Here is a 144,179-nt window from a genome sequence, read left to right on the forward strand (position 1 = left end):
GCCCAACTTTTCTCGGTAAGATCATAACATCAACGTTGATTTAAATTGAAAAATAAAATTTGTTTTCAATGTGGAAGACTTTGGGTGATATTGAGATAAAGACTTAGCTACTTTTAAAAAAAGTGATACTGCACTTACTGTTGCCGTAGCTGGTGAGTAGCCGGAACAAACTTTCTGTCTTCATCTAAAAATCTGTCCGGATTAAATACGTCCGGATTATCCCACTGCTGTTCATCTTTAGCCATGTACCATAGGTTGGTGATGATCTTTAAGAGAAAAGTAAAAATTTAAATAAAATTCCTCGACGAACTTTAACTTCTGAATAATATAAACATAGCGTTGTCCGACAATAAATATAAACTCACATGTCTTCAATAACATTGATGGCTCATCATGAATCCTCTTTATAACTAACCAAACAATCCTGAAAAGTTTGAAACCTAATCATCTAAGCTTTGTCCCATAAATCGCATTTACGTCATCGGTATCCGTAGCAAGTGGAAGGGCGAGTCTGAATTTCGCCCTTGTGATTAGCAGAACAAAATAAGCGAGTTCGAAAAAAAAAAACCGATCAAACACTCTGACTTGCACAGCATTTACAAAATTTTGGCACAGGGGCAATAAATCTTGGGAAATCGTTTAAATCAGCAAGTTTAAAACCAAATCTTAAAATAATGGGCAGCTGCTCTAGATAAGGTTTGTGATCGTTAGTCTCTTGTTCAGCTAATAAAGTACCGAGGAGAGATTTTCCATTTTGTCTCCATTTCTGAATAAAAAGAACATTCTGAAAATGAGAGAATACTCTTCGAAACTTCGCCTAAATAAATCAGTAATTCTTCTTCCATAAGTATGTGTTATAGCTTATTGCTCTATCCAGTTACAAATGCCTCTAAAACTCTAAAAAGACATACTCCTCGTAGTGTTTCGTTTGATTATACGTAATCCCACTATACACTGCTTTAACGGAGGTAAATTTCTGTTCCAAAGTATGACTGGTCAACCAATAGCTAACTGCCGTTACAAAAACAGTACGCTTAAAACAGAGCTCCAAATTGAACCAAATATGTTTACATAACGTTACGCCATGACTCACGAATTTATTACATTTACCTTTCTTTTTGATGGGTTTAGCAAAAAGTCAAACAACTTATTCTGGTATTTCTGTAATTCCTGAACCAGTTCACCATATGACCCCGGTAAATGACGCAGCCATGGAATCAAAGTTAATGCCATATTGGTGTCAACTCTGGCTATATTAGTGAAACCTTTATCGTAATTTTCTACAATAGAACAGAATTCGGCTTGGACATCTTCTTTTAAAGTTTCGTTTGTTAACTGAAATATTGAAGGTACATTCGTGACTATTCCTATTAATATTTTCATTTTGTTACATAAGCCAAATGCCATGAGAAGGGGCAAATGTAACAATGGCACAATGCATGCTAAATTAAGTCTCATCTGGTACCGCTCAAGTTCTTCATTTCTTCATTAGAGGCGTTCGCTAATGATTTATGGTGTAGGAAATGGACAATCATCTTCAATAGACGACTTGATCTCGCTGTAACCCGTGCATCATATCAAGGCCTTCACGTAATATATTTCAGCACTAATTTCGATTGTGTGCTCACCCATCAGATTCCGCAATCATCGCGAATACCAAGTCTCGAGATTTCCAACTAAAATGTCCACCTGTGATAATCGAGTTGCAAAGTTCAAGACTAGTTCAATGTCAAGGTTTCCGTATAGGTCGCTATATTTGATTTGAGTGTGTTAGTGTCACAACTTCTAGACTGTTCACGTTCCTGCAGTAAACGAAGAAAATGTAGCAAAGTAATCTAGCAAAGTTCAGTTGTTGTAAAACTTGCATTCGTTGCTTCAGGACCACGATGGACAATAAAACCAAGAGTCCTCTAAAATTTAAACAGTCGGTGTTATATCTTCATTGAATTAAAAGAAGCAAACAAAAAATAAAATAGACAAGCGGTTGCCATGCAAGATATGCACACATTTTGCAAGAGATGGACAGAAAACAAGCTAGAAAAAGGAGATTTTTCGTACAATCAAGGGACATAATCCAGGAAGTTATGGTCCTATATGCGCGAATATCAAAAAGAATCGGAATCTTTGGGATATAGACATACATTTAAGTGTCTTCAAAATCAGATAAAGAGTCTGACCTCTAGAGAGTCCACAACCTTGGTATTACATACTTTTACACTATTTGCGTACAAGCAGCGGTCATTTTGTCGGGCAGTTTATATGTCTGTTTTCACGAAATTCGAACTCAACCGTCACAAGGGTGTAATGATGATAATATTTAAACAATTTGTAAAATCGGATAAACATTGTTACCTATAGAGGGTCCACAAGCTAAAATCGTGATTTTTTCGTACAATCAGGGCCATAATCCGTGACCTTACAGTCCGATATGCACGAATATTGAAAGGAGAGAGAGAGAGAGAAATGGGGTTTAACGTCCACTCGACACAAAGTAGGTCATTTCGGGACTAACATATGGTTTAATTTTATTTACATAATTCGCTTGCGCGTAGGGGTCTTTAGCAGTGGGAGGAAACCGGAGGCCCCGGAGAAAACCCACGATGTTGGACAGGCGACCCTACTCCTTGCCACGTACTACCGGGGATTCGAAACCACGCCAGTCGACTCAATGACAGACTTTATGATACAGCGCGCGCACGCTAACCATTCAGCCATCCAACCCCCCATATTGAAAGGAACCGAGATCTGTGGAACATACACACATGTTATAAGTTTCGTCAGACCTCTAGAGGGTCCAAAACCTTTATATTACATACTTTAACACTATTTGCGTAGATAGAGCGTCCATTTTGTCCGGCAGTTTCGGTCCTATTTATGGTGTAACGGTGATACATTTGAGTGGATTTTTTTAAATCAGATAAATTTTTTGACCTCCAGGGGTCCATGATCAAGGAAGTTGAGGTCCGATATGTGCGAATATCGAAAGGAACCGGTATCTTTCGGTGGCATCTAGAGTGTCCACACGCTAAAAACGTGATGTTTCGTAAAATCAGGGGCCATAATCCATAAAGTTTCGATACGATACATGCCAATATCGAAAGGAATCGCGACCATCAGGAGATAAACCTATATATTTTAGGTTTCGTCAAAATCGGATAAGAATTGTGACCTGTAGCGTCTCCACAAATTGTGGATGGGCGGATGGACAGGGGCGACGACAACGTCCATATGAAAATGTTGGCAAATAAAACACAAAATAATACTGCCCTCTCTCTCTCTCTCTCGCGCGCGCTCTCTCTCTCTCTCTCTCTCTCTCTCTCCCATTGATATTTTAAAAAAAAACAATCTACTTTTAAAAACAAAGATCAGGACTTACAAATAGATGAAGTGTTCTTATAACTGATATTTTCAGAGCATCATCCATGTCAAATGATTGACCAGTTTTAACCACCATCAGTTTCTTTTGTAGATTTTCAATTTCGGTATTGACCATATTCTCAAAATCTTGAACACCTTCACCATATAGCTGTACGACTCCGTGTAATAGTTTTCTTAAATTTGTTTGATATTCATTATAGTCACTAAAAATTATATCCTTCCCCCCATACACGACATGATCTCTTAAAAAGGAAGGTGGTCGATCATTTGTTATGTCCCGGTACTTGGCGTTTGTCAACAATTTTCGTAAAAGTCGAGCACTGTTGACAAACACGATATTCAATCCCCAAAAACGTATGATCAGTATCTCCCCAAAACGTAAAGCCAATTTCTCTCCAACAATATGTATGTCGTTCCTGGTAATTATCCCCCAGATGATCTTGAAAGACTCTAACAAAGATGGCCCGGGAGGTAAAGGGCCCTTATGGTTGTTTTTTCTCCATGTGAAAATATACAGTGCAATCGAAACTACGAATATAATAAGTAACCAACTCATGTTTATTGTCACTCGGCTCACCACTAGCTGGAAATAAAAAATAAAATGGTTATATTTATATTTTTATGTAAAAGCAGCCATTCAGCAAAACAACTGGTAGTTTAACGACACGTCAGCATAATGTTTTGGTTAATTATCATTAACCAAGGTCAGTGCCCAATGATAAGGCCAGTTTAATTTTTCGTCATGGGTCACGAGATGTAAACAGGGCTAGCGCAAATCCCAATCCTAACCCTAACCCTGGACCTAGCCCCAATGCTTACCCTAGCCCTAACCTACAATCTCGCCAACAATCACGTGCCCTAACCTTATTTACATCTCAGCGACCTTGACAAAAATTGAGCTAGCCTTAACAAATAGATTTAGCCGTCTTCATACGCCCACATTTCAGTGTTGACGTTTTACCTTGATGGAAACACTGGGTCAATATAAAGGACTTTGCAGTGGTTGAATTGTTGTCAAAAAATGATGTATCACTAAGCCGTAATGTAATCAGGTTCAGTAAAAGTGAAATCTATTGCATGTAAGAAAGGATTGGGTGATAAATAAAATCTCCTACTCGTCTTTTTTGATATCAAAAAATATCAAAACACGTCGATAAAGTAAAAAAGAAACTTCGGCAGAGCCTCATTTTTTTAATTTATCGACTTTTGTTGATATTTATTTATATCAAAAAAGACTCCTTAGCGATTCTCTATATATTACAAGTTTCGTCAAAATCGGATAAAAATTGTTACCTGTAGAGTGTCCACAAAAAAATTGTGAACGGACGTCCGGAGGGACATGGCCAACGATAGTTATAATACGTCAACATGATAATGTGGGCTATAAAAAAATGGATGGAAATCCATAATAATGACTTTGAAAAAAAATATTTACCAAATAATGAAGCAAATTCCTAAGTCAGACTAACAATTGCTCAGCTAATCAAACTCCAACCACCAAGACTTGAAATCTGAAAAAAAATTATCAAAACTTTGTTATAGGACCTCAAAGTTTTCAAATATTTTGTAAACTAAAGGTCATATTGTTTCATGGACTACTTTCGCCGCAGATGTATGGTGTACCATGCAGTGACACAGTGAACAGAGATATTGCGCCTATACATAAGATAAGATAACATGTTTATTGCATAATCATCTATCAAGGACAGCATGCATACGTATACACTTAGACATATATATATATGCATTTAATAATGCATACTACATATAGATAACGCACAAGTAATACATTCATACAAACATCTTTATTATCTTAGCGCACGCACAGTGGTCTTTCCTGTGAGAGGAAACGGGAGTGAACGGAGTAAACCCACGAGGTTGAGAAGGCGCCCCTGTCTCCAAACCACATACGCTCACACAAGGGATCGAAACCACAACCGCAAGCCAGAGGTGACCGGCCAGCTAGAGGTCGAAGCGTGACACTCTACACCACTAGGCCATCCCAACGTACATCTGCTATTTCCACTCCTCAAACCTTTTGTACTTAAGATGTTAATTGCACCTTTGCTAGCTCCTGGCACTCAGCCATAAACTTGCATGTTGTAGAGCATTTCAGACAGTCTATTTTTCAAAATTTTCTTGGCGAGGTCTCCAATGGACTCGCTACTTTGGCGCTCACAAGGGGAATTCGTTGAGGTTCGCAAGTCCGTTCGTTTGACATTTTGTTCTCTAGTCGGATAAACTAGTGATCAGGCGACGGACGGTATCTGGTCAGATCTATTTATCTCGACCATCGGTGCCTGACAGAATATTTAAGACAGCATTTTCAGCAGTCTATTTTTCAAAATTTTCTAGGGGAGGACTCCCTACTTTGACGCTCGTGAGTGGGCTTCGTCGTGATTCGCAAGTCCGTTCGTTTGACACTTTACCTCATCGATCAGTGCCTGAAATACTGCCAGGCTGCATTTCCGGCAACCTGTTTTTCAAAATTTTCTGGGGGAGGCCCTCTACCCCTAGTTGAAGCTCGTGCCTTTGCCCCCTTAACCTTGGACTTTGCCCCAGCTTTGCCCCCCCCCCCCAGCAATCACCGACGGCTGGCGCCGCTACTGGCTCCTGGGTTTGGGTGTTAAGTAGGCCATTGCCTTGACGGAGTTCCATGACGAGCACATTCCGGCTTAGGCTAACTGGAAAACAGTTACACCCCCTCCAATTGAGGTAGAATTTCAAAGTCGGCGTAGGTGTTGATTAGATAAATGTTTTGACTGGGTTCGATGATGAACATTTCCTACTAAGGATAAGCAAAGATAAACAATTTGATTTATTGAGGCTTTGTAGTCATTTGACTAAAAAAACGTGCGCAAAGGAACTCCGTAGGACGAGCCACTACTGTGGCTGGAGTAAGGCGGAAGACATGAGTAGTGGAACCATTTCTAGGTTCGATGATGAACATTTCCCACTTAGGATACACAAAGATAAACAATTTGATTTATTGAGGCTTTGGTAAACGATAACCGTGTTTTTAAATGCGAATATAGTTTCAGTAGGCCACGTCAATACCTCGACTATAAGTTCCTTAATAGAATTTTCAGCTTAGGCCCGTTTTCCACCGGTGAAAAACTCGGCCTAATCCAAAAGTAATGGGAACGTTTCAGTGTAAGTGTTTCATTGGAGTAGAATGTCCATACTTGGTGTAAATGTCTATTATGTGAACATTTGGACGGAGTTCGATGATTAACATTTTCCACTATAGCTAAGCAGAAATAAACAATTTGATTGTTCATGGTTTGGGGCAGGATATGTTTGATTCTATGATTAGAGACTTTTGGCAATTGGAATTTTTCCCACCCGTATCACGTCTCTACGTAAGTGTAGTTTTAGAGTTTGGGCAGATTTTCGCGTCGCGTACGTATGCATCGAGGAGCTGAGCTTAGTTCTATTACAGCATGGTTGCAGATATCTACCAAGATCACCATCAGTACTAGTCAAGTACATGCACCTCGCCCACAATTTCCCAGGTCCTCCAGTTTCCTCCCACTGTGAATGACCCCTACGTACAAGCGAATTATTGAAATAAAATTCAACCATGTGTTAGTACCGAAATAACCTGGTTTGTGTCGAGTGGACGTTAAACCCCATTTCTTTCTCTCTCTCCATGTCGTTCTTTTGGCTTCCAATGTTATATAATTCACTAATTAGACATTTATTAACATAATTAACTCCCTACACAATCGGATGCTCGATCTTGGTTTGAAACCAGATCGACAGTTAATAATTTAATTTACAAATGGATAATCTAGGCTTTATCGTTACAACGGTAGCAATGACAATCGAGACTTCGCTATATTCTCCAAACAGCTAGAACTTCGTTCAGAACGAAGGAATTTGACTGAAACTTTCAAGATATTCCCTTTCCACCATCTAGTTCTTGACTATTATAGCGAGACCTGTCAACTCTTTATCTGAATCTTACATAATGCATCTTTAATTTCTAATAGGAAGATCAGTCCAAAAATAGTTCTTAATTTCTACTGTTCTGCTCCAACTGGGATATTGAAGACGGACATACGCCATGTAGCGTGCTATGCGAGAACTTTTGCCCTACAGAGGCGCTATGGCCTACTTCTATATCGAATTCCAACTGCCAAGGGATATTTTACATGCACGCTAATGTGTAGGCCTACAACAGGCCTCCTGTTTTTACCCACCCGGCCATCTCTCCTTCACAACTGACAAGGAATCTCTACGATATTTTTATTTGACCGTTAGCGAACATCGGGAGTTCTGCGCTAGTGTCTTACTCACTGAGTCCCCGTGGCTTCCTGGTCCATTATGATTGCATATCTTTTAAAATATGCCTCGTATGTGTCATTGCTTCTTTCACCAGAACAACAGAAGAACATATGACTTTTCTTTGTGACAGATTAGCTGATTTAGAAGCTGTAGGTTTATAGGGTTTTTTTTATACCCCCCCCCCACCCCTTAAATAAAATAGCCTATGCATATCAACGGCAAATTATAGACTCTTTATTTAAAAAAATATAAATTTATTACATGACAGATTCGATTACAATTAGTTATTGAAGGGATTAAAAGGGATTAAAATAAAAGCCAAGCAATAGTAAGAAGGGCTTCTGTACAATCATTATGTTATTTGCGTTGCAATCTGATGCAAATTTTAAAAGCGTGCAAATTATAGACTCTTTTAAAAAAAAATTATTAAATGACAATTGATTCGATTACAATAAGACATGCCCTTGAAGGGATTAAAATAAAAGCCAGACACTAGTAAGAAGGGCCTGTGTACAATATATTTCGTTTAGGATTTGTGTTTTTTAATCAGATAATTAGCGTTGTTCAATGATGCATTTCAGAAATGGGGGATGCATGGCAGTATTTAATGTCCATAGTTTGGAGTCTTCTGGTGCCAGTGGGTTGCCATCTGGTCGGAAGTTAAACTTCTGAAGCAATGAGGTCACATATAGAAATATACGTGATTTAGCAAACGATTCACCGACACAAAATCTTCTTCCAACTCCAAATGGCATTAGTCTGTAAACAAAGGGAACAAACATCAGTGAATATATTCATTAAATGGCATTTTTCCGTTCAATGTGGTTAATGTGGTTTATTTTTCTTCCATTAATACTTTCTTACAGGATATGACCAATCTATTTCTATATACTAAACAATAGAATCTAGTTATTCGAATCATATTTCCAGGCGCAACAATTCAAACGTTATACTAAATTAAAGATTGGTAGGCGGTAGCACCGCTGTCTGGGCAAAATACACATTATAGTACACTGTATGGCGTATGCTCGACTTCATTAGCCCAGTCGGAGCAGAACAGTAAATTGTGCTTGTAAATGGTAAAATGGTAAGAACAGAAGCACGACTGTTACTTTCGACAAATTTTATCGATATCTTTCAGCCATACTGAAAGGTTTGGTAGCATTTGAACAGTGTCATCTGTATTGTTTCTAAACGTTGTTTCAAGAAGCTATAGCGTCATTATGTATCTTCTGTTCACCCAGAGAAAAAATGGACACTGACTTTAAAGGAGCTAAATCGGGAGCTAATATTTGGGACATAGAAATTGTCACAAATGGGTAGCAACGCATATAATAATGTAATATGAATGCATGTAAACTGATTTACATTTAATCCTTTCCGTTTTTACGCCCACTTGACACAAACTAGGTCATTTCGGGACTACCATATGGTTCAATTTAATTTCCATTATTCGCTTGCACGTAGGGCTCTTTAGCAGTGGGAGGAAACCGGAGGGCCCGGAGAAAATCCACGAGGTTGGACAGGCCACCCTTCTCCTTGTCACGTACAACCGGGGAATCGAAACCACGCCAGTTGACTCAATGACAGACTTTATGATACAGCGCGCACAAGCTAACCATTCAGCCACCCACCCACCCCCCCCTCAATATCGAAGACTTTTGGGTTATATTGGGTTAAAGACTTAGCTACCTAAAACAAAATCAAACTGCACTTACTGTTGCCGTAGCTGGTGATTAGCCGGAACCAACTTTCTGTCGTCATCTAAAAATCTGTCCGGATTAAATACGTCCGGATTATCCCACTGCTGTTCATCCTTAGCCATGTACCATAGGTTGGTGATGATCTTTAAGAGAAAAGTAAAATTAAAATAAATAGTCCGATTGGGTTTGTTACATAATTACCATCCGTCGGCTTTTCGGGTAGAAATCGTGGAATAAGCTTTATTTCGAAGGTTTTGATAATTAATGATAAAAAAACCAATGTTGACATTTTTTCTGAGAGGGTCTTCATAGTATAGGAGGCCGTTATTTGAGGGTAGCCATTTTGCGATAATATTCAACTTATTTTTTTTTTATTTTTACCTTATTTATAATGTTATCGACATATCAACTGTGATTTGGCAAAGTATTAATATTGGCAGGGGTCGTGAAAATATTTCAGATTTTTTTCGATCACTTATTTCCAAGATGGCGGCCAATTTTGGCGGGAAAATCGGACGAAGTGCTTATTTCGATTAAGTAGTAGTGTTTGGTGTCAAAAATATGTTTTCAGGGGCACAGATTCGGTTTCTGCCAGTTACAAATGTGTAAAATAATCACATGTAGACCTATTTTGCATATTTCCAAGATGGTGGCCATTTTTGGGCTGGAAAATGAGACGATTGCTGATATTGATTAAGTGGTCCTCTTTGGTGTCAATAAATATCTTTTCAGGGGCACAGATTCCATTTCTCTCAGTAACAACCGTGTAAAATGATCCCATGTACATCTATTTTGCATATTTTCAATATGGTCGACATTTTTGGCAGGAAAATGGGACGATGTGCTGATATTGATTAAGTATTCGTCTTTGGTGTAAATATATCTGTCTTCGGGGCGCAGATTCCATTTCTGTCGTTTACAACTGAGTAATATGATAACATGTTCACATACTCGAGTATTTAGCATATTTCTAATATGGCTGCCATTTGTGGTGAGAAAATGGGACTATGTGCCGATTTTGATTAAATAGTAGTGTTTTCTGTCAATATGTTTTCTGGACGCAGCCGATTTCTGTCATTAACAGCTACGTGAAATGATGATATGTTCACTCATTCCGCATATTTCCAAGATGACTGCCGTTTGTGGCAGGGTGTTTTCTAAACATTTTACTGAAACGGTTTCTAAATCTAATTCTGCTATGTATAAGCTTGTAGCATATTCCTGGAAGCCATTGCCGTGTTTTACCCATTAGGTATATTATCTAATGATGAAAATTCCTCATCCGAGTTGACCACTGAGCTAATATCGATTTTCCAGGAAAAAAGTGCATTTACTTGGTCGATCTGTCTAATTTTAAGACTTGGTCGCGCCATCGAGACTGTCAGTTTATGTTGTCTGTTCAGTTATAGATACAAAATTAACGATGGTTAAAAATGTGAGACTTACAACTTTTGAAACGATAAATTAAAAAGTAGAACAGAAATATATGATATTAAATATAAAGTGGTATACAAAGAAATAAAAACAAGGACTACAAATTAAATAGTAACACTTGTTATAAAAAAAACTTCGTCGCATAGATTATATTATCAACTGACATAAAGCTACGTGTGGAAGGAGTCGCCCAAAGGAAAGCTGTTGCAAACAACCTATATCACAAATTAAACGACGACGTCGCACCCCGACCACTTTCATTCAACTACGTTGCCGCCATGCTAGAACGAAGCTCCTAGCCACATGCTTGCTACACTGTTACGACATTTTTGTATATATAGGTAAGGTACTGAGCCTCGTCCATCAGTTCCAATCTAGCACCCTAAGAGGAAACATCAAGAAACTAAAAAATGTTCTTGATTGCTTGACGTTTTGTTGTTCTCTGCTTTGAAAGTGAATGAGGACGGAGTGAGCATGGCGCAGTCACTATAGGCGCGGCGAAAAGGCGGCTTACGCCTGGTAGGCACGTCACGGAAGTGTGGTGAGAACTATCCCAGTCTGACTGCTAACCGCGAGAGCATGGTGCGAACACGGTGCGCGTAGCCAGAGCTTGGTCATGAACGTATTAAGATCTTGAGCGCGCTGGGCGAAGAAAGCGCTTGGTGTGGTCGTGGCAGGAAGGAGCATGCTGGGCGCGTGTCAATGTGGCGCAAACCCCTCGCTGTCTTTACGCTCTCTTCATGCCAGGAGACCAAGTGAATGGCCTTTTCTGTCCCCAAAAAATCGATATCAGCTCAGTGGTCATCTCGGATAAGTTAGTAATTTCTATCGTTGGATAATATACCAAATGGGTCCGACACGGTACCGACACACTACTACTTAATCAAAATCTTCACATCGTCCCATTTTCCCGCCAAAAATGGCAGCCATCTTGGAAATATGGTAATTATATGAATATGTGATCATTTTACAAGTTTGTAAATGTCAGAAATGGAGTCTGCAACCCCGAAAATATAAATATTGACACCAAACACTACTCTTAAATAAAATCTTCACATCGTCCCATTTTCCCACTAAGAATAGCCGCCATCTTGGAAATATCTTCATGACCACTGTGAATACTAATACAGTGCCAAATCACAGTTGGTATGTCGACAACTTTATAAATAGGGTAAAAATAAAAAAAATTAGTTGGAATATTATCGAAAAAGGCTACCCTCAGATAATGGCCTCCCATACCATGAGAAAATGTCAACATTGGTTTTTTTGTCATTAAACATCGAAACATTCAAAATAAAGCTTATTCCACGATTTCTACTCGAAAAGCCGACGGATTTACATTAAGGATCGGATTAAAAATTCCTCGACGAACTTTAACTTCTGAATAATATATATAAGCATAGCGTTGTCCGACAATGAATATACACTCACATATCTACAATAACATTGATGGCTGATCGTGTCCCATAAATCGCGTCTACGTCATCGGTATCCGTAGCAAGTTGAAGGGCGAGTCTGAATTTCGCCCTTGAGATTAGCAGAACAAAACAAACGAGTTCGAAAAAAAAATAACCTATCAAATACTCTGACTTGCACAGCATTTACAAATTTTTTGGCACAAGGGCAATGAATCTTGGGAAATCGTTTAAATCAGCAAGTTTAAAACCAAATCTCAAAATAATTGACGCTTAAAGCACTAACAAGAATTGTGGATGAGCAGATAATGTTTGTGATAATATACTAATTATATCAGAAGGTCCCGCTTGCTCTTTCTGGAATAAATCACACCAATGGACTCAACGACAGTCATCGTGTGATGGACAAACAGTTTGGGTTTTGTGTCTAATTTGCTATATTTGTATAGAATCACAAACCCCAAGGTTACCACCATACACAAACCCCAAGGTTGCCACCATACACAAAACCCAAGGTTACCACCATACACAAAACCCAAGGTTACAACCATACACAAAACCCAAGGTTACCATCATACACAAAACCCAAGGTTACCACCACACTTAGGCCTACCGTTGATTTGGCAGGGATCCTATATCCTTCAATTTCAATTTCTTCTCTGTTCATGTGTGGGAGAGCATAAGGAAGATGGCGGATGTATCTGAGACATTCCAGAATTGCCGCATTGGTGTAATGTAAACTTGATCTATCACCAAGGCTTGGTTGTCTTCCTGCAAGAACCTCATCCAATTCTTCCTGTATTCGCCGCTGTATGTCTGGGTGGTGAAGCATAAGCAGGAGAAATCCACCAAGGAAACTACTAGTTGTTATCAAGCCAGCCACAACCGTATCAATGATAACTCCTTTAACAGACTCCTCTGTAATCTGATCGTTAGTCTCTTGTTGAGATAATAAAATAGCGAGGAGAGATTTTCCATTTTGTCTCCATTTCTGAATAAAAAGAAAATTCTGAAAATGAGAGAATACTCTTCGAAACTTCGCCTAAATAAATCAGTAATTCTTCTTCCATAAGTATGTGTTATAGTTTATTGCTCTATCCAGTTACTAAATGCCTCTAAAAAGATTTTTCTGAGCTTCCATAAGATAATATATATTCAAAATAATAATTAATATGTGTGTTATTGGTCATCTTCGCTAGCCAAGATCGTAACCCTAGCGAAGGCGGTTATTGGTGTGCATTCTTTGTCTTGTGTGCAGCCTGACAGAGTGTGCAAATATGTGTGTTCCTGGTGTTCTTTGTTCCTCCTGTTATGTGTGTGGATGAAAATGTTTTCAAAGTTGTTTTTTTGTGTGTTTGCCTTATTTTGGTATGGTTTATGTGTTTTAACACTCTACATATGGACAAATTTCCTGTCCTGTATTGTATAAAATTATTACATTTACCTTTGTTTTTGATGGGTTTAGCAAAAAATCAATCAACTTATTCTGGTATTTCTGTAATTCCTGAACCAGTTCACCATATGACCCCGGTAAATGACGCAGCCATGGAATCAAAGTTAATGCCATATTGGTGTCAACTCTGGCTATACTATTGAAACGTTTACCGTAATTTTCTACAATAGAACAGAATTCGGCTTGGACATCTTCTTTTAATGTTTCGTTTGTCAACTGAAATATTGAAGGTACATTCGTGACTAATCCTATTAATATTGTCATTTTGTTACATAAGCCAGATACCATGAGAAGGGACAAATGTTACAATGGCACAACGTCCACATGAAAATATTGGGTATAAAAAACAAAATACCGCCTCTCTCTCTCTCTCTCTCTCTCTCTCCCTCTCCCCCGCTCTCTCTCGATATACCCCACTGATATTTAAAGGAAATCTACTTTTAATAATAAAGATCAGGACTTACAAATAGATGAATTATTCTTATAATTGAAATTTTCAGAGCATCATCCATGTCAAATGATTGACCAGTTTTAACCACCATCAGTTTCTTTTGTAGATTTTCAATTTCGGTATTGACCATATTCTCAAAATCTTGAACACCTTCACCATATAGCTGTACGACTCCGAGGAATAGTTTTCTCAGATTTGTTTGACATTCATTATAGTCACTAAAAGCTATATCCTTCCCCCCATACATGACATGATCTCTTAAAAAGGAAGGCGGTCGATCATTTGTTATGTCCCGGTACTTGGCGTTTGTCAACAATTTTCGTAAAAGTCGAGCACTGTTGACAAACACGATATTCAATCCGCAAAAACGTATGATCAGTATCTCCCCAAAACGTAGAGCCAATTTCTCTCCAACAATATGTATGTCGTTCCTGGTAATTATCCCCCAGATGATCTTGAAAGACTCTAACAAAGATGGGCCTGGAGGTAAAGGAGCCTTATGGTTGTTTTTTCTCCATGTTGTGAAAATATACAGTGCAATCGAAACTACGAATATAATAAGTAACCAACTCATTTTTATTGTCACACAGCTCACCACTAGCTGGAAATAAAAAAAAGAATGGTTATATTTATATTTTTATGTAAAAGCAGCCATTCAGCAAAACAACTGGTAGTTTAACGACTCGTCAGCATAATGTTTTGGTTAATTATCATTAACCAAGGTTAGTGCCTAATGATAAGGTCAGTTCAATTTTTCGTCATAGGTCACGAGATGTAAACAGGGCTAGCGCTAATCCTAATCCTAACACTAACCCTGGATCTAGCCCCAATGCTTACCCTAGCCTTAACCTACAATCTCGCCAATAATCACGTGTCTTAACGACCTTGACAAAAATCGAGTTGGCTTTAACAAATAGATTTAGCCGTCGTCATACGCCCACACATTTCAGTGTGGACGTATTATGTCATTAACAATGTTCGTCCACCCGTCAACAATTGGCTTGCTTACGCGATAGATACTACGGTTCCAGTGTCCACAGACCCCTCTCTGATAACGACATAGACGCTGCAGACAAAAGAACATCAAGCTCAACAAAGCAAAGATGAAACTGAAGCTCCTAGTAGTACCCTATCTAGGACATGTACTGACTGCAGATGGTTTAAAAATTGACCCATCCACGGTTGAAGCCATCAAGGATATGCCTGCTCCAGTTGGCTTCATGGGAAAATAAACCCTATCGATTTTCATCGCAAAAAAAAATCTTTGATTAGCTTCAAACTTTCATCAATATTGATACTTAGAAATATAAATAAGGTCTGTTAAAATATCTTTCAACTTTGACCTTTTCTCCCTTAAGAAATTGCTTTTATATCTCACCAAAATAATAGTACTGAATCCGTTTGAAACTGCAGAATTCTAAATCCCAGTCAATCATGTTTAATACCACTCTCTTTCTATTTGACATTCCAGAACCCCATTAACCTCACTGCATTACTTAAATCGAATTAAACCCACTACGGACGTTATTTATTCATCCACCGCAGGGGTCGAACACGGGACCTCCAGGTTATCGAGACAACGTCTTACTCACTGAACCGCCGTAGCTCCTTGAATGTTTGGGAGCCACGGTGGCTAAGTGGGTAAAGCACTGGCTCGCTAGCCTGGCGGTCACGTGTTCGTTCCTTGCATTGGCCGAGAAAGTTCCCGCCGTGGTTTTTTTTCCTTGTTAGTGGTGCAGGACGCAGGGCCTGAAAAGGACAGCTGTCGAGTCGTTCGGATACTGTGTCTCTATATAGTTACAAAAAAAACATGCCATTATTTCAACAGAATTTTAAACCTATAAACCAGCGGTTGCCAGGCAAGATACGTCCACATTTTGCAAGAGATGAATAGAGAACAAGCTAAAGAAAACGCGATATCAGGGGCCATAATCCAAGAAGTTATGGTCTGAAATCTTTGGGATATAAATGTAACCGGGGGGTGTAAATTCTCAATAAAAACTAAGGTGGTTAGTTTTTAAACCTTTATTAAAAACCCTGAAATATATATACGTTAAAATTAATATACATATCACAGTAACAGTTGAGTACAATAAAATAATAGTAAGGCATGCATATTGGTACTCAATGAAATATATCAATAATTTATACACTAAAATACATCACTAATTAAATTAAACATATTAAACAGGCCTTAAGTTTATACTAAATATAATATAAGTAATTGATAACATACCCAAAGAAGGGGTTTTTAAATAAGACTATCAAGATGGTGAACAAAATCTTCAGATAACTATATTCTGGAAAATAACATTATTCTGATTATACATACAATATACTTTCAAAACGGCACCTTATAATCTACTTATATATGTATATATGAAAAACTAATGATCTTTACATGTTATTTTCTATCTATTTAAATAAAATGGCTGCTTAATATTACAATTTCTATCATTCCTACATCCGCTCCATCTAAACCCCAATTACCCAAAATAAGAGAATTAGCACACATACCTGTAATACTGAAGTAGTATAACTGGAAAAATTCTCTGAAAATAACCTAACTAGATTTGGAAAATAAAGTTTAACAATTTGATTGAAGATATCAAATTGTCCTTACACTTCGAAATCTATCTAATGTCTGATGTCTAAAGTGAGGTTCAGATAAAAAGAAAACTTGCTTGTAACCAAGGGAGTAGAATTGTACTCACCCCAAGATTTGGGCTCTAAGAAAACAGTACAGGTTAACAAGCCAAGTTAAAGGAGAGATGTTATTATAGACCAGTTGCAAGTAAAATTAGTGTCAGTTTGTTAGTTTAAAGCTGCACTCACTCAATACACAATATTACTTGACATAATAAAACCTATAAACATATTAAAATTCTGCTTTGCTACATACTCCCTCCCAATAAAAAAATGTCGTCCCGACATCCTATTAAAACACTAAAAACCAAAAGTCAACTTTAAAACACTACTTAGACTTTTACGTTGTTCAAACGGTAAACCTATAAAATCATCCGACAGCAGCAACGCCAAGACTGTAGCTGGACACTGAACAACAGAAGAAGATGAAGTCTGGGCTAATACATAGTCTTGATAACGGGCTGGTGGCTGTCGATTCCTTGAGGATCTCCTTGGTACAGGCTCATCTACATCTGGTTCCTCAGATGAAGGGTTGGATAGAGATTCCAGTTCTTCTTCAACACGGAGAGGTACTGTGGGGCTAGCTGGGGAATCGATTACATCATTCCCTTCCACAATAACAATCTCCAGATCATCATCACTTGAGGTACCTGGTTCCTCTGGAATTATTTCAGGAATAGATGTTACTTTCCTTCTAGGTTTCGGTACTGGTGGCGGCTGGGATAATTCCATAGGTACAGTTCCTATGGGAAGAAGATGGTTCCTGTGTAATGTACGTGTTGTACCAGTTCCATTTTCCCGCTGCAGCACATACACCGGTACATCTTGATTGGGCTGTTCCTTTATAATATAGACGCAATCTTCCCATTTGTCAGATATCTTGTGTCTACCTTCTTTGAAAAACAGTCTTTTCACAAGCACGCGATCTCCCTTTTCCAAGATGGAATTCCTTGCCTTCCGGTCATAAACTTTCTTTTGATGTGACTGGGCCTTACTAATCTCAGAAGAAGCCTTGAGATAAGCCATCTCCAAACTATCTTTGAGATCAGCGACATACTTGCTGTAGTTGTTTGCAGACTCTTGATTAACTAAACCAAGCAAAACATCCACAGCAAGATGAGGCTTCCTCCCAAACATCAGAAAGAAAGGTGAATAACCGGTAGTTTCATGTATGGTACAATTATAGGCGTGCACTAAAGATGGTAAATGCGTCTTCCAATCTGTTTTTTCGATGTTCTCAAGAGCTCCTGTAGTAACCTACAAAACCTAAAAATGACCTTACCTCATCTGGAGTTGTTGGTGTTTTCCAGTCCCTGACCTTTTCAATCTTTGCTGGATCAGTCTTTATGCCTTCTGCGGAAACTATGTGGCCCAAATATTTAACTTCCTGTTGGTAAAAATGGCATTTCTTCGGCGCAAGCTTCAATCCACATTCTTCAAGTCTTTTAAATACCAGTTGCAGTCGCTCCAGATGTTCTTCGTACGTCGATGAAAAAATAATCAGGTCGTCAAGGTAAATCATGCAGATCTTATAGTTTAGCTCTCCTAAACACTCCTCCATCAGTCTTTGGTAGGTGGCTGGTGAGTTGGTCAATCCGAAGGCCATGCGTGTATACTCATAAAACCTAAGAGGACCTACTGTAAATGCTGTCTTTACCTTGTCCGACTCTTTCATCGCCATCTGATGGTATCCACTTTTCATATCCAGGACTGAAAAATATTTAGCTCCAACCATATTATCTAGCATTTCTTCAATTCTGGGAAGTGCGTAAGCATCTTTGATGGTACGTTGATTCAGCTGTCGATAATCAACACATAGTCGAATGGAGTTGTCTTTTTTCCGCACTATAACAATATTTGATGCCCAAGGACTCTGCGATTTCTGAATAATTCCTCCAGTCAACAATTCATTAAGGTGCTCTCTTATTTCATTGTACATAGATGGTGGTATTCTTCTGTTCTTTTGCTTGAATGGTACTTCATCTGTAAGGTTAATAGCATGTTCAACCATATGAGTGCAGCCTATATCAGTATCACTGTGAGAAAAAATGTGTGACCATTCACTGATAAAATCCTTAACACCTTCTAACTGACTAACGGTAAGTGCTGATCCAAGATGAATTTCATCCAAAATACTGCAGTCACTTCCAACTTGAACAGAAGAACATGTACTACTCTTGTTGATACTGTTTACGATGGTTACTGGTTGTAGTTCGCATATAATGGACTGTGGTTGAATTGAAACTGGATGAGTAGATAGATTTGAAATTCTGATGTAGACAAGATCGTTATTGTCTGGATGAAAATCGACAAGAACAGGTGAAATTTCAACAGTGTCTGGTATCGTGGACTGTGTAGAACGTTGACACATCGCTTTACAGTGAACACTTGATTTAGCAGTAACCACCCCTGCTATAACTGTAGATCTATTGCTGTGTAACAATATAGAATTTCGTTCAGCACACTTCACAATACCCACGCACTTATCTTGTTTGTACACATTTCGCTGAACTTTAAGACATTTAAATGTTAGCAACCAGGGAGTTTCCACTTGAAGTTGTCGATGAAAGTTAAGTCCATGTTTCTTGATAACTGTATCCAAAAGATGTTGTAAAATGTTAGTACCAAGCAGTATTGGTGTGATCTGATGGTATGATGTATCCGGTACTACTAAAAATATACATGTTATTGCAGCTGATGTCATCCTAGGAACTTCAATGTCGATTTCGATCATACCTAAGTATGGAAGTTTATTTCCTCCAGCATCTTCTAAATTCACCAAAGTATCTAATCCTTGCAGCTCACAAACATCTTCAAGGTTATCTCTAAAAAAACGATTCACAAATCGTTGATACTTGCGAACCACTGTCCAACAATGCTTGACAGTCCAAATTACAATTAATACTGGAGCTACATTACTCTTCCCTAATAAACTAACAGGGCTCTTAGTTCCCAAGCCTATTGTCTGCCCTTCGACAAAGACTTCTTGCAGTTTAAATCCTTGTTAAGTCTAACACGACAACCTGTACGGATGTGTCCCTTTTGACCGCACCTAAAACATGTAGGTTCCTCGTGTTCCTGTCTACTGTTACTCTGATCCGGTCTATTATTCTTCAGATCTTTTACATCTTTCTGAAGTGCCTGTACAGTCTGTGTTAAAGATGCTATTAAGTTCTTCATTTCATTGTCTTCTGTTACAGCTTTAATATGATGAGATGCAGATGGTCTTTTTTTCTCCGATGATGACAAATAAACTTCAGATTCAATCTTTCTCACTTCCACCATCAATTCCTCATAATCTTTAATACGATCGTATTTATGCGCAGTTTGCTGTTTAATACTGGCTGTAAGTCCACTCCAAAATCTTGTACGTAACATGTCGTTGGTAGCATCCTGTGAAACATCACCACGATTAACAGCTTTCTGGAGAATATCTTCAAGTCTGCAACCCCATTCCGCAACTGATTCCTTCGGAGTCTGCACCGTAGAGTAAAACTCGGCTAACAGATCTTGTGTCTCCTCAACACGTCCAAAAACACTGTTCAGCTTCTTTAACAGACGATCTAACTCCACCCTGTGTCCTAACCTCATTACTATCTTACCTGCTTCACCACGTAATGATTTAAAGATGGCTTGTCGAATCTGTTCCTTGTTGTAACTTGACTGAACCAACTCCTCAACTTCAAACTTCCAAACGTCAAAAGAAACTTCAGACTTGGATGCTGGATCCCAAGAGAAAAATGACACCTTGGGTAAAGCTGGCAGCATCTTAATGTCTTCGCGTGGTTTATCTCGACTTAACGCTGGTAGATGTTCTTGTGAGGTATGAAATTCTTCCTTTGTTGTAAAATAATCTTTCATCCATTTCTCAAGGTCTTCTTTACTGGAAGCTTTAGGTTTAACACCCATGGCTAGAAAAGTTTTTAACAAGTTATCAGCTTCTTCAGGGGGGAATGATTCTGCCATTGCACAGCTGAAATAAAAACAACACTTTTGACCAAAATAATCAAACACCAAATCACAACAAATCCTGAATCCAAAACTCGTAAAATGAAAATAATCAAATTCACAATTCAGTACAAGTGTCAAACAATAAAACATCAACCCAAGAAAAAGGCTAAAATCACAACAAAAATTAAATAAGCCCAAGTAAACAGTTGAATTCAAGTCACAAGTCAGAGTCACGTCTAATGTAATGTCAAGTCTAATGTAAAGTCAATGTCTAAGTCAAAATCCCAACAAGCGACAAACTTAAACTCAAAACCAAAACTCAATACAAAAACAAGAGCGCAAACAAAATCAAACTCAATATAAAATCAAATAGAAGTAAAAAAAAATGTACACAAAACCAAATCAGATATCAACCCAAAACACAATTTCAAAATCAAAACCTGAAAAATAAATAATCTACACCAGGGGTATCACTGAAGACGAATTAAACAAAGTTCCAATCAGTGACAATCATAAAACAATTTATAAATATATACAAATATTTATACCATATACAAGGGTTGTGAATGCAAAATATGTTAGTGCTGAATATGTGTGTGTTACAATAATGGACAATGTTATTTATTTGAGAGGGAAACTGAAAATAAAATGGAATGAAAGACTGAAAGAAAAGTGAAGTAAGTCTGTCCTGAAAAAAAACTAAATAAACAAATCCTATATAAAACCCTAAGTTCAGGTATGTGTGCTCGCGATCCCACCTAATATAACCAACCCAAATACACAAGTACACACCCTTTCACTCTTTGATAATTAAGTTAAAAAGTAAAAGTGGAAAATGTATGCAATATTTCATAAGTAGGATAATAAACAAGTATTTAATAAATTAAAGGAAAAAAATAATTTCACAAATATAATTGTGAAGAAGTTAACTATATAAAATAAAAGAATTAATTAATCAATGAAAACCCTAATACTGAAAATGAAGTTCTAATATATGTATTTGCTATAAAGAATAGTTACAATCAAACTTTGCCCAAATACCAACTTGTTGACTTTGACCTACTGGTCACAGTGACCTGACCTATATACTAAACAGGAAGTCAACAAAAATGTCAGTGGGTCAAATCCGATTTTAACCAGAAATAATCTATGTAAATAATGAATATATAATCTTTTAGATTATGAAAATAGAAAAACAAAAATTGCAGTATTTTAAATAATATAGTAAATTAAAGTAAAGGCCTACCGAACAAATCCAAAAGAATTTCACAAACACAAGTATGAGATTAACACTGATAATGTCTCTAAAGATCCACCGATGAAACAGCAGCTGTATCCCGCGAACGCGAATCTTTAGGCCTCTGGAACTCTGTAGGTACCTTGTCTTCAGAACGTTGGGCGCCAACGTACCTGTAATACTGAAGTAGTATAACTGGAACAATTCTCTGAAAATAACCTAACTAGATTTGGAAAATAAAGTTTAACAATTTGATTGAAGATATCAAATTGTCCTTACACTTCGAAATCTATCTAATGTCTGATGTCTAAAGTGAGGTTCAGATAAAAAGAAAACTTGCTTGTAACCAAGGGAGTAGAATTGTACTCACCCCAAGATTTGGGCTCTAAGTAAACAGTACAGGTTAACAAGCCAAGTTAAAGGAGAGATGTTATTATAGACCAGTTGCAAGTAAAATTAGTGTCATTTTGTTAGTTTAAAGGTGCACTCACTCAATACACTATATTACTTGACATAATAAAACCTATAAACATATTAAAATTCTGCTTTGCTACATAAAGACATACTTTAAGTTTAATCTATATCGGACAAAAATTGTGACCTCTAGAGGGTCTACAACCTTCGTATTACAAATTTGCGTACAAGGAGCGGCAGTTTCGTTGAGATTCGTGTCCTCTAGAGGGTCAACAAGCTCAAATCGCGATTTTCTCGTCAATAAGGGATCATATTCCAGTAAGTTGGTCCGTTATGCGCGAAAGGAACAGAGATCTTTGCTATATAAACAATTGTTTATTCATCAAAATTGGATAACAATTCTGACTTCTAGAGGGTCAACAACCTTTGTATTACATACTTTTACACTATTTGCGTACAAGGTCCGGTCATTTTGTCAGGCAGCACGAATTTCGAACCCATCCGTCATTAGGGTGTAACGGTGATACATTTAAACGTTTTTTTTTTTTTTTAATCTGATAATAATTGTAACCTCTAGAGGGAACACAAGCTAAAAACGCGATTTTTCGTACCATCAGGGGCCATAACTCAGGAAGTTACGATCCGATATATGCGAATATCGAAAAGAACCAAGATCTTTGAGTCATAAACATGCATTTCAAAATTTAAACGTTTTTTTAAATCTGATAATAATTGTGACCTCTAGAGTGAACATAAGCTAAAAACGCGATTTTTCGTACCATCAGGGGTCATAATTCAGGAAGTTACGATCCGATATACGCGAATATCGAAAAGAACCAAGATCTTTGAGTCATAAACATGCATTTCAAATTTCATCTTCTAGAGTGTTCACAAGCTAAAAAAAAGTGATTTTTCGTACAATCAAGGGCCATAAGTTACGATCCGATATATGCGAATATCGAAAAGAACCAAGATCTTTGAGTCATAAACATGCATTTCAAAATGTAAACGTTTTTTTTTAAATCTGATAATAATTGTGACCTCTAGAGTGAACATAAGCTAAAAACGCGATTTTTCGTACCATCAGGGGTCATAATTCAGGAAGTTACGATCCGATATACGCGAATATCGAAAAGAACCAAGATCTTTGAGTCATAAACATGCATTTCAAATTTCATCTTCTAGAGTGTCCACAAGCTAAAAAAAAAAGTGATTTTTCGTACAATCAAGGGTCATAATTCATGAAGTTATTGTCCGATACATTCCAATATCGAAATAGTCCAATCAATCTAGCTTAAAAAAGGGCCCAACCCCAAAATATTGCCTATAATTTCAGGGTCAATGGTACCGAAAATCGCTAGGAGAACAGCACAGTTATATTGCATAATTAAACGCCTCGGAAATGACTGAAAACACACACTTTTAGTTCAATCTCAAAAAACATTTGCAATAATTATGACTTGATGTATAATTATATAGGTTCAGTTTACTTCACATGTTGTCTATAATAACACTCAGTGACTGACCTAGTTCCTTTAGGAACTGTCTTTGAGCGGACGATGTCCACTGACAGTTCCTATCCGGCCTTCTATAGCTGCAATATGAAAATACTGCTCTTCCCCACCTCTGTTCTAAGGCTATTTTGGAATTCTTAACTACTAGTTTTCACCTTGATTGTACTTTATTCGCCAAAGGAATCATTTCTTGCCACAGCTGACACAAATTTTTAATGATTCAACACTATTTTCAAGTAGAATTCTGCGATTAAAAACATACACAAAATACGTTTGAACTGAGCAGCCGTTGCGAGACTCGAACATGCGCAAGTCGCATGTTTATTTCATCGCTAAATTCTACTTGAAAATGGTGTTGAATTATTATAACTTTGTGTCAGATATAGCGAGAAATGATTCCTTTTGGCGGGAAATAAATGAATGTTCAGTACACGCTCTGTTCAGTATCTTTACTTCGTATGTTGAACAGGTTTTTCTCTGACTATTTATTATATGTTCCAAAGTTACTTCTTGTAGAGCTTGGTGTTTCTTCAGGACTTCTGAAATATTTTTATTTAATTGACCTTGATGGAAACACTGAGTCAACATAAAGGACTTTGCAATGGATGAATTGCTGTCAAAGAATGATGTATCACTACGCCGTAATGTAATCGGGTTCAGTAAAAGTGAAATCTATAGCACAGAATTATATTTATTTATTTTTGCATGTAAGAAAGGATTGGGTGATAAATAAAATCTCCTACTCGTCTTTTTTGATATCAAAAAATATCAAAACACTTCGATAAAGTAAAAAAAAAAACTCGGCAGAGCCTCATTTTTTTTTTACTTTATCGACTTGTGTTGATATTTTTTATATCAAAAAGGACTCCTTAGAGATTCTCTATATATTACAAGTTTCGTCAAAATCGGATAAAAATTGTGACCTGTAGAGTGTCCACGAAAAACTTGTGACCTGTAGAGTGTCCACAGAAAAATTGTGAACGGACGTCCGGAGGGACAGGGCCAACAGCAATTATAATACGTCCACATGATAATGTGGGCTATAACAAAAATGGATGGAAATCCATAATAATGACTTTGAAATAAAATATTTACCAAATAATGAAGCAAATTCCTAGGTCAGGCTAACAGTTGCTCAGATAATCAAACTCCAACCGTCAAGACTTGAAATCTGAAAAAAATTTATCAAAACTTTGTTATAGGACCTAAAAGTTTTCAAATATTTTGTAAACCACAGGCCATTTTGTTTCCTGGACTACTTTCGCTGCAGATGTATGGTGTATCCCGGTTGCATCATGCAGTGACGTGGTATTATTACCCCTTATAGATAAGAAGACGTGTTTATTGCATAATCGTCTATCAAGGACGGTGTGCATGTCATATTCTCAAAAAAAAAGTAGGGGATATTGAAATGAAAATACCTATGCAGGTTGTGATATGATAAATAGTCATGGACACTTGATAAAGAACTTAAAGCCCCAACAGGACCACTGAGCTGCATGTGCGACACGCAATAGCGCAATACACGTGGAAGGGCTTCGTTGTCAAATTTGACACTTCGGGGAAGGGTTGATGAAAACTGCGGTTTGCTGGTTTATCCTATCCATGTTTGCTTTCCTATCGGTTCTTGCATAAGATTTATTGTTTAGCGTATCTTTGCTTTAGTGTGTTACGTTTAATTTGATCGGGAGACGTATTCGTCGACGTCAACGTCAACCGACAACGCTGCAAGAATTGGCCCTGGCACTGCAAGAGGAGTGGGTCAGATTGCCCCAAATCGTGATTGGACGGTTGGTTAGGAACATACCACGACGAATTGCTGAATGTCTGGGGATTGGTGGAGCAATTACTCATTAATAAGACAAAAATATCCAAAACGTCCCATTTTCACTTTTGACAGTGCATCTCTTTGCGTGTGAAATGGGGCCGCCAGATAAGCCGCCCATATGAACTGTTCATGTGTAGGCAATTGGCCTGTTAACATACACTGGTTACCTCTAATATTATAAAAAAAAAATGCAGTGCATTTCCGCAGTTTTGTATTGTTTCTGAATATCCCCTACCTTTTTTAAGAGTATATATGCATTTAATAATACATACTACATAGACAACATATACATGAACACACAAGTAATACATCCATACAAACAGTATAGTACATGTATATCTACTTGCATACAAATAGGGTTTCAGTTACATGTAGTTGCCACCAAATTTGATTTAGATCTCTTATCAAAGGCCAAAACACATATAAAGTCTCTGCCTTGGCAATCGATTTTGGTGGGTTAAAGAGATAAATTTTATAGAAAATCTCAGGATTTATTGTGAAGGGTGTGTATAAATGGGCTTTACGTATTTATTCATACTTGCTGCTGTTTATCAGTTACACGTTTATTTATTATTGAGAGAAAACATTGATTAGGCAACTCGAAAGGGCAATACCCCAGTAGTTGTGTGTCAAGTTTGTCTCCTTTTTTATAAGTTGGTTTTATAAAAGATTCATGATTGAGGGAATGTACCTGACTTAAGTATTACATTAAAGAGTTTAAGAAACTGGTCAATCATATATTCATTGGATGTAATTAGCATTTCTTTAAAAATTAGGTCAGGGCCATTGGTTTTTTTTCTTTTAATTTATTTTATATTCATATCGTTGCTACTGCTAGTTTTCTCAAACGTCTTTTGTTGGAATAATTTTGAAAACTGATTTTCCCATGTTTTCAGTGGAATATCATTAGTTTCTTTATTTTTACTGTCATCTTCAAGAAGTGAATACTGATTTCCAATACTCACGTGAGTAGATCATTTGTAGATCATTTAGTTTATCTTATGATATTGCTGTTTTGGCTTGTTTACTTTTTAATTTTATAGTCTTTTGATATAGTTTTCTAAGTTCCGAATATATTTTTGGTAGAAATTTATTTGAGGGGTCTTAGAATGTCATGCTTTAATCTAATCTAGTGCAATCCTTGTCAAACCAATGATTTTTCTTTTTGAATTGCGCACTGTAGGCAACCCACAGACACACACACACACGCACACTGATGGCGGCGACGACAATACACGTTCACGTTATAAATGTGGACGTATAAAAAGAATTGACCGTGGAAGTGGACCTTAAATAAAGCTATTTCACACACACTCTATATTTCTATGGTCAGATCTTCATGTAGTGTAGGCCATCAAAAGTATAAAAAAACGAAACGAAATATAGATCTGTATTGTAATCAAATTGAATACAACCTTTTGCATTCCCCGTGCATTCCCCCGTTTTTATTCATTCTGTTCTTAATAAAAACACGGTAATGCACGGACTTTTTCTAATTTGTTCGTTATCTTTTATCTACTAACAGCCAATTCTTTTTTTGAATTGTCAGATATCCTCTCGTCGTCTCATATAACAACTTTTTATCTTCAACTGAATTATCAGTGAAATGAAATTCGATCGTTTGTAGGTTATCGCTCGTTACTTCAGTCAGTTACATAGAAGGACAACTCGTGTTCGTCATGTTTGAGGTCACTTCCCGTTTCTTCACGTGCTTGTTACACATCTCCCGTAGCAATGTTCTCTGTGTTAAAATTATATTTGTGATCTATTAAACGAGCTCTATCACATATTTTATAATGACTTACACCAATATTGTCATATAAGTACAGTATACATATAAATTATACGGAAAACTATAGAAGGCTCATGCATTATCTTTTTCTCCACAAAATCTATCGAAGGGTTTTTTTTCCCATAGTTTTCTACAGAATGTCATAGAAAACTATAGGAATATACAACTGACTTGAGACAATAAGTTAGTTCTATAGAAAACTACAGTTTTTACCACCAAATCTAGGCCTATGGGAATCACAGCTGACATGAGAATACAAGTGAGTTGACAGTTCTATAGAAAACTTAAACTATAGTTTTTAGCACAAAGGCTATAGAAAACTGAAGGATTACACAACTGACTCGAGGATACAAGTTAGTTCTATAGAAAACTATAGCAGCACCAATGAATCTGTAGGTTTATTTTTTTCCAATAATTTCTTACAGTATTCTATAGAATTCTATAGGGAATTACACTTGGAAAATATTCATCTACCAATCCTACACAAAACTATAGTACATGATTTTGAATCTATAGTCATGTGAAAAAAAATACAGAATGAATTCGTTTTCCTGCAGCATTCTATAGCATTCTATAGAATCCCACAAACTTCTATAGAAACCTGTACTTTTTCTATAGGACTTTTTCATAAGGGACACTTCTTCGGAGGCCCCAGCACGCCTCTGCACCGTGCTAATATTCGGGCAATGGGAATATGATGAGTATTTGAGGTAACCCTTTCGAAATTCGGGGGCTTTTTTTCAGAAATGACGGCACTTCTTCAGAAGAGAAAGCACATTTCGGAAAACAGGAGCCTTCGAAGTATTTGATGATATGCCATGTAATTAATTTATTATCCTTTGACTAGTCTAAGAGAGACAAATCCATTTAACAGAGTTATCTTCCCAAATAGCACCTGTTACCGGCAGATGGCGGGATAGAAAAATAATAGTCTTCATTGGCAAGTCGATTATTGCCTATGACCCCTCTGCAGGAGGACTTGTTCTCAAGTCTACATTTAACGGGAATCGAGAAAAATGGCGACGCGGCGTGTTATGGAAGATGATCTCAAAAATGTTGAGTTTGAAACAAGCGAAGAAGTCGACGTCACCCCCACGTTTGACAACATGGGACTACGCGAAGAGTTGCTACGAGGGATATATGGTTATGGTGAGTGGCCAGTTCCTTTCGATCTCGGTGATGTGTGATGTTTGCTGAGGAGAGAATCGGAGAAAAGAAAAACGGCATGTCCGATTACCGATAAAGAGAAACGTTATTCAAACGTTTACGTTTTGAGTTGACACCTCAAGTCCTCCAAAATGCGCGGATGCGATTCTGAAATTTTGGCATGATGTATTTGGTGCACTGGCGAACCTATAATTATATTATAATAAAACACTACAACGAGCTAAACCCTATTTTTTATTTACTGTAGCGTTGCCAAAGGGTTTTTAAATACACAAAATGTCTCTAATGTGATTATTGCACTGCAAGCGTCAACTATTTAGATTCAATAATCTGAAAGAATCTTGAAAATTAAAAAAGTTATGGCATTTTGAAGACCGCGAATTGGAGGCACCAAAATACGGCTTTTTTTTAAAAACGTAAAAAACCTGACCGAAGCTAATATCTCAGACACTATAATAGGTAGATCCACGAAACTTGCAGAATTTGAAGTTCAAGATGTACTGGATTGAATCAAATTATCGGGAGACTCTTCGGTTATATAGTGTGTGTGCTACAGACTCTCAAACTTACGACCGAGACAATTTTCGTTCAAGGTCACAGCAAAAAAATGACGTGATAGTTAATAACAAACCATGTAGAAGTCCCAGGGCTTTGAAATATTTACCCAACCCGTTTTTTGATGTGATAGATACACAAATAATGTTTTCACATTGTTATCGTGTTTTTTTATTAGGCAACAGCTACTCGAATTGCATTTTTTGACTATACCATGTCAAGGTCATACAGAAAGTGTAAGGTCACGGGTCAACTGTAGGTCTAGAGAGAGAGAGAGAGAGAAATGGGGTTTAACGTCCACTCAACACAAAATAGGTCATTTCGGGACTAACATATGGTTTAATTTTATTTCAATAATTCGCTTGCGCGTAGGGGTCTTTAGCAGTGGGAGGAAACCGGAGGACCCGGAGAAAACCCACGAGGTTGGACAGGCGACCCTACTCCTTGTCACATACAACTGGGGATTCGAAACCACGCCAGTCGACTCAATGACAGACTTTATGATACAGCACGCGCACGCTAACCATTCAGCCATCCAACCCCCCTGTAGGTCTAGAGGCTATTCAAATATTCACAGTCTTTTCCTGGATACATACACATGCAAAACACACAGACAAAAATAGTTGTTTCAGGAATGGAAAATCACAAGTATTATGATCAATAAAAATATCTTTATTTCAATTAACAAAATCAATAAAACTTAAAATCAACAAAAATAAATAAATAACAGAATTTTTCTGGGTGAAAACTTATGACCTAAATCTAAAAATAACAGAAAACAAAACTGTGTATCATGATCAACATCAATCATATGAAAACTACCAACTACAAAACCAAAAATATAAAACTTAAAAAAATTAACAATATATGATATAATCACAGGGATTACACATGACAAAATAATTTCTTTTTTGGCATGACTGGACGTCATCAAAGTCATATGCAAATACAAAAAGTTACATGTATAAGTAATCGAATGTTATGACATTATTAAAGAAAGAATCACCCCTTCTCTATAAATAACAAATATCTCTGGTTATAAAATTTTAAAAAAAAAGATGTACAACAATGAGTAAAAAATTGCATACAGTGATAAAAAATATCAATGCTGTATTCTCAGAACTAAAGCGTGGAGTGAAAAGTGGCATGAATCTTGGAGCTTGCGTCTGTGCCTGGAAAATAAAATTGATTTGGTACAGAGCAATATAATCCCTGGCCTCTTCCGATTATGTTTTTTAAAGTTATAATAAAAGAGTGCTGCATCAAATAAACATAGTATAATAATTGTCCTAAAGTACAGATTGAAATGCCTTACTTGAGATTCACTTTCTCCAATTTCTTTTTCACTCTCCTCAGAATCTGTTATGAATAATGGTTGTGAATACTCTTCTTCCATAGTAAATATAAGCTTTAAAATAAATGAGATACACATTTTCATTTTGCCTATGCCAAGTCAGTCTTATTTCAATATTTGGGGATATATTTTTCTCAAAAGTCCATTTTTTTTTACAAGTAATGTTATTAAATTTGCAAAAACATCTAAATAGTTCACACTTAAGTTTGCAAAAGTTAGGTTAAAAAAAAATAAATCATTCATTGTGGTCTGATCCCATACACGCACCTACCAAGAGTTGTCTTTCCCTGATTCTTCCCCGGTTCTACTTTCCGTCTTATTGCCAATTCCTACGGGGGATTTTGGCAAAACAAAAGCTCAAACTATACAAAATATATACCAGGCTATCCAAAAATGTCGATATCTCGAGCGGAATGCTCTTTTTTTCAAAGTTTCTATTACATTTAAAAATTAAAAACAAGAAAAATAAGCGAAAATTCGATCAAAATCTTACCTGCTATGGCAGTCCGCTAACTTCAGCTCACCAGGTTCCGGAAAAGTGCCATGTGACCACGTTTTGACTTCCTGAATATTCATGAGACCCCGTAGTAGAACCGGTACATTTTTCGGTCAGGTTTTTTAGCACACCAATAATAGGACAGCCAGCGCCTCTAGCGGCGTTTGGCATCGCTATTTACTGTGTGAACCATCGTAAATTTTAAACGGATTTCTTCGATTATGAACAAACTACTTAACTTTGGTTATTATAAACTTACCTGTGTGTTTGTAATCAACTCCCGTTCGATAAAATCCATTGCACAACTAATTATCACAACGATGAAAACAAGTTCTCTCTTGAAAAATTTGAAAATTTACTTGTAATTTCGACAGAGTCGATGTCAACAATGTCTTCGTGACGTATTGGTCGAATCCAATATACCTGTTGCAGGGGTTGGTTAACATTGAAAGATAGTTTGACAGCGCGATCCTTTTGATCGTATATGGGTTTGGGCGACGAAAAATATCAATTGAAGGCAATTACAAAGGAGATTTATATGGAAACCATTGATCGCCAGTCTATCAAATTTTCTTCACAATTAAAATATCACTGATTGCACGGATACTCGTAAAAATAAAGTCATATATAAACTATAAATATCCTATCTTCTTTATGTTATAAATAATTTAACAAGGATTAGGATCACGAAGCTTACCTCCGAATTCTCTGAGTGTATTTTTAATTTTATACGCATTCTTTCGATCGAATAATAACCACTTCAGTAACATCTTTAAGCGTGTTGCGGCAGACCTCAGCGTGTCTATTGGGTGCCCGGGTGGGTATATAATGCTACTAAGCCCGTATGACCCTGTAAGAAGCGGAACATTAATTCTCGATTCGACAGTTTTGACCGAAGTGTGATAAAGCCCGTAAAACGAATGTATAGTTGTGTTTGTGCGGCATGCGTGTTCAAAAGTAAATTATCCCATCCGAGTCGCTAATCAAATAATTAGAACAAAATATTTCAAAAAGTAAAGCTATAAAATTTGCAGAGATTTTACTAGAATGTAAAAGACGGTAACTAAATACAGGAATGCGGGTAGTTATATGTGCGAACGCTCAAACTCAATGCCAATTGTCGTAGGTATCCAGACCACTCGGACCAAAGACTACTCGGACTAAGACCAGTCGGACCAAAACAAGACCAGTCAGACCAATTAAATTATATTATAAGGCTAGACAATATGCTATTTATTTATTATTAAATCACAATACAAAGAAGCAAATAATTCTTATACGGAATTCTTATATTTAGAGTTGTTTATCAATTTTGTGTACGGAAAATAAATCAACGATTAGTTTTAAAATTAATTAATAATGGTGCCAAAAAAAATATCAATCTAATTTTTATACGTCCACATTCATAATGTGAACGTATTATGCCGTCGCCCCTGTCTGTGTGTGTGTGTGTGTGTGTGTATGTATGTATGTGTGTGTGTGTGTGTGTGTGTGTGTCTGTGGTTCACCTACAGGGCGCAATTCTTCATGGATTTTCTTCAAACTTGGTATACTTATTCCTTATACCCCAAGGAAGATCCCTATTGTTTTTGGTGCATGCCCGACCCCCCGGGGCAGAGCCACGCCCATTTCTAGTATTTGTTTGTTTGTCGTCTACAGGCCACATTTCTTAACTAATAATCTTGAAACTTTGCATACACATTCTTTGTACCCTAAGGAACATCCCTATCGTTTGGGGTGCATGCCCAACCCCCAGGGGCAGAGCCACGCCCATTTTCTTTTCGTGTGTCTTTGTGTCGCCTACAGGGCGCAATTCTTACTGGATTTTCTTCAAACTTGGTATACTTATTCCTTATACCCCAAGGAAGATCCCTATTGTTTTTGGTGCATGCCCGACCCCCAGGGGCAGAGCCACGCCAATTCCTTATATTTATTTATTTGTTTGTCATCTACAGACCGCATTTCTTAACGTATCATCTTGAAACTATGTATACTTATTCTTTGTACCCCAAGGAACATCCCTATCGTTTGGGGTGCATGCCCGACCCCAGGGGCAGACCCACGTCCATTTTCTTTTCTTTTTATGTCTGTGTGTCGCCTATAGGCCACAATTCTTAATCAATCGTCTTGAAAAATTTTCATATGAATTGCTTATACCCTAAGTATGATCCCTATTGTTTTTGGTGCATGCCCGACCCCCAGAGGCAGAACCACGCCCATTCCTTATATTTATTTATTTGTTTGTCATCTACAGACCGCATTTCTTAACGTATCAACTTTACATACTTATTCCTTATACCCTAAGGATGATCCCTATTGTTTTTGGTGCATGCAAGCCTCCCCGGGGCAGAGCCACGCCCATTTTTTGTATTTGTTTGTTTGTCGTCTACAGGCCACATTTCTTAACGTATCATCTTGAAACTTTGCATACTTATTCTTTGTACCCTAAGGAACATCCCTATCGTTTTGGGTGCATGCCCAACCCCCAGGGGCAAAGCCACGCCCATTTTCTTTTTTATGTCTGTGTGTCGCCTACAGGCCACAATTCTTAATCAATCGTCTTGAAATTTTTTCATATGAATTGCTTATACCCTAACGATCATCCCTATTGTTTTTTTACCCCCAGGGGCAGAGCCACGCCCATTTTCTTTTCTTTTTATGTCTGTGTGTCACCTACAGGCCACAATTCTTAATCAATCGTCTTGAAAAAATTTCATATGAATTGCTTATACCCTAACGATGATCCCTATTGTTTTTGGTGCATGCCCGACCGCCAGGGGCAGAGCCACGCCCATCCCTTATATTTATTTATTTGTTTGTCATCTACAGATCGCATTTCTTATCGTATCACCTTGAAACCTAGCATACATATTCCTTCTATCCTAAGGAACATCCCTATTATTAGTGGTGAATACCCAACACCCAGGGGCAGAGCTACGCCCATTTTCTTTTTTTATGTCTGTGTGTCACTTGCAGACCGCATTTCTTAATCGATCATCTTGAAAACTTTTTTATACTTATTCCTTATAGCCTAAGGCTACTTTTTATACTTATTCCTTAATCCTAAGGCCGACCTCTATTATTATTTTTGGTGCATGCTCGACCCCTTGGGACAGAGCCACGCCTAACGTTTGTGTGTCCTGTGTTTTGCCTACAGACCGCAATTCTTAACAGATCCTTTTGAAACTTTGCATACCTATTCGAAACGTCATGCTTTTAGAATAAAGACATCGATTGTTTTAAAATAAAAATTGTGTTCTGTTAATGTGAACGAAGTGTTAAACTGATAGCAGTCCTACAACCCAGTTTTATTTCACAGACCCTCAATGCAAACTGGACCATATCAAACAAAACAGGAATGTGGACGTATATTGCTGCGTTAGCGATGCTCTTGTTCTTATTTACTCTTGCAATGAGACTCGGTATGTCCAGACTTTTGACAGTTTCTACATATACGGGTATACTGTTCTTATCTGATAGCCTAATTTTACTTTTTCCACATTCGCGGCATCCCCAGTGGTTTCATTCCGTTCTACCCCACTAACCCCTGGGTTTATATATATGGGGGGAGACACGTTTTCAAGTTATCCGCCCTTGATGCGTTAATATATACAGCACATAATAATACGAAGACCGGACGTTTATATGCCCCTTTTTAAACGTGAGTACAAGTGTGGTTCTCGATATTTTGCGATTTGGGATACAATTATCAATTTATTCAAACAACACGTTATTATTAGTTCGAGTAGTCATATTAAAACACACACAATTAGCAATTTATTCAAATAACACTTTATTATTGGTTCGAGTAGTCATATTAAAATAAACACAATTATCAATTTATTAAAATAACACTTTATTATTGGTTCGAGTAATCATATTAAAACAAACGCAATTATCAATTTATTAAAACAACACTTTATTATTGGTCCGAATCGTCTTTCTGTTGGGTCCGAATAGTCTTTTTGTATGGTCCGAATAGTCTATTTGTTTGGGCTGAGTGGTCTATCAGTTGGTCCGACTGGTCTTGAACCGAGTGGTCTTTGGTCCGAGTGGTCATGGATTCTTGTCGTAATTGTACTTGAATTTCCTATGCTGTCACCCCTAATACGAAATGATTTCTCTGGGAAAAGTTTGTGATATTTCAATTTTTCAAGAGAGAACTTGTTTTCATCGTTGTGATAATTAGTTGTGCAATGGATTTTATCGAACGGGAGTTGATTACAAACACACAGGTAAGTTTATAATAACCAAAGTTAAGTAGTTTGTTCATAATCGAAGAAATCCGTTTAAAATTTACCAAGACTCATACAGTAGTTACTTTAGTAACGGATCTTTATCTTATCGGGTCAGCTCTCTCTATCCGTTACTATCCGATGCTATTGACAACTACATGTAATATGAAAATATGACTTTTCCCCTACTTGGGTTCTAAGATTATTTTAGAATCCTTTCCGTCTATTTTTCACCAGAATTCTTCTTTGATCGATAAGAGGAATCATTTCTTGCCACATCGGACACAAATTTATAATAACGCTATTTTTATATAGAATTGTTCGATACAAAAACACAAGAAAGATTTGTTTGAGTTAGTCAGCCATTGTGAAACTTGCACTTGCGCAGACAGGTTCATAGCTGCACTCAGCCAATATTCCTCCAAATTTAGGAATGTAATTTTATCGTAAAAAAAAAATGGTTCAGTACATCAATATTGGATGTGGAAAGATTTGACCTGAAACCCCTAGCAAGGGGTTTCACGACAGGGGATCTGTTTGGTCAACCCCATCCCCCTGCCCATTCCCGATCTGTCCGTTTTTATTTGCAAAAAAATTTTATTAACAAAGCTAATTTTAATCGTATATGAAAATTTTTTTTTGTAGGATTTGAAAAACCATCAGCTATCCAACAAAGAGCAGTGAAACCAATCACAAAGGGTAGAGATGTTATTGCCCAGTAAGTACTTTTATTAGACCATAAGTATTGAGGGGTGGTTGGATGGCCGAGTGGTTAGCACGTGCACACTGTATCATAAGGCCTGTCATTGAGTCAGCTGGCGTGGTATCGATTCCCCGGTTGTACTTGACGAGGAGTAGGGTCGCCTGTCCATCTCCTGGGTTATCTCCCGGTACTTCGGTTTCCTCCCACTGCTAAAGACCCCTACAAGCAAGCTAATTATTGAAATAAAATTAAACCATGTGTTAGTCCCGAAATGACCTAGTTTGTGTCGAGTGGACTGGAAACCCCACAACCTTTTGGACGTCAGACAAACAGCAGTTCGGACTCAGTCTGACGACTTTTTGGATTCAATCTGACGACATCTTAGTTCAGCTCTGAACGTAGGTCTCATTACACTCGGCCTCTACGTTCAGGGACTCTTCTACTGAATCCTTGTCGGCAAGATTTGGTTTTCCAGTCAGTTTTACTGGGCAACTTTTTACTGCTAAATGGTCGTGTGTCAGTCCATGTGAACGCCTGAAAAATATAAATGAACATCTTAGTGAGAAAATAAGACCTTGCTACCTCGCTAGAGTCAGTATGAGCGACACAACACGCTGTTAAAAAATATGTCTCTGTCTTCTAACCGACTTGGCGGACATCATTGAAAGGGTAACGCACAAATTTAAGAACTCGCCCATATAAGATGAAACAAAATTTAGGTAAGCCTGGGAGAAAAAAAATGAAATCTTTGAAAAGTTGAGGATCTTCAGTGATTTATTGCTTTGCCTAGCTAAATTACAATAATTTACAATCAAATTCTTTCAAAAATCCCAATTTTTTCGCCCCAGGCTTACCTAAATTTCGTTTCATCTAAAGTCGATATGATAAAAAACATAGTCTTGATTATCCATGAATGAAAGTTGAGCAGCAAATCAGAGATCCTAATCCAATAAATATTGCATGCTAGCGATGACATCGAGAGTTGGTCTGGATAAATTAATTAATGTCTAATTAATAATTTAGGTAATATTTGAGGCCTAAAGAAAGACCTGCAATAGACAGATTTAGCTCTTGCATAATGTATGTTTAATAAAACGTTTTAAATTTTACCGGCATGTTATTTTGGACCTAACAGGATATGATTATGCTAATGAAATTTTGTGGACTTTAAAACCCTATTGCTCTCTCTCTCTCTCTTTTATTGTTTTTTTTTTTTTTTTTTCAATAATTATTGCATTTGAATAATTTCCTTGATTTTATTTTACAGAGCCCAATCTGGAACTGGTAAAACAGCAACATTTTCTATTAGCATTCTTCAGACGATTGAAACACAACTTCGTGAAACACAGGCCTTATGTTTAGCACCCACTCGAGAACTTGCAACACAGATTCAAAAGGTAAACAGGCTTTTACTGATATTTTCCTCACGACTAGACTTTCCTGGATTTAAATCCTGACATGGTTCGGGGGTTTGGATGGCCGAATGGTTAGCTTGTTTGCGCTGTATCATAAGGTCTGTTATTGAGTCAACTGGCATGGTTTCGATTCCCTGGTTGTACGCGACAAGGATTTGGGGCGTCTGTCCAACCTCGTGGGTTTTCTCCGGGTTCTCTGGTTTTCTCCCACTGCTAAAGACCCCTACGCGCTAGCGAATTATTGAAATAAAAATGAACCATATGTTAGTCTCAAAATGACCTTGTTTGTGTCAAGACTTTAAACCCCATTTCTCTCTGCTGACACGGTTCAATGTTTTTAAAGCTGTGGTTCTCAATTAAGGGTGCTAGGCTAACGAAATTTGTTCCTTAGTTGTTCAAGCTAGAGGGAAAGCTGATATCCACCCGATTAACATTGGCATATTGCAAATGGAACCATAGAAGGAAAATCATATTGGCCTTAGAAGGACAGTTTGATTGTTTGATTTAAAGGGATTACATACATAGGCTTTGTCTGTTTCCCAATCGTAGAATTCAATAAAATAATGTTTGTATAAAAGTTAAAAGATATGAATGTGTTTAGGTTATATTGGCATTAGGTGATTATATGAATATCCAATGTCATGCTTGTATTGGTGGTACTAATGTGGGCGAAGATATCAGAAAATTAGATTACGGTCAACATGTGGTTGCTGGAACACCAGGCAGAGTTTTCGGTATGTATTATTATCCTGTGACATACAAACTAAATAACCATTAGCTGAGAAAGTTTATCAGGGTTTTCTGGCGTAGTTTCCCCATGTCAGTGGTGCAGGATGAAGGGCCTGACAAGGACAGCTGTCTAGTCGTTCGGATGGGATGAAAACCTGGGGTCCCGTGTACACATTGGTGTGCACGTAAAAGATCGCTTGGTAGTTGAAAATCAATATAAGAGTAGGCCATAGTGCTGCTGCTCGGGTTAAAAATCCCTCATAGTGCACTGTATTAGGGTGACCCATGCACCTACAGAAATACAGTCAACTGCTGATAGTTCGAGACTACCACTGAAGCGTGCACATTCGCCATGTCGAGTCCAACTTTCTGGCAGTATGATACTATAAATAGCCATGGCACGTGCAATTCTCTACAAATCTATCAACTATTACAGCCGTAAAAAATTTATTGTTGACGATTTTGAATAGCAGTAAAATTAAGCTTCTTGGTTAATACAGCAGATTTAGAAATTACGTTCGTTTCATTTTTTAAATCGCTTTATCATTAACTGTACCGTTAAGAGCGGCATCTTTTGGTTTAGTACAAATAATATCTCTGAAGCACTCGGGTTAGACAGGAACAAAATACTAGCAGTAGTTTCATTTTACTTTTACAAGCTTCTTAAAACAATTGTTTAGCTAGCTAATGTGCTCATTTCTAAATTCAATTTCTTTTTCTAGCTTTCTGTTATATTTCGTAAAAAAGTAGTCTTGATTATCCCGACCTGTCAATCAGCCCTAGAATGGTCGATAGACTGGTTAAGCGAGACTAATTTCAAAACAAGGGCACGTAACCTATCTTTTACTCAAGAGTGTCTGGATGTTATGGACGACACATGGAACCAGTTTTCAGTCTATTATTTATAGATGATTAATGGTCATAGCTTATTAAGTACAACATGATCGTTTATTTAGTGACTATAATTGTGTGAAACTGATTTGAGGCTTGGCATATATATAAATATTGTGGCGAAATTGTTGAGATATATGGAGATATTTATTTATGGTGGGTCACCCTAACTGTATGGCGTATGCCCGTCTTTATTAGCCCAGTCAGAGCAGAACAGTAGAATGTTAAACCCTATTTCATTTCACTAAATCAATAAACAATGGTGGATATTAAGATCAGCTACTTCCATCCCAGGTTTTTGTTCCAGAGCATATCAGATAAATCATTCAATATATCGTTATAAAACTTGGTACGCACATCAAAATATTATAGAAGTTGTGTCTTTTGATGATTAAGAATTTAAAAATATGTCTATTTGGTCCAATATAAGGGGTAAAAATTCCCTGGCGAATGTAATTTGTAAGAAGAATAAATAGAAATTAAGCTGATTGCAGAAAATTACTCACCCGAGGACATAACAAGGGTGATACTCGATTGAACGTTTCAGAATTATATCCTCTCAATTCCAAAAATAGTGTCAATTGAGTGAAAAGGGGAATTTTGAAGTACAAGACATATGCCGACTGCATAAAAAGTACCTCAACCAATCATAACAGCTGAAACATATTTGTTACTTAAAATACGTCACGATTCTACTCGCACCACCCCAGCTGTCAGGACTGGCAGAACTGTGACAGGACTGAATTCCGTATCACTTGATTGCAAATTGTCAATTCAGGATGTTCCGGACTGACAATGGAGTACCCCCTATGGATAATGAAACTGTTTGGATATTAAATCATGTAAACAAGAATTATTATTTTCATATAGATATGATTAAAAGAAGAAATTTAAGAACACGGTCAATCAAGATGCTTGTTCTCGATGAAGCTGATGAAATGTTAAATAAAGGTAAACCATATTTCATATTTATCAATATGGCGGAATGGTTAGCTCGTTTGCGTTGTATCATAAGGAGTCAACTGGCGTAGGTTTGATTCCCCAGTTGTACGTGACAAGGAGTAGGGTCGCTTGTCCTACCTCGTCTGCTTACTCTGGTTTCTTCACACTGCTAAAGACCCCTACGCGCAGGCGAATGCTTGAATAAACTATATGTTAGTCCCGAAATGACCTAGTTTGTGTTGACAGGATGTTAAACATCTCTCTCTCCAACCTCCCAAGCGAAATATTGAAATAAAATTGAACCATATGTTAGTCTCAAAATAACCTAGATGACCTGGCGCCTGGTACGTTCGGGCATTTTTATGCGCGAACTCTTAGTTTTTTTTTTACTGGCATGCGCACAGGTACTATTTCTTTTTCTTTTAACAAGTACCCAAATCGGGGATTTCGTGCGGAGGTAAACAGTCTGTGAAGTACAACACTTGCCACTGTACCTGTGTATCGCTAATTATAAACCGAATGTGTGAAGACAGTTCATACATATCACTCAAAAATTTTTCAGTACAAACTCAGTTGATTCACGCTCGATTTGCTACTAAACAAACCCATCGGTTTATTTTCTCAACAGTGTGACCCGAAGTGACCGCGGATTTATTGACCTTGTATGAACTTATCCATAGCTATATCCTTACACCGAGAGAAATTATCTAGTCTCGGTGAAAAGAACCATGGCCATCTGGTAGAAAATTACTTTTGTATTTTTTGGAACGGAAAACAGTGTTTTTAGAAGCAAACTAACCTGCCGCACATGAGGAAGTTATTATACTAATAATAAAAGGCGAGACCTCTTTTTGCGGCGCAGGCTTATCACTGAGTAGTAAACCGTCCACAAACAATAATATAGGAAGCCTAGTGACGAGTGTAGTAAGTAGGCTATAGACTATAGGTTTGAGTCGAGATTACTCGCTTTCAGTTTACTCTGTTTTTGCGATAACCAATTATGTGAGAAATACCATACTGACATTCGGTTTTTAAAAGTTGTACGCCAACTAAATGCGTTTGTTAGATACTGACAGAGCAGCCCCGAGTCGAACAATCGCCGCCCGAGCTGTCTTCGTCAGCTAGTTTCACAATATCGTGCAATAGGTGTATTAATGTGATTTTTAGGTTTAACCCCGCAAACAATGCCAAAATAGTGTTTTCACTGCTTACAGAAAACTGACATTTAAAAAAAAATTTTTTTATGAGGGTGACCCTCCCACACACTCCCTATCGAGCTGCCGCTCGGTCTGCGCAGCCTCATGCCTGGCACATACTGTCAACATTGTATATTTTTCCGTTTCCGCCCTTCCCCCCCACAATATATATTTCACGGCTACGTTGCGACGGTACCAGCATACCCAGTTGTTGACACCCATTACATCACTCCTGTCTAACAAATCATAAAGCTGTGGTGTTACGGTGGCGGCATAGTATTTCACCGTAACACCACAGCCACTCTAACCATTCATAATACATCTAACTATCCCTTTACAGCACTTCACTCCCTACACATTTCCCCTCGTCCTACTTTCCCAAACGTCAACAACACATCTCGTACATCCAGTTCGCTGATTAACCCTTGTACCACGTCTACTGGATTGTGTCAAGTTGATGTTTAACCCCCTGTTTGTCTATTAATTCAAAGGCAATGATGTTATTTCACTAGATAGTAACTGAAATCATCTAATGATTTTACCCTTGGGAACTGAGCCTATTTATAACCAAATATATCTTGAAAGTTTTAGTTTGAAGAATTGATGGTTGGATGTCGTTGTTAATCTGTATAAATTTTACATGGGTGGCGAGAGTGAATTTTGGCAATTGTGTAGATGGCAACCAGAAAATAAAGTATGCTAGAAATATGAGTTAATTATCAATTTTAACAGTCGTGACCTCTGTTACAGATTATCACAAAATCTTGGTTGCAACATACCTTGCCAATGCTTCATCACTGAAACTTTTCAGTGTTATCCTCACGTTTCAATGAGACAAATGTTTGATTTTAATAAAAAAAAAAAAAATATAATTGTGGATAGATTAGTATTATTTTCCGAAGTGGATATTGCCAACAGTGGTGAAGTGCACTGAGTCTGGCAAGGACAGAATCTAGTCGTTCAGATGGGTTGAAAAATAAGGTCCTGTGTATACAAGTCCTGCTTTTCGTTCATCGGGGTTGACACATGCGGGATGGTGGTGTAACATAGAAAATGTATCTGGTTGCTATGATGGTGTGTAAAACTGAAGTACTGTAAAATCTATTCCATTCCTTAATCAAATAGGTTTCATTAGTTTACAATAATGCTTTAAAAAACAAAGTTAAGTATGTAGGCTGTGATGTTTTGATAGTAGATAGATGATATTTTAAATGATATCGAATATTTTTTTTGCTGAGCCTACCTTAATAATATTTTATGGAATTCAAAATTAAAATGCAATTTATTTCCTTATTTGATATATTTTGTAGAGTTTTTGTATTCACTTAGCTGATTTTGGGGATTACCTTACTTTATTGACATTACCTTACTTGTCACAGCATAATTTCACAAATATACTTCCTTTTATGGATTCGACTTTCACAATACTGTAATTCGCAAAATATTAACTATTCCTCAAATTTCATCACCGACATGCTATGTTGGATGGTCGAATGGCTAGCGTATGCGCGTTGTATCATAAGATCTGTTATCGAGTCAGCTGGCATGGTTTCAATTCTCCAGTTGTACGTGACAAGAAGTAGGGTCGCTTGTTCAACCTTGTGGTTTTTCTCAGGGTTCTCCGGTTTCTTCCCACTGCTAAACCCCTATGTTCAAGCGAATTATTGAAATAAAATTTAACCATATGTTCGTCCCTTAATGACTAGTTTGTGTCGAGTGGACATTAAACCCCATTTCTCTCTCTCGTTAGCGATGTTAGTATGTGTAAAAGTTAAAATGTTTGTAGGCTATGATGTTTTGATAGTAGATAGATGATATTATAAATGATATCACTTTTTGTATTTGCTGAGCCTACTGTACAAATATCAAAATATGTATGTGGAGACAGACCAAATTTTTGCAGCATTCCTATTTTACTTTAAGAATAGGGGGGTTGGATGACCGTATGGTTAGCATGTGAGCGCTGTATCATAAGGCCTGTCATTGAGTCAACTGGTGTGGTTTCAGTTCTCTTGTTGTACGTGACAAGGAGTATTGTGGTCTGTCCAACCTTGTGGGTTTTCTCTGGTTTCCTCCCACTGCTAAAGACCCCTATGCACAAGCGAAATATTGAAATAAAATTGAACCACATGTTAGTCCCGAAACGACCTAGTTTGTGTCGAGTGGAGGTTAAACTCTCTCTCTCTCTCTCTCTCTTACCATAAGAATAAAATGTTTTGTTTCAGGATTTAAAGAACAGATTTATGATGTATATCGATATTTACCTCCAGCAACACAAGTTCTATTAATATCTGCCACATTACCCCATGAAATATTGGAAATGACAAGTAAATTTATGACCGATCCAATCAGAATATTAGTTAAACGGTGAGTATTTATCTTATAGTGTTATATTGTTGTTGTCTGGAAAGGATTGTATCTAGTTGTTCAGATAGGGCAAAAAACCTAGGTGCTGGGTATTTGTTGTCATGAACGTAAAAGAACGATGAGCATTTGAAATCCAGTGAAGAGTGTTCAGATATACAGAACACAGTGGGTTTTATATTATATTGTTGTTCTTGAAACTCCTTCGGCGGACCTGACAAGGACAGCTGTCTAGTCATTTGGATGGGATAAAAAAAAACAAGGTCCCGTGTACCCATGGGTGTGCACGTAAAAAATCCCTTAACAGTTGAAATTCGATATAAGAGTAGGCCATAGTGCCGCTGTCCTGGCAAAATTTCCCTCATGGCACACTGTATGGTATTTGGCCGTCTTCATTATCCCAGACGGAGCAGAACAGTAGCACATAAAACCCCATTTCATTTCATTTCTTGAAACTCCTGAAAAAGAGAGGCAACACCTGGGAGGTTGAACAGAGTTTGTCCCAAAATGACCTGGTTTGTGTTGTGGACGTTAAACCTCATTTCTCTCTATAAAGGCAATGATGTTATTTCACTAGATAGTAACTGAAACCATCTCATGATTTTAACCTTGGGAACTGAGCCTATTGTGATTTTTATTCAGCCATCAATTTTATCATTCAGATATTTTGTTAATATTTACTTGTTGTAAGCATATTGAAGCACTATGGTGAAGACAACAGTATATAAAGGTTTTGTAATATTGTCTTAAAACCTATCTGCGATATCACCCAAGGTGGAAGCGGACATTAGGCCTCAACTTGGGGACAAATGCCTTCTAGCCTGGTCTGTCGACAAATAGATAAAAAAGGATTTGCACAGTTTGTCAATCTAAACAAAAAATAATAATCAAAAAGTGTATCATGAAATTGGGGGTAAATAATTACTGGTCTTAATCCTTGTCAGGGGTTAAGCAAGAAGGACGCAATGACGAGCTTTCTGTTATGATTTTGACTTTTTGCACACCCTCAGGTTTCAATGCGGTTTTCTACATTATAATCATAATGCTTAACCAGTGTCAAACATATACCGTGGGTCAGATACGCTACAGATGGACTCTAGGATGTTCCACAACACATTATTACTCGGCGGCACTGGGAGGGACCCTCCCAATTCCCCGCACAGACATATAAATATTGTTTTTTGGGGGCATACACGTAGAAGATCCCTTGGCAGTTGGAATTCGATATATGAGTAGGCCATAGTGCCGCTGCCCGAGCAAAATTTCCCTTAATAGCCTGTCTTCATTAGCCCAGTCGGAGTAGGACGTTAAACCCCATTTCATTTCATTTTCCTTTACAAAAAACAAGAACAATAACTCTGATCTCTCATCTAGTAACCTATCAATGTTTTATTCCATTGGCTACCATTTTAAACATATCCAAATGATGATAGCATTACAAGAGACACATGAACTTTTTTATAAACATTTATAATATAATTCATTTTAAAAGGAGGGAATAATCAACACGGATTGGGGTTTTAAGCCATGATTTGTAAACCCTCCATTATGTGTTATCAAGGCAATGATGTTATTTCACTAGATAGTAACTGAAATCATCTAATGATTTTAACCTTGGGAACTGAGCCTATTTCATTAATACAGAGAGATGAATGACAATAAAACAACAGTTACCTCTTCTTATTTAGGGAGAGTGGCATTGTCAAATTATTATATTCACATACAGGGGGTTGGTTAGCCGAATGATTAGCATGTACCTGCTGTAATCATATAGTCTGTCATTGAGTCAATTGGTGGGGTTTTGAATCCCTGGTTGTACGTGAGAAGGAGTAGGGTCCAACGTTGTGCGTTTTCTCAGGGTCCTCCAATTCCCCCCCACTGCTAAAGACCCCTACGCACAAACAAATTATTGAAATAAAATTAAACCATGTTTGTCCTGAAATGACCTAGTTTGTGTCGAGTGGACATTAAACCCCATTTGTCTCTCTGCCATTTTAATACAATTGAGGAGATCACAACTATCAGCATCAGTATGACATTTGAATTTCCACGCAGACTTTTGCTGTCCAATTATTTCTTGTCTTGCATATACTAGCATACATTAGTCCCGAAATATCAGCTTTGCTATGACATTGAAAAATTCACCCTGACTTAATCAGCCATTTTGAGGTCCAATAATTTCCTGTCCTTCACACACTAGCATATGTTTGTCCAGAAATTGACTTAATCGTATTAAGTGGTCTTAAACCCCATTTCTTTTCTGTCATTGTAAATTAGCTTATTATTATTAAATGTCTGACCATATATTTCGGTGAGGGGAGCCACGGTTTGATCCTGTTGATGGCTGAAAAAGTTCCTCATGATTTTCTACTGTGGTTTCCCCTTGTCAGTGGTGCAGGACAGGAGGGCTTGACAACGACAGCTGTATAGTCATTCAGATGGTCCAAAATCTCGAGGTCCCTTGTACAAATTAACATACACATAAAAGATCCCTTGGCAGTTGGAATTCGATATGAGTAGGCCATAGCGCAACTGTCAGGGAAAAATTTCCCTCATAGCACACTGTATGGCATATGCCCATCTTCATTAACTCAACCGGAGCAGAACAGTAGGACGTTAAACCACATTTCATTTTTATTTGATTTATATTTCAGTGATGAGTTGACGTTAGAAGGTATTAAACAATTCTTTGTGGCTGTAGAACGTGAAGAATGGAAGTTTGATACATTGTGTGATTTATACGATACATTAACTATTACACAGGCAGTCATATTCTGTAATACAAAGAGAAAGGTAATTCTTACAAACTGATTCATATAAATATTGATATAGAAAACTGAAGTTGGAATTCCTCAACTCTTTTCATAATGTTATTTGGCGAGTAGGAGGAAGAGGGATCCAGCAGATAGGCTTCGCATCTTAAGGCCTGTCATTGAGATAAGTGGGCAAGGAAAAGCATAGTTGTTTGGATGGGACAAAAAAACAGAATTTAACGTAGCACATTGCATGGTTTTTGCCCATACTCATTGAGCCCTTTGATGCAGAAAAAAATGAGATGTTAAACATACATTATGCAAGAGCTAAATCTGCCAGTTGCAGGTCTTTCATTAGGCCTGAAATGTTTTATAAATTATTAATTAGACATTAATTAACTTATCCAGGCCATAATCAACTCTCAATGGCATTGCTAGTCTGCGATGTTTATTGGATTATGTTCCGATTTGCTGTTCGGCTTCCATTCATAATTAAATCAAAAAATGGATAATCAAGACTATGTTTTTTTATCATGCCGACTTTAATAATGATGATCAAGGCTAGTCCCAATATTAAATCACTTGGAATTCGGTTCATAGTGGATCAATTTGACTGAAATTTTCAGCAAATTCCCTTTACAGTATCTATTTTTTAACTGTTGTAATGAGAACTGTCAGATCTTTATCAAATCTCCCATAATGTATCTTTAAATGCCATTTCACTTATTTTCAAAATGTATTCTCAAAAACCATAATTTTCTCCTGGATATTTTATATTTCTTCTATTGGACTTTATGTTGATACGTGTAATAATATATACTGTAGGTTGATTGGTTAACAGAGAAAATGAGAGAAGCTAATTTCACGGTATCATCTATGCATGGTGATATGCCACAGAAAGAAAGAGAAGCCATTATGAAAGAATTTAGATCTGGTGACAGGTAATATATTTGTTTTGTTTTGTGTTAGGAGTCATGGTGACTCAGTGAGTAAAACATTGGCTCGCTAACCTTGAGGTCCGATTTTCGACCCCGGTGTTGGCCGAGAAAGTTCATCAGGTTTTCTTGTCAGTAGTGCAGGACAAGAGGGCCTGGCAAGGGATTTATTGTGGCAGGGGACAACTCTTACTTGACTTGGCCAAAGATACTGGATAACAACCACATAAAAAACCTTAGTTACGCTTTAGTCAATAGAAATTTTCGTCAAATATTGACAATTGTCACAGACCGTCCATACGTTGAAGACGATGGGGTTCTGGGTAACCGAGACTAGATAGGAACTTTACAATTTTAACCCCAAAATACTTGTTACTCCTTAATCTTATTGTGTGTGTTTTATTTATTACAGTCGAGTTCTTATTACAACAGATGTATGGACTAGAGGTATAGATGTACAACAAGTATCATTACTAATCTTATGTATATGTTTTATTTATTTCAGTCGAGTTCTTATTACAACTGATGTCTGGGCAAGAGGTATAGATGTACAACAAGTATCATTAGTTATTAACTATGATCTACCTAATAATCGAGAATTGTATATTCACAGGTAAATGTAAATTAAATTACACAAAATAAAAGAGATTTGTTTATACCCTGTTTAAATATAATTATAAAAATGAAAGTAGAGAATTGTATAGTCACTGGTAACTGATTATAAAAATTGAAAGTAGGGAATTGTGCTGTCACAGATGATATGTACGTTTAGTTATAAAAAAATGAAAGTAGGGAATTGTGCAGTAACAGATGATATATACGTTCAGTTATAAAAAATGAAAGTGGGGAATTGTGCAGTCACAGATGATATATACGTTTAGTTGTAAAAAATGAAAGTAAGGAATACGTTATAGAAAATGAAAGTAGAATATCTGGATAAAAAAAAATACCAAAGGCAATGATGTTATTTCACTAGATAGTAACTGAAATCATCTAATGATTTTAACCTTGGGAACTGAGCCTTATTTTATATCCTGTAGCTAATGAAATTAAAGCAGCATTAGGTAAGATTAGATAGAGAGCTGGCAGTTTCCACTATAATAGATAATAAAAGGCGGAATATGCTGAAAATTTCGGTCTAATTAAACGACCCAAGATGTTAACGATACAATTATAGCCTGGCTACGATTGTTATTACTACCATTGTTATAATAATAAACAAAGTCTCGATTATCCATTTTTATGGTAACCACATCGACCACAAAACGTATTTAAATCTACTTATATCAGAGCCATCCGATGGCATTAAGAGTTGATTATTGTTTTGGTAAGTTAATTAATGTCTAATTAGTAATTTATATAACATTTCAGGCCTAAAGTAGGCAGATTTAGCTCTTGCTTTATTGCATATTTTCAGTTTTTGGTTATTTTTCTGAAGACAGGTATTTTTGACGGTTTTTATTTATATCAAAAAACCCAAATATCGAATAACTCAACGGCTGGGATGTTGATATTGACTGTTTTCCTGGTGATATATCCATAGTATATCTCATAAACCCTTCAAGAAATTTCTCAGATTTAACCTGTTGTGTAATTAATTTGATGAAGTGACGAAGAACTATGTTTTAAGAATAGGTTGTGGAAAATACCTCCAAGGCGTTATATTACGCCCTAAACACGGTGAGTGGCAGTTGTCCAGGGCGTAATATAACGTCCTACACATGCTGCGATCGAGGGGGACTTCCCAAGGGATTCCCCCAAGTGACGAACTATGTTCTAAGAATAGGTTGGGGAAAATACCTCCAAGGCGTTATATTACGCCCTACACATAGTGAGTGGCAGTTGTCCCGGGCGTAATATAATATAATAATCACATTGTTTTCATGAATACACATTTGATTTGATAATTTTGTATTTCAGAATTGGTCGATCCGGTCGTTTTGGACGAAAAGGTGTGGCCATCAACTTTGTTAAAAATGACGATATTCGTATTTTAAGAGATATTGAACAGTACTACTCTACACAGATTGATGAAATGCCAATGAACGGTAAGATAATAAAACCTGAGCCCACGGTGCTGTAGGTATTGGCTCAATAACTACACGACTCCAGGTTCAATCCAGGGGCCTGTTTCACGAAATTTTAACAAGATAAAATCCAAATTTTAGTAATTTGATTGGACAATATTAGATTTATTTTAGTGCTTAACCAATCAAATTGAAGTATCTACTTAAATTTGGATTTTATCTTTAGTTACAATTTCGTGAAACAGGGCCCAGGTTTTGGCTGAGAAGTATCATCAATGAATTTTAAGTGCAAGTGATTTCCTTGCAAGGATAAGGTTTAGTAGTTTGAATGGCACTGCATACTTGAAAGAACCCATGACAATAGGAATTCATAGAAGAGTAGTCAGAAACTTTGTTCAGTCAAAAACAATTCTCATAGCATTAGTAACCAGTCCTGTGTTCAATCCCTGCATTGACCAAGAAAATTCATCGGGATTGCCGATTGTACGTGACAAGGAGTAGGGTCGCCTGCCCAACCTCGTGGGTTTCCTCCCACTGCTAAAGACCCCTACGCGCAAGCAAATTATTGAAATAAAATTAAACCATATGTTAGTCCCGAAATGACCTAGTTTGTGTCGAGTGGACGTTAAACCCCATTTCTCTCTCTCTCTCTCTCATCGGGATTGTCCAGCATGGTTTCCCCCCTTAACAGTGGTGTAAGACAGGGCTTGGCAAGGGACAATGTATAGTCATTCGGATGGGATGAAAAACTGATGTTGCTTGTACATATTGGCATGCATATAAAAGAACCCTTGACAGTTGGAATTTGAAATAAGAGCAGGCCAGCAAAATTTCCCTCATAGCACACTGTATGGTGTATGCCCATCTTCATTAGACCAGCTGGAGCAGAATAGTAGGACGTTAAACCCCAAATGATCGAGGGATTGTTTTGACAAGTTTGAAACCCAATTCCATCCATAGTTAAAAGCTGGCTCAAGCTCTCGGCTTGAAATCAGCTAATTGTGTTAAAACTATAAAATTCTTGAAATAATTTAATTATTTGTTTCATTTCAGTTGCTGACTTAATCTAAAGAACATGCACACCATGAAACAGTCCTGTTATAAATCTTAAACAACACATCATCATTTACCATGTCATCATCATCATCATTTGTTTATATTCATCTCATTTATATGTTATCATGGCTACATAGAAAACAACTCTTGTCTAAAACCAACACTCATATACTTCATATTCAGCACATGATCAACAAATCCAACCCTGGATATGTGGCATCTGTCACAGATAATGTTGGGTACAACTTCCAGCTTTGTCAGTTTTTTTTATACATCACTGATTTATCTATTTTTAGTTGTTTTATTTCGTATGACTAATGACATATCCAGCACAAATTTATAAAATGTCCAGTATTTGTTCATTTTGTCATTATTGCTAAGCCAGTGAATTCTACCGACTAATCACAGGGTTAGCATATTGGAGAATGGATTAACATTTTGACATTACTGTGTACACTAAACCAACTAAAATGTGCTGAACATAGTGTTTTGGTTTTTGTCCCTGGTGCATGTAGAAAGACATTTTTGGATTTTATCCTCTGAGGATGATTGGTCAATTAATTAATCCCCCACCAATGATTCAATCATCAGCCAAGGATTGGTCAATTATTCAATCCATTGCCACTGATTGGTCAATTATTCAGTCCATGGCCACTGATTGGTCCATTATTTAATCCATGGCCACTGATTGGTTAGTTATATGCATACTATTGGTTTGTTGTCCAAAATTAGATTTTGGAACATTTTCCTGAAAATGTAGAATTTACTGTTCTAATTTATTTTATATGTAAAATTTATTCATTGATAAAGATATTAGTATTATTAATGTCTTAAATTCAGATACTAATGAATTATTTTAAATCAGTAAACAGTTACAGAAAATGTGAGGTCATTCATCCTTTGATGTTGGGCATATCATTATTTGAAATAATGGTACTGGGCACTTTGCCAATCAACATTGACACATAAGGTCAGGGGTCACATGATTTATTCATAGACATGCACCTGTGTGATAGTACATTGAATTTTAATTTGTCCTCGAACAATGTCAAATAGGTGACTGGTGATAGCAAAATGAGTCAGAAGCCACAAATATTTTACCATTTAAATTGTTGATATAGGCTAAACATAACTTTTTAAGGATATAACAGGCTAGATGAAAGTTAAGATTTGACAAATAAAGCAAACTAAAATTTCTTTTTATATATATTTTTAGCCAATTTCAACATTTTTGTTCACAAATTATTATGTAAACGATGACTTGCGACTTCTGACTCTTGACTGCTGTTACACGTTACATATTGATTAATATATCTCTCTGGACCTTTAAATCATACTGAGGCTAACGGTCTAGCTAGGGTGTTTTAATATTGTTTAAACACATCGAGCAGTATGAATATATTACCAATAACATCTGGCTATATCTTAAAATCATACTGAGGCTAACCGTCTGTGGGGTTTTAATATTGTTATTTGGTTTATTTAAACACCTTCAACAGTATCAATATATAAGCATCTGGCTATCCACCTTGAAATCATACTGAGGCCAACAGTGTTATCTTATTTTAATATCCATAAATTGTCTTCATTAGCCTAGTCGGTGCAGAAAAGTAGGATGTTAAACCCCATTTGATTGAATATTGATAGATTTGCGTATTGAAACTACAAATTATTTAATTGTATCTTTAAGATTTGGTCTTTATTCATAAAATAATATTTAAGTTGATGTAAATAAAGCATATTTCATGTAAAGTCTTTTACTTATCTGAATAAATATATTTAGAAACAAGATCGTGTTTTAAATTCAGTGAGTTTAGACGTGTACCCACCTTTGTCTTGGGAAGCCTAGGTGCTGGCTCGCTAGCCTGGAGGTGACGGGTCCGATCCCGGTGTTGGCCTAGAAAGTTCATCAGGATTTTCCGGCATGGTTTCCCCTTGTCAGTGGTGCAGGATGGAGGACCTGACAAGGACAGCTGTCCTGTGTACACATTGGCGTGCATATAAAAGATCCCTTGGCAGTTGGAATTTAATATATAAGAGTAGGCCGCTGTCCGGGCAAAATTTCACTCACAGCACACGGTATGGCGTACACCCGTCTTCATTAGCTCAGTCGGAGTAGGACGTTAAACCCCATTTCTTTTTGTTTCATTTCCACCTTGTCTTGATTTTCTCTTTCTCCCACCATTTGTCCACACATTCTAATTGATTTGAGTTAAATCTTTCTCCCCCAGACCCTCCTTTCCCGCTAGAAATGTTCCTGAAACCTTTGCAAATTACCATATTGTAGATCACTTAAAAGAAATATCGACCCAAAAGGGGTTCAGTTCTGTTCAGTATTTATGAAGATTTGATTAATTGAAAATTTCGGTGTCCCCTGCAGAGACATTATGAACAAGCCAGTGCCACCTATATGTGTGGGAGGGGGGTTGGGTGGCCGAATGGGTAACACATTGCTTAGGACCACAAGGTCCGTCATTGAGTCAAGTGGCGTGGTTTCAATTCCCTGTTTGTAAGTGACAAGGAGTAGGGTCACCTGTTCAACCCCGTGGGTTTTCTCTGGGTCTTCCTGTTTCCTCCCACTGATCAAGACGTTCAAGCTGTTAACAAAATAAAATTGAATGATATGGTTAGTCCCGAAATGACCTAGTTTGAGTCAAGTGGATGTTAAACCCCATTTCTATCTATATGTGTGTTAGCATTTGATGGGCATCTATTGAAATCTGATTTAATCCAAGCCAAGAGATTGCCTATGTTGATATAATTGTTTTAAATTTTTATTTGAGGTTAGGGGGGGTTGGATGGTCGAATGGTTAGCACATGCGTGCTGTATCATAAGACCTGTCATTGAGTAAACTGGCGTGGTTTCGAATCCCCGGTTGTACAAGGACAAGAAGTCGGGTCGCCTGTCAAACCTCGTGGGTTTTCTCCGGTTTCCACCCACTGCTAAAGACCCCTACGCACAAGCGAATTATTATTAAGATTAAAAACCATATGTTAGTCCCGAAATGACCATTTCTCTCTCTCTCTCTTTATTTCAGCTGATTTGACACAAAATGTCCCTATCACTCTTGCAATTATCTTCGGTTTGAAATTTATATTGTGTACAAAATCTGTCCACATGCCCAATTCCAAAATGCCAAAATACGTATATTGGCGTGCACATAAATGGGTCATTTTTGGAGTAACCCGTTGCTTGCTTGTAGGGATCTTTAGCAGTGGGAGGACCCAGAGAAATTCCACAAGGTTGGACAGGCAACCCTACCCCTTGTCATATACAAGCTTTGGATCAAAATTCTGACAGAATGATCTGCAGATGCTGGCTCGCTAGCCTGGAGGTCGGGTGTTCGATCCCTGCATTGGCCAGAAAGTTCATTCAGATTTTCCGGGGTGGTTCCCCCTTGTCAGTGATGCAGGATGGAGGGCCTGACAAGGACAGCTGTCTAGTCGTTCAGATGGGAGGAAAAACCGAGGTCCCGTGTACACATTGGCGGGCACGTAAAAGATCCCTTGGCAGTTGGAATTCGATGTAAGAGTAGCCCATAGGGCCACTGCCCGGGCAAAATTTCCCTCATAGCACACTGTATGGTGTATGCCCGTCTTCATTAGCCCAAGTTAGGAGCAGAACAGTAGGACGATAAACCCCCATTTCATTTCATTTCATTTATGATCTACAGAAACTGTGTTAGACCACGCCATTTCTTCACTCTCATCTGGCGGGGCGGAACGGCCGAACGGTTAGCGTGTGTACACTGTATCATAAGGTCTGTCATTGAGTCAACTGGTGTGGTTTCGATTCCCTGGTTGTAGGGTCGCCTGTCCAACCTTGTGGGTTTCTCTGGGTCCTTCGGTTTCCTCCCACTGCTAAAGACACATCTCTATTTAGCCTAAGCAGATGATGCTTGTCAAGACATTCAGCATGTGAACATCTACACCAAGTTTCAACATTCTACCTCAATTAAAAGCAGAGTTGTTATTGTTCAAAATGTTTGACAAATAGTCCATACATGACGACCCAGGCATCCATTTCAGGGATGCATCCATTCAAAAATTGGTATTAAATAAAAAAAAATTTTAATTTAAATTTATCGTTGTTAACTTTGTTTTACAAGCTGCCCTACTAAAGTTCAATAAAAATTGTATTTCGTCTATTTTGACATATTTACAATGTCTTTCTGTCTCACTTTTCTCAGTTCTTGGCCCATTATTGAGGTGGGTAAGACGCTGCCTTGCTAGCCTGGAGGTCGCTTGTTCAATACGGAGGGCCTGAAAAGGACATTTATCTAGTCATTCGGATGGGACAGTGTATACATTGGCATATACAAAAAAAATCCCTTGGCAGTTGGAATTCGATTTAATAGTTGGCCATAGTGCCGCTGCTCAAGCAAAATTTCCCTCATAGCACATTGTTTGGTGTATGCCCGTCTCCATTAGCCCAGTATAGAAGCAGAACAGTCGGACATTAAACCCTAATTCATTCATTCATTCCATTGATGACATACATTCAAGGAGTTGGGCGCCCGGACATTTTAATAGTCCAATATTTTTTCAGATAGGGGACAATATATGACCCATAAAAAGATGTCTAAAATCAACTTTATTTATAATTAACAAGTTACATAGAATCAATAAAAGAATGAAATATTTACATCTTGTTAATAATCAAAATAAACATGTAACCGTTCGAAAATAATTTACTAGAATTTGCGGATAATATGTGAAGACGTGGACGATAGTGTCAAAAAATACATCATTTAAAAAATATACAGAATAGATAGTTTCTACTGGTCGAAGTTGATTTAGGTCGTGAATAATGCCCCCAAAATCGATGCCTATCTTAACTGACCAATCAATACGAGCGTAATCCATAAACCAGGAACAGAACATTACGTCTTCGCAAATTCTCTCGGTTTTTTTTCGGAGGCAATGCTCTTCAAAAAAGCTGAATTCACCACCAATTCGAGTTTTTTTTCGAAGGCAATGCTCTTCAAAAAAGCTGAATTCACCACCAATTCGACATTCAATTAGCATGCTTGTTCTTTGGACAACTGCGCATTGCAACCATCTAGGAATCTTGTTTAGGTTAAGATTAACGCCACCAAAATTCACGTCTAATCATTCAACAAACCGTAGCAATTAAAAATGTACCATTGCAATGAGGGCATGCACGGTTCATATGGTATGTTCCTAATTGCTACTGTTTGTTGAAAATTTAAGCTTGAATTTTGGTGGTGTTAATCTTAACCTAAACAAGATTTCTAGATGGTTGCAATGACCTCATGCTTGGTTCATATGAAGTCCGTAAATCAGTGCGTAGTTGTCCAAAGAACACGCATGCTAATTGGTGGTGAATTCAGATTTTTTGAAGAGCATCACCACCGAAAAAAACAAAACAAGAGAATTACCAAGTGTATAAACCAGTTCCTGGTCCAAGAATCTTGCGGTATATTGCCAGATTTTGTGTCAAACTACATCAATTTATATCATTTATTATATAGGAAAATAAAAAAGCCATGGATTTGCCATTATATACATACATAGATATATATTTATTTATATCACACATACACTAAGGTTAAATATAGTTTTAGTGGGGGTTGGATGACCCAATGGTTAGCATGTGTGCGCTGTATCACAAGGTCTGGCACTGAGTCAACAGCGTGTTTTCAATTCCCCGGTTGAACTTGACAAGGAGTAGGATCACCTGTCCAACCTCGTGGGTTTTCTCTGGTTACCCAGTTTACGCGCAAGCAAATCATTGAATTAAAATTGGGCCATATGTTAGTCCTGAAATGACCTAGTCTGTGTTAAGTGGACATTAAACCCCATTTCTCTCTCTCTCTCTCTCGTTAAATATAGTATAATTATATACGGGCAACCTGGCTAAATTTTTGTGGAACTTTGTAGCGTGCAACGTATGACGCACTTACCAAGGATTGCCCAACCTGGGTTTAAATCAAACAGTTCATTGCAGCTGCTTTAATATGTACTCTTACCCGCATGTTTTCTACATCATTTAGTTACTGAATGATCTTGACTATCAAATCACTAACCATGGAATGTCATAGGTCAATAACATAGACAGTAGTAAAAGACTGGATGATCAATTATATTTTGATTGGTAAATAACAACTGCCCAACAGTTATTCCCCTCCCCAACACCCAAAATCACAGATTCCACTGAATGCACAATTCTCACTTCCTTGTTGGTCAATATTTCCCAGTTTCAAATATTTCTACAGATTTAATAACATCTTGAAATGGTTTAAAATTTCTTATTTGACAGACAGAAATATATACGACTGTAAACTTCATCCACTGTCAATTTTGAGTCCGGATCGGTAAATACAACCTAAAATGCAAAATGCCAACTTCATTCCCTGTCCATTCTGAATCTGGATCGGTAAATACCACCTAAATTGCGAACTATCAACTTCATTCCCTGTCCCGTCTGAATCCGGATCGGTAAATACCACCTAAAAGGCAAACTGTCAACTTCATCCAGATCGGTAAATATGACCTAAAATGTTAACTATCAACTTCTTTCTCTGTCCATGCGAACTGTCAACTTCATTCCCTGTCCATTCTGAATCTGGATCGGTAAATACGACCTAAATCGTGAACTGTCAACTTCATTCCCTGTCCATTCTGAATCCGGATCGGTAAATACCACCTAAAATGCGAACTATCAACTTCATTCCCTGTCCTGTCTGAGTCTGGATCAGTAAAGATGACCTTAAACACGACCTGTCAACTTCTTTTCCCTGACAAGTCTGAGTCCCGATCAGTAAATACGACCTAAAATGTGAACTGTCAATTCTGAGTCCGGATTGGTAAATACAAGAAGCCATTACATTACACCAATGATAAATTAGTGAATTAATCTCTTTCATATAATCTTACTATTGATTATTTCGTTGTAATATTTACAATAATATTTTGAACAATTTAAAAACAATTAAATTTTCAAAAATATTGAGGGCTGTATGAATCAAGCTCCAGCTTAAAATGTACAAAATTCAATTTCCCATTAAAAAAAGACCCACAAGAAATATTTTGAAATAGCAACACTGCTGTACATCAAAGAATATGAAAGGAAAATCTGGTCAAATATGACTGAACCAAGTGTCTTGGACTATACTACTATACAATATTACATATATCCAAGGCCTTGATACCTAATACTACACTATGTGCTAGTATATATATATATATATATATATATATATATATCATACCCCTCGGAACGAAATCCATTGGGGGGGGGGGGGGGGGCTGGGGGGCTGTCTGTAGTTAGTTGAATGGCAAAATGGGTTTTCTTAAACTAAGGAACAAAAAGCACACAAGACAATCCAAGATGGCAAAACGGGTTTCTTAAACTAAGGAACAAAAAGCACACAAGACAATCCAAAATGGCAAAACGGGTTTCTTAAACTAAGGAACAAAAAGCACACAAGACAATCCATATGGAATACAAGTTACTTATAACTTAATTCTGCAGAGGTTTCGATGTGGGGTCTTTCCTCTTTAACAGGCAAATTAAGAAACAGATATTTGCAAATTATATTGGGGGCTAAAGCACCCCCCCCACACACACACTCTGTTCCGACGAGCAGGTATATACAATACCTTTCTACCTACACATGCAATAAAATAGTTTAACAAAGAAACAAAGACATAAAATACTATAAAACACAAATTATATGCGTACACGTAGTTAATTACACATAAAGCAATCTGACTAAAATACAGATCTATATTTCGTTTCGTTTTTTTATTCTTTCGATGGCCTACACTACATGAAGATCTGATCAGGTCATACGAGCAGCTTTTGACCCTATGACATCAGACATTCAATTAATCAATCATCATTGATGTTTCTAGTTGGTTACCCACAGTTCCGTGCAAAACATGCCTAAAGCTTGCCGTAACAGACCGTTTCATTGGCTAATAGCTTGCATCATTCAGAACACGTCAATGATAACTCTTCCAGATCCTAATGTAGTAAAGACAAGTAAAATGAAATTTTGAACAATAAAAACGTAACGAAATAGGATCTGTGTTTTAAGCATATTACATATAAAGGGACTAGTTTAAATTAAAGGCCATATTAAATATTTGGAGGTTATGTCACTATTTTACACCATTTATTGTTGTTATTCTGGTTTTTATTATTTCTAGTCATATCGAATATTATTTCAAGTCTTCATTAGCCCAGTCGGTGCAGAAAAGTAGAACGTTAAACCCCTTTTTTGGCAACAAGAAGTGAGGTAAAATAGGACGATAAATAGTAAAATATTCAACGAATTAAATTTATTCCAGGGTAGAAGTTCATAGTTGTGTTTTAGATCACTGACTTGTTTTATTTCAACAGTTTTTTGGAAGAATTTGATATGTTCATTGAAATTTCACATAAATTTTTTAATCATCAACATTAAAATTTATTGGATAAAAGTTATTTGGAGGCAGGCATACCCTTTACACCCTCAATTAAACAAAAATTGTTTTTTTTTTTATTCCTTACTCCGATCTCAATAAATAAAACTGGATTTACAACTTTTTCATTTTGGTTTTGATATGTACTGAAAATCAGTAATATACATCTTTCGGAAATGATATCTTGAAATATACGACATAAACAGAGTTTAATATTTTATTTGTGTTGCGACCATTGCGTAAAACTCGATATCCTAACTTATGTAGAATATAGACCTTGTGACTCCAATTTCTTGTATATACTTCAACACAACTATGACTGCAAAAATACCAGAATCTGTGGTATGATACCAGAATCTGTGGTACGATACTAGAACCTGTGGTATGACACCAGAACCTGTGGTATGACACCAGAACCTGTGGTATGATACCAGAACCTGTGGTACCTGTGGTATGACACCAGAACCTGTGGTATGATACCAGAATCTGTGGTATGACACCAGAACCTGTGGTATGATACCAGAATCTGTGGTACGACACCAGAACCTGTGGTATGATACCAGAACCTGTGGTATGACACCAGAACCTGTGGTATGACACCAGAACCTGTGGTATGACACCAGAACCTGTGGTATGACACCAGAACCTGTGGTATGACACCAGAACCTGTGGTATGATACCAGAACTTGTATGGTACCAGAATCTGTGTGGTACGATACCAGAACCTGTGGTACGATACCAGAACCTGTGGTACGATACCAGAACTTGCGGTACAATACCAGAACCTGTGGTACGTTACCAGAACATGTGGTTTAATCAAACTAGAAATACCGGTAAAGCATCCGTCAATTGACAATGCTGGCTCAAATTCAAACTTTGTTAGGTACTAATCATACGGTGTATGCCTTTTTATCCAGCACAAATTTATCTTTTTATTGATATCTTTAATACAGGTTCTGCACAAAATTTAATATATAGCCTGATATTTTGTCAGATACCACAAAAGACATTATTTCCAGGCCTGACTCCACAACAACTGTGAAGATTCCTGTATCTGTGATACACTGTGCATCCCGATTCAGTAGGCCTAAGATTGTAGTTTCTTTTACAAAATGGAGCAACTCGATGCACAGACACTTTTAGTATTTTAGATATCTACCTCTTTCTAAAACTGGGATTTTGTTTTACCCATAATGCCATTTCTCGTCCTGCCATTTAACAGAACTACAGTAGATATAGATCATCATTCGTTATGAAGGCACCGATCATATTATATTAGATTTTATCAGTGAATCGTTGCAGGCCTAAACAAAACCAAAATAAAATTATTATGTTATCATTTGAAAAAGGGTATCACAACCCAAAACGTTATTCATTAAACAATCCCACTTCTACCAAGTCAGTTGCGCTACTGTTGAGCGGGGATTCTTTAATTCATTTTAAAATTAAAACAGTTTAAAGCGATATGTTGTTATGTTGCTAAGTTACCATCTGTCCGATCATGATCTATAATGAATTATTAGTTGAGAAACCTGATGCTCATTTTCTGTTCAACATCTACTTTTTCCATGGCCTGAAATAAAAATAAAAGACTACTTTATAACAGGAGCTTACAGTAAAACATATTTGTCAAGCAGTCAGTTTCAACATATTTTGCTTACCTCAGATTAACAAGATGTTTTTTTCCAATCTTTAGCACTATACCAATTTTTTAGCATATATTTTAACATAAAAACAATGAATATAACTGCATTTATTGTGTTACAAGGCTATTTTCTTTTTATGGCATAAAAATTGACTCACAGGTATGTTCTTCAACTAATCAATTTCACGGCTGGTCAGACAAGACTAGAACATGAGCTCTGGATTATCAGGGCCATCTTGGTCCTCCACTCAGCCCATTAATCTTGATAATAGTCAGGTTCTAACTAGCAAAGGTGGGAACAAGTTGCTGCACCTCCAGTTCAACGTGAGTCCCAACTCGCTGACTTCAGTACCAAATCGAATCGAGTGCTAAGTCTTCATAAAGCCAAAGTCTCGTTCAAGTTACCAGGTCATCAAATAAGTCAGCCATTCATGGCGAATAAGGCAAGTTAGAATTATATCCACTCACAGCGACTCAAGTCCTTAGCTCTGTCAAGTTGCAAGTAGCAGAAAATATATATGAAGAAAAATAAATATATTTTACCTTTATAAATTCTTCAAATGATATCTGGTTATCTTTATTATAATCAACTTCTGTTATAGTTCTATCAGCTATACTCCCCAACTATTATATAATACAAACATAGGTTACAATACTCCCCAACACAAACATAGGTTACAAAACTCCCCAACTATAATATAACACAAAAATAGATTATACTACTCCCCAACTTTAATGTGGAATAGAGATAAATGGGGTTTAACATCCACTCGACACAAACTAGGCCATTTTGGGACCAACATATGGTTTAATTTAATGAAAGACAGACTTTGTGATCGAAAGCACACATGTTTAACCATAAGGACACCCCCCCACCCTCTAGTAGACTGTGATTAATTTTAATTACCTGTTCTTCTGATATATTAGCACCAACCATCATATGTAAAACAGCTAATAATTCATCTTTTGATATTTTATCATCACCATCTAAATCATACATCTTAAATGCAACTGAAAAATACAGTTTAAAACTAAAATACAAATTGAAACACAAAACATGCATTATGCAAGAACTAATTCTGCCTATTGCAGGTCTTTCTTTAGGCCTCAAATGTTATATAAACTATTAATTAGACATTTATTAACAAAACAAGACCATAATCAACTCTCTGTGACATCGGGTAGTCGAGATTTTAACTAGATTAGAACAGTTAGCCATTTAAATATTTAATTTAAAAATGGGAAATTGAGGCTAAGACTCGAATATACCAGTGCCCTGGTTACCACAACATCCCCCTGTCTCATCTCCTACTTTGATATTTTTCTGTGAAAGGGAGATAATTCTGAAACTTCCTGGTAAAAAGTACCTTGATAATAATGACTCAAAGATTGTTTCAGAGCAAGGACTTTTTGGACAAAGTGGGACTTAAGGGCAGAGGGGGTCAGAAGGCCTTGTGTCTAATCATATGCTTACATATTTGGACAAGGAGGTTTAGGTTTTAGACGGCCATGTCGACCAACGTAATCATATACTTACATCGGAGTTTATCTTCTCTAGTGTTCATCTTATTTTTATCTTGATTGGTTTTGATTGGTCTGAATCTGGCTAAAACTCTCATAAACTGTTTAAAATTAACTGTTTCATCATTACTACAAGGAAAGGAAGGAGGAGATATAAAATTAGTCTTTATTCTTATCACAATAAATGACTCACTAGACAGGATTTCTTGGCTTCAATTTCTCTTTAAACATACATTATGCAAGAGCTAAATCTGCCTATTGCAAGTCTTTCTTTCGACCTTAAATTATTAATTAGACATCAATTAACTTATCCAGACTATAATCAACTCTCAATGTCATTGGATGACTCTGATTTTAAGTAGATTAGATCGGTTCGGCCATTTAGAGGTTGAATTTAAAAATGAAGAAGCGAGATTCTGTTTATTAATTATCTTAAAAATGGTAGTAATGACAATAGAGGCTACACTGTTTTTCTAATGGCGATAACTCAGTGAAGTAATTTGACTGAAATTTTCAAGGTATTCCCTTTTCATTATCTATATTTTAAAGTAGCTAAGTCCGTAATTCAATATCATCCAAAATCTTCGACATTGAAAACACAAATTTTTTTGCAATTTAAATCAGCATTGGTGTTGTGATCTTACCTGGAAAAGATGGGCTTCTGATATCCAATATTTAAGACAAAATATACATTTTACCATTGGTACACAAATCGTGTACCACAATGCATTTCAGTGCCATTTGTAACAAGGTGCTCAAAGAATGAGGCTAGACATATTCCACAAGTCATGTCAAACGGTGCAGATATCATATTCTTATTTGGAGAGCATGCACAATAAATAATATCGGTGTTGACTGGAATAACCAGACGCTAGAAACTGACTTGCGATTGAGACTTCTGGCGTATTCACAGTAAGACGAATAGGATTGAATGTAAAACAGTTTATATAAATTCATATTACATTATTATATGTGTTGCGACCCATTTGTGCCAATTTCTAGGTCCAAAATATTAGCGATTTAGCTCCTTTAACTATTATAGCGAGAACTGTCAGCCCTTTATCTAATCTTTACAACAAGTGACTAAGTTAGTATGGCCCTGATTAATTAGATAGAAGGTCCTGGGTTTAATCTCAGTGTTGGCTAAGGTAAGGAATTTCTTTGATTTTCCAGTGTAGTTTCCCCTAGTCAGTGGTGCAGGATAGAAGGCAATAAAAAGCATCCAGTCCCTCGGATGAGACAAAAAATGAGGTCCAGTGAATACCATAAACAGCATGTTAAAGCTTCCACTATCTGGACAAAATGTCCCTCATAGCACACAGCAGTGTTGGCTATAAAACCTCCTTGGGAATTGCCAGTCTGTTTTGGCCTTGTTAGTAGTGCAGGAATTAGGGTCTAGTCATTTAAATGGGATAAAAAAAACAACATTGTGCTTGACAGTTGAAGAGCAAGCAGAAATGTTGATATCCATGCAATATTTCCTTCAAAGAACAATTCTACCTGGGTTTACTAATAGACTTGGATTCATGGATGAGTATCCACATTAAATATTCCCTAGCGGTAATTAAAAATATTTCAAAAAGCAATCAATGTGTAAATTTACCTTTCTTGGAAGAAAGCATGTACTATTCTGTCTCCAAGAGGATTAATGGCCAATTCTGGTATTCTCAGAAAATCTTCTCGACTAAAAATAAAAAAAATCATTAATTTTTGTTGGTGGAAATGACTGTCTATTACACAGAGAGAGAGAGAGGGCGGTTTAACATCTATTCAACACAAACTAGGTGATTTCAGGAATAACATATGGTTCAATTGTATCTTAATTTGTTTCGTCGTTCGTTCGTTCTTTGTGTTTAACGTCTGCTTCCACATAAGTGATATCGCAGACAAGACATAGGAAAGCCGAAGCTGATTCCTGTTTTTTAGAATATGATTTTGCAATCTTTCCATTTGGCCTTAGGCCATGGATTTGGTTTAGTGGGAAGTTCTTCCCTTTATTTAATATAAAACATATCATTTGGTAGATGATCTCGTCTGCTTCTGGATTGGTAGATGTCATCGTTTGGGGTTAGTGTTTAGGTGCCAGGCCCGTCTTATCGTGGCCTCCCCTTACTCCACTATCCCACTCTCTGGGTTTGGTATCAGTTTTATTTGCTGAATAGTGTTTAGGTGCCGAGTTCGTCTGACCGTAACTCCCCCATACTCTACTATCCTGCTAGTTTGGTGGGGGGCATCTTTGTGGGGTTTGTGTTTAGGTGCCAGGCCCGTCTTATCGTGACCTCCCCTTACTCCACTATCCCACTCTGTAGGTTTGGTGTCTGTTTTTGGTGGAATAGTTTTTAGATGCTGAGTCCGTCTGATCGTGACTCCCCCTTACTCCACTATCCTGCCAGTTTGGTATAAATCCCCTATGTAGTTTAGTGTTTAGATGGTGTAGGGGACTTTAGAAGTGGGAGGAAACAAGGACTCGAAGAAAGCCCACAAGGTTTGACAGGCAATCCACCACCTTATCACGTACAAGTGGGGTAATTGAAACCATGCCACTTGACTCAGTGACAGACCTTGTGATTTAACCTGCAGGTGTTAAACTATTACAGGCATAATCTCTCTCTAAATTTACTGTTTTTGACTAAACTTTATTTAAATGAGGCTTTAGTTTACCCTTCATGTACCCAGGAGCACCGCCTTTGGAATGATTTCATCAATGGTCCTTAATGGCACCACTGAACTTTGTATATCAAAAGTCATGGAGACGGTAAAAAAAATTTAATCGCTCCTCTATCTTCAACCAATGCTAGATGAGCCTTGAATCTACACCTGGCCATTCTTGCAAGTTTCCTAGGTAACGCTTAACTGCGTTATCACCCTTGATTGTTTTCCATATAAATTGTGTCATAACAACAAGACCGCATGACCATATAAAGACATATAATTTGACTTACCTGAGAAAACCATTGTTACTTTTATCTAAACTTGTAAATCTGCTGTATAATCTAACAATCTGACTTTGAGAGACTGAAATGAGAAAAAAAGATCGACTTTGAGTTTCCTCAACATAATTTGTAAAATGTAGCACAGGGGTATTTGAATCCATTGCAAACTAAAATATTGTGAAAATTGTATCTGTAAGGAATGGCAATGTCCAACAAGAAAATTTTTGAAATGAAGGAACTGAAATGAGGTTTAAAGTCCTACTGTTCTGCTCCGAACCGGGCTAATGAAGACAGGCATACGCCATACAGTGTGCTATGGATGAATTTTACCCGGACATCAGCGCTACAGCCTACTCTTATTTCGAATTCCAAATGTCAAGGGTTCTTTTATTCTTTTATGTACATGTCAATGTGTACATGGGGTATCTTTATTTTTGTCATATCTGAACAATTAGACACTGTTCCTTGTCAGTCAGGTTCTCCATCCTGCAACACTGACAATTGGAAGCCACGTCAGAAAATCCTGATGAGAAAGATAGAGAAATTGGGTTTAATGTCCATTGACACAGACTACATCATTTCAGGACTAACATATGGTTTAATTTTATTTCAATAATTCGCTTGCTCCTATGGGTCTTTAGCAGTGGGAAGAAACCAGAGGACCCAGAGAAAACCCAGGAGGTTGGACAGGCAACCCTACTCCTTGTCAAAAATCCTGATGAGCTTCCTCCACCAGTACCTGAAGTGAACCGACAACCTCCTGGTTTGCAAGACAGGGCCTTACTCACTGAACCAATATATAATAATTGAACATAAAATTGACCTCTATTTCAAATTATACAGGTTTAAAAACCTTTAAAACTTTTATTTTTATATAGTCATGGTCCAGTGAATTGCACTAAATCTTACCACACTCCAATCTTTTCCTGAAGTGAACCGACAACCTCCTGGTTTGCAAGCCAGGGCCTTACTCACTGAACCAATAAAAAATAATCGAACATAAAATTGACCTCTATTTCAAATTATACAGGTTTAAAAACCTTTAAAACTTTTATTATTATAGAGTCATGGTCCAGTGAATTGCACTTAATCTTACCACACTCCAATCTTTTCCTGGTTATAAAATTTAATGACTATTTGATTGCCTCTACTGCCTGAAGATCTGATTTAATTACACTCATCAATTAATTAATCAATCATTACACCCTTCGATCAGGATGCAGCCTTATAACAGTCCTTTAAATATGAGTTCAGTATATACATTATGCCATAATTGTCTTGATAATTCTGTGTTGATCACTTGAAAGAATAGACAACGGGAAAATGTCCCAACCAAAATTAACTTCTTTTGAAAATAATAACTATGAGCCATGGATCTAGCATTCGTTCGTTCCTGATGTTTTACGTCAACTTCCACCAAGAGTGATATCATAGACAAATGGATCTATCTATAGTAGTCACTTCTATATATACATTACACCTCTATAGACCTATACAACACAATTTATATGGAAACAATCACTGGTTTATACACATATAGCACGACGTTTCGACAAGTACTCTCTTATCATTATCAAGTAGACATTATTTGTACTTGATGACAACGATAAGAGAATACTTGTCGAAACGTCGTGCTATATGTGTATAAACCAGTGATTGTTTTCCATATAAATTGTGTTGTGTTTTCTCTCTTAATATACCTTATATCTCTAATATACATATATATATAATTTACACCTGTAATATATTTTAGCCCACACTAAACTTATTTCGGACTTTGCTCTGGACTGAGTAAATCTTATTTAACAAAATACCAGTATCAACATCAACATCACTAATATTATTTGGAATATATGCAGTGCCTTGGTGTTTAAAAATACGAACCCAAAAATGATAACTTACATGGAAATTGAGGTACCGGTAGAAAAAAACATTTACTTTACCGGACTGATTCAGCGAAATTTGGGAAAGAAAGAACGGGCCCAGACATCGGACTTTCATCAACAATTACCGTCGGGTTACCGTATGTATAATATATCAAATGTAACTTACAGCCGGTTTCTCTTTGTATCTCATTGATTTCTTCTTCTTGTAACTGCATCGAAGATCTGGCACCCATTTTTAAGATTTATAAACTCCGAATTTTCTAAATAAAATACAACGATGTGAACAGAATAAATCAAAATACCATTTTTTAGTTAATCATCCCAAATTTACTTCACCTTCCGTGAGCAAGTCAAGGCCAGAGTACCTGTTTCATCGTCTTGATCAATATAAACCGTGTGTTGATTGGCTGAGTTTTGGAGTTTTTACTGACAGGTTAATCGCGTCTATGTTTCCGGGATGGAAATGACCTCTGGCAGTGGTATTATTTTTACTTTAGAAATATTAAAATGACTTAATTGGTAAATTCATCGCAATATATATAATGCCTTTTATTCGTAATATTCGAATCTCTGTTTTGTAGTTCGGGGAGGGTATTTCGATTGTAAATGTCAAAGACTGACATTACAAGAATTGACCAACATATCGAAATCCATTCAATGCCATGTGACTTAAGTTAAAAGCTTAAACCGGTATCTTTTCTACTCTATTTGTTTTTTTACTCTAGTCAATGGGGTGCTAACGGGCATTCATTTCTAGTTAAAAGTTAGCAAGAAAAGATATAAATCAGTTCACCATTTATCAGCCCTATAGCCCTCACATGTACTTATATTTAATAAAATAGATTGAATATCATAAAATCATTAATTAGATGTAGCTCGTAGCTCTTGACTCTTGTATCACACACCACACAGCATTTCAGTTCAACAACCTTTCAGACTCCACACAGACCACAGTTCGGACTTAGCCCACTTAACAATGGATCGGACTCGACAAGTCTGATGACGACTCAAACTCAGTCTGATGACGATTCGGACTCAGTCTGATGACGATTCAGACTCAATATTAACTTGATTTCGGACAATGATGAATCAACAATACGGTAAAACATTGTTGAAAATTTGTGTAAATTAGTAAACCTTTAGTAAAGTAAAACTTTGCAATTTTTGCCATCAATTCCAATGCACAAAAGATCGATCTCGTTTCCAAACACAGTCTGTTACAGGAAGTTTTTGGGGTTGGTGGTTGGATGCCCGAATAGTAAGCCTGTGTGGGTTGTATCATAAGCTCTGTCATTGAGTCAACTGGCGCGGTTTTGTTTCCCAGGTTGTACATGACAAGGAGTAGGGTCGCCTGTCCAACCTTGTGGGTTTTCTCCAGGGTCCTCCGGTTTCCTCCTACTGCTAAAGACCCCTGTGCGCAAGTGAATTATTGAAATAAAACAGAACCATATGTTGGTCCCGAAATGATCTAGTGTGTGTCGAGTGGACGATAAACCCCATTTCTCTCTTTCTCTCTAGGAAATTTCTAATGAAGATGGACATAGTGCTATCTGGCTATCATGAATCACACCAGCATTAACTGCACAAAAACTGGATCATATTTTCGTTCAAATCAACTACTGGTATTTATTCTTGTTCCTTGTTCATTTTCCTCAACACCTAACCTAACAACAGTTACTAGTAAGCATATGACTGTACCTGACACAGGCACAAATCATCTCTTTTTAATCAAGGCAGTCAAGCCGTTGCTAGGCAGACATATTCATATCGATGTTCCTTTAATTGGTCTATTGTCTTATTTATTGCAGATATCAATATGACGAACAGGTGAAGTTTACCAGAAAGAATATTTTTTTTTAACGAGTTTCGGTGTTATAACCGACAACACGACAAATGAATTTTATTAGTGAAAACATCCGATAACACAACACAATTATAATTAATCATGGCATTGATTGCAACTCGTAGACTGTGTCGATTTTGTTTACTGGGACAAAATAACAAAACAAAATGGCTACTCAATGAACAAACTAATATAAATCTAGGCCTATGTCAACGAGCCTCTGGGTATCCATTGACAAAAGACAAACAAAACGAAGGTTTACAACCTCCAAAGAAACGAAAACCCATTACGAAGACAGTTAGAGATGGTGTAAGAAATTTTCGTAAAGAAGTGAAAGACAATGCTGTTTATTTTGGTCAAGAAGTGAAAAGGTTGGTTAGAGAAGAAAGAGAAAGAGTGTTTGGAGATCCTCCACAGCAAGCTGTGCATGGCGATTACGAATATTTATTTAAATTTGATCATCAAAGAGCAGTGAATAGTTGGGTTCTATCTTCGGATAAGGAAGTCTGTCAAGGTTTGTGATAATTTTTATACGTGGACGTATTATGCCGTCGCCCCTGTCTGTGTGTGTGTGTATGTTTGTATATGGTGTATATCGAGGACACACATCTGAATACACACCTTCTAATCGCGGACCTGTGTCAACCAAGGACGTCCTCGGTTCAACCGAGGACTTTTTGGACTAAATCCAAGACTGTGAAGATGTTCAGAAACCCGGATTTAATATCCCGTTTGATTTTAAGGTCGATCTGAGGTGCTCCACGTTAGGCGGTATTCTACAGTTAGGGTGTATCTTTCGTGTGTGATCTGAAAATGGAAAAATATGATTGTGTGTATCAGGTCCGCGGTTAGAGTTTATTGGACAGCGAGTGTATCAAGTCCTCAGTTAACCGATCTCTACCATACACATCATATATGGTCACGTGGGAGAAACAAGTTATTATTTCTGCTACATTAAAAATCAAGCCATCTAGTCATTATATTACTTCTGACTGAAGTTTCGAAATTTTTACCTGGCGTAACATATAAGATTATTGCTGAAATATATAATCAACAATTGAAATATTAATAAGTCGCGCAATTTCAAGTAGTGACACTTGTTAGGGCGTATTAAGCCAGTTACAACTGTCTTAAAAATAATGCGTAGGTACCACTAGGCAATATTTTGCCTTGCGAATGTACTACAGATATAAATTGGTGAGCCTCGGGAGGCGTCGGGATCAGGTTTCCCAGTGTCTCAGAGGAGCTCCTTAGGCATTGTGAGCCACGTGGACCCATCGGGAGGCATTGTCAGTAAAACAGGCCTGGGAGGCATTCCCGGAGCTTTTCAGATCCACAAGCAAACTCCGGGGATGCTTCCCTGGAGCTTCCGTGAAATAATTGTTTCCTCGAGGCATTACCGAAGCATCTGTAATGTCTTGCTGAAGTACCGAGGATATTTAAATCGGGGATGGCTCGGGGTGAAAAAGTATTCTGCAGGAGCTTCAGGGAAGCATCCCGGGAGATTCTCCGTCGGGAAAACATTAGAAAAGTTTTCAATACAAGCTTCAGAAATTTTTGCAGTTATCCCAAGGCCTCCCGATGGTTCCATAGGACACACGACAACCCCAAAGCTTCCCGAGGAATCACCAAAGTTTCGGGAAAAATTGTTTCGCTGAAGCTTCACTGCTCCAGGGAAGCATTTCCAGAGCTTCCCCATGGACCTGGAAAGGTGCCGGGATGCCACCCCGGCCAGTTTTCCCAACAAAACGTCGGGAACACGTCGGAAAAACTTTCAATGCAAGCTTTGAAATTTTTCGCAGTTATCCTGAGGGCTCACAAGGAGCCAGAAGCTTTCCCTGCACACCCGGAGAACCTGTTCCCTGTTCCAGTTGGACATAGGCATAAGTGCCGCCGATATGTAACCAAGGAAGCTACTGGAATCTCCCGACATGAAAATTCACCCGATGATGTTGATTATCGGCGAAGGTACCCCGAAGCTTTCCCGATTATTGGGAGCTATCCCCTATGGTTCACGGCAGTTGTAAAAATCTATTTTTAGAAGCCATGTTTGTCATGTTGCTTGATTGAGGGAGGGTTCATTGCAGAATGTATTTGTTGTTACTTACTGTCCATTTATTGTACATATTGAAGCCTAAATAAATTCTTTGATTATCTTCTGCCAAATTATTTTCCGCCGTTTGATTGCAGGGTCTATTGTACATTAAAACCCCTCAATGTTCCCAAAACCACCAATCTGATTACAATACAGATCTATATTTCGTTTCATTTTTTTATACTTTCGATGGCCTACACTACATGAAGATCTGACAAGTTATAGCGATAGGTCACGTCAGGGGTCAAAAGACCGACTTATGACCCTATGACGTCAGACATTTGATTAACCAATCAGCATTGATGTTACTAGTGGATTACCCACAGTTCCGTGAAAAACACGCCTAAAGCTCGCCGTAACAGACCTTTTCATTGGCTTATCCCTGACACCATTCAGAACACGAGTTAAATAACAACTCTTCCAGATCCAAGTGTAGTAAAGACAAGTTAAAAGAAATTTTGAACTATAAAAACAAAATGAAATAGGATCTGTGTTTTAACCAGATTGCAAAACTACTTAAGAATGAGTTTGCGAGAGAATCATGCAAAATTTAAAAAAAAAAGGCACAAGCCATGTCGGGCGATTTTGACCAAACTTTGCAGATTTGGTGATTGGGTACCCTGTATACCCCACATGAAATATGAGGGTCATCAACCTTGTAGTTACGGAGAACCAGCTATGGCCATTTTAGAGTTAAAATAACGTCATTTTTTAAAAAAAAATGCCCTAAATTCAAATATTTTCCATAAATTGCCTATTGATTTTTGGATTTTTTTTAATCATTTTTTTATGAATGATCTTGTATACTACTTCAATATATATGACTATTAAATTTTTCCAAAACCATTTAAGGCTATGAGGAATTTATTTTGAGATGTAGATTTTGCTATATGCTAAAACATATAAATTTCATGATGCTATATCTCACTCACTGCAGGGCTGAGTATAATTCTATTAATAATGGAAGTTGAGAACTACTAAAACTAATATTTGGTTTTGACAAAATGACTGGCACAGATTTCTTTCATATTAAATTTGATCGTCGAACTTAATAATAATAATAATTGATCATTTATATAGCGCCGAATATCCAACACAAGAGTTGCTCAGTGGCGCTTTACAAACACAATCGTAAAATCGAAAAATAATCAAATACACAAACGTAATACATTTTACACACAAGCGATTGTAGCACATATAAAACACTCAATATATAAATCAACACTTGAAAGCACTCTGGAAAAGGATGGTTTTAAGGTTTTTTCGAAAACTAGTTAATGGTGATGCATTTTTCAGGGATTCACTTAAACTATTCCATAATTCATGAATAGGATGGGCGAGGTGTGACGGTTTTGGGGAATACAAAATACAAATACAAAAGAATTCATTTTATATAACTCAAAATACAATATAACAATGAACACTTTAAAGTGCGCGCACTATATAAATTATGAAGCTAGGGAAAAATGTCCATCCGTCAGCATCACCATATATCGACACCATTTAACAAATACCATACATCGACGATACCATTGTTCAGCGACCACTCAGACGATACCATTCCCATAACACAGTGTCCACCCATCGGCAAGACCATACATCGACGATACCATTTATCGGCGACTAATCATAGACGATACCATTCACAGAACAAACAGTCCACCCATCAGCAAGACCATATCGGCGACTATCATAGACGATACCATTTACAGCACACAGTGTCCACCCATCGGCAAGACCATACATCGACGTTACCATTTATCGGCGACTATCATAGACGATACCATTTACAGCACACAGTGTCCACCCATCGGCAAGACCACCCATCGGCAAGACCATACATCGACGTTACCATTTATCGGCGACTATCATAGACGATACCATTTACAGCACACAGTGTCCACCCATCGGCAAGACCACACATCGACGATATAATTTATCGGCGACTATCATAGACGATACCCATCGGCAAGACCATACATCGACGATACCATTTATCGGTGACTAATCATAGACGATACCATTTACAGAACAGTCCACCCATCGGCAAAACCATACATCGACGATACCATTTATCGGCGACTCCAGAAGTGAACAGTTAACATCCGTCAGTAGGTACCCAAAAGGGGACCTGTAAAATTAGTCAACATTTATACATGAAATATTTACTCATACTAACAAAATATACAACGATGAGTAAAATATACGAAACCTGCACATCGGAACCAAGACACCAAAATTAATAGCATAACGATTTTACTCATCCAAGTACCCGATGGCAGTATCGAGTCCTCCAATCCAACTGTCATAATCCATCTCCTAAACCTGCCCGATTGTCAGTTTATATACTACCTGTATGCACATGCATTGAAGGTAGACAGTTTGGGCAAGCCTTAATATTACAGGTAAATAGTTTGGGCGAGCCACGCGGCAGAGTTTGGGCGACCCATAGTGACACTAATGAAATACGACCGTGACACATAGCTAAAGGTTCTTGTTCCTGCAATTGTCTTATTTTTTGGTTTAACAAGCAGGTTGCTTGAAGATGATCGCAGGGTTCTGGGTGGAGTGTATGGGATCAGGAGATCTTTTAGGTATTCTAGGACAAATTCACAGTTTAAAGTTGAATAGGTCATGGATAAAATCTTGAATTCGATTCTGTAGTTAATTGGGAGCCATTGAAGTTCTTTCAAAATTGGACTGATATTCTCAGATGGCTTCGACCTGGTAAATATCCTTGCAGCTTTATTTGTAGTTTCTGCAAACGGCCAATTTGATATTTGGGAGAATTATATAGGAGTGAGTTGTAGTAGTCAATTCTGGATGTTAAAAGGGAGTTAACAAGCATTTTCGCTGTTGGCTGGTCAATAAAATTGCGTATTTTACCGATGTTGTGAAGATGAAAGTTGACAGACTTGCACACAGATGTAATGTTATCAGACATATCGCACAGAGAATTGAATTGTACACCTAGATTTCATACAGACTTAGTGTTCGCTTCAACTACAGTGTCACCAATTTTCAAAGAATTCCTTTTTGTTTTGCTGACATGGTATTTGCTTCCAATTTTAAGTAATTCGGTCTTGTCATCATTTAGCTTCAGCTTATTTGCCTTCATCCAGTATCGAATTTCTGACAAATACTTTTCCAGTTTACCAATCTCGTCTTGTTCATTGGAATGTTCGAAGCCTGTGTAAAGCGGAGTGTCGTTAGCATACAACTGGTACTTCTGGTTATTGTGGCGTATGATAGTACCAAGTGATGATGTGTAGGTCGTGAATAGCAGGGGACCTAAGACCGAGCCTTGTGGTACCCCATACTTCACGGCACTTGGTTTAGAGCTATGCCTGCCACCTACCACAGTTTGGAAGCGTCCACACAGGTAGGATGTAAACCATGATAGAGCTGTTTCTGTGATGCCAAGTTCTGCTGAAAGTCGTCTTAGCACACTTTGATGCTCAAGAGTGTCAAATGCTGCACTAAGATCCAGTAAAACAAGAAATACAGTTTTATTGGCGTCCATTTCCTTAAGGATATCATTTTGTACTCTCATTAAGGCTGTCTCAGTACTGTGTTTGGAATTGTAGGCAGATTGGTAAGGCTCTATCAAATTGTTGCAACGTAGATGACAGATCATTTGTTCGGCAACAACTTTTTCCATAATTTTGGATATGAATGAGAGATTGGAAACTGGCCTATAGATTTTAAGTTCATCTGGATCTAATGATGGTTTCTTTAGAAGCGGATTTACTAATGCTAGTTTCATTTCATCTGGAACTATACCTATTTCAATACAGCTGTTCACAATGTCTGTTATGACCGGGGCAAGTTCAGATATACATGATTTAGTAATGTTCGTCGGTATTGGATCTAAACTGCATGACTTTGGGGCTGACGACGAGATAAGTTTTGTAATCTGTTCGGTAGTGACAGATGAGAAATTATTTAATGGCTTACCAGCAAATGGAGTTAAATCCGTAATGTTGTTAGAGTCAAAATTTTGCATTATCTTTTCAACTTTGTTCTGGAAAAATTCAGAGAAATTGTCAGCAAGTCCTGTGAGGTTATTTGTATCTGGTAAGATGTTGTTGGATTTAGGTTTACCGGTAGTTAAACTGTTGATAATCTGGTAAATCTGTTTAGGATTATTTGATGCGTCTTGCAATTTTTTGAGGATATAAGTTTGTTTAGCTTCCCTAATACATTTGGTTGTTTGGAACTTCGCTTTAACATACAATTGACGATGTATCTCTAACTTAGTAGTCCTTGATACACGTTCAGTTTTCCGTTCTGTCTTTAATACATTTTCTAAGAGTCCGTAATTCTAAGGTTTAGTAATGGATCACTGAAGATAGTTTGTACAGGTGTGAAGTCACTGTTGGGATTAAGCCAATTAGTGGCAAACATACCTCACTGCATAAATCCATAGAATATTATCAATATTTTAAATGCATATAGTTCCAAAAGTAACAAAATTTTTTATAGAGTTTTTAGACATTCCCGTCGGCAGTGCCTTAAAAAAGTTCCAAGCAAAAGATCATAGTTAACACATCAATTAATCCACATAAAAAACACATAAAACACAGAGCTCAACAAAACACAGCCAGCCACTAAGGCGCTTACTTGAAGAAAATGATTTCATTTTTGACATCATTTTTCCAATAAAATCATTCATTGCCTGGATTATTAGGCCTGATAATGCCCCATGCCCATGCAACCGCCTTCCAGCAACCCTGTGTAGGGCCGGTACTGATGATTCGGGAGTTCCTTCTACTAGATCATGAGATTATATTGCCGAATTAATAAAATGTTGAAAAATAGTTTAGAAGATTAATTGTATTTACCAAGAACAGCTCTTTTGGAATTTACTGTAAATTAAGTTTTTCATCATTTGAAAATTTTAATGGTGTAATTGTGAGCTCAGTTTTTGCGAGTAGATACTTATTAGACACATAGTTAATGGATAGATAGATATTTATTTAGATGGTGGATAAGAATAAAGTATAGCGATATTTTTTAATTTGAAATACTTATTGGTAATAAGTATTTGTAGTTTTGATAATGGAACATTTTTAAACGTAAATTATTTGATGAAAGTATATAATGCGTTTATATTTATTTGTTTATTTCTATAAAACGTAAATTATTTGATGAAAGTATATAATGCGTCTATATTTATTTGTTTATTTCTATAAAACGTAAATTATTTGATGAAAGTATATAATGCGTTTATATTTATTTGTTTATTTCTATTTCTATTATGGCTTGCTCTTAATGGAACTGAAACCACGTTAATTTGGTTTCCAGTGCCATGTCACACTTTTCAGTGTGTAAATAAAGCGGTTTATTTTTCGTCATTTTTGTTGAAAATCGCGTTATTTTTGGACAAAAATGGAAATTATTTACTACTAAACGGGTCGAGTGCCACCCAATTTTTTTCTTGATCTTAATACTATAGATTATTGCCTTTTCAGTCAGCATTCCAAAAAAATGCTTAAACCCGCAGTGGGTGAGATATAGATAGAATAAAATGACATATCTAAACGCTTGATGAAAGTCCATCAAACTTTCAGAATGTATACTCACAAACCATATCTGCTACCCTATAAAGTTTCATTAATCTACTCGCCGTAGTTTAGTTGTATGCCATAATTGAAAAGTGGCCTGAAAATGATGATTTTTTGGCTTTTTTGGGGTCTTAAAATTTCATATTTTTTTCTACACTCTAAAAATGGTTCGATTGATCTAAAATTGTGGCAGTGGAGTTTGGAGGGGTTACCCATCATACATAAAAAAAAATGGTGAAAATCGTTCACCCACCATGTGCCAGTCCCTGCATGGTACTCTCACAAACGCATTCTGAACTGTTTGATTAAGAAATAATAGCAGCTTCCTAAGTCAATCTGGAAGACATTAAGCCGTCGGGCTGACAGTGAGTAATACCCTGACATCCCTGCCCAATGCCTGCACCATCCAGTATTTTTCTAGTAAGATTTGGCGTCTTTACTTTCCATGTGTACCAAATTTGCCATACTTTTATTGGAAATAACTACCCTATAAATACTTTGTGCAAATATATCATTCATATCTTAAATATTTAAGTTCATATCTTAAAAGATTAAATTCAAGTTGTAATTTGAAAATGTTAGTATGTAGTTTAAAAGCTCAAGTTAATATCTTAAACGGATATTAACTTGAAATTTCCTGATATCTGCCCCACCTATACTCTGCGCCCATTTCTTGTATTTGTTTGTTTTTCGTCTACAGGCCACATTTCTTAATCTATCATCTTGAAACTTTGCATACTTATTCTTTGTACCCTAAGGAACATCCCTATCGTTTGGGGTGCATGCCCAATCTCCAAGGGCAGAGCCACACCCATTTTCTTTTTGTGTGTCTGTGTGTCGCCTACAGGCCACAATTCTTAAGTGATCATCTTGAATCTTTACATACTTATTCCTTATACCCTAAGGATGATCCCTATTGTTTTTGGTACATGCCCGACACCCAGGGGCAGAGCCACGCCCATTTCTTGTATTTGTTTGTTTTTCGTCTACAGGCCACATTTCTTAATGTATCATCTTGAAACTTTGCATACTTATTCTTTGTACCCTAAGGAACATCCCTATCGTTTGGGGTGCATGCCCAATCTCCAAGGGCAGAGCCACACCCATTTTCTTTTTGTGTGTCTGTGTCGCCTACAGACCACAATTCTTAATCGATCGTCTTGAAAAAATTCCATATGAATTCCTTATACCCTAAGAATGATCCCTATTGTTTTTGGTGCATGCCCAACCCCCTGGGACAGAGCCACGCCCAAATTTTGTGTGCCTTTTGTGTCGCCTACAGGCCGCAATTCTTAACAGATCCTTTTGAAACTTTGCATACCTATTCCTTATACCCTAAGGATGCCCCCTGTTGTTTTTTGGTGATTGTCCAACTCCCAGGGGAAGAGCCACACCCTTTTTTCTTTGTGTCTCTGTGAGGTGCCTACAGGCCACTATTCTAAATGGATTGTCTTTGAACTTGGGATATGTATTCCTTATAGCCTAAGGACGACAACTGCAAGGCTCAACCCCCAGGGGCACATCGAACCAAGGCCCTTCTGAAATGGCCTCCCGGACAAGTACATCCAACGTACCCTTTATTTGACATTAATTTGACTGAGAAACTGGTAATTATGATTCGTATTAAACATCATTTTGAAGTTGTAATTAAACCCACTCGTTCTGTTCGCGTCAATCATTCTTGTCCAAAAGTCTGTTTTGCCTTTTATGCGAAAAGACAAAAATGTGACTTAGATCGTTCTTCTGGACTCTTCATATGGTCTTATTTTAATGTAAAGACTTGTTAATATAAAATAAAACACATTAGATGATTAACTCATTAACAAATGGTTCATGTAAATATTGATAACACTGATTACCATGAAAAATTAGAGAAAAATGATGGGGTTTTTTTACGTTGAGGTTTGTAGCTCATTTTTGGGGATTGGGAGGTCTAGTGGTTTAATGCATGTGGGTAAAATTACAATGTCTGTCATGGAGTCAAGTGGCTTGAACGTCACAAGGAGTAGAGTCGCCAGTCCAACCTTGTGGGTTTTCCTCCGGGTCCTCCGGTTTCCTCCTACTGCTAAAGACCCCTGGCTCTTCCAGTTTCCTCCCACTGCTAAAGACCCCTACGTACAAGCAATTGATTGAAATAAAATTGAACCATATATTAGTCCCAAAATGACCTAGTTTGTGTCGAGTGAATGTTAAACCCCATTTCTCTCTCTCTTTTTACATTTGGGTTTGTAGTTCATATTCAAACCTACTGCTACCTAGACTGCATCACACCCCTGTGTCAGAGAAGAGAACTAGTATTGTGTCTTTAAATTGTTCGGGTGTTGCGGTTGCTCAGTTGTTGGCAAAGGAAAATATCCTTTCATTTATCATTTTGTATGTTACCATAAAACTTATATATTTTTATTTTGCAGGTAGAAGTGAATCTTATTTTAACCTTAGTAAAAATAAAACCGGAATATTTAGCGGAATTTTAAGCGGAGAAATTGTGAAAGATGGCCTACGTAAAAAGCCATCTTACTGTTCTGTCAGATCTCCATTTAGAACGGTACGTACTAATAACATTCAGGGATCACGGTAATCCAATCTGACTAAAACAGGGATTTTATTCTGTTTAGTTTTTATAGTTCAAAATTTCATTTTGCTTATCTTCACTACACTAGGATCTGGAAGAGTTGTTATATAACCTGCTTTCTGGTTGATGTAAGAGATTAGCCAATCGAATGGTCTGTTGAGTCAAGTTCTTCGGAACTGTGGGTAGATGTTAGCAGCAGTAGAAAACAAACAAAGGAAAAGATGTATTTTTCAAGAGGGACAAAAGCCATTTCAATGTAATGGAGGCAATCAAAATATTTTAATGAGATTGAGGGTAGTCCAGTGATCATATCTTTGTAAATACTGTTACCCTATTTGATTAGGCCCTCACCTGTCCAACCTCGTTGGTTTTCTCCTGGTCCTCCAGTTTCCTCCCACTGCTAAATACACATAGCGCAAGCGAATAATTCAAATAAAATTGAACCATGCGTTAGTCCCTAAATGACCTGGTTTGTGTCAAGTGGATGTTAAACCCCATCTCTCTCTCTCTCTCTCTCTCTCTCTCTCTCTTCTCTCTCTCTGTCCCTCTCTCTCTCTCTCTCTCTGTCCCGCTCTCTCTCTCTCTCTTTGTCCCGCTCTCTCTCTATCTGTCCCGCTCTCTCTCTCTCTCTCTCTCTTTGTCCCGCTCTCTCTCTATCTTTCTCTCTCTCTCTTCTCTCTCTCTCTCTGTCCCTCTCTCTCTCTCTTTGTCCCGCTCTCTCTCTCTCTCTTTGTCCCGCTCTCTCTCTCTCTCTCTCTCTCTCTCTCTCTCTCTCTCTCTCTCTCTCTTCTCTCTCTCTGTCCCGCTCTCTCTCTCCCGCTCTCTCTCTCTGTCCTGCTCTCTCTCTCTCTCTCTCTCTCTATCTCTCTCTCTCTCTCTCTCTCTCTCTCTCTCTAGTCCTGCGGGTTGGTGCAGAAAATTAGGATGTTAAATCCCATTTCATTTTGTTTCCTTATTTTCTCTTTCAGTTAGCATTTGATAGAATAGAGGCGTATCAATTTGAACCATTTAATTGTTTAGTTTTAAGAGTTAGAGGAGATGGTCGGCATTATTTGCTTCGACTCGGTGTTGACGCTCATTTTGATGTTTATTGGAGTGATGAGTACCATTATCATCTGTACACTAGAGGTGGTCCGTACTGGCAGATAGTTAAGGTACAAGTTTATTTATCATCTATATGGTATGGATGTACGATATTTCAGCCACACAGTGTGGTCGAATGGTTAGCGCATGCGTGTTGTATCATAAGGTCTGTCATTGAGTCAAATGGCATGGTTTTGATTCCCTGGTTGTACGTGACAAAGAGTAGGGTTGCCTGTCCAACCATGTGGGTCTAGTTTGTGTCGAGTGGACGTTAAACCCCATATTATGTATAGCTGAAAAATGGCTATACTGTGCCGATAGTGCGTGAAATCTTCTATTGTTTTGCACTCGTTATACTATACGTATTTCTTATCTCTGGAATTGTCAAGAACCACCAAAGTTGTGGCCTTGACACAGGAAAGGTTACACCCAGAGCAGGGGAAATTTTTTTATCTAACACGCGGTCTTCGTGAGAACCTTCTTTACATATATGTAGACACCAACACAGTTAATAATTAATAATAGTTTATATTCAGCAATATAATGATTACAAAAGTTAATATTGAAGTATATAAAGTTCTATATATATAGTCTATATTTTGATGATAATAATCATAAGTCAGAAGATATAAAGCTCACTTAATTGCTTGAAAACTATTCACCCACACGATGAATGTCTCATTGCAAAATGAATTAAAGTCACTTACTAATATGAAACACAACACACAATTCATAACATGAAATTATTCACTTATCACTAAATCCCTAATACACGCATTAGAGTCACTTTTGTTCATACTAATTTAAAATCACTAAAATAAAAAACACATAATGTATACACGGTGAAAAGACAATATGCCTTCCACGCAAATCGACGCTTTCACTGCCAGAATTCCCGCCACACCAGCGGTTTATCTTACCTCATGAATATTAAGTGAAATTATATACTCATGTACTCGGACAATTTAGACACTAAACAAATTTGAACATTACACCCCATTTTTCTCTTTCTCTCTATTTCAGCCACAGAGTCACGGTGGCTCTAACCTCCAGGTGGACTGTACTGGCAGATAGCTAAATATGTACAATGTTTTTGCCACGAATCCATGGTAGCTCAGTGGGCAAAGATGCTGGCTCGCAAGCCTGGAGGTCTGTGTTCAATCCCCCAGTTGTACGTGACAAGGTGTAGGGTCGCCTGTCCAACCTCGTGGGTTTTCTCCGGGTCCTCCGGTTTCCTCCCACTGCTAAAGACCCCTATGCGCAAGCGAATTATGAAATAAAATTAAACCATATATTAGTCCCGAAATGACCTAATTTGTGTCGAGTGGACGTTAAACCCCATTTCTCTCTCTCTCTCTCTCTCTCTCTCTCTCTGTTCAATCCCTGCATTGGCCGAGAAGTTTCATCAAAATTTTCCGGCGTGTTTCCCCTTGTCAGTGGTGCAGGACAAAGGGTCTGGCAAGGGACAACGTATAGTTGTTCGGAGGGTATGGAAACTAAGGTCCTGTGTACAAAGTTCCCTTGGCAGTTGGAATTCCATAATAGGAATTCCCACTAAACCAATCCATGGCCAGAGGCCGCAAATGGAAAGATTGCAAATTCATTTCTAAAAAGCAGGAAGAAGTTTCAGCTCTCTTAAGTCTTGTCTGTGATATCACTTTAGTGGAATCTGATGTTATAGAGAGAGAGAAATGGGGTTTAACGTCCACTCGACACAAACTATATCATTTCGGGACTAACATATTTAATTTTATTTCAAAAATTCGCTTGCACATAGGGGTCTTTAGTAGTGGGAGGAAACCGGAGGACCCGGAGAAAACCCACAAGCTTGGACAGGTGACTGAAGTTAAAGACCCAAGGTACTACTACTACTAGAGTATTGTAGCTTGCAAGGGATTCACAATCCTTTAAATGACAATAAACATCTTTATTTTTTGTGTATTTTGTCTTTACAGATACCCCTTTCCAAATTTTACCTGTCGAACAAGGGACGAATTCAAGATAAACAAGTGAAATTGGATAAAACAGCTGTGGGTTATATTGGAATCAACCAATCCGACGGTAATGCTGGAACATTTCATCTTGAAATAGACTATATAGCGTTACTGTACGATGAAAATCATAAAGAAGAATTTGAATATGAATTGTACGAAGCGAATCCTGATCATGTCGGAACATAGGATTCTTGTAGGGTGACCCACCATAAATAAATATCTCCATATATCTCGACAATTACGCCACAATATTTATATATATGCCAAGCCACAAATCAGTTTCACACAATTATAGTCACTAAATAAACGATCATGTTGTACTTAATAAGCTATGACCATTAATCATGTATAAATAATAGACGGAAAACTAGTTCCAAGAGTCGTCCATAACATCCAGACACTTTTGAGTAAAAGATAGGTTACGTGCCCTTGTTTTGAAATTAGTCTCGCATAACCAGTCTATCGACCATTCTACGTCTGATTGACAGGTCGGGATAATCAAGACTACTTTTTTACGAAACATAACAGAAAGCTAGAACAAGAAATTGAATTTAGAAATAAGCACGTTAGGTAGCTCAACAATCGTTTTAAGAAGCTTGTAAAAGTAAAATGAAACTACTGCTAGTATCATGTTCCTGTCTAACCCGAGTGATTCAGAGATATTATTTGTACTAAACCAAAAGATGCCGCTCTTAACGGTACAGTTAATGATAAAGCGATTTAAAAAATGAAACGAACGTAATTTCTAAATCTGCTGTAATAACCAAGAAGCTTAATTTTACTGCTATTCAAAATCGTCTACAATAAATTTTTTACGGCTGTAATAGTTGATAGATTTGTAGAGAAATGCACGTGCCATGGCTATTTATAGTATCATACTGTCAGAAAGTTGGTCTCGGCACGGCGAATGTGCACGCTTCAGTGGTAGTCTCGAACTATCAGCGGTGGACTGTATTTCTGTGAGTAAATGGGTCACCCTAATTCTTGTAATATTTTACAGCGTAGTTTGTTTTTCTGTGAATAAATTACTAATATTTACTGGAATCAAGTGTTTTACAAAGTTCTGGCCAATAACCACACAGACGTCGGTGGGTTAGGTGGCCGAATGAGTTAACAGGTCTGTCATTGAGTCAAGTGGTGTGGTTTCGATTCCCCGCTTGCATGTGACATGACAAGGAGTAGGGTCACCTATCCAACCTCGTGGGTTTTCTCCAGGTCCTCCAGTTTATTCCCACTGCTAAAGACTCTTACGCGGAAGTGAATTATTGATATAAAATTGAACCATGGCAAGTAGTAGGGATGCCTGCCTGACCTCATGGGTTTTCTCCAGGTCCTGGTTGTGTTGAGGATGTCAAACCCCATTCTTCTCTCTCCAAAATGTTGAGCTATGTACTAAAGATGAGTATCTTAACCAGGAAATGACCACACCCACTTCCTCAGTAATTTCCTCCATCAAATGAAATGGGGTTTAACGTCCTACTCCGACTGGGCTAATGAAGACGGGCATATGCTATACAGTGTGCTATGAGGGAAATTTCGCCCAGGCAGCGGCACTATGGCCTATTCTTGTATCAAATTCCAACCGCAAAAGATCTTTTACGTGCACGCCAATGTATACACAGGACCTCGGTTTTCCATATCAGGCCCTTGTCAGGCCCTCTGTCCTGCACCACTGACAAGGGGAAACCATGTCGGAAAAACCTGATGAATTTTCTCGGCCAGTGCAGGGATCGAACACGTGATCTCCAGGTTAGCGAGCCAGCGTCTCACACACTTGACCACCTTGACTTTCTCCTTCCATCAAAAATCTATCTGGCTAACCTCTACTTGACTTGAGTAGATTACCCTAGCATGGGGGTCACCTTGGTCTAGTTGGCTTTACCCCTCCTTCTGAGTTTGGGAAGTCCTGTTTCCTCCCATTGCTAAAGACCCCTCTGAGCAAGTGAATTATTGAAATAAAATTGAACCATGTTAGTCCCAAAATGTCTCTCTCTTCTCTCTCCCTCTAAAAAGATGGTTCTGAATCAAGAGGTCACTGTGGGTATGCCCATCTCAATAACATAAACTCAACTAAAAAAAATATACTTTTATTTTCTATATATATATATAAGCACACCAAAAAAAAAAAAAAAGAAATCTGTTATTGTAAATCTCACAAATTTAATACCAGACAAACAAACATTAATAATAAAACCCAATAAAATATAAATAAAATGATTTAAATATATATATATACAAATATATTCTTAGGCATCGTCACATAATTACATCATTTGCATCCAAGAAAATTGTGGGAGTGGATGGCCGAATGGTTAGCACATGGGTCCTTTATCATAAGATCTGAGCCACAGTATATTTGTTTATATGCCAATAGTTTTGAAAACCATTGAGAGGGGCTTAAAAACTCAAGGGGCTGCAAAAACTCATGACACAAAACGAGTCATTGCATCCCCCTCATGTACCCCCTGTTATTTAAATGTAAAAAACGTTGATATTATCTAATTAAGCAAATAAACGGTATAGACATAATCAAATAAAAAAAATCAGATCATAAAAGATGCCTCTATGATGCTAACAAGATTTCAAACAAAGGGGAATAACTCTGGAATTGAAATTTCAGTATAGGATTATAATGGATTTTTATATTTCAATTATAACAAGCCAACAGTGAGGCTGATGTCCCCCGCCGAAATAGGAAAATAATTAGAGGACACATAAATTTATCACAAATTATCTTTTACAAAGTATTGAACAATCAAACAGTCCAATCAAATTGCGTATCGCTCTGCTTACCCTGAGCAGAAAATGCTCATTATCAAACTTAGTCAAGGTATTACTGTAATGAAACTATACACCAAGTTTCATCAATCTCACTTAATTAGAACTAAAGTTATCGTGTCCCAAAGCATCAACCAATCAAATTGCTTATCTCTGCTTACCCTAAGCGGAAAATGCTCATCTTCGAACTCCATCAAGGCATTGACCTAATCAACACATACACCAAGTTTGAACATTCTAGCTCAATTAGGAACAGAGTTATCGTGCCCCAAAGTATCAACCAATCAAATTGCTTATCTCTGCTTACCCTAAGCGGAAAATGCTCATCTTCGAACTCCATCAAGGCATTGACCTAATAAACACATACACCAAGTTTGAACATTCTAGCTCAATTAGGAAGAGAGTTATTGTGTCCCAAAAAGTGTGACGGACAGACAGACGGACGGACAGACAGACAGACGGACGAACCCATTTTAATAGTCCCCTGCTTTCTTCGAAAGGCGGGGGACAATAAGTATTAAGTAGAGGTATAGGATTATAATGAGTAAAATACAGTGTACAATTATATATGCTACCAATAATATTTGGACATTAACCCCTATTTCATTTATTTGTTTCAATAACAATCCTTATTTTTGTTCTTACTGCTTTTTTGTATTTTGGCAATGATTGGTTTCGTAAAATATCTAAACATAATATTCTTTAGCATGGATGGTAGTAGAAAAGTAGGATTTTAAAACTTATTTCATTCCATTTATTAATTCCGGTGACAATCTCTTTTTTTGTTCTTGCTATTTTTTGTATTTTCAGATGCGGATCCAGGGGGTGGGGGGCGCACGTGGCTCACGCCCCCCCCCCTATTTTTTGCGGTGGCAAACAATTTTTTGCCCCATATATTCTCGCGGGAAAGGTAAACAAAAATATTTAAAAATGGTAGTGATCCCCGTCGTAAGTCGGCGGTCCCTGTGTCCTGTTGTGTCCTTGTGTCATTATGCGCCGTTTTATGCCTACAAAGCATCTTCAGCTTTGACTCCCAAGTGGGGGCAGCACGCCCCCCCCCCCTTTTCTGAAAATCCTGGATCCGCCCCTGATTTTGGCAATGCTTGGGTTTTGTAAAATATCTAAACATGTATTCATTAGGTCGGATGAAGCTGAAAATTAGGACGTGAAAAGTCCTTTTTGTTATTGCTACTTTTAGGATTTTGACAATCATTAGGTTTATAAAATATCTAAACACACATTGACTAACGAGACAGTATATAGTCACTCGAGTATGTAAAATAACGTTTTTTATAATACATACAAAAATAAATAGTGCTTTGGTAAAAACACAATCTCATTCAAATACAGATCTATATTTCATTTTGTTTTTTATATACTTTCGATGGCCTACACTATATGAAGATCTGACCAGTGACCAGTTGTTTTGGAGGGTCAGGTCAGAGGTTATACGACTGGCTTTTGACCCTATGACGTCAGATATTTGATTAACCAATCAGCATTGATGGTTCTAGTGGATTACCCTAAGTTTCATGCAGCTCATGTCAAAAGCACGCCGTAGCAGACAATTTCATTGGCTAATCCCTCACATCAACCAGAACGCGGGTTATATAACAACTTTTCCAGATCCTAGTGTAGTAAAGACAAGTAAAAGGATATTTTGAACTAAAAAAACGAAATGAAATAGGATCTGTGTTTTAATCAGATTGGTAAAAACAATTTTAACAGGTGAGTAAGCAAGCCTAGAAATAAGGCATCTATCACAGACAATGTCAGGCACAAATCTAGGCTTTGTCAGGCACCATTCTTCTGGTGCCAGTCATCATGTCTTGCACAGATTTGTCACACACACACACACACCCCCCCCACACACACACATACCTGACCACTATCCGCGATTGCTTTCTGACATTCTAGAGAAAATGAAATGAAATGATATGTGGTTTAACCTCCTACTGTTCTGCCCCTATGCTGGGCTAATGAAGACGGGCATACGCCATACAGTGTGCTGTGAGGGAAATTTTGCCCGGGCAGCGGCACTATCGCCTACTCTTTTACGTGCATTCCAATGTATACACGGGACCTCGGTTTTTCGTTTCATCCGAAGGACTAGACAGATGTCCTTGTCAGCCCCTCTGTCCTGCATCACTGACAAGGGGGAACCACGCCGGAAAATCTGGATGAACTTTCTCGGCCAATGCAGGGATCGAACATACATTCTAGAGGCTACAGTTAATATCTGACTGCCTTTAAATTTATACACAGTGTTTAAGTTCATGAGATGCAGAACCCTATCGATTTTTAACGATTTCCAATAATTACTGACTGTCCAGTATAGTTTGATTTGTGCCTGACAGTCAGGTGTGATTAAAATTGTTATTTCTAGGCCTGTGAGTAAGACAATATACAGGTAATATAAATGAGATTGCGTTGATATAAATAATACAATAAGCTCTTTAAAATATAATAATTCAACATTTCGTAAAATATAACTGGAGTAAATAATACAGCTAATGTCATAGCAGCAGTCTAGTAAATATTAGACCATAATCTACTTTCATAGTCACTCGAGTATGTAAAATAACGTTTTTTATAATACATACAAAAATAAATAGTGCTTTGGTAAAAACACAATCTCATTCAAATACAGATCTATATTTCATTTTGTTTTTTATATACTTTCGATGGCCTACACTATATGAAGATCTGACCAGTTGTTTTGGAGGGTCAGGTCAGAGGTTATACGACTGGCTTTTGACCCTATGACGTCAGATATTTGATTAACCAATCAGCATTGATGGTTCTAGTGGATTACCCTAAGTTTCATGCAGCTCATGTCAAAAGCACGCCGTAGCAGACCATTTCATTGGCTAATCCCTCACATCAACCAGAACGCAGGTTATATAACAACTTTTCCAGATCCTAGTGTAGTAAAGACAAGTAAAACGAAATTTTGAACTATAAAAAACGAAACGAAATAGGATCTGTGTTTTAATCAGATTGGTAAAAACAATTTTAACAGGTGAGTAAGCAAGCCTAGAAATAAGGCATGTATCACAGACAATGTCAGGCACAAATCTAGGCTTTGTCAGGCACCATTCTTCTGGTGCCAGTCATCATGTCTTGCACAGATTTGTCACACACACACACCCACCCCCCACACACACATACCTGACCACTATCCGCAATTGCTTTCTGACATTCTAGAGAAAATGAAATGAAATGATATGTGGTTTAACCTCCTACTGTTCTGCCCCTATGGTGGGCTAATGAAGACGGGCATACGCCATACAGTGTGCTGTGAGGGACATTTTGCCCGGGCAGCGGCACTATCGCTTACTCTTATATCGAATTCCAACTGCCAAGGGATCTTTTACGTGCATTCCAATGTATACACGGGACCTCGGTTTTTCGTCTCATCCGAAGGACTAGACAGATGTCCTTGTCAGCCCCTCTGTCCTGCATCACTGACAAGGGGGAACCACGCCAGAAAATCTGGATGAACTTTCTCGGCCAATGCAGGGATCGAACATACATTCTAGAGGCTACAGTTAATATCTGACTGCCTTTAAATTTATACACAGTGTTTAAGTTCATGAGATGCAGAACCCTATCGATTTTTAACGATTTCCAATAATTACTGACTGTCCAGTATAGTTTGATTTGTGCCTGACAGTCAGGTGTGATTAAAATTGTTATTTCTAGGCCTGTGAGTAAGACAATATACAGGTAATATAAATGAGATTGCGTTGATATAAATAATACAATAAGCTCTTTAAAATATAATAATTCAACATTTCGTAAAATATAACTGGAGTAAATAATACAGCTAATGTCATAGCAGCAGTCTAGTAAATATTAGACCATAATCTACTTTCATTTCTTTTTGGTATTTGTATATCAATATAGTTCTATATTAACTAACAAAACAGTACACTAATTACCATTAACATAATGGTATATCTATATAAATATAATCGATGATGTCTCTCTGTGTGTATGTATGTATCGTCGCCCGATCCACCCCCACATATGTGGTATCAAATTAACCAGCATGAACCCCTGAATGTTTTAGGCCATGATAGAATTCAATTTGGGACCCAGGTGAATTTGGGCCCCAGCGAAGTTGGGTATCCTGCTTGTTAATTAATATAACATAATATTAATTACCACAATTAACATAACGATATATTATTTAACACAATGGTATGTTAATTAACATAATGATACATTAATTAACAGTGTATTAATTACAATAACTGTACATTAATTACCATCAAGGCATTTTAATTACATAACTGAACTTAACAGTATATTAATCAACATAATGGTATATTAATTAACATAATGATACATTAATTAACAGTGTATTAATTACAATAACTGTACATTAATTTCCATTATGGCGTTTTAATTACATAACTGAACTTAACAGTATATTAATCAACATAATGGTATATTAATTAACATGATGGTACATTAACATAATGGTACATTAATTAACATTATGGTACATTAATTAACATTATGGTACATTAAATACCATCATGGCATTTTAATTACCATAACTGTATATTAACATAACAGTATTAAATAACATAACAGTACATCAATTAACATAATGGTACATTAATTAACATATAAAACAATTATTGATTAACACCACCATATATTAAATAACATAACAGCATATCAATTAATTAACATAATGGTATATAAATCACACGTAAACCTATTAACCATATCTTAGCTGCGTTTGTGTAATTACTGTTAATAGGCATTTAATAAATATAAAACGTATCCCTTCTACATATATAACAGATTTAAAACATTACAGTGAAACCTGCTTAAACCAACCGGCAGGTGCTTGTACATATACAACAAATTTAAAACAATACAGTGAAACCTGCTTAAACCAACCGACAGGTGCTCGTTGATTAAGGTCAAAACAAGAAATCATCATCATCCCTCGCCCTTGTATACAAAAATTATGTTAAATTTGTTTCCATAGAAACGTGAAAGTGATTAAATCCAAGAAAACTATTACATCATATATTGATGTACATAGTTTCATAAGGATATCTTGAATTGTTTATGAGATATGCTTTGTAAACAAAAACCTGGACAGAATGAGCTTATTCACAATCTGATTAAAACACAGATCCTATTTCGTTTTGTTTTTTATAGTTCAAAATTTTGTTTTGTCTTTACTACACTAGGATCTGGAAGAGTTGTTATATAACCTGTGTTCTGATTGAAGTGAGTGATTAACCAATAAAACAGTCTGTTACGGCGAGATTGACAGAACTGTGGGTAAACCACTAGAAACGTCAACACTGAATGATTAATCAAAGGTCAAAAGCCGCTCTTACGACCCCTGATGCAACGTTCCACTACAACTTGTCAGATCTTCATGTAGTGTAGGCCATCGGAAGTATAAAAACCAAAACCAAATATAGATCTGTATTTTAATCAGATTGAGCCCATTCAGTGCTAGATTATAAATTCGGATGATAGGACAAGTTCTATATGCTTGAATTTTATATCTCAACATTGCCTTAATCTTTAGAAATACAATTTTAAAACACCTGGCCTTGAGGTCACAAAAATTCTCAGACTGAACTTAAGAATTTACTCAAAATTGTTTGCCTTATGGTAATACTAAAATATAGCCCTTTATAAAACTTTTATTTTAATGTATCAAATACATCAATAAGAAACTATGTGCAAAGTTTTGTGTTTCTGGATCAAGATATTTCTCATAAACAGTGATTGAAAGTTGAGTAAATTTTTAACTTAAGTCTGAGAATGCTTTGTGAACATGCGATCAGATAAAATGGAAATTACCATAACAGACGACATTATAACACTGTAACCAAAAGTTTGTTTATCTCAAAGCAGATAAAAGTTAGCTCATTAAACTTATTCTGTTTACATCTAGACCACACTGACACAAATAAAGTTACCCATATATGGTACTACTACTATTACTACTAGTGTGATACAGCATGAAAACTACCACATCTTGGGTTTAACATCTACAGGTACTTCTAATAACTTGTGTGAAATTGCGACATCAACACAAAGTCACAGAGGTTATGAAAACTTTCTAATAAAATTAATAAAAGCTTTCTCAGATTGTGAACTCAGGGGTCAGAATAAAGGTTCCAGTCTCTGATTGTTATTGGAGTGATTTTGAATTCCTTGCAAACTACAATATTTTGAATTGTGCATCTCTAAAAGTAATATCAGCGCAAAAATTGTCTGCTATAAATTACAAAAAAAAAAGAAAAAAGTTCGATGGCTACTGGTCTTAAAAACTATTATCAGCGCAAATATTGTCCGCTATATATTACAAAAAAAAAAAAATGATGGCTACTGGTCTCTAAAAGTAATATCAGCACAAAAATTGTCCACTATATATTACAAAACAAAAAAAAAGAAAGTTTGATGGCTACTGGTCCTGGATTTATCAAATGATAAACTGGATATCCGAGATCAGACGATAATCAAGACACAAAAATTTGGTGATATTTCCTGGTTAAAGTTAAAACAGGTTTCACGGAGTTACATTAATCCCAGAATCTCTGGACCATGTAATTCTGGTTTGCTTCTTTGGAAAAACCGAAAGTAGAATAGAAGTCAACTAAAGGATCTTTACATTCTAGAGATAGTTTGTAACAACCTACTTTAGGAGCTAGAAGCGTCAAACAGTCCAATAATCTGAAAAAAAAGTTTAAAAAATGGAATTAAAAAAATACTTTAGGCTTAAAGGTGCCATGCAAATATAGGTATGTTTGTGTGTGAGAGAGAGAGAGATGGGTTTTAGCATCCACTCAAACAAAAATTAGGTCATTTTGGGACTAACGTAAGGCTCAATTTTATTTCAATAATTTGTTTGCATGTAGGAGGACACGAAGAAAACCCAAGCGGAGAATCAAAACCATGTCATTTGGCACAATGACATACCTTATGATCTATGCACACAGTTAAATCATGACATTTAAAAATTGTCTACATGACTTAAAAGAGGTCATATGGATAGCTTTAAAGTGTCATTGTAGACTCGATTGTCTACTTAGCAAAATTTAGTGAGTATTGCCACAAATGGACTGAATCTAGAGTAGTGAGCTTTGACCCCAATTATCTATTTCCAACCGTTTCTCACTTTGGTATTATTATATCGACTGAAAGAGAATCGGTTTCAGGCGAGTTATTTGCCCTTGAATTAGAAATCGGATTCAGACCACATGGTCGTAACAGACTTTAAAAGTTGGGCAAAATTTTTAATAGCACATCAAGTTGGATGAGAAGAAAAGTAAGAAGTTAAACTCTATTTTATTTTTAAAAGAATGTACCAAGATGGAATAATACCAGGACAATAGATACACAATATTATAGTATTAAATTATCAGTTACCTGATTTGCTTGTAATTAATTTCTTACAGAAATTGAAATGTTTATCAAACTTAATATTTATCGTATTAATTCTGTTCTTATTTTACAATATAAACTAAACTATTAAAGGGGTATTATGGAAGTTTAGATAAAGAGCTGGCAGTTCTCATTATAATAGTTAAAAACTAGACAATGGAAAGGGAATATGCTGAAAACTTCAGTCAAATTGCTCCACTCTGAACCACGATATTAGCCATTGAATTTTAAGCCTAGCCTCGATCATCATTACTAAAGTTGGTAGGATAAAAAAACAGTTACGATTATCCATTTTTGCATTTAATCATCAATGAGCGTCGAGCAGCAGATCGGATTCAAATCCAGTGAAAATCAAACACATAAGATGACATCAAGAGTGGATTAAGGTCTTTTCATGTTAAATAGTTTATATAACATTTCAGACCTAAAGAAAGACCTGCAATAAGCAGATTTAGCTCTTGCATAATGTATGTTCAACTTGTGTACTTACAATTTTCCTAGTTGCTTTCCTCGATACTGTTTACTAACTACAACATCTTCTATTCTACCTCTCTACAATATAACCATTCATATAATCTTCTTTTCTATAAATAATATAATTGGACAGGCGACCCTACTCCTTGTCACGTACAACCGGGGAATCCAAACCGCGCCAGTTGACTCAATGACAGACCGTATGATACAGTGCCATAGGGTGCCAAGTTCGTTTTCCAACAGGGGCATATAGTCACATGTGCCATGGGGTGCCAAGTTCGTTTTCCAACAGGGGCATATAGTCACATGTGCCATGGGGTGCCAAGTTCGTTTTCCAACAGGGGCATATAGTCACATGAGCCATGGGGTGCCAAGTTCGTTTTCCAACAGGGGTATATAGTCACATGTGCCATGGGGTGCCAAGTTCGTTTTCCAACAGGGGTATATAGTCACATGTGCCATGGGGTGCCAAGTTCGTTTTCCAACAGGGGTATATAGTCACATGTGCCATGGGGTGCCAAGTTCGTTTTCCAACAGGGGTATATAGTCACATGTGCCATGGGGTGCCAAGTTCGTTTTCCAACAGGAGCATATAGTCACATGTGCCATGGGGTGCCAAGTTCGTTTTCCAACAGGAGCATATAGTCACATGTGCCATGGGGTGCCAAGTTCGTTTTCCAACAGGAGCATATAGTCACATGTGCCATGGGGTGCCAAGTTCGTTTTCCAACAGGAGCATATAGTCACATGTGCCATGGGGTGCCAAGTTCGTTTTTCAACAGGGGCATATAGTCACATGTGCCTGGGGTGCCAAGTTCGTGTTCCAACAGGGGCATATAGTCACATGTGCCATGGGAAAACACCACAAAAGTAGGAGAGCGAGATTTTTTCATCAACTGAAAATGTTCTCATACGTAGGGGCCGGAAAAAGAGAGAGAGAGAGAAATGGGGTTTAACGTCCACTCGACACAAACTAGGTCATTTCGGGACTAACATAATATTCAATGTTTTATTTCTATAATTTGCTTGCGCGTAGGGATCTTTAGCAGTGGGAGGAAACCGGAAGAACCGGAGGAAACCCACGAGATTGGACAGGCGACCCTACTTCTGTCACTTACAACCGGTGAATTGAAACCACACCAGCTGACTCAATGACGGAGAGAGAGAGAAATGGGGTTTAACGTCCACTCGACACAAACTAGGTCATTTTGGGACTAACATTGGGTTTAATTCTATTTACATAATTCACTTGCGCGTAGGGGTCTTTAGCAGTGGGAGGACCCGGAGAAAACCCACGAGGTTTGACAGACGACCCTACTCCTTGCCACGTACAACAGGGAAATCGAAACCACGCCAGTCGACTCAGACCCCCCACCCCACTCAATGAGGGACCTTATGATACAGCGTGTACGTGCTAACCATTCGGCCATATCCACCCACCCCCATCCTGGGCAGAAGACCCTTAAATGCACGTCCGGCCCCACCCATGTTAGTCCTTCTTACCCAAACCCATGCCACTTGAAAATCAAAGAAGAAAAGATGTTATATAAATAACTTACAGCACCAGTTGAGTGTATAAATTTTGTTTCTATGGCTAATGTTGCCGTAGCAACCACTTCTTGAGTTTCTGTATTTTCTAATACTGTGATGAAATATCCCCCGGGACAGGCTTTCATTTGATGAAACCGATCTAAACAATTAAAAAATAAGAATTATAATAAGTGAAAATGGTATATAGCTCTATATTTTGTTTCATTTTTTTATACTTTCGATAGCTTACACTACATGAAAATCTGACCATCAGAGGTTATACGAGCGGCTTTTTACCGTCGACACAAACTAGGTCATTTCGGGACTTTCATATATTTCAATTTTATTTCAATAATTCGCTTGCACATAGGGGTCTTTAGCAGTGGGAGAAAACCGGAGGACCCAGAGAAAACCCACGAGGCTGGACAGGCGACCCTACTCCTTGTCACATACAACCGGGGAATTGGGGGATCGAAACCACACCACATGACTCAATGACAGAACTTATGATAGTTTTTAATCTAGATAAATATGTTTACATTAAAACATGTTTTTAACAGATTATTTTTTTTTCTTGGATCACTAGCCACAAAACGAACCTAGAAAATAGTACTCCTATAAATCTGAGTTAAATTGTTTTTACCTGCGAACTGTTTTTGTGAAACATCCCCAACTTTTGTTAGTTCTGATAATAACTTCAAAAATCCTGTAAAATACAAATAGTTTCACAATTAATCTCTTGACAGTTGGAATTCGATGTAAGAGTACTGTAGGCCGTAGCGCTGCTGTCTGGGTAAAATTTCCCTCAATGCACATTGTATCACGTATGCCTGTCTTCATTAGCTCAGTTGGAGCAGAACAGTAGGATATTTAAACCCATTTCATTTCATTTATTTCTAAGCCTCAATCAGTGAAGTGGTGATGGGGAAATGAAATGAAATGGGGTTTAAATGTCCTACTGTTCTGCTCCAACAGGGCGAGTGGTGACAGGAACGTAGTGAGGGCAAAAATAGCTTAAGTATTCTCAAAACTGTGGCACTGATATTAGGGATGGCACAGGGGTGGTGGGATTTTTTTCCCCTAAAAACATGTTGGTGAAAGGAAAGTGGTGATGGCAAAAATTGCTTGAAGTAGCCGCTCAACCGAGTGGTACAAATATTAAAGGGTGATGGGTAAAAATAACCTTGTTACAGGGATGCGGTAAGGGCAATGGAGCAGGGGTGATGGGGGGGGGGGGGAATAGCCTGGTTACAGTGATGTGGTGAGGGCAATGGAGCAGGGGTGATGGGGAAAAATAGCCTGGTTTAAGTGATGCGGTGAGGGCAATAGAGCAGGGGTGATGGGGGGGGCAATGGTGTAGTGGTAATGGGGGGAAAAATAGCCTGTTTACATTGACGTGGTGAGGGCAATGGTGTAGGGGTAACAGGGGAAAAATAGCCTGGTAACAGTGACGTGGTGAGTGAAAAAATAACTTAAGTACAGATAGGCTCCCAACCTTGTGGCACAAATATTAGGGATGGTGCAGAGGTGGTGTGAGTTTTTTCACCTGAAAATGTGTTATTTATGTCTGTAAATGTGTTATTTTGCCAGAAAACATGTGTATCATGGCCGGGTTAAAGCTACTTCAACCCCTGGGTCATACACCCATGATTTTGTATCACATACAGTCTATGTAGAACAACAGTAAACATGTCAATTAGTATTTGATCTGTGAGACTAACTAAATAAATCACGATGATTTAAATCTGTCATCGACTACCTATCTTCACGGTTTCATACTAGTGATAAATACTACACCAGTACACATACCAGAAAATAAATCTCTAAATAAATACATGAACAGTCAATGTTTACTAATCAAACATATCACTTAAATCATTCTCTATTCTATATACCATAGTTTCTGATAACTCATGGCTTAAACTATTACTGATGTACAGATCTCACAAATCATTCCCTATTCTTTATACTCTTGTTTTATGATAACTCATGGCTTTAACTATCACTGATTTCCATGTATGTACATATCTCATAAATCACCGTCTATTCTGTGTAAATGAAATGAATTGGGTTTAACGTCCTACTGTTTTGCTCCGACTGGGCCCTATTCTATGAACTGTAGTTTTTGATACCTGATAGCTTTCACTATTGGTGATTTCCATGTACATGTATCTCAAACAATTCCCTATTTTTTTTACATATACTAATTTCAAATACTCCCTATTCCTTTTACAATTAATGAATATTCCTATTCTTTTTACACTAACTGATTTCCAATACTCCTATTCCTTTTACACTTACCGTAACTCATATTCCTTTTACACTTATTTCCAATATTCAAATTCCTTTTACACTTATTGATTTCTAATATTCAAATTCCTTTTACACTTACTGATTTCCAATATTCCTATTCCTTTTACACTAACTGATTTCCAATACTCCTATCTCTTTTACACTTACTGATTTCTAATATTCAAATTCCTTTTACACTTACTGATTTCCAATATTCCTATTCCTTTTACACCAACTGATTTCCAATACTCCTATCTCTTTTACACTTACTAATTTCCAGTACTCCTATTCCTTATACACTTACTGATTTCCAATACTCCCTATTCCTTTTACACTGATTTCCAATATTCCTATTCCTTTTACACTAACAGATTTACCCTGTTAGTGGTTCAATTTTATTTCAATAATTCATTTGCGCGTAGGGGTCTTTAGCAGTGGGAGGAAACTAGAGGACCCGGAGAAAACCCACGAAGTTGGACAGGCGACCCTACTCTTTGCCACGTACAACCGGGGAATTGACTCAATGACAGACCGTATGATAACGCGTGCGCGTGCTAACCATTCGGCCATCCAACCCCCCGAAATTGTAAATAATGAAGATTCAAATGGATCTATTTTAGGCCTACATGTATATCTTGAAATACAATATCATAGCAAAATAATAGTTTTGGATGTACCTGGCAGGGGGGTGGATGGCCGAATGGTTAGCACGTGTGTGCTGTATCATAAAGCCTGTCATTGAGTCAACTGCCGTGGTTTCGAATCCCCGGTTGTGCGTGACAAGGAGTAGGGTCGCCTGTCCAACCTCGTGGGTTTTCTCCGGGTCCTCCGGTTTCCCCCCACTGCTAAAGACCCCTACGCGCAAGTGAATTATTGAAATAAAATTGAACCATGACCTAGTTTGTGTTCAGTGGATGTTAAACCCCATTTCTCCCTCTCTCATGTACCTGGCAAAATGTCAGGCACTAATAAAATAGTACCTGACATTTTCAACTTAGTGCCGGACATGTATTAATAATATCAATTAAAAAGGCAAATCAGTGACAGGTGCCTTATTGCCAGTACATATCCTATATCTTGAAATACAATATCATAAAAAAATAAATGCATTCATAGGCCTGAATGGAAAATAATAGATAGTTCAAATTTGTATACAAAATAAACAGGAGTTTTTATATTAAAAAACACTTAATGCGTTTCCGATTCACTAAATGCCACTTAAAAGATTTTATACTTTACCTCTGTCAAAATCTCCCAATGATAATGGCCGAAGATGTAAATTGTCTCCTGGATTTCTATTGGATATTTTTGGTTTATATTCTCCGTTACATTTACTAAAATCGATCAAATCTAAAATCTTGGGGTCAAACAATGGTGTGTCCTCCATTCCGTTCTAATAAAAAAAAACAAGAAAGAAATTAGATCAGTGTGAATTATAAATAAAGTCAAACAAGATAGTAGGGGCAGATCCACAGAAGGTTGGGGGTTGGGGGAGCTGGCTTGCAACAATCAAACCAAGTATACAGTTAATATACTTTATAATAACGTGTAACATGCCTGTACAGTTTATATCCTAGCCATTGACATGTAACATCTCTGTACAGTTTATATACCAGTCATTGACTTGTAACATCTCTGTACAGTTTATATACCAGTCATTGACTTGTAACATCTCTGTACAGTTTATATATCAGTCATTGACTTGTAACATATCTATACAGTTTATATACTAGTTTTCGACTTGTAGTTAACATGTCTGTACAGTTTATATCCTAGTCACTGACTTGTAACATGTCTGTACAGTTTATAAACCAGTCATTGACTTGTAACATGCCTGTACAGTTTATATCCTAGTCACTGACTTGTAACATGCCTGTACAGTTTATAAACCAGTCATTGACTTGTAACATGCCTGTACAGTTTATATACACCAGACATTGACTTGTAACATGCCTGTCAATTATATCCTAGTCATTGACTTGTAACATATCTGTACAGTTTATATCCTAGTCATTGACATGTAACTGTGTGGAGTGGATGGCCGCTATCCTATTGTTTATATTCAGACAAATTTAGATTGGGGGATTCATCACTCTACTTGTACTTCAATTTCTGGTGTACAAGCAAGAAACCTTGACAGTTGGAATTAAAAGAAAAGTAAGCAAAAACGCTGCTGTCTGGGATAACCTCCCCATCAATCAACACAGGACCATAGTAAATTAAAAAAATATATTAGTCTCAAAAACATCCAAATAAAATAGAGAAGGTAAACTCCATTCCTATCAACCATTTTGGCATTGTTGGCTGATCTGACTACTTTTTTAGGTGGCCATTTTTTCACAAAGATGATATCAGAAATGGAAAATCTCTTTGAATAAACTAAGTTAATGGGCACTAACCCTAACCCAGTTTTTTGGGGGGTAAAAAAGTAAATGAGGGTTTAGATTTGAAAGGGGTTGAAAGAGAAAGGATAAAAGAGAAGAAAAACAGAAATCAAAAGATGAATGAAAAAAGTAGTCAGATCAACCAACAGCCCTCCACCGTTTTAAAATGTCTGAATCCGCTCTTGCTATGAGTTATTTATATAAGCCTATCTGTTTGTTTCCTCTCAAGTTACATTAGTAATAAATTAAATAAAAAAAGACATAGACTTTCTTACGTCAATGGAAAACAATTTATACAGGTGTTTTATCAGTCAACAACCTTTAAAGGTATGTTGCTGGGAGAATAATTAGGTCATCCTTCCCACCTCACCCTCAAAGTTAAAATTTCTATCCCGCGCCAAATGAAGTTAGGGAGGGATATTGAAACGGGTTCCGTCCTCTCAAGTTACGTTAGTAATAAATTAAATAAAAAGAGACATAGACTTTTTTACGTCTTTGGAAAGTAATTTGTAAGGGTGTTTTATTAGTCAACAACCTTTAAAGGTATGTTGCTGGGAGAATAATTAGGTCATCCTTCCCACCTCACCCTCAAAGTTAAAATTTCTATCCCGCGCCAAATGAAGTTAGGGAGGGATATTGAAATGGGTTTCGTCCTCTCAAGTTACGTTAGTAATAAATTAAATAAAAAGAGACATAGACTTTTTTACGTCTTTGGAAAGTAATTTATAAGGGTGTTTTATTAGTCAACAACCTTTAAAGGTATGTTGCTGGGAGAATAATTAGATCATCCTTCCCACCTCACCCATAAAGTTAACATTTTCATCCCGCGCCGAACGAAGTTAGGGAGGGAAATTGAAATGGGGTCAGCCCGTCCCGATTTCATTTCCGGAGCATATCTCAGAAACCGTTCAAGATATCTCTCTTAAACTTTGTACCAATATCAACCTATTACAGTAGTTGTGCCTTTTGCTTTTTGTAAATTTCTGGGATTTATACTTTTTGTGTTTCCATGGAAACAAATTTGATTTAGTTTTTGGTGTATAGTTTTGTTTCCGGAAACTTTGTACAAACATTAACCTATCATAGTACATGTGCCTTTTGCTAATTTGAATTTCTAGGATTTAATCATTTTTGTGTTTCCACGGAAGCAAAATTCTCTGTTAAATGATTTTTGAATTTTTACTAAACATTAGAATTAGTTTTTGGTATATAATTATTATTCTAGAGCATATCTCAGAAACTGTTCAAGATACCTTTATAACACTTATACATACATCAACATGTTATTCATTTTCAAGAAAAATTTTTGAAACTTTGTAGAAACTATTGCAGTATTTTATTTTCTGATGTATAAGCTAAATGTTTAACATACAGCAACTGATTGTGGTAGGCAAAGGTTGTTGTTTTACAACTAGGATATTTTGGGACTAACACATGGTTCAATTTTATTTCAATAATTCACTTGTGCGTAGGGAGGATCCAGAAAACCCCAACGAGGTTGGACAGGCGACCCTACTTTGCGTCATATACAAGTGGGGAATCGATACAACGCCAGTTGACTCAATGACAGAACTTATGACTCAACACCCACGAATTAACCATTCGACCTAGTTTAGAAGATTGACAACAACTCCATCGGACAAATGATTGTTGGGTATTTGTTTGAAAATCTATTACAGAGGCTAAAACAGTCAGTAATTAGAATCAAGCTTTCAAACAGCCTTTCAGGGGCAGATACAGGGGGCTTGCCAGGTTCCTGTTAAGGAAATTAGACAGTTGACAATGCATGATAACATCATCTTATCAAATAAGAGAGAAACCCAACACCCCATTTGACGTCAATGAATTAATAGGATCGCATTGTGATTCAATGTCATTGATGCAAAGTATTAATTGTGATATCAAATATGTCTAAATCATTATCTCGCGCTTTGAATGACCATCCTATCCCACCATATGATGATAAAGAACAAAGCACACGACCCTGCCTTCCACACAGGATTAATCAGTTGTATTCACTCAACAATGAAATATACCTGAGATTTCCTCTTTAATGCAACATAGAAGTAAATCAGCTTGTTAACTAGACTGTGAAGCATGTCAAACATGATAACATCAAGCTAAAATAGTATGTTGTGTAATATCTCTTCTCCTAACGAATACAGTCAATATACATTCTGACTAAATACGTGCAAGATCAAATCCACAGTGATTTGAATACTTGTAAACATTTATAACACATGCACACAGTGGTTAAATTAAAAACTTGAAAATTATCCACACATAGAGCGTTTAAATACTTGAAAAAATTATCCACACATACATAGTACATAGTAATTAAATACTTGAAAAAATTATAACAGAATAGACCAAAGAGATTAAATACTCGATATTTTTATAACTTAACAGATCAGATAGATTAAATACTTGATAATTTTATAACTTAACAGATTAAATACTTGATAATTTTATAACTTAAGTGATCAGATAAAGAATGTTACTTTCTCTTGATATCAAAACCTTAGTGACATTTCCAGTCATATAGTACACACAGTCAGTAAACACCTGGGTTACCTCAGGTACAGATTTCAGATCACCATTTTAATCTGATTGGAGGTTGATGACAATTTTAAAATACCTTCCATCTCAAACATAGTTTAAATCACACATCACACATTATACAAATGATAAATCATTTATCTTTCTACGACTTACTTCTCCAAAATTGTGTGAAACACAAAAGACCTAGCTTTATACCATGTAATAAAGGTTCTAAATTTTTCACCTTACATCCAAGCCTGGAAATAAGGCACCTGTCACAGACAATGTCTGGCACAGATTCAGGCTTTGTCGGGCACAAAACCTCTGGTGCCTGTTATTTTGTCTGACACTGATTTGTCTTTTTTATTGATATTATTAATATATGTCCGGCACTAAGTTGAAAATGACAGGTACTATTTCATTAGTGCCTGACATTTTGTCAGGTACATTTAAAACCATTATTTCCAGGCCTGCCTAGATCAATATTGTTTTGACTTTAACTTTTAAAATATCAACTTAAGAAGAATTTGAGATACATATTTTGAAAGATAATTAAGATTTTGATCAATATATACTCTAACTTCTAAGGTGTTTCAGGGAGGTAACCTGAGCAAAATCTCTTAAAAACCTCAGAGCCTTCAAAGATTCAGAAACTTGTTCTGACCTTCCCTTAGCCATCAAAATACCCCTAGAAAAAAAATGGGGGGGGGGGGGTCAGACATTATATAGATTAGAATTCTTACAGCGACAGATTAAAATGGAGGGTGAGGGGGGCTACAGTTTTAGTACAAATCAGGTTTGAAAAGGCTGATTGTGATCCACCAGTTGAAGAAAAGAGGTCGGCCGACAGTCATTGACCAGTCTGAAATTGAGCGGGGTTTAACGTCCTATACTGTGAGGCACTGGGTGTGCGTTATGGGGGCAATTTTGCCCCGACAGGGGCACTATCAAACTCCAACTGTCAAGACCTCAGTGTTTCATCACATCTGAAAGACTAGACCCGGTCCTTGCCAGACCGTCTGTCCTTCACCACTGACAAGGGGAAACAACGCTGGAAAACCCCATGGAACTTTCCCAACAAGCAGTGATCGATCGAACATCGGCCTTCCAGGTTAGTAACCCAACGCCTCGATCTCATCAACCGAGGCTCCAGACGACTGCCCTAAAAGACACCCCTGCTAACATTAGGCCTGGTAGTTGGGTTAACCTCTGGGCCTCATCTGTCTTTTCACAACCAGCTCCAGAATTCTAATTGAGGAAATTATTATGTGACTTCTAATAATGGTAATAAATTTTGAATGGCTAATGATATTGATTCTGTCGCATGACGTGAATCAAATTTGGCCACTATTAAGAGCTTCTGAACAGTTGACACGTCGAATGTGATATATCAACTTTTGTTAATCGGATCACTGGACTAGTATTAGAACTATTATTACCTGCCAGTGAAATGAGTTTAAAGTTAATCAGAATCAGAATGAAAATAGTAGCCTTTTGTAATACAAACCATACCTGTTATAAATACTGATTATTATGAGAGAAAAAATTAATCGGTGTATTCTTAAATACTGAGCCGACAAAAAACAATTTTAGAGATATTTAAAATGATGTAATGTAGAAAAAATTCCACGTTGTCACCTCACCTCAGTTTGTTTATCCATCTTGACAGAATGATCCAAGGGAGGTAATCAAGTCCACGTGTATTTCACTTCCGGTATAAACAAGCATGGATGGCCATCATCTGTTCAGATTACTTGGAGCAGGAGCAAAGTTTGATTTTAAGAGATTTAAACAAGATGCAACAAAATTAAAGGTATACACAGCTTTATGAAGGTTACATAATCAAGTTTTGGTTGACCTGACTCCCTTTTATTTAGGAATAGGATATTGAAATGAATGGGAGTCATGGACCATTATTAGATCTAAATGTCCAAAAAATTTAAATTTTACAAAAAAAAAACAACTGATTTTCATTGGAAAACTACTGATCAAAAATGACAATATATTTTTAATTTTACAAAAAAACAACAACTGATTTTCATTGGAAAACTACTGATCAAAAATGACAATTTGTTTTTTTTCTTTTTTTCGCGGCCAAGATTTATTGACTATTATAGTAGCTAAGTCTCTTACTTAATTCAATATCATCCAAAGTCTTACACGTTGAAAACACAAATTATTTGTCAATTCAAATCCACATTGATGTTGTGATCTTAACGGGAAAAGGTAGGCGTCTGATATCCAGTATTTAAGACAAAATAAACGTTTTACCATTGGTACACGAATCGTGTACCGTAGTGCGTTTCAGCGTCATTTGTAACAAGTGGCCAGAAAGAACGAGGCTAGACATATTCTACAACTACTGTCAAACGGTGACGCCATATCATAACAAATTCCTATTAATATTTTTTTTTTTTTAAATGTTTTTATTTTCTTTACAAGCTTGGTGTTGATCCAATTGAAGAGAATCAAGTTAAAGTTAAAGATGAAGAAACGAAGAAGAGAAAAATAGAAGATGTAGATTCAGAAGGTAATTTCAATGAACATCTGTTCAAAAATACAACCTACCTGGTATACAGTACTTCAGAATAATTCCGGAACCATGGTGGAGCCAACTTCACGTAATGTAATACCCTGCATATTTTGTCACAAATAAATCAATTGGGTATTCACCCAGCTTGTGAGCCTATCACATTCCTCGATCATCGCGAATACCAAGTCTCACGCTTTCCAGCTAAAATTTCTACCTGTGATAGTCGAGTTGCAAAGTTCAAGGTTCGTTCAATGTCAAGGTTTCCGTGGATGTTGCTATGTCACAAGCTCTGATTGAGCGCTACTGTTCAAGTGTCTGCAGATAAGGTGCGATAAGTTTGGGAATTGTAAAGTAATTTAGCAACGTCAAGATGTTGTAAAACTGGCAGTCGTTGCTTCAGGAACACACGGTGGAGCTGCCTTACTAACCAGAAGGTCACAGGTTCGATCCTGGGGTTGGCTGAAAAAGTTCATCATAGTATTCAAGCATGGTTTTCCCCAAACTGATTAAAACACAGATCCTATTTTGTTTCATTTTTTATAGTTCAAAATTTCGTTTAAATTGTCTTAACTACACTAGGATCTGGAAGTGATTTTATATTACAGGCGTTTTGGTTGAAGTGAGGGACTAGCCAATGAAACTGTCTGTAAACCGCTAGAAACATCAACACTGATTGATTAATCAATGTCTGACATCATAGGGTCAAAACCCTCTTGTACGACCCCTGACACGACTTTCCAGTACAACTTGTCAGATCTTCATGTAGTGTAGGCCATCGAAAGTATAAAAAAGCAAAATGAAATATAGATTGGGTTTTCTCGTGTTAGTGTTGCAGGACAGGGGCTGGACAAGGAAATGTGTCTAGTTGTTTGGGTGGTATGAAATACTAAGGTCCAGTGTGGCTTATTTCCAGTACCTTTTGTCCAAACAAATATGTTTTACTAAAACTCCAGTCTTTCAACAAAATCTAAGTGTATTATGATGTTGTTTTTTTTATCCTTTTTAGATGATGAATCAGACTCAGAAACAGAAAATAAATCAAAGGTTCAGAAGACAAACCAAGAACAGCATCACGTAAGTTGCTGAGTTCAGTTGTACAATCCCCATATTTAGGCCCACTGTCCAGGAATACTGATTTTAGTCAGACCTTACTGAACTGTTTGAAGACAAAATTTGAGGTATATGGACAGCTCAAGACTGTGGAGTGACATATGCCTTGTGGGATTCAATTACCTGTCTTGGTTTTGGAGGTATGCTTCTTCCGGTTTCACGAAACTGCTATAAGGAAGCATCAGAGGGCTCTATCCATGCAATGCTGGGCACACAGTTAGTTATTTGAACTTTGAAATATAGCTTTTTGGATTTACTGCTTCTTAGTTCGTTAAACTCAAAGTTTCTATACTTTTACAGGTATCCAGCAGTCATTATACCTTTATAATGCGCGTTGCATCATCCAGTCTGTCATTGAGTCAAGTGGCATGGTTTCGATTCACCACTTGAAAAGTGACAAGGAGTAGGGTCGTCTGTTTACCTCGTGTGTTTTCTCTGGCTCCTCCAGTTTCCTCCCACTGCTAAAGACCCCTACGCGTAAGCAATTGATTGAAATAAAATTGAACCATATGTTAGTCTTGAAATGACCTAGTTTGTGTCGAGTGGACGTTAAACCTCATTTCTCTCTCTCTCTCTATATATATATATTTTTAAATGTCATTTATAGATATCATTTCACTGTTTATGTTTTCTTTTTTTATTAATAGAAAAAAAATTTAAGAAAATTACACAAAATACATGTACATGGAACCGATATCCCTCCACCATTTGAAGATTTTAAACAGCTGGGTGAGACGTATGGTCTACATCGTTTGTTATTAGAGAATATTAAAACAGTTGGTTACAGTCAACCTACACCTATACAGATACAGGCTATACCAGTTATGATGCAGGTAAGAAATACTGCAATAATTTTAGAAATTGTTTCACGATATCTTTATGAGTCTGATTAAAACACAGATCCTATTTCGTTTCATTTTTTATAGTTCAAAATTTTGTTTTATTTGTCTGTACAACTCTAGGAGTTGTTATATTACCGGCGTTCAATGAAAAGATCTGTTACAGCGAGTTCTTGACGTTTGATACACGAAACTGTAGATAAACCACTAGAAACTACTACGTTGATTGATTAATCAATGTCTGACATAATAGGATCAAAAGCTGTTCGTACGACCCTTGATGCGACCTTCCAGTAAAGCCGGTCAGATCCTCATGTAATGTACACCATCTAAAGTATAAAAAGACGAAACGAAATATAGATCTGTATTTAATCAGATTGGTTTGTGAGGAAGACGCTGGTTCAATAACCTTTGGGTCCTGTGTTCGGTCCCGGTGTTAGCCGAAAAAGTTCCTTAAGGTTTTCCAGCAGGGAACAGCATCTATTTGTTCAGATATGGGAAAAAACAAAGTCCTGTGAATATGATGGCATGCGCATAAAAAAAACGTGGCATTTGGAATTTAGCAACTAGTAAGCGGAAACAATACTGTCAGGGCAAATATACTTATACTCTCAGTAGCCCCATCGGTCCAGTAAAGTAGTATGTTAAACACGATTTCATGTCCTGTAAACATGTTGGTGTGCGCTTTAAAAAAAAAACCTGGCATTTGGAATTCGGCGACTAGTAAGGGCAGAATTACTCTCAGTAGGATGTTAAACACAATTTCATTTCCATCTCCCTTCCCAAATATTTGCTGTTTTTGAATTTTATATCATCGTTTAACCATTTTATTGAAGAATATATACCCCAATGTCCAGCCAATTGCAAGAGTTAACTCCCTTCCCTCATATATACTAATGTTGTGTTTCAGATCATCGTATAATCATATTCTAAAAACTACAAAATTATTATATCCGTTTCTTTCCTTTTTCAGCAAAGAGAAATAATGGCATGTGCCCCTACAGGTTCTGGTAAAACAGCATCTTTTATTATTCCAGTTCTGCATCATTTACAAGGACCTAAAAATCTAGGTTTCCGAGCTCTTGTATTAGCCCCAACTAGGGAATTAGCAAAACAGGTATTATAAGTTTTGTAGTCACTGTTTTAGAATTTAACACGCATCTTTTCATTTACATCAAACATAATTTATTGAAATTCAGTGTTATTTGAAATCATGTTGTGAATAGCTTCTGCACAGAATTAAATATATATTTTCTAAATTTTGAAATCTAAATCTAAAAAATCTTAGATAGATCTTAGAAAAAATGTTTGTCAACTTAGTTTGGTCTGAAGAATTTTGAAACAAATATTTATTGAAAAAAAGACATGTATAAATAAAATCATTTGATTTTCCAGACATTTCGAGAATTTGACCGGTTATCTGAAGGAATGGGGTTCAGAGTTCATTTCATCAGTAAAGTGGCTCTAGCAGCTAAGAAATTTGGACCAAAATCAAAGAAAAACTTTGGTAATGATATAATGTTGATTTTTCTTTCTTTTCATTTACTTTAATAAAGAACAGGGGGGGGGGTTGGATGGCCGAATGGTTAGCGTTGTATCATAAGGTCTGTCATTGAGTCAACTAATGTGGTTTCAATTCCCTGGTTATACGTGACAAGTAGTAGGATCGCATATCCAATCTTGTGGGTTTTCTCTGGGCCCTCTGCTCTCCTCCCACTGCTAAAGACCCGTATGCGCAAGCGAATTATTGGAATAAAATTGAACCATATGTTAGTCCAAAAATGACCTAATTTGTCTCGAGTGGACGTTAAGCCCCATTTCTCTTTCTCTGTATATATATTTAATAGGACTTTAAAACCCATTACATTGATTGTATATGTTAACTGTATTTATTTGTAGATATATTGGTAACAACACCAAATAGATTAGTCTGTATGTTACAATCTAATCCACCATCTATAAATCTATCTAGGTAAGTCTATTCTATACGTTATAGACTAACCCACCATCCATGAGTCTGTCTAGGTAAGTCATTTGAAAATTGAAGAAGAGTGGGTTGAAACTGCACTTTCCAAGCAAAATGTCTACCACGCATAACACAAGTAGCCATAGAAATAATATATACCATACCTTCGTCTTAAAATGATCAAAGTAATGTGTTGACGGGATATTTTAATGGGGTTAGGGTTAGAATCGTTAAAAATCAATTTCAATTGTACAGGGCAACGAACAGAAAAAATAGTTGACATGTTAGAATCTAATTTTGTGATTTAAATTAGTTTTATTTTTCTCATTGTATTTTAGGATGGATGGGGTGGGGTGGGGTGGGCCAAATAGTTTGTGTCGACTGATCGTTAAACCCAATTTCTCTCTCACTTTATTTTAGTGTGGAATGGCTGGTTGTAGATGAATCAGATAAATTATTTGAAGATGGTAAATCAGGATTCAGAGATCAGGTAAAAATTCTTTAAATTATCATAAACTATAACGACATAGGGGGATACTCAACTGGTGTCAGTCGAGTAGGGACGATAATTTAGGTTGATGCGGCATGTAGTGACAGAACACAATACGATCTCGACTGATCACCATTACGTCAGGATTTTGACAGAACTGTTGATGGTTCTAGATGGTTATGGGCTATTCTAAGCTTAATTTGATACTGTAAAGTAGTGCCAAATTCCATCACAATAAAATAAACAAAACAATATTAAAATGTTGGCTTAATTTGATACTGTAAAATGATGCCTAATTCCATTACAATAAATACACAAAAAATCAATTAAAATGTTGGTTTTGTAACTAACTTAAGAATTCAGGCATAACCCCGAAACCGGAAGTGGTAGACTAACGCCACCTGGCCTATGTTACTCCCCGGTCCGAGCTACCCCTATACCCCAAATTTCAGACTCGGGGCAGACCTAGTGTAGCCGCCAACTCCGAACAGACAGACAGACAAACGACAGTCACATATATTAGCATAGATGTCATACATAGAATTGATATATTTTTGTCTATAGAAATAATAGAGTAGAGAGAATGTTATATATTTTGTATATAGAACTAAGAGAGAATGTTATATAGTTTTGTATAAAACTAATAGAGAATGTTATATATTTTGTATAACTGGTAGAACTAAGAGAGAATGTTATATATTTTGTATATAGAACTAAGAGAGAATGTTATATAGTTTTGTATAAAACTAAGAGAGAATGTTATATATTTTGTATAACTGTTAGAACTAAGAGAGAATGTTATATATTTTGTATATAGAACTAAGAGAGAATGTTATATAGTTTTGTATAAAACTAAGAGAGAATGTTATATATTTTGTATAACTGGTAGAACTAAGAGAGAATGTTATATATTTTGTGTATAAAACTAAAAGAGAATGTTATATAGTTTTGTATATACCGGTAGAACTAAGAGAGAATATTATATATTTTTGTATATAGAACTAATAGAAAGTATTTTTGTATATAGAACTAATAGAATATATTATATATTTTTATATATAGAACTGAGAGAGTATATTATATATTTCCAGTTAGCTGTAATCTATAAAGCATGTGATGCTAATAATGTTCGTCGAGCTATGTTTAGTGCCACATTCTCCTATGATGTTGAAGAATGGTGTAAAGCTAATCTAGATAATGTAATACAAGTCTATATAGGTGACATGTAAGTATAAAGTCAGCTAATCTAGATAATGTAATACAAGTTTATATAGGTGATATGTAAGAATAAAGTCAACTAATCTAGATAATGTTATACAAGTTTATATTGGTGACATGTAAGTATACAGCTGGACGCTTACTGCCGATCCAGGATCCATTCACTTGATTTGATATATACTTTTCTTGTTTGAATTGTCTGTGTATCTTGTCCGCAGGGTTTGTTTTATATAATATTTATGTTTGGTGCGGTCCTGCATTTACTATTACATAGAGTCAGCATCACGTTGCCCACAGTAGTGACGTCAGTCAATTTGACGTTACTCTCAGAGTTATTATGCCACTTATTTCTGACACTTTTCAAACTCAATCAGTAGCATTTGTGATATTAAATTGGCATATTTGATGGCAATAAATAAAGCGTGGTATAGCTGATTTGCATATTTATGTATATTTATTTTGTTTATTTAAACATACATTATGCAAGAGCTAAATCTGCCTATTGCAGATTTTTCTTTAGGCCTGAAATTTTATCTAAATTATTAATTAGACATTTATTAACCTATCCAGACCATAATCAACTCTTCATGTCATCGCTAGCCTACGATATTTATTGGATTAGGTTCTAATTTTCATTCTTATTTAATCTGAAATAGATAACTGAGACTATGTTTTTTATCATACCGACTTTAGTAATGATGATCGAGACTAGGCCGAAAATTCAATCGCTAAAATCTGGGTTCAGAGTGGATCAATTTGTATATTTGTAAATATGTGTTTAAATGGTTGAAGTGTATTTTATATTTTAGAAATGCAGCAGCTAAAACTGTCAAACAAGAATTGTTGTTTGTAGGATCGGAGAATGGTAAACTATTAGCAGTTAGAAATATGATTAAAAAGGTAAAACAAATTTCTTACGTATTAAACATTATTTATCCTGTAGTTGTAACATCATTATTTAAAAGAGCCAAGTCTTTAAATCAATATCATCGACAGTCTTCGACATTGCAAGCACGACTTATTGGTCAATTTAAATCAACATTGATGTTGTTATCTTACTGTGTGAAGTTTTGCATTTGATATCTAATATTTAATACAAAATAAAAATTTTAAACTTGCACATGAATCATGCGCCAGAATGCTTTCGTGCCCCATTTGTATGAAGCGACTCTACAAACGAGGCTAAACATATGCTATGTAGGAGAATACTACCAGTGCAGACAGGAATAACCCGATGCCAAAGATTGCCATTTAATTCAGACTCTTAGCGTATTTCGCTGAACATAATTGATTTGAAATTACAGTAAAAACAGAAATGATTGAATGTAAATTAGTTTATATACATTCATATTACATTATTATATGCATTGTGACCCATTTGTGTCAATTTCTAGGTCCCAAATATTAGTGATTTAGCTCCTTTAACTTTCATCACTCAAATGATGACCAGTGGCTTTAAGATACAATAAAACTACAATCAAGATATTAATTAACCACATGTTTTATATTATAGGGCATACAACCACCTGTATTAATGCATGTTTTATATTACAGGGAATACAACCACCTGTATTAATATTTGTACAATCTAAAGATCGAGCTAAAGATTTATTTTCCGAGTTAATTTATGATGGTATCAGTGTTGATGTTATTCATTCAGAGAGAACTCAATTACAGGTGAGTTATTTTACGATGGTATCAGTAGAGATAACTCAGTTATAGGTAAATATAACTCAGTTACGGGTAGATACAATTCAGTTGTGTCACAGTTCTATCACTTCCAATAACTTTAGTAGTGTTAATACAATTACGACATAATTAAACGCAGCCAATATGTGTTTAGATATGCAGATATGTCCTGGTAAAATTTCCCTCATAGCACACTGTATGGTGTATGCCCATCTTCATTAGCTCAGTTCGGAGCAGAACAGTAGGACGGTAAGCCCCATTTCATTTCTCAGGTAGAGCCCTCCGACACAAGAGTCTCTTTCATTCAACCGGATGTTGCAAAACTCTGAAACAGGGCATGATAGTGCAACGCCACCAGGTCTATGGCACACCTCAGCTAAAGTTGGCTTTATACCCGAAAGTTCAGCCTCAGGGAAACCCTATTGTAGGCGCCAACACCTTACTGCAGACAAACGTAGTCAAAAATATATAGAGAGATTTTGTTTTCCTTCTAAAGAGATAATATAATGGCTAGTTTTATGTTTTGGTTTGTTTTTCCTTCTAGAGAGATAATGTAGTAGCTAGTTTCCGAGCTGGTAAAATCTGGGTATTAATTTGTACAGAATTAATGGGACGAGGTATAGATTTCAAGGGAGTTAATCTTGTCATCAACTACGATTTTCCCAACAGTGCTGTTAGTTATATCCACAGAATCGGTAAGTATGTTTATATTGTGACGCAATCCGTATTGTCAAAGTCGATAGAATCAACATTAAAATGTCTCTTTAAATAGATCTAGGTGGTTGTTATCAGTGACATTTCAAAGGTTCATTCATCTGTCCCGTTTTGGAGCACAATAACCCTGAGTAAATGTAGATGTTCATTAGGTGAATGTCTTTGATTGGGAGGTTTTCTTCTTAAGCTAGGGTTTAAAAACCCTAGCTTAATTGGTTCTTTTGTTAATTTATGGTTTCTGTTATTATTGTTCAATGTACCTATATATAACACCGTCACAATTTTTTCCTCATTTGTATATTTGTATGCTTGATAACGACCAGTGAATTCGTGCCGAAATATCGTGTGTATATAATATAGTGATTGTTATCCATAGAACTGAACCAGTTATTGATTCCAGTAAAATTTGTGTTCTGTTAAACTGTAATAAGTTTTAATCTAATAATTATTAGGTCGAACGGGTCGAGCTGGAAGAGAGGGTGAAGCTATAACATTTTTTACTGAAGATGATGCCACCAATTTAAAAAGGTAGGTACGGCCATCATTTTTTAGAATATATGATTTCGTTAGGAAACTGGGCTCTAGAATGGCTTGGTTTCAAATCCATGCATGGGCCTCGAATGGGATTATCTCACCATTACGAAAACCAGTAAAAACTAGTTTTATCTGAGCTATCTGCGACTAGAACCACGAAAAGCTGTTGGAACAACCTTGACCACATGAGTACTTTTTGACCCTTCGCAAGTAATCTCAGACAGCTGCACACATTCTACCTTTGAGGCAGGTTGCAAACCCTCGATTCTTGACCAAAAGTCAATGAAAATACCCATATAAAGGGGAAGAAAAGGGAGCGAGAGGAGAAAACTATAATAAGAAGCAACTACATTTGTGGGTACCCTGACAGGGAAGTATTTGGTGGTGTGCCTCTATTGACTGAGCATACAGCAATGTCACCTAGAGTCATGTGTTGTGATTGTCATCAACACATATCCAATCCTATTGTTTCTTGGACCTGCTTTTTGATAGATCTAGTAAATATGTACACTTCTACCACATTCATTCAAGGGAGACAAGTCAGTCAAATTATCAAAGGATCTTCTGAAAATCAGTAAATTTGTAAATTATGTCTGGTACATGGGTTCCAAGTCAGCCATATATGCCGATCAAGACCTAGGGCTATGGAAATTGACCGTAACTAGATCTAACCCATCGGTCATTTTGCACGCTGGAAAAATAGCCTTTTTTAAAAGCCCAATATTTAAACATGGCTACGATCGACATCCACTATGTAACTATAAAATTGTACGAATTTATTTTGCAAAGTTTTCGCATGATGTCAAAAATGACCGACAATGACAATTTTGAAGTGAAAGCCCGGTCTGGTACCTAAATATATGTATAATTTATTTTGTAGTATAGCTAATGTTATCCGTAAAGCAGGATGTCCAATATATATGTATAATTTATTTTGTAGTATAGCTAATGTTATCCGTAAAGCAGGATGTCCAATATATATGTATAATTTATTTTGTAGTATAGCTAATGTTATCCGTAAAGCAGGATGTCCAATATATATGTATAATTTATTTTGTAGTATAGCTAATGTTATCCGTAAAGCAGGATGTCCAATATATATGTATGATTTATTTTGTAGTATAGCTAATGTTATCCGTAAAGCAGGATGTCCAATATATATGTATAATTTATTTTCTAGTATAGCTAATGTTATCCGTAAAGCAGGATGTCCGGTACCTAAATATATGCTGAGTATGAAGAAAACAAGGAAGTAAGTCACTGAAACTATATATTGATTTATTTAAAAAAAATAAAATAGCCAAGAATGGATTCTGATTAGTCAAAAAGTATGACAGTCCTCTAAGTTTCATCCACTCTAACATCCACTTGACACAAACAAGGTCATTTTGGGACTAATATATGGTTCAATTTTATTTCAATAATTCGCTTGCTCTTAGGGGTCTTTAGCAGTGGGAGGAAACTGGAGGACCAAAAGAAAACCCACAAGGATGGAGAAGCTACCCTACTCCATGTCACATGCAATCAGGTAATCGAAAGCACGGCAGTTGACTCAATGACAGACCTTATGATCCAACGCGCACACATTCCCCATTAAGACCCCCCACACCCCTCTTTTAAAGTTGGAATGTGATGAAGAGTAGGTAGAACCACTGCTGCCCTGGCAAAATTCTCCTCCCAAATAACCTGCTAATGTATGTTAACCCTAATCATTATCCTTTACCATCATATTATAATATGTTTTTATTTTGTTATCAGGGAAGTCCAGAAGAAAATGGCTGTAAGTGAAATACCAAGACAGAGAATATCTACAGTACCATTATTTAAACTACAGGGTAAAGAAAGAGAAAAGTAAGTAGACAAATAGGATTCTTCCTCACTGGAGTTTCTTTAATAGGACTGTGAATTACTCCTTCGCCATTTACGTAAAGGAACCCTTGACAGTTTTTTATTCAATTAGTGTCCATGAAAAATTTCCCTTGTAGCACACTCACTGTATGATGTCTTCCTTAGCCCAGTTGGTGCAGAAAAGTAGGATGTTAAACCCCATTTTATTTTGTTCATTTAATAATGAAATACAATATAATAACTAAGAATCAGGTTTTGTTGTAGCGATCATAGACCGTATGTAATTTGAATATTGTATGTAATTTGAATATTATGTCCGAGATGTATTAAACATGCCTTATGCAACAGCTAAATCTGCTTATTGCAGGTCTTTTATTAGGCCTGAAATGTTATCTAAATTATTAATTAGACATTAATTAACTGATCCAGACCATAATCAACTCTCGATGGCATCACTAGCCTCCAATGTTTATTGGATAAGGTTCCGATTTCCTGTTCGATTTCCATTCATAATTTAATCATTATATGGATAATCGAGACTATGTTTTTATTTTAATGACTTTAGTAATGATGATCAAGGCTAGGTCGAAAATTCAAATTGAGTGGATCAATTTGACTGAAATTTTCAGCAAATTACCTTTACATTATCTTGTTTATAACTATTTATCTAATCTCCCATAATGTATCTTTAAAGGTATCAATACCGGCACCGAAACTTGAATTTCACAGACTTTAATTTAAAAATAAATAATTCATATTTTTCAGTGCTGTAAAACAGATGCAAAAAGTTTATAAATATGAAAAAGCTAAAAGATTACAGAAAGAAAAAGCCTTAGAGAAACGAAAGCAGGCCGAAGGTGATGATAGCGAGGATGAGGACAAACAAACTTTAAAAACAGCTGACAAAAAAACAAATAAAAAATCCAACAAAAAGAATAAAAAAGGGAAAAAATTAAAACATTCTTTAAAAACAGGAGAAGGAAAGAAAAAGAAACCGAAGAAGAAAAAAGCAGAACAATGAAAAATGAACAATGACTAGAAATGAGTTAGTAAGGTCATGTGTTGACCTAAGACATGGATTTAAATGGCCACGTTTTACTAGAATTCTGTTCAATATTATCTCTTGTGCAAGTTTGGGACAACATGCTAGACATCCATTTGTATTCAGAATGGATGATACGAAAAACTTTTGTATACATTGCTGTGGCGTGCACGTAAAAGATCCCTTGGCAGTTGGAATTCGATATAAGAGTAGGTCATAGTGCCTTTGCCCGCACAAAATTTCCCTCATAGCACACTGTATGGCACAGGCCCATCTTCATTAGCCCAGTCGCAGCAGAACAGTAGGCACAAAATTTCCCTCATAGCACACTGTATGGCACAGGCCCATCTTCATTAGCCCAGTCGCAGCAGAACAGTAGGGCGTTAAATCCCATTTCATTTCATTTTTTTGCTGTACCTGATAACGAAAGGTAAATTTCAACCACACATTATTTTTATAAAATAAAAGTGTGGTTTTATCCAGACACTGCATAATACAGCTTAGGACACGTATTACATATATTGAGTTAGTTGCTTGGCCCTAAGATAGAGGATTTTAAGGACTTTTAACACAAAATTAATTTCTCCAGAATATAATTGAGATTGGCCCTTTTGTGTTTGCAAGGATTCAAAATATATGAAATGATGATATTCAGAGTCTTTAATCAATATATGAGTTACTTACTGCTATAGATAGCCTCAAATATTTATAATTGATTGTAACGAAAATAGACTACAAGTGGCGTATTTACAAGTCTGTGTTTTGTTAATGAATTTGTATAGGAATTATTTTGTATATATATTTGTTATTAAATCCGGATTCAATAAAAAAAAAGAATTTGTATTTAATCCCTGAAATCATGCTGTCTTTTAAAATATTGAGGTCTATTTACACATTTCAAAACATTCCAACATTCAAGACAGGGGTGGGGGGGTGGTTAGTTGGTGGGCGGTGTATCATAACATCTGTCATTGAGTCAACTGGTGTGGTTTCTATTCCATATGATATATATATAAATCATTTTTGGACATAAAATCCCTCAAATGATTATCAGCAACTTTAAGGTATATAAGTAAGCTAAATCGTTGAGTGGTCTGAAGCATGTATTCATTCATGAGGTTTTAGTCCAGAAGAGTCCCCTGTCATCTTGGGTAGGGATATGGTCTGAACCATCTATTCATCCATGGGGTTTTAGTCCAGAAGGGTCATCTGTCATCTTGGGTAAGGTTATGTATAAATGGAAATCCTGAAAACAAGGAATCCTCTTCATCCCTCCTTCATATTCTAACCAACAACAGATTCCATATGGCTATATATGCCGGAATAGAGAGAGAGAGAGAGAGAGAGAGAGAGAGAGATGGGGCTTAAAGTTGCAATTTCATATTTTTAAGTTATATTTTTAAAATTTATTAAAGTAAAGCCTTAAAATAGATGGTATCTATAAACAGTCCTACCTTTTTAAAGAATAATCCTATAATTCACTAAATTGCCAGTTGAGAAATTGGCAAAAATATCATTTTCATCTTCAAATTCCAACGTTTGAAGATAACTACTTCATGGTGGAGAATAGAAAACAAGGGAGGTAATTGTGTTATTATTTCCGGTGTAAATGAGTTTTAAGTGTGAGAATGACACCTATGATCGTATAATAGTGAGTTGACAACCTTTTAAGTAAAAGACATAGAAATAATTATGTTTTGACTTTCTTAGAAAATATGAAATTGTAACTTTAACGTCCACTGGACACAAACTAGGTCATTGCGGGAATAAATACCAGAAGAGGCTGCTTGTCTTAAAATTGGACCAAATTGCTCGGAACCCATCGGTCAACTGACACGCTGTAAAACTGATATTTTCCCAATCCCATTCAAATGGCAGTCGTTTCATCTTTTAAATGTAACTAAATACTGGAAAAGATATGATTTTATTGTATTAATGGCAAATGTAGTGTGCACCTCTCTAAGAAATTAAGTAAATCTGCAAGCCTGGAAATAAGGCACCTGTCACAGACAATGTCTGGCACAGATTCAGGCTTTGTCAGACACAAAACCTCTGGCGCCTGTCATTTTGTCAGGCGCTGATTTGTCCTTTTTATTGATATTATTAATACATGTCCAGCACTAAGTTGAAAATGACAGGTACTATTTCATTAGTGCCTGACATTTTGTGAGGTACATCTAAAACCGTTATTTCCAGGCCTGTAAATCTGATAATCAAATAGGCTTATTATATCATAAAGAGGTGTAATAATGGTCATGCAGCAACGCCAATGTTAATGTCCGCCAATTGAACATATGTGATAGAATTAAACACATTCCAAATATAATTTTAACATAGATATCTTTGCTGCGGTTGATCCATAATAAAGATTTAAAGAATCGGGAAGTGACATAAATAAAGGAAGCAGTTATTGTTATCCAGGGCCGGATTCATCCCAAACTTAGGCTGTCTGTCTACAGTTAGCCCCGCCTGAGGTTATGAAGTAGATGCATCGCTGTGTGAAGTATGGGCCGGATTAAGATTAAGACCTATAGATTTTGGTGCACCCATTATGTAATTCCAAATATAAACAATAATAAACCACAAACAACCCCAAGCACGTGATTAGAGTTCTTCTGATATTTTATACACGTCATTATTACTTGTGACAAAACAGGTAACAGTATGTTAATTCTCCATACTCCCCGCAGTGTTTCGTTTGATTAGAGCTAATCTCACAAAGAGGGATTTCTCGGGCCATTGCTTCAGGAATATGTATGTTCCCCAATCCCGTCAGTTTCTGAATAAATATTGTTTATAATATTGTGTGTTTTAACTCCATGCAAATTTATAACAACACTGCTACTTTAAACTCTGAATGAACAAATACCGAACACATCTTATATCAGACAACTCCATTAATTTTATCTCGCCTATATATTTATTCAGGTATTCACACAGGTAAATACCGTCGTTACATACCTTATACCTACCCGAGTCTAAGGCCCGTATACACCATTCTAACTAGTCGAACGAGATTTTGAATTAAACCGTTTTATTTCTGTGATAGTTTGTTAAAGGTGTCAAGTCTTTAACTCAATATCACCACGGTCTTCGACAATGCAAACGCAACTTATTGGTCAATTTAAATCAACGTGTTGTTATCTTACCGTGAAAGGATGGGCTTCTGATATCCAATATAAGACAAAATGAAAATTTTAAAATTGGCACAGGAATCGTGTGACAGAATGCTGTCGAGCGCCATTTGTAATGAAGCGACTCGATGGATGAGGCTAAACATATAACACAGAACCAGTCGCCAAAGACTGCCAGTCAATTCGGACTCTTCGCGTATTTCGCCGAACATAACTGATTTGAAATTAAAGTAAAACCAGAAACGATTGAATGTAAACCAGTTTCTATACATTCATATTACATTATTATAATGCGCTCCGTGCAAATTATTGTTCGCACTGAAAGCGGGGATATGCGCGGAAATTCGCAAATGAAACTAGCGTATTGAAGTTTTGTATACCCTTTGACTTCGCACTCTGATTAGCTAATGAAAATCGTAAATGCAAACTGCTTCCAAAAATTCGCTCTGGTGGCAAATTCGGCCGCGTTCGCGTTCGTCGTTAGTATAAACGACTCCATTCGCGCTCAGTGTAAACGACCCTTTAGTTTGTATATAAGTCTATTGTCAGTCATGCTTGACATCTGTATCTTTTATCTTTATATTATAGACAATAACCTTTGACCCTTTCCGCATGTTGACTTTAACTGAACTAGGGGACGTTTCGAGCGGGACAATTTGTTTCGAAAAATGTCGTTAAATATGACTAATTAGGCATCGATAAAGGTAAGATTCTATGTAATATTCTAAGTCTTCTAGTAGGCCATTGGACTAGGACCCACGGGTAGTCCGTGCCAGTACCTTGTTCCAGTGTACATGGGGTACACTGGTGAGTTTGGTCTATATAGGGCCAACATGTAGGTAAACCCGACCCTTTTGAGAAATGTTTACCGTTTTGTTCCGGTTATACTTGCAATATTCTCCAATAACGTCTTTGTGTATCTATAAACACATGTTCTTTTGATAGCCAGCCAATTAAGAATTATTTTTGAGAAATGTGAAGATTTGTAAGGCTTAATAATTATTGTTCCTTTAAGCTAATAATTACTTTAAGGTCTTATATATATTCGAATATCGCAATGTATAGTATTACGAACATCGTATGAAGTCTGTATTAATAACTGCGCCATAATACAACACGTGCTTACGGATAGGTGATTGAACACCTTGTATGTGACAAGGAGTAGAGTCGCCTGTCCACCCTCGCGCTTTTTCTCTGGGTCCGCCGGTTTCCTCCAAATGCTAAAGCTACGCGCAAGCGTATAAATGAAATAAAATTAAGAACCATATGTTAGTCTCGAAATGACCTAGTTTGTGTCGAGTATCTATTTTTAAACTATTATAGCGAGGATAATCAGCTATTTATCTTAATCTCAATTTGATTAAAACACAGATCCTATTTCGTTTCATTTTTTATAGTTCAAAATTTCATTCTACTTGTCTTTACTACACTAAGATCTGGAGGAGTTGTTATATAACACGCGTTCTAGATGATGTGAGGGATTAGCCAATGAAATGGTCTGTTACGGCGAGTTTTTGGCCGGAACTGTAGGTAAACCACTAGAAACGTCAACGCTGATTGATTAATCAATGTCTGACGTCATAATGTCAAAACTCGCTCGTATGACACCTGGCGCGAACTTCCACTACAACTGGTCAGATCTTCATTTAGTGTAAGCCATCGAAAGTATAAAAAAAACCGAAACGAAATATAGATTTGTATTAATCAGACTGTCTAAATCTCAATAATACATCTTTAAAAGACTACACTTATCCAGCATTTCTCAACTGTTTATTTATAAGATAAAATAGCACGCGTGTTGAAAAGTATCACAATACCATTATAACTAACTAAATTCAACTATGTGCTACACGGTCCTTTACAACAAATGAATGAATGAATAAATAAATGAGTGATTGAATGAATAAATCTTCTCGGCTAGCGCCTGAATTGCAACTAGTTAGTGTCATATTCTGTATAATTGCATATCCTTACCATTAACAATCTGAACCCACCCTACCTGCAAAGAAAAAAAAGATAGCTAACATTTAATTTTCGTATGTTAGTTACGTACGCGCCATTAAGTGTAAGTTCGTTCAATACTGGCGTAATTCGGTTGCGGAAACGTTTGAATATATTCTCCAAGGATGAAACAAAGATGTCATTCTTTAAATAGCCCAAAATGTTCGTCAAAAGTTTGTATGGTGTCATATAAATGTCAAACAGACATCTCAGAAAATGTGACTGGAATGTTGAAGAGAAATATAGCTTAATATATACAGAGAGAGAGAGAGGGGGGGAGGGGGGGGAGAGAGAGAGAAATGGGGTTTAACGTCTACGCGACACAAACAAGGTCATTTCGGGACTAACATATGGTTCAATTTTATTTCTATAATTCGCTTGCGCGTAGGGGTCTTTAGCAGTGTGAGGAAACGGGAGGACCCGGAGAAAACCCACGAGGTTGGCCAGGCGACCCCACTTCTTGTCACGAACAACCGTGGAATCGAAACCTCGCCAGTTGACTCAATAATGACAGACTTTATGATACAGCGCGCACGTGCCAACTATTCAGCCATCCAACGCCCCTAATATATACAGGTCAGTCTAGTTATATTTATATACTAAACATACATGTGATGTCGTGTGATCCATTACGATAGAATTGCCCCTACTGAGTCCATAATACGTTTCTATATGAACAACACGATTGCTACGGCTGACCTGCTAGGATTATCACGATAAAAATGTACGGACAAAATTTGTCTCCCTTGCATTGCAACGACTGGGTTAATGAAGACAGAAATGAAATGAAATGAAATGGGGTTTAACGTCCTACTGTTCTGCTCCTAACCTGGGCTAATGAAGACGGGCATACGCCATACAGTGTGCTATGAGGGAAATTTTGCCCGGGCAGCGGCTAATGAAGACAGACGCAGTTATAAGGACGATCTGAGTCGCTGTCCCTTTCCACATTTTACTAAATATATAGGCTACAAGTAACAAGTATAACTTCACTATACAATTCTGATGTGCCCCCCCCCCCCCCGCCCCAGTGTCAGTGATGCAGAATGGAGGGCCTGTCAAGGGGCAAAGTATAGTCGTTCGTATGGGACGACAAACCGATGACGTGTACGTAAAAGAACCCTTGGCAGTTGGAATTCGATATAAGAGTAGGCCGTAGTGCCACTGCCTGGACAAAATTTCCCTCATAGCACACCGAATGACGAATACCCGTCTGCATTAACCCAGTCGGAGCAAAACAGCAGGACGTTAAACCCCATTTCATTTCATTTCATCACCACGACACAAACAACTAACCAGAGATTTTATGACTTAAATTTGTTGCCTTTTTTAAATTCAGGTTCGTGCCTAAACATACCCGCTTGTCGGGTGTTTCGTAATTATGAATAATCTGCCAGCTTTGAGAATAAAAACAGCATTAATGCACAAACAGCTTACTCAATGAACTTGGATCCATAAAGTTTAGTTTCTAAACGATAATTATGCAATTATACGATGCATAAACCAAACGACAGATAATAGAAGCAGACGTCAAGTGAAAATGCCCGGATGCTTTTTCATAATCAAGAGTTTTCAACACCTTTCAAGTTATAATGAAGATGGATAGGAATTTAATTTCATTGGATTTATAAAGTTCTTGTGTTGGAGTTATTTATTCTAAACGTGAATATAAAGGAACGTTATAATCTTGATTAAAATGGGCAACCAGATGTCTTCCAGAAAGGAAGGTGGTGCGGAACCTTCCAGTGCACATCCCAAGAGCAGCAGCAACTCTGTGCATCTTTCGATCCCAAAATTGGATACATACAAGGGAACTACAGCACGGACTCCCAGACGAAGTAGGTATTCCTTTTTTTTGTCGCCATGTTTTAAAGCTACGGATTGAACGGTTTTGTAAATTTTCATAGTGTAAACTTTTAGTTCAACATGTGACAGGGACTATGGGTACGCGATGGTGCGCTTTGGGTTTGGAGTTTTGCGCACCTCTCTTAAATGGAAAATAATTTCCTTGTTTTTGTCACATAGTTGTGAAATTATTCATAATCATATTGCTAAATTACGTGGTGTCAAAGCACATGGCTCAAATATGCTACAAATATTTGCTCCCTATAAGCCGGGCTGGATTAACCATTAAGCAAAATAAGCACGTGTTCAGGGTGTCATGGTAATGGGGGTACCACAGATTGTCTGCATTGTTAGATGCCAAATTTAAAATATTTAATTTGAAAATTAATTAAGAACTTTTAATTAGTTTTTCATTATGTTTGTCTTTTCTTACTGTTACCTGTTTTGTCATTCTGAAAAATAACCTGTAAAAAACCACCGTAACATAGGCTTGGCGGTTGCTTATAGTATATTATTGTTTATATATCTTGAGTCCATATGTATGAGGGCATCATAATCTTTTCTGTGTTTTGGCCTCTATAGGTCTTAATCTGACCGGGGGGGGGGGTGAATGGTTAGCGCGTGCGCGTTGGATTATAAGGTCTGCCATTGAGTCAAGTGGCCTGATTTCGGTTCCGCGTTTGTATGTGACATGGAGTAGGGTCGCCTGCCCAACCTCGTGGGTTTTCTTCGGGGCCTTCGGTTTCCTCCAATTGCTAAAGACCCCTACGCGCAAGCGTATTATTGAAATAAAATTGAACCATATGTTAGTCTCTCTCTCTCTCTCTCTCTCTCTCTCTCTCTCTGTCTGTCTGCTGTCTGTCTCGCTGTGTCCATATACAAACAATAACCGCATGTTAGTCCCAATATAACCGAAGTATGATGTTGTCGAGACGTTAAACCCCATTCCATTTATCTATTGAGAAATTGTTTATTCTTGTGTTGTGAATGACTGAACACCGTCGATTTCTAGTTCATTCCAGCTTAAAAAGAAATCACTCGGAATCCTGCTGAGCCTTAAGAAGACTTTATTTTTTATGTCTCCCATAAATCTATATTTATGAGATCGTTTGTGGATACCACACATGATGTCTCACAGTGAAAACATGTTATCTTACTATTTTGTTTAAGATTAACCGTGAAAGGATATTGACAAAGTTTTTATTAAAAGAGTAAAAATCCTGATTAATCGAATGTGTAGCATGCAACATTTCCAATGATAAATGCAGCACTGAAAAACTGTTGTAATAAACTTTATCCGTGTCGGCGTCTCATCCCGCTCGTTCCCCATCCTTAATAATTTTTTTTTAGCCATACCCAATCGGTAAAGTCTAAAAATTAGAGTCAAGTGCAGATTTCGTCAAAATGTAAGCAGGGTTAGGGCACGTGATTGTTGACGAGATTGTGGGTTAGGGCTAGGGGTAGGGATAGGGTTAGCGCTAGTCCTGTTTACATCTCGTGACCTTTGACCAAATCTGCAGCTGGCCTTAATTTTTAGACCCAACCATACCCAATCTCCATCATAAGCCAGTGTTCCCACTATCAGATCGATGGTAAAATCCAATCATAACTGTTGATTGTGTTCCTGTATACTTCAAATCAAGGATTTTGTCGGGAATTTTTAAAATGTTTCTAGTGGAGGCTGCTTTACCCACCCATCCTTCCCAACCACACACGTACAGGCACAGTGCTTTATGTGACGCCTTGTCTTTTTTTATCATTTGGTAAAATCAAAACCCATAAATTTAACACAAATCTAGTGAACTCTGTTGAAGGGGAGGTAACTGTGTAGGGTTAATTGTCAACTCGGTATAATGTACCCAATCAAAAATAGAGAGAATAGGGTTTAACGTCCACTCGACACAAACTAGGTCATTTCGGGACTAACATATAGTTCAATTTTTTTTCAATAATTCACTTGCCCCTTGTGGGAGGAAACCGGAGGACCCGGAGAAAACCCACGAGGTTTGACATGCAACCCTACTCCTTGTCACGTACAACCCGGGGAATCGAAACCACACCAGTTGATTCAATGACAGATATTATGGTGCAACACACACGCTAACCATTCGGCCACTAAACTACCCCATCAAAAATAATATGATAATGGATTTAAATAAAATGGGGTTTAACGTCCCATTTTTCTGCACCTACCGGGATAATGAAGACGGGCATACGCCATACCGTGTACTTTTCCTCTGCTTGCACATTTAATAAATTTGTGAAGAACCCGAACGATAAAAGCAACCAAGCGATTGATCCTACAATTAATGAAATCGTTTGTTGCATCATTGGCTTTACAGGGAAACGTTTTCACTCGACCTAATTACAGACGACACAATCATTCACCTTCCATGCGGGCTTTTAAATTAGCTTACTCCATTTAATTTACAACTTTATCTTATTAATGAAATAAAGTGGTCGGTGATTAGAGAATAATTTTTTCTACGGGCAATGTTCCATTACGCAATCCAATAACCACAACTCTTTAATACTTGGAAGAATTCCAGAATAATTTGACATAATCATTATGAAGTTAAGTGTGTAACAGAGATGCAATTTCCCGCCAATTATACGCAGTTACATGCATGCGTAAAAGTTCATTAGAAATCTTTAAAAATACAACGTCACCTAGTGCTAGGATTGTAATTAACGACACGTAATTTCACTTAATTGAGAAAATCAGTGAGGTTGATTTTTCTCGATTGATCTATGCAATAAACGTATAAATCGTCTTGTCCGGCCACATTGGTTTCCAGATTCGAAGCTGTTCAAATGATTTGTTGTGGTTTTTTTACTCCTGTAGTTCTAGCACCATACGGAGCCTAGTGGCCTCTCAGGCATTCTTTTCACTTCTCTTTCTACTTCCTGTGGACAATTCGTTTGTGAACGGAATCGGTCGTTTATGACCGTAATTTGTCGAAGCTCATTGGAAACCATCGGATTGTTGTAGACGGGACGGAAGTCGAATTTGTTCTATGCAAAGGATCAAAACTTCAATGAATTAGAACAAAATAAGACGTTAATATTTATTTCGATTGTAAATTCTTTATTATCAATAAGGGGGTTAAATGGCCGAATGGTTAGCGCGTGTGCGCTGTATCATAAGGTCTGTCATTGAGTCAACTGGTGAGGTTTTGATTCCTCGGTTGTACGTGACAAACAGTAGGGTCGCCTGTCCAACCTCGTGGGTTTTCTCCAGGTCCCCCGGTTTCCTCCCTACGCGCAAGCGAATTATTGAAATAAAATTGAACCAGATGTTAGTCCCAAAATGACCTGGTTTGTGTCGAGTGGACGTTAAACCCCATCTCTCTCTCTCTGAAATTTCCATATAAGACAGAATAAGCGGAAGAATTGCCCCGGGCTGCGCAAACTCTAACAATGCCACTGCTTCTGTCAATAATTGGTAATATAAATAAACTATACTATTGATTAACTGTATTAGTCATGTATGTAAATACACCGTGTCCTCATTCACTAAACTCGTTTTTATATCAGTAGGCATGCACGTGTACTATAGCAACCGCCACATCCGGTGCTGAACAGCAACTGTCGTTTTACTCAAGGTATCACTTAGCCAGGCAGACTTTATCGGCTAAATCTATTTGTTAAGACCAGCTCAATTTTCGTCAAGGTCGCTGAGATGTAAATAAGGTTAGGGCACGTGGTTGTTGGCGAGATTGTAAGTTAGGGTTATGGTAAGCATTAGTGCTAAGTCCAGGGTTAGGGTTAGAGTTAGGATTAGCTCTAGCCCTGTTTACATCTCGTAACGTTGGACCAAACTTGAATTTGGCCTTATGAAATAGATCTAACCAATAGAGAGAAAGAAATAGATATGGCACATCTTTATTTTTAAGATTTTTCTTGCACTCAGCAGTAAGAAGAAGCCGACTAGATTGAACGTACATAGATGACAGGCCTGTGGCTCGTCATAGAACATTTGGTAACCCCAATAAACCTCACTCGTAGGTCTAATGGCAATTGGGGTCGTCGATTTCCCCCGTTACCCCCACCCCACCCCATCCCATCCCACTGCTAAAGACGCCTGCACACGGGCGAAATATTAAAAATATATGTCAGTTCAAACCAAAGAAATACCACGAGTTGTCGTTTAACCCATTCTTTCTCTCCAACTATAGAAATCAAACCTAATTGTTTATATACCTGTTCGATTAACAACCCGACCAATATAATTATTACAATATATTGACCAATAAACTACAGTGATCTATAACATGGCGTCTGTCGGATATCTCTGTGTATCGATCTGGTATCATCGTGTCAACATACATCGATTGTTTATTGATTCCGTATTTTATTATCAATCTAATATATTATACAAGTTTCCTGGTCCCTGGACATAGCTTAAATAGATTTACAGCTTTGTTCATTCTGTTACTGAGACCTTGTTTGCACAGTTGGTGTGCATTTTAAAGAGGGAGAGAGAGAGAGAGAAAGAGAGAGAGAGAAAGGGAGAGAGAGATGGGGTTTAACGACCGCTCGACACAAACTAGGTGATTTCGAGACAAACATATGATTCAATTTTATTTCAATAATTCGTTTGCACGCAGGGGTCTTTAGCAGAGGGATGAACCTTTGTTTGCTCCATTTCGGACCCACGGTGGCTAGGTGAGTAAGACGCTGGCTCGCGAGCCTATAGGTGGCGGGTTACCTCCCGGTGGTGGTCGAGAAAATTCATCGAGATTTTCCAGCATGGTTTCTCAAGGGCCTGACAAGGACAGCTGTCTAGTCGTTCGGGTGGGACGAAACCCCGAGCTCCCGGGTACTTATTAGCGGGCACGTAAGCGATCCCTTAGCAGATGGAATTCGATATAAGAGTAAGTCGTAGCACTACTGTTCGGGCAAAATTTCCCTCATAGCACACTGTATATATGGCGTATGCTTAACTTCATTAACCCAGTCGGAGCAGAACAGTAGGACGTTAAACCCCATTTCATTTCATTCCTCCATTTCGAATAATAGTAGGCAACATTTCCAGCATAGCATACCACATGGTGTATACACGCCCTCATTAGCCAGAAAAGTGGGAAGTTTTAATTTCATTTATTTTACTGTAAAAAAATTGGTTAACAAAAATTTGCGGGACGAGGGATTGCTTGCTACCACATATACAACGATTTCAGAGCGACCAACAGTTCTTGTCTCCTGCGAAAAACCAAGGTCCCGTGTACACATTGGCGTGCACGTAACAGATCCTTTGGCAGCTGGAATTCGATGTAAGAGTAGGCCGTAGTGCCTAGCACACTGTATGGCGTATGCCCGCCTTCATTAGCCCAGTTTAGGAGCAGAACAGTGGGACGTTAAACCCCATTTCATTTCATTTCCTGCGAGAAATTTCGGTATTCGTTGCCGTCGCACTGACGCTCACCCGAGCGTTTTTATTCTTACAATAAAATCGCTACCAAATTACCTAGGAATATCGCCGATTTATGCTAGATTTTATTAGATACAAAATTTAATCTTTATAGATCGCCATTGTTACATTGTTGTCTATTATCGAGATGAAATCCTTGGTTCCAGGTTTCAAATAAATGATTAATCCACGAACAGATCAGGTTTCCATTCGCGACCTTGAAACACCAGAAACGAGAGAAAGGACTTCGAACTTAGACAACGAATCGATATCATAACAAACCAAAAAGCTAATAATACGACCATTAATATTAGAGTTCACATGCGCTTAACAGAAATCAATGTTCAAATTGAGCCGCAAAAGATGATGTATTGAATATTATCACGCATGTCAAGATTGAAGGATAACTTTTCTGTGTTCCATGCTGTACTCGATTCCAGATACGATAGGCATTCAGAAAATTCTCAAAGGCGGAACCCAATGGGCGTGAATTTTCGCCCCCCCCCACACACCCTGTCTAAAAGATAACCAGGTGCCCCTTTCAACCCTTAAAGGGTTTGGAAAACATAGCTTTTTTGTGAGGTTTGATATAATCTGGGAGTTCCCCCGATTCCTGAAACGGCGCTTGTTCTGAAATGCGGTTTGTGGTTGGCCACATAGTCTAAAAATGAAGGAAATATCGTTTTGCTCCTCTCCACATCCAGATCCTTTTGGTATACCCCGCCCCTCACCTATAAGCAACCAGGGTCGTAACGAGCTCAGAGCAACAAGGGGGGCGGGAAGTGTTCGCAGGGCTGCTGTAATATTGACGGACAAAGTATATCTATTTTTTATGGTCGAAAATTTTTTCACAGAGGGGGGGGGGCGAAACTTTTCGCAGCCCCCCCCCCCTTAGTTACAGGCCTGTAAGCAACTACTGGAACCGCGCTTGATCTCGGATAAAGTTTTTGCGTGTATCATGTATCCATTGGGGATATTCCACGCCTCTATGAAAACCTGGATGTGCACTTGATTTGGGAATTTCTTTGTCTTTGCGTGTATCATCCCCGCTCCTGTACACAACAACTAGATCCAGCCTTGATTAAAGAAAGAATTTTTGCTTGAATGATCCTTGCCCCCATAAACAGCAACTGGATCCGCGCTGAAACAGGGAAAAGGTTTCTGTACTAGACCGACGGTATCGTCTACATCTGTGGTCTTCCGCATTAATTTATTAGAAGCCGGTGTTTGAAACGCCATGTTTCGCCCCAGGCATCTTTGATCAGTTTCACCTGATCGCATTGCATACCAGGTATTCCATACAGCGAGAAGGTAAATTAGTGAACAATACCTGGAATCAATATGCCAACATTAAAGAAAAAAATAGATCCATTAATATATTAAACTTTGTCACAAAAAACAAAAACAAAGAAAAACAAATCTTCGGTGTTATTAAAGGAGCAGTTCCCAATTTCCACAGGACATCGTAAATGACATTGGGTTCAAAGTCTTAATGCGTCGTTTTAGCACAATAGGAATCCCTTGTAAACTACCACATACATTGTGAAAGGTGAATCAGTCCAGAAATGGCTCAAATACGTTCAGTATTTCCAAAAATTGAAATGTAATAAGCTCGCCGCCATTTTGTTGTTCGCAAACATTGATGTTTTAGATCCAATTAAACCCAAGCCGGGAGATTTTCTAGCATTTTAAATCCAATTAAACCCAAGCCGGGAGATTTTCTAGCATTCAATTGGCGTGTCTAGTCTCTTGGATGGGGCGAATAACCGAGGTCCCGTGTACACATTGGCGTGCACGTAAAAGATCCCTTGGCAGTTGGAATTCGACATAAGAGTAGACCGGGAAAAATTTCCCCCATAGGACACTAAAGACCCCTACGCGCAAGCGAATTATTGAAATAAAAATAAACCATATGTTAGTCCCGAAATGACCTAGTTTGTGTCGAGTGGACGTTAAACCCCATTAGTAAAGTCGGAGCAGAACAGTAGGACGTTAAACCCCATTTCATTAGCCCAGTCGAAGTAGAACAGTAGGACGTTAAGCCCCATTTCATATTATTTGTTTGTCAATGAGGCCATGGACGTGTGACTAATGGATTTAAATTCTATCTATTGATTGGTTCACGTGTACAGCACGTGCCTATAGATACGTCTGCTACCTGTTAATTATAACAGATAAAAGATGGAGAACGTGGTTCAATGAAACGAGTTGGTCTTTTACAATATTTAATAGCCCAATGGTTTTAATTAATGGCTGTTGTACAGGCAGATAACGTGAGATATTTTTCAAATTTTTGATTATTTCATAAATCAATTGATAAATGCCGTCGTTCCATATACATTCAACATTCCCGTATCAGAGAGAGAGAGAGAGAGAGAAATGGGGTTTAACGTCCACTCGACACAAACTAGGTCATTTCGGGACTAACATACGGTTTAATTTTATTTACATAATTCGCTTGCGCGTAGGGGTCTTTAGCAGTGGGAGGAAACCGGAGGACCCGGAGAAAACCCACGAGGTTGGACAGGCGACCCTACAACCGGAGATTCGAAACCACGTCAGTCGACTCAATGAGAGACTTTATGATACAGCACGCTCGCTAACCATTCAGCCATCCAACCCCCCTATTCCCGTATCAAACATACATGATTTTAGTCAATATGTCGACAGAATGCTGTAGTTGTACTAGTATAGATGTCAATAATTGATATGGGTTTCAATATACGCTATTAGTGGTTTTTATGAAACAGGTTATACATGAACTATTTATAATGTTCAAGGGCGTGGATTTGTCATAACTTTGGGGAGTGGGGGGGGGGGGGGCGAGGAGGAAGAATGAGGAAATCACGTAAGGGTTAACTAATCGTGAAGATCAGTAACTGTGGCGAGACCTAAGGCTGTGGTTAGATAGACTTCAGAACGGGACATTCATGTGGATGTAAACCTGAAAATCTGTCCTCGCGATCAAATTCAAGGGGGAACAGAGACGCCCGTGTACAAATTGTTTCTGTTAAACATACATTATGCAATAGCTAAATCTGCCTATTTCAGGCCTTTTTTTGGGCCTGAATTAGACATTTAACATGATAAGACCTTAATCAACTCTCGATGCCATCTTTTGTGTCGGATTTTCGTTGGATTTGAATCTGATTTCTTGCTCAACGCTAACTGATGATTTAATCCAAAAGTGGATAATCGAGACTCTGTTTTTTATCGTACCGACTTTAGTAATGATGATCGAGGCTAGGCCTAAAATTCAAACGGTAATATCTCGGTTGAGAGTAGAGCAATTTGACTGAGTTATTCAGCATATTCCCTTTACATTAGCTAGTTTGTAACTATTATAGGGAGAACTACCAGCTCTTTATCTAATCTTCCATAGTCATTCAACTGATGACCATATTATTAGACCCATGAGGAGATATTGCACGTGGTCTGACTTGTGGGAAGCCCTGGTTAGCTTTGCGAAATATATACTGTAGGGTATACTGCCGAGGCACTACCCATTTTGACCAATTGATTTTACTTGTATGAAAATATGACACACACCACAAATTGGGTGGAAGGTCGCGTCAGGGTTCATAGAGCGGCTTTTGACCCTATGACGTCGGAATTGATAAATTCAACAACGTTGACGTTTTCTAGGGGTTTACCCACAGTTCCGTGCACAGCACGCCAATCCCTCACATCAACCAACACCCCTGTAATATAACAACTCTTCCAGATCCTAGTGTAGTAAGGACAAGTAAAACGAAATTTTGAGCTATAAAAAACGAAACCAAATAGGATCTGTGTTTTAATCAGATTGAACCTTTTGTAACTGATGCACATATTTTTTGTATTAGCTCCTCAGCTATATGGAGTTACATCATATCGCTTTTTTTCTACTCTGGTCCTGGTTCCAGTTTCGTCCTCTGTTAAAAAAGGGTTAGTGCTAAATGATAAGGCCAGCTCAATTTTTCGACATAGGTCACGAGATGTAAACAGAGCTAGCGCTAATCCCAACCCTAACCCTGGACCTCTAGAGCCCCAATGCTTACCCTAACCCTAACCTACAATCTCGCTAACAATCACGCGTCCTAACCTTATTTGCATCTCAGCGGCCTTGACAAAAATTGAGATGGCCTTAACAAATAGATTTATCCGTTGAAAAGCTAAAAGCTAGAAGTGGAGGCAGATCGGTACCCACAAATTGTAGTCCGTCTATTTATAGCAATTCTCTCTCTGTCCCTTTTCTCCCCTTTTGTGTGCCCATTTTGGTCTGGAATGGATGAAGAGGGCTTGAATTAACATTTTCTGCCAGGTTTTGTTAAATATTCATGATTTTGAGGCAGAAGGATAACGGGGTTATGTACGACAACTAGTTTTTTAGTATGCTTCTTCAAGTTTGTCCGGTTTCCTCCCACCGCTAAAGACCCCTACGCGCAAGCGAATTATTGAAATAAAATTAAACCATATGTTAGTCCCGAAATGACCTAGTTTGTGTCGAGTGGACGTTAAACCCCATTTCTCTCTCTCTCTCTTCAAGTTTGTGTATCTTAAAAGTTTGGTGGTCAACCTCATACAAATTTTAGTGCAAAGACATGACCGTTTGTTGCTCTGTAGTGAAAAGCATTCAGCCCAACGAAAATTTGGGGAAAAGTTGGAGGTGGACAAAGAGGCCAGAATTAACATTGAAATCAATGGGGAAATTAATGGTGGTCGTACTCCAAGAGCGCATGAGATGATGAGTTCTTTGTTCTACACGTGTATTATTACCTGGTACAGTGGCACTAAACGAAAGGCTTTTTATATCTCAGCATACAGGTCACAATTCCATGGAATACAATTACTGCTTATTACTGAGCGACGTTTCCGACTAGACTTCTCTAGCTTGATAATGACTAGAGAAGCCTAGTCGAAACGTCGCTCAGTAAAAAGCAGTAATTGTATTCCATAGAATTGTGACCTGTATACTCCAGGGCCCATTTTCTGGAAATCTTAACGAAAGATAAAATCCAAATTTTAGTAGATACTTCAAATTTGATTGGCTAAGCACTAAAATCAACCTAATATTATCCAATCAAATAACTAAAACTTGGATTTTATCTTAGTTAAAATTTCGTGAAACAGGCCCCAGTTCAATTACTAAATGCCATTGAAACAATATATCTCAGCAATTAATAGACTCAATCCTTTGTTTATATACTTCACTATATACTCATTGAAATTAGTCACCCGTTTAACTGACCGGTTCAACCTTATCAATTATTCTAAACCATTGGTCAGTTTCAAAGGCTGGACATTATCAACACACCTTTCCATACCTTTTTCACCTGTTTGACCAGTCTTAAAACACGTGCTAAAATCAATAAAAATCAATAAGCAATTATCAGCAACATGGAACTGTACACAAGAATACCTTATAAGGTGTAATTAGCCTCAACATGGGGTCTTGTTATACCGAGTTTAGTCTTTTAGCCCCAGTCTCCAAACATAATACACTGCCAAAGTTCACGGAATAATAGCATCTCCGTCGACCATAGTAATTATAGAATCTAGGTTTGTGATAATGAAATGAGGTTAACAATAAATAGCCATTATAAAAGATATATTTCTATACCATGTGTAATTTTGTCGGGTAACTGTTTCTATCTTTAGAAAATGTTTTAGAATTTAAATTGTTTAGAATCTATTATGGTCTAGTTCCCAGACTAGAAAAAGTGAATACTGTTTGCTTCCCATTGAAATTATTGCTAGACTAGTAAAAATAAGGTTGGTGGTTATTCATTGGTGTGTAACCGGTGCAAGAATAAAAGGGAGGGATGAGATGGGGTAGGCTTGGGGGGGGGGGGGGGACATATTCATTTTTATCTCCATGGCGACACGCAACCCAGTAGATGAAAAAAAACGACTTTTCCTCCTAGTTCTTTTCGAATTCTAACTGCCAAGGTGTACGCCAACGTATACTCGGGATATGACTTTTTCATCCCATCAGAGACATCCGCTGTTCTGGGGGGGGGGGATGACCGAATCAGGCCCGGATCCAGGATTTTGTCGAGGGGGGGGGGGGTCATACATTGGAGCAAAGGGTAATCATACCGACCCTAAACAGAAACTAAAATCTGGAAATCCCATTGGAAAATCTGTGAATGCCCCCCCCCCCCCCCGGGACCGCGCCTGCGAATGATTAGCGCGTCCGCGTTGTATCATAGGGGGTGGATGGCTGAATGGTTAGCGTGCGCGCGCTGTAACATAAAGTCTGTCATTGAGTCGACTGGCGTGGTTTCGAATCCCCGGTTGTACGTGACAAGGAGTAGGGTCGCCTGTCCAACCTCGTGGGTTTTCTCCGGGTCCTCCGGTTTCCTCCCACTGCTAAAGACCCCTATGCGCAAGCGAATTATTGAAATAAAATTAAACCATATGTTGGTCCCGAAATGACCTAGTTTGTGTCGAGTGGACGTTAAACTGCATTTTTCTCTCTCTCTCCCTCTCGCGTTGTATCATAAAGTCTGTTATTCAGTTATCTGGCGTGGTTTCGATTCCCGTGTTGTACGTGACAAAGAGTAGGGTCGCCTGTCCAACCTCGTGAGTTTTCCCTGCGTCCTTCGGTTTCCTCCCACTGCTTAAGACCCCTAAGCGCAAGCTAATTATTGAAATAAAATTAAACCATATGTTAGTCCCGAAATGACCTAGTTTGTGTCCAGTAGACGTTAAACCCACCTCTCTCCCCCTCTCTCTCTCTGAAATAAAGACAGCCATATGTTACTCCCGAAATGACCTAGTTTGTGTCAAGTGGACGTTAAACCTCATTTCTCTCTCTCTCTCACCCGCTGTTTCTTGATAAGCCACCTGTTGTGCAACACTGACCAGAGGAGGGTATCGTGGCTCTTGTTGGAGTTGTATGGGAATGAATAAATGAAATGGGGTATAGACCGTGCAGTGTGCTACGAGGGAAAGTTTGCCCGGACAGCAATTGAATTGCAACTGCCAGAGGTTCTTTTACGGGCACGACAGCGAGTTGTGTAGAAAATCATGTGCTAAATGTAATGAAGAGAAATAATGCGTCACTTTCCACCATCAGTCGTCTCTTATAGCATCTAAATTTAATAAAAAAAAATTATATGCTCATGCAACTAATTCCCAGATATTATCAGTTAATAATTTATTGATCCGCCATTGTTCCATTGTTAAACCTGACATGTCTCCCAGAGCAGACGTCAACTGACAATTCATCCGGAACCAATCTGCAATGATGCCAGTATTAATTCTAATCGAATTTGAAAAAAAGGATATAGATAAAATCACGTTTAATGAATTATTGATAGGTGGTGACGAACAAAAATTGGATTATTTTCTTTTTTTTCTTTTTTTAGCCATCTACAAACAAAATGCTCTCTGAATTAGTCAAATCGAAAGGGTTCATAAAAGGGGCGGGGCCCTGATGCCGGCATTAATTCTAATCAATTTTGAAAACAAATATAGATAAAATCACGTTTAATGAAATATTGATTGGCTGTAACAAACAAATATTGGATTACTGTGTTTTCACAAGCTTTTTTCAAAATGCTCTGTGAATCTTTCTCCCGACCTACACTTTAGCGAGCATAGTACTCAGTTTCATTTCATTCATATTTGGCCTGACAAGGACAGCTGTCTAGTCGTTCGGATGGGACGAAAAACCGAGGTCCCGTATACACATTGGCGTGCACGTAAAAGATCCATTGACAGTTGGAATTCGATATAAGAGTAGGCCGTAGTGCCGCTGTCCAGGCAAAATTTCCCTCATAGCACAGTGTATGGCGTTTGCCCGTCTTCATTATCCCAGTCAGAGCAGAATAGTAGGACGTTAAACCCCATTTCATTTCATTCATATTTATAATTTACAGAAATTGGTCATGGGAGCTTTTTTAGATATCTGAGATATGACAAGTGTGTTTGATGTGGATTGTATAGGAAGGTTGGATGGGTTTGGTGGAACCGGGCTGGCACGTCAGAAAGGGTACATATGGTTATCGCCGACCCTCCACCCCTTGCCACCAGAAATGCATGTTCTTGAAGCAACGACCCCGAGTTTTACAACATGTACGTAGTTAAGGCGAGATCAAACCTTCTATTGGAGATGCCAGAAATGTGGCATTGAAACGGCAGGAAGGGCCCTTGCGCATGCGCTGAGCATAGTAAAATAAGGCAACTTATCCGCGATATCACCATCGGTGAAAACGGACGTTAAACACTAATAGAAGAGGAAAACAGAGTTAGAAGAAGGCTTTAACATTATCTCCGCAGCACAGATTGGTCGGTCAGATGGCACCCGATTTGCACCCAGTTGAATAGAGCTAGGCCAATATGATTCAGCTCAACCCGGACCATGGTATTACATCCTGCAAAATGAAGTGCCCGAAATCCGGGACTTTTACTGACCAATGGGTGCCGACCGTGATGCAATTCCCAACCGGAGTTCAGAGTTTCAGAAAAGCAAACGATTCTGATTATGATTCAGAGTGCCCAGTTCTGAAACTACACATATACGATAATTATGGGAGCTGACATTTCTCTCTATAATAGTTAAAAACTAGATAATGTAAAGGCACAAGATATAGTTTAAACTCAGTAATTGTGTATCCTTAAAACTCGGTAATTATGTATCCATAAAATTGTACCTTGTGTTAATATGTTCAATTACTAAATGCACATCAAAGAAAATGTAAAAGCAATTTGCTGAAAATTCCATTCAAATTGATCCACTCTGAACTGAGAATTTAGCGCTTGAATTTTAGGCCTAGCTTCGATCATCATTACTAAAGGCGGTAAGTTAAAAAAACATAGTCTCGATTATCCATTTTTTGATTTAATCATCAATACGCATTAAGCAGCAGGCCGGATTCCAATGCAGTCAATATCGCAGGCTATCGATGACATCGAGAGTTGATTATGGTCTGGATAAATTAATTAATGTCTAATAAATAAAGACCAAAATCCACTATATCATCAGTCACTGTAAACATTTTAGCTCGTAGTGAATTTCACTGATTGTTGATCGGGTTCTATCTGGTGAAGTCATGTAGGTTCATTTTTCGGTCGCTGCCGCCGGATTTTTCGGGCAAACGATTTGTTGAAATAATATTAACCATGATATTTTCCGGAACGACTTAGTTTATGTTGAGTGGACGTAAAACCTCAATTCTCTCTCTATCTGAACTGAAAATCCGATCATCAAAAGAAATTGTGTAAAATCACACGATATCGTTTATCTTGTTGGTATACATAAAAGGGGGAATAGGATGGGCGTGTATTTAGAAATGTCACGTGGATATGATTCAGATAGTTGCATCATGAATCAGAAACATTAATTTCACACTAATAACATATTTTTCATTCAAACGATGACAAAGGATAATTTTGTTTCCTGAGAACAATCATAAGATCTTTGAATCATTGTAAATCTCTATTTTAACAATCTGACTATTCTCGGCAATCGGACGCCCGCGATTTAAATGGATGTAAACATCCGTGAGATTTGGCCATAAGATGGACAATCGGGGCTTTTTACATTTACCCCAAATTTTGTATTAAAGTAGCTAAGTCTTTAACTCAATATCATCCACAGTCTTTGACATTGCAAACATGGGTTATTGGTCAGTTTAAATTCACGTTGATGTTGTTACCTTACCGTGAAAGGACGGGATTCTGAAATCCAGTAATTAAGACACAGGGGAGATTCACATGCCAGAATGCTTTCGAGCGCCGGTTGTATGAAGTTACTCGATGAACGAGGCTAAATATATCCCGGGGGAGACTACTACCGATGTAGTCCGGAGTAATCAGACGCCAAAGAATGGTATTCAACTGGGACTTTTCATGTATTTCGCCAAACAGAACGGATTAGAAATTACAGTAAAAACAGAGACGATTGAATGTAAATCAGTTTATATACATTCATTCATATTACATTATTATATGAGTTGCGGCCCATTTGTGTCAATTTCTAGGCGCCAAAGATTCAGGGACGTAACTAGCTCAGAGCAACGAGGACGGGGGGGGGGGGGGGTCTCGGTGGTGCTGTAAAACTGACGGGCAATGTATATCTATTGTTTTTATGGTGGACCATTTTTTAACAGGGGGGGGGGGGGGCGAAACTTTTTGCGCCCCCCCCCCCCCCCTAGTTACGGGCCTGCAAAGATTAAACATGAACACTGGTCATAAAACATGAACACCGGTCATAAAACAAAAAAAAACATTTGGGGTTTTCATGCAAAAAGAGATGAAGAGCTATAAGCGGGAAGGTCGCTGTTCGGGCAAAATTTCCCACATAGCGCATAGCTATTTTAGTGTCTGTGTTTCTTCTTTAACGTCTTTAATGGTGATATTTCTGTTCGTCTATGCAAATAGTCTAGTCTATTTTTACAAAAATAAATCGTATTTGTACGTCATGGGTATTTAAAATATTTTGTAAGTGTTGTCAAGTAATTTCGTCTCGTTTGGAGACGTGACTATTGAAAGAATCATAATAAACCCATTCCTTATTTTTTCGCCTTCTTCCGGCCGGAAGGCATAATTATGTATAAAAGTTATAAACTTGCCTGTTTTCGTCTCGATTATTCAAGGTAATAATAATAGACGGGATGATTTTCTTTCAACAATAATTTTATTGTACCACCGACACTGGGACTTTAAACGGTTTTACTTTTGATTATTCATGGTCTTTATGACGTGTCAGTCTAAAATATATAATAGGGCTCTTGTATGATTCATAGCTCTTTAAAGATGCCTTTCCGTGTACAAACTGGACGATTTGAGGATATATTTGGACTAAAAACATATTAAAACTAATTAATCTATCAAAAAATTGCTTCAAATCCCTCTCAAAACACGTGACAAGGAGTAGGGTCGCCTGTCCAACCTCGTGGGTTTTCTCCGGGTCCTCCGGTTTCCTCCCACTGCTAAAGACCCCTACGCGCAAGCGAATTATTGAAATAAAATTAAACCATATGTTAGTCCCGAAATGACCTAGTTTGTGTTGAGTGGACGTTAAACCCCATTTCTCTCTCTCTCTCTCCCCTCTCAAAACATTGTATTTGCAAGAAAATACCCCAATATATTAAAAATCTATTCTTAGAAGCCATGTTTGTCAGGTAACTTGATTGAGGGTGGGCATATTTTCATAATGTGTTTGTTGTTACTAACTGTCCATTTACCATACATATTGAAACCTAACTAAATTCTTTGATTATCTTCTGTCCGCTGTACGTTTAAACACTCAATGTTTCCCAAACCACCTAACCACACGATCAAGAAATAACAAGCAGGAAGAAAATAAGCTGTCGGGCTGACAGTTAGTGATATCCTGACATTTTTGCCCAGTGCTTGCCCCATGGGTGTTTTTCAGGGAAACTACATGTATAGTATTTGCTATATATACTAAATGATCTCTACCTGGGGGTCAACAATTTTATCTGAACTATGGTCAACTGGAAGCATGTACTCTAATATTACATACTAGCTGTTTACCTAGCGTTAAACGGATGAAACCTGAAGTATAGTCTGTATCACTCCCCGGCGCCAGCTGTTCTTACACCCCAAGTTTGACAATTGGGGCAACCCTAGTGTAGTTACCAACCCCGAAAGTGGCGAAAAGACAGACAAACGACCGTTAGGCACAAACAGTGCTGTCCGGGTCAAATATCTCCCATAACACATTGCATGACGTACACGGATCTGCAATATCCCGGTTGATGCAGAAAAGTAGGGCGTTCAACCCCATCTCATTTCCTTTAATTGATTAATATCATCCATGATACGAGCATAAACGGTATTTCGATGTGCTGGCTCACTAAACAGGAGGTCCCTTGTTCTATGATCCAGGAGCTGGCCCAGAAAGTACCTTGAGATTTTTCAGAGTTCTCTTGTCGGTGGTGCAGAGCAGAGAAACAGACAGAGAGCCGTATCGGGTCGTTCCAATAGGTTAGGAAAACCGAGTTCCCGTGTACATGTTGGCGTGCACGTGAACGAACCCTTAATAGGTTAGTAAAATTTAGGTCCCATTTACATGTTGGCATGCGCGTGAACGAACCTTTAATAGGTGAAAAAATTCCCCTCATCGCACACTGCATGGTGTATGTACTTCTTCATTACAGCGAATGGCGCCCCCTTTCATTAGCCCAGTTGGAGCAGAACAGTAGGACGTTAAACCCCATTTCATTTCATTTTTATTTCCGATTGGTGCTGAAGAGTAAGGCGTTAAACCCCGTTTCATTTTATTTCATTTCTTGCTCTTTATGACACTGGCATACATTTCAAATCAATAATATATAGGTGAACTTAATAACATCGAACGGGGTCGAATAGTATGTTTTTCAGTGTTTTTATAGATAGATATGTCATATCGCCTGATCATTCTATTGTTTGTACTTCAACTTATATCCGTATTATTTCGATTAATCGATCTCAATATTACAGATACGACTTTTTCCTTTCACTCAAAATCAAAGTTAATTAATCATAGCGTCAATATCGCTCTAACATCGAACAATGTGTGGATCTGTTTTTATCTCTCGACAAGGAGTAGGTTCGCCTGTCCAACCTTGTGGGTTTTCTCCGGGTCCTTCGGTCCCCGCCCCCACTCTTGAAATAAAAATGAACCATATCATGTTAGTCCCGAAATGACCCAGTTTGTGTCGAATGGACGTAAAACCCCATTTCTCTCTGTCTTTCTTGTTTTATCTCAAACTAACAGGCAATAACAATGGGTTACTTTCAGCCCATAAAAAAAGGTTGGACAATCAGGCTCGGTTGTGCGATTGCAACATGTCCAAGCTATACGTGACCACGTGCCACTTACGGAGGAATTTTGCTGACTCAAAATAGGCTAATCTTCATTGGTACTTCAATTTCACATAAGTGACCTAATTTTCGAAAATAAATTTCGGATTCCACGATCCCCTGACGGAAAAATTTCGCTAACTCAAAATAGACTTATGTATATTGAATTTTAATTCCACATTTGTGACATATTTCCTGAAATATATAAAATTTCGGATTCCACGAGCCGCTCCAGCGGAAGAAGTTCACTAACCCAAGATACACCTATCTTTATTGAAAATATTAGTACATGTAGTTGATTTTCAGTGACCTAATTTCCTAAAATAAATTTCGGATTATGTTTATCTTTTAATGGATCAGATCATTGCTCTCAGAATCATCGTCTGGTTTCTGTCAATCAAAATGTCTAGAGCAATAAAATGAGGGAGGCGGCCATTTCTTGCTAAGCCTAATAGGTATAAAGTATTGGAAATTATAGACATTAAATAAATAACATTAGTATAATATCTCTATAATACTTACTAACAGCTGGATATTGATCATTTCAACCAGGATATTTCCTAATCACCTAATCTATTTTATCGTCTCTCTCTTTATATATGTATATATATGATTCCGACGAATATTCTACGTTGCGGAGTATATGGGGATTTGTGGACTAACATAGATATATGGGACAACAATCACTGGTTTAGTATGAGGTTTGGGGTAACCGAGATTACTCGAACAGTGGCTAAGTCAGAAATTTATGTGATATAAGCAACATCGAACACATTCCACGCGCTTAACATCGATCAGAAAGGGGTGGGTGAAATTGACTCGTATGAAATTTGGATATGGCTACTTCGAATGTAAAGTACGCATGCATTTTATAATTTGTTAAGTGCCTCGGAGTGGGGTCGGGGGGTCTTCATGGACACCTTTTAGTGCCGCCTCTGTGTCGAGTGGGTCCAACGCTTCAGTAGGATTATTCGGTGCTATGAGCTATATTTAGGCTTTGGGTTAATAAACAAAATCCATGGGCGAAATATCGCATATTCGGGAGAACTATTCCCACTAAAACCACTGTCGTGGATCCCTGCTTTGCTCAACTCGAACAAATTATCGTGATCTTTTTTCTAATAAAGTATAATAATTCATGTTGATATGAACCATCTGTAAAATAACGTTGTTATTGTCTCAGGTGGTTGTTGTTGATTGTCTTTTGTCAGTAATTCGCCAACAATTAGTATGTTTCGGAAGACCTTCCAGTAAAATCATGTTATCATGGCGACCCGGGAGCTGTGCTGGCTCAGTGGGTAGGACGCTAGCTCGCTATCCAGGTCTCGGGTTCGCTACCGGTGTTGCATAAGAACGTTCCTCAGGGCCCCCCTTGTCAAAGTTGCGGGTCGGGGGGCCTGGCAAAGGCAGTGTCTAGTCGTCCGGGTGGTACTTTGTACACATTGGAGTGTACGTAAAGATCCATTGCGAGTTTGAATTTGAAATAAGAGTAGGCCGTAGTGCCACTGCCCGGGTAAAACTTCCCTCATATCACACTGTATGCGCCCGTCTTCATTAACCCAGTCGGTGCAGAACAGTATAGGTAGATGTGTTTGAGACTGCAGCATTAAAGTTGCAATTGGAAATTTTCAAGTTATATTTTTAAAATGTATTAAAATAAAGCCTTAAAATAGATGGTATCCATAAACAGTCCTGCCTTGTTAAAGAATAATCCTATAATTCGCTATTGTCAGCTGAGAAATTGGCAAAAATATCATTTTTAACTTCAAATTCCAACGTTGGAAAATGGCTGCGCCATGTTGTCAATAGCAAAACAGGGGAGGTAATTGTGTTGTTATTTCCTGTGTCATAGATTTTTAAGGGTGGGAAATAATGCCCATGGTCGTATAATAGTGATTTGATAACCTATTGAGCAAAAGACATAGAAATAATTATGTTTTGACTTTCTTAGAAAATTTGAAATTCTCGCTTTAATCACTTTCCCTTGGTTTCAGATGTGGTGATGACCAGTCCAGATGTGGTGATGACCAGTCCAGATGTAGACAAACAACGATCTCTTGCCACTTCACTTGTTAAAATACAGAAGTGGCTTAAGGGCAGGTATGGAGCCTTGAAGAGAGTGAAGACAATAACAGATAAACATTTACAGTCTGTCTCAATCCAGGTTTGTTTCATTTCACATCTTAACACGCAAACATTATCATTATCCTAACAAAATAACAATCTACATGAATAATAATATGAAAAGCGTTTTCTTAAACATCGACGAACATAGTATTGAAAAAAGTTTCAACAAAATGAACTTCTTTATTATAAGTTTTTAAATCCACTTTTGTATTGTTTTACTAAGATAATACCCTCGTCCAACTGCTTGTTTAACATCTGCAATTCATTAAAAAAAATTGTGTATTGGAAAATTAGGTTGTTTTTTGTTTATAAATTGTGTATCGGAAAACCATGTTGTTTTTTTTTAAAATTGTGTATCCGTAAACCATGTTGTTTTTGTTTTTTTAAATTGTGTATCAGTAAACCATATTGTTTGTTTTAAATTGTGCATTGGAGAGAGAGAGAGAGAGAGAGAGAGGCATCGTAATTTTAATGATTTCACTTTTTGCGCTTATTGGTACGTAAAAGCCAAGGATTGCACACCGCTTCATTCACTGTGATATAAGCGTACTCGTTTGACCACTGGACTACCCATCCTTCCTTCTACGCAAATACCGTACCATTATTAACTAATTAATTTTAAAAATTCAAATGTTAAAAAATGTCGTTTATTGCCTTGGGTATAACCGGTCTAATTGGCTTGTTTGTTTGTAAGTGACAAAATCTATAGACAGAATCTATAACGTCCATAACTTGGTTGTAAACGATGGTCGCTAAACCTTTCCTCCGGCCATTTTTTACAAGTTGTTTGAGAAGTAATTGGCAATGGTGACAGTTAGTAAATAATGGTCAGAGTGATTTGTCGATAAATAAAATAAATCACACGAAAAGAATAAGAAAACAAAACAATATATACATGTTTTATGTTTTTATTGCTTCTGCATAAATGTGTTGACAAGATACAGCATGTAGCCTATAGCGAAGCCTACATATTATAATGCAATTTAATACACAGAAAACGAAATGAAATGGGGTTTTAACGTCCTTATACTGTTCTGCTCCAACTAGGCTAATGAAGGACATTGTGTATACAGTAATATACTGAATACAGTATACTGTATGTATACAGTGTGACGAGTGTGTTATGGAGGACATTTTGTCTGAACAGCGGCGCTACGGCCTACCTTTATATCGAATTCCAACTGTCAAGGGTTCTTTAACGTGCACCTCGGTTTTCATCTCTCATCAAAAGCTAAAATATGCTATATTATTAAAAACGCATGGATCTAAATTTCATAGGTTTCAACTTTCAACCCCTACCCGTAAGTTACACCTCTTTCGATAGACCATGATGGATCTTATAATTAATATATAGGTCCATGGTTAAATCCAGTTTTAAATGGCATTGGAAGCCGGGAATTTTCAAAAACTTGTATAAAATTCTATTGAAGGAATTTTCTAAATGCCTCCATTATAGCAAATTGTCAAACTCTACTTCATGGACCGGGTCTGTCTCAGTTTGCCGCCAGTTTTCACCCGAGTTTTGAATTATTCATCGAGTCATTCT

At 37.3% G+C, this 144,179-nt stretch overlaps 6 protein-coding genes and 2 long non-coding RNA genes across 13 annotated transcripts; 3 read left to right on the plus strand and 5 right to left on the minus strand.

Moving 5' to 3' along the window:
- Positions 1 to 1,157: 1,157 nt before the first annotated feature.
- LOC130013004 (uncharacterized) lies at positions 1,158 to 4,961 on the minus strand. The gene is made up of 3 exons (XR_008788277.1): positions 4,814 to 4,961; positions 3,377 to 3,961; positions 1,158 to 1,335 (listed from the first exon to the last, which is right to left on the minus strand). It is a non-coding gene; the product is annotated as an uncharacterized LOC130013004 (long non-coding RNA).
- A 2,925-nt stretch (positions 4,962 to 7,886) lies between these two features.
- Positions 7,887 to 14,752, minus strand: LOC126821944 (cytochrome P450 2C31). 2 transcript variants are annotated; one of them, XM_056101524.1, is made up of 5 exons: positions 14,138 to 14,752; positions 13,665 to 13,889; positions 12,834 to 13,211; positions 9,387 to 9,514; positions 7,887 to 8,427 (listed from the first exon to the last, which is right to left on the minus strand). In XM_056101524.1, the coding sequence occupies exons 1-5, from the start codon at positions 14,696 to 14,698 to the stop codon at positions 8,223 to 8,225; spliced, it is 1,497 nt and encodes a 498-aa protein (XP_055957499.1). In that variant the 5' UTR covers positions 14,699 to 14,752; the 3' UTR covers positions 7,887 to 8,222. The 2 variants fall into 2 exon arrangements, with proteins under 2 accessions (XP_055957499.1, XP_055957500.1); XM_056101525.1 differs by lacking the exon at positions 13,665 to 13,889.
- Positions 14,753 to 28,464: 13,712 nt separating this feature from the next.
- On the plus strand, positions 28,465 to 52,113 carry LOC126821950 (eukaryotic initiation factor 4A-III). Its single transcript, XM_050550622.2, has 11 exons — positions 28,465 to 28,655; positions 35,959 to 36,031; positions 37,284 to 37,413; positions 38,033 to 38,165; positions 39,922 to 40,002; positions 43,415 to 43,556; positions 46,208 to 46,346; positions 47,132 to 47,247; positions 47,747 to 47,854; positions 49,162 to 49,289; positions 50,322 to 52,113. The coding sequence occupies exons 1-11, from the start codon at positions 28,523 to 28,525 to the stop codon at positions 50,336 to 50,338; spliced, it is 1,200 nt and encodes a 399-aa protein (XP_050406579.1). The 5' UTR covers positions 28,465 to 28,522; the 3' UTR covers positions 50,339 to 52,113.
- On the minus strand, positions 29,912 to 31,166 carry LOC130012942 (uncharacterized). Its single transcript, XR_008788152.1, has 3 exons — positions 31,076 to 31,166; positions 30,544 to 30,636; positions 29,912 to 30,400 (listed from the first exon to the last, which is right to left on the minus strand). It is a non-coding gene; the product is annotated as an uncharacterized LOC130012942 (long non-coding RNA).
- A 2,788-nt stretch (positions 52,114 to 54,901) lies between the features above and the next one.
- Positions 54,902 to 67,102, minus strand: LOC126821960 (calcineurin B homologous protein 1). 2 transcript variants are annotated; one of them, XR_008788165.1, is made up of 8 exons: positions 66,909 to 67,102; positions 64,866 to 64,938; positions 63,527 to 63,607; positions 61,940 to 62,052; positions 61,310 to 61,413; positions 60,946 to 61,026; positions 59,204 to 60,330; positions 54,902 to 59,154 (listed from the first exon to the last, which is right to left on the minus strand). XR_008788165.1 is itself a non-coding variant. In XM_050550640.2 (7 exons), the coding sequence occupies exons 1-7, from the start codon at positions 66,973 to 66,975 to the stop codon at positions 60,277 to 60,279; spliced, it is 573 nt and encodes a 190-aa protein (XP_050406597.1). In that variant the 5' UTR covers positions 66,976 to 67,102; the 3' UTR covers positions 54,902 to 60,276. The 2 variants fall into 2 exon arrangements, 1 of the variants encoding a protein (XP_050406597.1); XM_050550640.2 differs by having other exon boundaries at positions 54,902 to 60,330.
- Positions 67,103 to 67,168: 66 nt separating this feature from the next.
- On the plus strand, positions 67,169 to 82,940 carry LOC126821954 (complex I intermediate-associated protein 30, mitochondrial). 3 transcript variants are annotated; one of them, XM_056101164.1, is made up of 5 exons: positions 67,169 to 67,261; positions 68,551 to 69,099; positions 78,659 to 78,792; positions 79,788 to 79,973; positions 81,858 to 82,940. In XM_056101164.1, the coding sequence occupies exons 2-5, from the start codon at positions 68,688 to 68,690 to the stop codon at positions 82,080 to 82,082; spliced, it is 957 nt and encodes a 318-aa protein (XP_055957139.1). In that variant the 5' UTR covers positions 67,169 to 67,261; positions 68,551 to 68,687; the 3' UTR covers positions 82,083 to 82,940. The 3 variants fall into 3 exon arrangements, with proteins under 3 accessions (XP_055957139.1, XP_055957140.1, XP_055957138.1); XM_056101165.1 differs by having other exon boundaries at positions 67,180 to 67,221; XM_056101163.1 differs by lacking the exon at positions 67,169 to 67,261 and adding an exon at positions 68,230 to 68,364.
- Positions 82,941 to 89,045: 6,105 nt separating this feature from the next.
- LOC126821959 (probable glucosamine 6-phosphate N-acetyltransferase) lies at positions 89,046 to 103,083 on the minus strand. 2 transcript variants are annotated; one of them, XM_050550639.2, is made up of 6 exons: positions 102,842 to 102,979; positions 97,644 to 97,797; positions 94,756 to 94,818; positions 94,142 to 94,272; positions 92,599 to 92,660; positions 89,046 to 91,397 (listed from the first exon to the last, which is right to left on the minus strand). In XM_050550639.2, the coding sequence occupies exons 2-6, from the start codon at positions 97,789 to 97,791 to the stop codon at positions 91,247 to 91,249; spliced, it is 555 nt and encodes a 184-aa protein (XP_050406596.1). In that variant the 5' UTR covers positions 97,792 to 97,797; positions 102,842 to 102,979; the 3' UTR covers positions 89,046 to 91,246. The 2 variants fall into 2 exon arrangements, with proteins under 2 accessions (XP_050406596.1, XP_050406595.1); XM_050550638.2 differs by having other exon boundaries at positions 89,047 to 91,397; positions 102,973 to 103,083.
- On the plus strand, positions 103,043 to 114,990 carry LOC126821939 (probable ATP-dependent RNA helicase DDX52). The gene is made up of 15 exons (XM_056100921.1): positions 103,043 to 103,142; positions 103,772 to 103,859; positions 104,869 to 104,936; positions 105,620 to 105,805; positions 106,785 to 106,928; positions 107,207 to 107,318; positions 107,711 to 107,783; positions 108,198 to 108,267; positions 109,359 to 109,492; positions 110,295 to 110,385; positions 111,040 to 111,162; positions 111,719 to 111,869; positions 112,341 to 112,416; positions 113,303 to 113,331; positions 114,965 to 114,990. Exons 1-15 carry the CDS (start codon positions 103,056 to 103,058, stop codon positions 114,988 to 114,990), a joined length of 1,458 nt encoding a protein of 485 aa, XP_055956896.1. The 5' UTR covers positions 103,043 to 103,055.
- The last annotated feature ends 29,189 nt before the right edge of the window (positions 114,991 to 144,179 follow it).

Source organism: Patella vulgata, chromosome 5 (assembly GCF_932274485.2).
Source record: "Patella vulgata chromosome 5, xgPatVulg1.2, whole genome shotgun sequence".
Taxonomy (NCBI): Eukaryota; Metazoa; Mollusca; class Gastropoda; family Patellidae; genus Patella; species Patella vulgata.

Bases quoted from the DNA above. Each gene is read 5' to 3' on its own strand.
- LOC126821954 (XM_056101164.1), top strand. From the start codon at position 68,688: ATGGCATTGATTGCAACTCGTAGACTGTGTCGATTTTGTTTACTGGGA. The intron at 69,100-78,658 runs GTTTGTGATAAT...TTTATTTTGCAG, and splicing joins GGATAAGGAAGTCTGTCAAG to GTAGAAGTGAATCTTATTTT. The intron at 78,793-79,787 runs GTACGTACTAAT...TTTCTCTTTCAG, and splicing joins TCAGATCTCCATTTAGAACG to TTAGCATTTGATAGAATAGA.
- LOC126821950 (XM_050550622.2), top strand. From the start codon at position 28,523: ATGGCGACGCGGCGTGTTATGGAAGATGATCTCAAAAATGTTGAGTTT. The intron at 36,032-37,283 runs GTAAGTACTTTT...TTTATTTTACAG, and splicing joins GGTAGAGATGTTATTGCCCA to AGCCCAATCTGGAACTGGTA. The intron at 40,003-43,414 runs GTAAACCATATT...GTTTTGTTTCAG, and splicing joins TGATGAAATGTTAAATAAAG to GATTTAAAGAACAGATTTAT.
- LOC126821944 (XM_056101524.1), bottom strand. From the start codon at position 14,698: ATGAGTTGGTTACTTATTATATTCGTAGTTTCGATTGCACTGTATATT. The intron at 13,890-14,137 runs GTAAGTCCTGAT...TCAATATTTCAG, and splicing joins TAAGAATAATTCATCTATTT to TTGACAAACGAAACATTAAA. The intron at 13,212-13,664 runs GTAAATGTAATA...CTTTTTATTCAG, and splicing joins TAAACCCATCAAAAACAAAG to AAATGGAGACAAAATGGAAA.
- LOC126821960 (XM_050550640.2), bottom strand. From the start codon at position 66,975: ATGGGTGCCAGATCTTCGATGCAGTTACAAGAAGAAGAAATCAATGAG. The intron at 61,027-61,309 runs GTAATTAAAATT...ATTATATAATAG, and splicing joins CTAATATATCAGAAGAACAG to TTGGGGAGTATAGCTGATAG. The intron at 60,331-60,945 runs GTAAAATATATT...TTTTTATTTCAG, and splicing joins CATTTGAAGAATTTATAAAG to GCCATGGAAAAAGTAGATGT.
- LOC126821959 (XM_050550638.2), bottom strand. The intron at 94,273-94,755 runs GTAAAAACAATT...TTAATTGTTTAG, and splicing joins TTCACAAAAACAGTTCGCAG to ATCGGTTTCATCAAATGAAA. The intron at 91,398-92,598 runs GTAAGTACACAA...CTTTTTTTTCAG, and splicing joins GGAAAGCAACTAGGAAAATT to ATTATTGGACTGTTTGACGC.
- LOC126821939 (XM_056100921.1), top strand. From the start codon at position 103,056: ATGGATGGCCATCATCTGTTCAGATTACTTGGAGCAGGAGCAAAGTTT. The intron at 105,806-106,784 runs GTAAGAAATACT...TTCCTTTTTCAG, and splicing joins CTATACCAGTTATGATGCAG to CAAAGAGAAATAATGGCATG. The intron at 106,929-107,206 runs GTATTATAAGTT...TTGATTTTCCAG, and splicing joins CTAGGGAATTAGCAAAACAG to ACATTTCGAGAATTTGACCG.